At 55.6% G+C, this 139,328-nt stretch overlaps 3 protein-coding genes and 1 long non-coding RNA gene across 7 annotated transcripts; all 4 read left to right on the forward strand.

The window, feature by feature from the left end:
• The first annotated feature begins 17,212 nt into the window (after positions 1-17,212).
• Positions 17,213-26,868, forward strand: LOC120391858. The gene is made up of 3 exons (XR_005591507.1): positions 17,213-17,350; positions 25,049-25,243; positions 25,997-26,868. It is a non-coding gene; the product is annotated as an uncharacterized LOC120391858 (long non-coding RNA).
• A 9,273-nt stretch (positions 26,869-36,141) lies between these two features.
• LOC120391856 (AN1-type zinc finger protein 6-like) lies at positions 36,142-52,638 on the forward strand. 2 transcript variants are annotated; one of them, XM_039516046.1, is made up of 8 exons: positions 36,142-36,257; positions 37,251-37,386; positions 37,564-37,667; positions 39,940-40,104; positions 41,361-41,454; positions 42,932-43,050; positions 44,895-45,005; positions 49,638-52,638. In XM_039516046.1, exons 2-8 carry the CDS (start codon positions 37,343-37,345, stop codon positions 49,784-49,786), a joined length of 786 nt encoding a protein of 261 aa, XP_039371980.1. In that variant the 5' UTR covers positions 36,142-36,257; positions 37,251-37,342; the 3' UTR covers positions 49,787-52,638. The 2 variants fall into 2 exon arrangements, with proteins under 2 accessions (XP_039371980.1, XP_039371981.1); XM_039516047.1 differs by having other exon boundaries at positions 36,145-36,257; positions 41,364-41,454.
• Positions 52,639-64,167: 11,529 nt separating this feature from the next.
• On the forward strand, positions 64,168-89,221 carry ABHD17A (abhydrolase domain containing 17A, depalmitoylase). Of its 3 annotated transcripts, none has more exons than XM_039516028.1 (5): positions 64,345-64,475; positions 67,625-68,161; positions 79,975-80,169; positions 86,041-86,220; positions 88,060-89,219. In XM_039516028.1, exons 2-5 carry the CDS (start codon positions 67,854-67,856, stop codon positions 88,283-88,285), a joined length of 909 nt encoding a protein of 302 aa, XP_039371962.1. In that variant the 5' UTR covers positions 64,345-64,475; positions 67,625-67,853; the 3' UTR covers positions 88,286-89,219. The 3 variants fall into 3 exon arrangements, with proteins under 3 accessions (XP_039371963.1, XP_039371962.1, XP_039371961.1); XM_039516027.1 differs by lacking the exon at positions 64,345-64,475 and adding an exon at positions 64,884-65,012; XM_039516029.1 differs by lacking the exon at positions 67,625-68,161 and having other exon boundaries at positions 64,168-64,475; positions 88,060-89,221.
• A 29,811-nt stretch (positions 89,222-119,032) lies between these two features.
• Positions 119,033-132,984, forward strand: KLF16 (Kruppel like factor 16). The gene is made up of 2 exons (XM_039516232.1): positions 119,033-119,636; positions 129,621-132,984. Exons 1-2 carry the CDS (start codon positions 119,225-119,227, stop codon positions 129,905-129,907), a joined length of 699 nt encoding a protein of 232 aa, XP_039372166.1. The 5' UTR covers positions 119,033-119,224; the 3' UTR covers positions 129,908-132,984.
• Positions 132,985-139,328: the final 6,344 nt, after the last annotated feature.

Genomic DNA, 139,328 nt, shown 5'->3' on the forward strand with positions numbered 1-139,328 from the left:
AAACTTTTTGAATACCATTATCAGAAACCAGTTCTTTGGGGTTACCTTCCCTGCGAAAAACTGTAGCAGAAGAGATTTGCGATGTAAATGCTACCTCAGACCATTTACTGAAATAGTCTATTAAAGTGATGGCATAACGACAGTCAATTGGAGCAGTATCAAAGGATCCTACAATGTCAATTGCCACTTTTTCCCATGCAGATTCAGGAAGAGGAACAGGCTTGGAGAGGTACATGTCACTGAAGTCTTATCATGCATTTGACAAGTGACATAGGATTTTATGAGTGCTTCAGTTTGAGCGTCCATCCCTGGCCACCAATACAGATCCCATAGTCGTTTGGTTCTGACAATTCCTTGATGAGTATCGTGTGCCACGTATATGAGTTTTGACTGTAATTCTTCTGGCATAAGTAGCTGGTGTGTACCTCCTAGCACACAGCCATTGAGCAAAGAAAGTTCATCCCGAACTCTAAAATAAGGCAGCAAACCTGGATCAAGGGTTACTGGGCCGTCTCTTTGTCAGAAATTCCCGTAGTTTTTGTTGAATTGGACCCGCTGAACAAGCAGCTTGAAATTGTTCTCTTGTAACTGCAGTAAGAGTGCTTGTCAGAAGCACAACCACTACATCCTCCTCCTCCGGCAGACCATCTGGTGAAGGCAAAGGCAGGCGAGACGGGCAATCAGCTACCACATTTTTGTTTCCGGGCTTCTATTCCGGTTCATAAATGAAAGCGAGTAGTCCAGTCGTGCAGACCATCTAGCAACAGGATATCCTGCTCTTCCCAGTCCTTTCGTGGTGAGCAACGTCGTCAACGGGCTGTGGTCTGCGTGCAACTTGAACGTGCGGCCCCACAGGTGAGTTCTCCATTTTTCAGTAGCCCAGACACAAGCAAGTGCTTCTTTTTTGACTAGACTATTTTCTCTCAGCATTACTTAGTGTTCTTGAAGCCCCTTTTTTATTAATTTTGAGCCCCTGACTAAGGGTCCCCTTATTCTAGACAAATGGACCCAGCTCCTCAGAGGTGCTTAGCCACCTAATTCCCTTTGATCTCAGTGGGCCATCAGCCCCTACATACCTCTGAGTCCCTGAGCCATCGACTTCCCCTGCCCCAGAGAGCTTAGTGACAAAGCAGAGGAACAGAGACACTTGCCCCAGGTTACCAGCAGGACGAGAACAAGGATCTCCTTATAACCGGTGCCCTGCTCTATCCACTAGACCAGTGCGTCTCCCATCGCTACCTCCCGTGCACGGCACCTGTAATAGTGCTCCAGTGGAACATCTTACAAACAACGCCAGGCAAGCCGAGGGCGGCTCAGGAGACAGGGAGCGCGACTAAGACTCCGGGCTCGTGGGCTCTGTTCCCAGCATTGCCCCGGACATGACCTTGGCGGAGTCACTCCCCTCTCTGGGCCTCTGTTTCCCCCTCTGCAGAACAGGGAGAGTGACCCTGCCCTGCCTTTGCAAAGCTGCACGGGGCCCGCTCTGCATGGAGCTGCCGGGTTACACATGGGCTGGGCAAACTGCAGTCAGACCTTGTGAGTCCCATCTCGGCCGTTGGGGATGGAGCAGGCCACGGGCACTGGAGCATTTCCCTGTGGTACATGGTGGAGAGGCAGTGAGCACGGGCAGCTTGCCTGGTACCTGGTCTGGGCAGCCACACAGAATTTCAGTGGACAGAGCGGAAGTGAGGAAGCAGCTTCTGCAGGGAGCAGGAGCTGCGCATGGACCATAGCGTGGAGAGGAGGGAAAAGCCCAGCGCCAGTGCATGGCAGAACACAGAGATGCTGTCCCAGGGGGCTTTCCCCTCCCTGCCACTTCCCCATCCAAGCCAGGCTGCTGGGGAAAAGCTGTCACCGGCTGGAGAAGCAGCTTTCAAGGAAGAGGGGAACTGTCACTCATCTGCCATCTCCTAAGGCTGGGGTGGGGCCGGGTAGATTGGCAGCAGCATGGGGGATAGAACAGTGCCAGGGGCCTCCCTTGCCAGGGACCCACCCCCAGATCGGCCCTCGACACACAGCAACGAGCCCCGATTTCCACGGTCCCCTCGTGATTATTTTGAATCCAGGCTCTGCAGAGCAGCCCCGCGTCCCCCTCGCTCGGCGCTGGCACAGTGGCCTAGATCTGCCATTCCGCATGAGTTCCCCCCGGCTCCCCCCTGCAGTCAGCTCACCCGCAGGCGCGGGCCCTCGCAGATGGGCTTTCGCAGCAGCTGGGCACATCTGACACGACTCTTCCATTAGGGCCGAGACATTAGCAAAGAGCTTTTTGGTGTAGGAATTAACTAGCCGCCCCCTCCTCCTTCCCCCCCAGCCTGTGTTTTCCCCTAGTCCCTAGGGTCATGGGCAGGAGCAGAAGGGATTGTCCAGCTGGGAGCCCACTGCCCCTGGGTGATCCAGAGCCCCGGTTGCCTTTAGCTGTGACCCATCTCGCTGGAGAGAAGGGGTGTTGTGGGGAGGGACAAACGGCCCCCGGGTGTGGGATTGTGGGGACTGTTGTTTGTTGTTAGCTGCAAAGCAAGCGAACCACCCGGCAGGGCAGCGTCACAGTGAAGCACGGCGGCAGCTTGGCACGCTGGCCAATTCGCCAGCCTCCCCCTGGTCTGAGCAGAGCCCTGGCGCTGGATGGGAAGAGACAGGTGCTCGGCAGCAGCATTCAGGGTTGTTGTGGGATTCCCCCCCCTGTTTTTTATCATTGCTAAAGGGAAGAGGATTATATCACACAGCAAACAAACAGCCAGGACACACAGCCTGCCTAGCAAAAGGGCCCCAGCGCTGGCTGGGCGGGATGGACGCGGAAGCCAGTCGTGCTAATCTCAGCATCGGGAGAGGGGGGGTTGGGAATAGGGCCTGGGAGGGAGGGACAGGGGGATCGGTCAATGCACTGGTCTGTTTTCTAAAGAGAGCAGAGTTCCAGTCGTCACTTGTGCTTTCGGCTGGTCTCCTCCAAGCATCTATTTCCGCCCCACGTACAGTCCTGGTTTAGAGGACGCTGGGGTAGTCGGGGGTGGTGCAATAGGAAGGAGGATTTACAAGGCCAGGTGGGACCACTGTGATCCTCCAGTCTAACCCCCTGTATCACACAGAGAACGGCCCCTCGCTCACTCCTAGAGCTGGTCTCTTTAGAAAAGCACCCAGCCTTGACTGAAAATGTGTCAGTGATGGAGAATCCCCCGTGGCCCTGGGTAAATTGTTCCAATGGGTAATTACTCTCACTGCTGAGTTTGTCTAGCTTCAACTTCCAGCCACTGGATCTTGTTGGACTTTTCTCTGCTAGACTGAAGAGCCTCTTATTAAATATTTGTTTCCCAGGTAGGTACTTATAGTCTGTGATCAAGTCCCCCCTTGACCTTCTCTTTGTTAAAATAAATCGATTGAGCTCCTGGGGTCTATCCCTACAAGGCAGGTTTTCCAATCCTTTCATCATTCTCGTGGCTCTTCTCTGAACCCGCTCCGATTTATCAACATCCTTGAACTGTGGGCCCCAGAACTGGACCCAGGATTCCCGCAGCGGTCGCACCAGTGACAAACCCAGAGGTAAAAGAACCTCTCCCCTATTTATGCCCCTCAGGATCGCATTTGCCCTTTTGGCCACAGCGTCACACTGGGAGGGGCCGGGGCTCAGGATTGAGAGACGTTGACAGAGCCGTGTGCGTGTAGAAAGCCCAGCGCTGGAAAAGTTCCAACGCCCTGGGTCGCTTCCTTCACCCAGAAATTAAACTCTCTTCAACCCAAGGCCCCGCAGCCTCAGACTAAATGAACCCCCCTGCCCAGGGCTTCTCCTTCCCCAGGCTCACTCGCCTTTCCTCTAAGACACATGTAGTGTCCCCTCCCATTAGGGGAGGGTGAGAGAGACGAATTTCCCCACCCCCAGCTGTGGGGAAGGGGGCCTTGGCCCAGCCACTTTTCACTCTCAGGGGGGCAAGTGAATATCATCATCCCCCTTCCACAGGCGACCGGCAGAGCACCCCCCGCGGCGTGCCGCCGTGCTTGGGGCGGCGAAATCGCTAGAGCCGCCCCTGCCGTCTGGCCGTCAGTCCCCAGCCCCACTGCCTGTCCCATCGCAAGGGAGCCGGTGGGGCACCGAGGCTCGGGGGACGTGATGTCCAGGAAGCATTCAGGATTTACAAGAGACGCCTTTATTCTGGGCCAGGTTCCAGCTGGCTCTGGCCAGAGTCTCTTCAAGGTACTGTTCTCCCCGGGGGCTTGAGGGGGGCAAGGGAGCGCAGCCAGAGAGGCCACCAGCTAGTGAGGGGAGGGGGCATGGGTTCTGGCAGGGTGCCCTTCTGATAACATTGGCTGGGGGGAGGTCCCTTGAAATGTTGCCAGCTGGGAAAGATGGGACAGGGGTGGAATAGGATTATGTGGGGCCCTGGGCCAGAGCAAGTGGGAGCCCCCCCGCACTCCTAATGGGGAAATGGGGAGGGGGCACAAGGACTTGCCCTGCCCGCCCGCCCGCCCAGTGCTGCCAGTGAGCAGTAGGAGCGCTGGGCGGGTGGAGCGGGGCAGCTCCCTGTGCCCTGACCCCACTCCCCAGCAGGCTCAGCAGGCGGGCGGAGCAGGTTGGGGTGTGGGGGTGCCCCCCAATTGGCCGGGCCCTTGGGCACGGGCCCCGTTCGCCCAGTGGTTAATCTGCCATTGGAGGGGGAGGATGGGCATAGCCCCTCGGTCACCCTGCCCACAACTCCCTCCTGATGGCATCTGTGCTGCCCCCATCCTCGGCCCTCCCCGTAACGGAGGAGCTGCAGAGTAAGCCTGGATGGGCAGAAGGCCAGTTTTATACGCGGAGGCGGTGGGGGGAAGCCAGAGGCAGATGGACGGGACTGGCTGCATCGTTGGGGCTTTCTAGTGGGGACTTTAGCTTTTAAGCCTTTAAGCAAGGACCAGGGCGAGATGGAAGATAAACCCCTAATCCGCAGGCCAGGGGAGGGAGAAGGAGCACCAGCAGCTGAGGCTAATGCCTCTCTTCCCAATGCTCGGGGCCTCTTCAGAGAGAGAGACGGCAGCAGATCTGACCAGTCAGGGTGTGTCTGTGCCTAGGGTGGGGTGGCAGGGTCAGGGAGTGGGGGGGCCATTCCCCCCAGAGTGATTTATGGGTCAGACAGACGAGATTATGGATAAGACTGGGGGCTCGGAGAGCTGTGTTTGGTGAGGGCGGGAAGAAGCTTTCCATCCTCTCCAAACCACAGCACCTCGGCAGTAAGCAACCAAATTCGTCCCTGGTGCTAACCCCACTCAGTGCCTCAGTTTCCCCTCCCAGCCTTTGCCTAGTGCAGTGGTTCTCAAACTTTTGTACTGGTGACCCCTTTCACCTAGCACGGCTCTGAGTGCGACCCCCCACCTTATAAATTAAAAACACTTTTTGAGATATTTAACACCATTATAAATGATGGCTGTAAAGCGGGGTTTATGGGGATAATAGGTAGATAGATAGACTAGATAGACTAGATTGATAGGGGGTGTATAGGGAGATAGATAGATATTGGGCTGTGCGAGGACGTGGATAGATATTGGGGGGATAGATATTGGGGTGTGTATGGAGATAGATAGAGGGGGTGTATAGGGAGATAGATATTGGGGTGTGCATGGGGTGGAAAGATATTAGGATGTGTGGGGGGATAGATAGAGGGAATATATGGAGATAGATAGATATTGGGGTGTGCATGGGGGTGGATAGATATTAGGGTGTGTGGGGATATATTGGGGTGTGCATGGCAATAGATAGATAGGGAGGGGGTATGGGGATAGATAAATAGATTAGATGGGGTGTATGGGGATAGATAGATAGATTAGATAGGTAGAGGGGGTGTATGGGGATGGATAGATAGATAGAGGGGGTGGATGGGGATGGATAGATAGAGGGGATTTCTGGGGATGGATGGATCGATAGAGGGGGTGGATGGGGATGGATAGATAGAGGGGATTTCTGGGGATGGATAGATAGATAGAGGGAGTGGATGGGGATGGATAGATAGAGGGGAATACTGGGGATGGATAGATAGATAGAGAGGGTGGATGGGGATGGATAGATAGATAGAGGGGGTGGATGGGGATAGATAGATAGATAGAGGGGGTTTCTGGAGATGGATAGATAGATAGAGGGGGTGGATGGGGGTAGATAGATAGATAGATAGAGGGGGTGGATGGGGATGGATGGATAGATTAGATAGCAGAGGGGCTGTTGATATTAAGCCACTGGGAGATAGGGAGGAACAATGCCACCAGCTCCTGGCAGGTTCATTCTGAGCATCGCTCTCGTCTGCTCTGGATCAGGCTGATGAAGACAGAAAATTCAAACAGAACCGATCCATTTGCTCTGACCCCTTGGCGGGGGAGGGTGGGAACCGGCTCCGCTGTTTGGAAATCGGATTCCAGCCTCGGCTTATGCTGGCCAGGAGCATCTCGTTGGCTGGGCAGCAGGAAGCTGACCAGTTGCTAAGGCTGGGGTGTGGGGGGTGGGGGCATTTGAAGGGCCCGGGTCCTGCATTGGGTCCCCCCATGCAGCTAGGCTGGAGTCTGGCAATATAAGGGGTGGGGCCCACTGGAGCAGTGGCAGCTGCTGTTGACAGCTGGGGAGAATTTCTTCTGCTGTCCCTTTAAGTCAAGCCCACCTGCTTTGTGAGGGTAGGGAGGGGGCCGGGACACAGCGGATTCAGCCCTGGTGGGGACGTGGGAGGCAAGGTCTCAAACCGGGAGAAAGTGTCCTCGCTGTAATAATGTCTAGCATTGCCCCGACAGTGGGTGAATCACCCTCCCAGCCTCCCTCTGAGGGGGGCAAGTGAATATCATCATCCCCCTTCTACAGGTGGGGAAACTGAGGCACAAGGCAGAGTTGGGACCTGCCTGAGGCTACACAGGGAGTGTGGGGCAGAGCTGGGAGCAGAAACTCAGGACTCCCTGCCGGTGCCCTTAGCAATAAGTGATGTCACAGAGAGGTCTTTATTGAGCATCTCTCTCGTACAGCATTTCTCTCCGCCCATCCCCGGAGTGTCTGAGCACCGCACAGCCTTTGAGGCAGGGCGGTGCTACGCTCCGCATCGCACAGCTGGGGACCTGAGACGGAGACTAAGCGATCTCCCGAGGAGTCTGGGGCAGAGCCGGGATTTGAATCTGGATCCGCCGAGCCCCAGACTAGCCCGCTAAACGCTGGGCCACCCTTCCTCTAGCCACACTGCCGAGGCGCCAAAGCTGACGGAGGCAGCCCAAGTCGCTGATATCGTCGGCTCATCTCCTCCTGAAGGTCTCTGGGCATCGCAATTTCCATCCCCGGGCAGCCACTTCGATCCGCTCCTGAGCGTTCCAGTGACCCCTGCCCTGGCCTCTGCTCCCCCATTCCCAGATCCCTCTGGTCCCCTTATCACCAGCGTTCTTCCAGTGCAGGGGATGGGGCATCCTGGCAATGGGAGAAACTCCCCCCTGCTGCACCTGCTCTGTGGGTAAAAGACTCCAGTCTCCACAGCAAATAATAGTGACTCCTGAGCTCTGTGGCTCCGCCCTTATCTGAGGGGGCGGGGCTTTTGGTCTGTGGGCTCCACCCACCTTCCCCCAGGATTCATAGATTCCAAGGCCAGAAGGGACCACCGTGGCCAGCAGTTTGGCCTCCCGTACCACACAGAGACCTGCCCTAAATCCTTCCTAGAGCAGATCCAGTCTTGATCTAAACATTGTCAGTGCTGGAGACTCCACCGTGACCCAGGGGAAGTTGTTCTGGTTGTTAATTACTCTCACTGCTGAAAATTTACATCTTATTTCAGGTCTGAGTTTGTCCAGCTTCAACTTCCAGCCGTTGGACCGTGTTAGACTTCCTCTGCTTGATGGAAGAGCCCGTTATTAAATATTTTTCTCCCTGTGTAAGTACTTATAGATGGTGATCAAGTGACCCCTTAACCTGCTCTTGGTTAAGCTAAATAGCTTGTGCTCCGTGAGTCTGTAACTATTAGGCAGGTTTTCTAATCCTTAATCAATCCCGTGGCTCTTCTCTGAACCCTGTCCAATTCATCACCATCCTTTGTGAATTGCAGGCACTTGAACTGGACACATTATTCCAGCAGTGGTCGCTCCAATGCCAATTCCGGAGGTAAAATAGCCTCTCTGCGCCTATTGGAGATTCCCCTGTTTATGCCTCCCAGGATCGCATTAGCTCTTTCAAATAGGCTCACACCGATGCTGAGCCCAGTGCAGGATGCTCGTCTCCCGGAGAACGCGGGAGGCTGATATCAAAGCAGCAGGGCTGTGTTAGATACATGTCCATGTTCGCTGCTAGAAAACCCTTCATGCTTCATTGTCTTCGCCTGCTCCTGGCGTGCACGTCCCCCGGTGGCCTCTCAGCTAAGGAGCGCCTGATGCTGTGGCTTTGGGCTGCGATTGCCAACTTTCTATTCGCACAAAACTGAACACCCTTGCCCTGCCCCCTCTGAGGCCCCGCCCCTTCTCTGAGACTCCACCCCCCATTCACTCCACTGCCCCTCCCTCTGTCGCTCACTCTCCCCACCCTCACTCACTCGCTTATTTTCACCGGACTGGCTCAGGGGTTAGCGGTGCGGGAGGGGCTGAGGGCTCCGGCTGGGGGTGGGGGCTCTGGGGTGGGGCTGGGGATGAGGGGTTCGGGGTGCAGGAAGGTGCTCCGGGCTGGGATCAAGGGGTTTGGAGGGCAGGAGGGGGGTCATGGCAGGGGGTTGAGTTGCAGGAGGGGGTCAGGAGTGCAGGCTCCAGGCGGCACTTACCTCAAGCAGCTCCTGGAAGCAGCGGCATGTCCTACGTGGAGGCGTGGGAGGGGGGGGAACACGACACATGCCATTGCTTCCGGGAGCCGTGCAGAGCCATGGCAGGCAGGGAGCCTGCCTTAGCCCCACTGCGCTGCCAACCGGACTTTTAATGGCCCAGTCAGCAGTGCTGACTGGAGCCGCCCAGGTCCCTTTTCAACCAAGCGTTCCACTTGAATGCTTCAACCAGACACCTGGCAACCCTACTTTGGGCAGAGGGTCTCCATGAGGCAGGGGCGGCTCCAGGCCCCAGCACGCCAAGCGCGCCAGGCCGCGGGGGGCACTCTGCCGGTCACCGGGAGGGCGGCAGGCGGCTCCGGTGGACCTCCTGCAGGCGTCCCTGCGGAGGGTCTGCTGGTCCCACGGCTTCGGTGGAGCTGGGAGGTCCACTGGAGCCGCAGGACCGGCGGACCCTCCGCAGGCACATCTGCGGAAGGCCCACCGGAGCCGCGGGACCGGCGACCGGCAGAGCGCCCCCCGCAGCGTGCCGCCGTGCTTGGGGCGGCGAAATGGCTGGAGCCGCCCCTGCCATGAGGTGATCTCCCAGCCTCACGTTCGTTCATCGATTATGCTTCGTTGCATAACTGGGCAGCTGCAAAATCTGGGAACTAGACTCAGGCTTGAGCTGCTGCAGCATTTGGCTTTAACTTTCAGGGCTCCAGGAGTTTGGCTGCGAGGCTTCTGCTTTAGCCTGTTATGGCAAAAGGTGACATTTTGATGAGGATCTGGGTTTTGATTCCAGTCTCTCCACCTCTTTTGTGGTTCCCCTGGGTTTGGATTCCGGATGCCCCAGAAATTTCTGGCTCCAGTAATGGCGTTTTGATTCCATCTCTCTCAGGAACAGGAACAGATCGGGATCAGCCCTATATACCGGCGCGAACCCAGGAAGCCAATCGGGTGCCACTGACACAATCTGTGGAACCAGGCAGGATGGTGAAAAGGCAGTGATCAGAGCCAGGGAACCAGTCCCATTCAGAAGGCAGGGCCCGGGCAGCTGAGTTCAGCTGCTTCCAGAACCTCCACCCGCTCCTTCTTTGGGTCGTGGACTTTAGGAACATGCTTACCTAGGCCCTGATTCAGCCAAGCCCTGAAGCACATGCTGAAGGGATTTGCTGACTAGGAACACTTGCTCTGTCTCTTGTTGTTTTTATCGTTAACCTGCAAAGCCCAGAGCTGGCAGAAAATCTGCAGCCACTGGAGAGAAATATTTTGGTATCTTAAAAAAAAATCCTGGCGTGAGTTTGTTTTGTGCTGCTGTTCCCAGCACTTGCCTGAGGCGTCCCGAGACCTTGGCTGGCACTGGCTTCATTGGACAGCTGTCAGTTCAGGAGGAAGGTGGGTTTTCTCCTCTGCCAATCCTCTTCTGTGCAGGGTTGTTGTAGCTGTGTGATCCTCTTCTAGTTTCTGATGCTGCGTTAAATAAACTATAAGCATCTCTCTCTCCTGCCTCCCTCCCTTCCCTGGTCCCACTGGGCATGGCTTGTGTGTGGCTAACAACTGGGCTTCAAAGAGAATGGGGCATCTCTGGGAAAATGGCTCCTAAGGCATTTGGATTTTGAAGGGAAAAAAGCAGGGGGGAAATCAATCTGTCCTTCTTTATGCAGCATCTAGGCCTGACCGCCCCTGCATCCAGGTCTTCATCATTTCAGCAAGGGCCAAGTAGCTCCGTTAGAGGGAAGGGATTTTTGTCTTGCAGTTACCCCATTTTGGCTTGAGAGGTTACTTCATTTTTAGGGTCTTCTGAGTTATTGCCCATTAAGAGGAGAAATTGACTCGAGTATGACTTTGATGCAATCCCGTTTATTTACAAAGGATGTGTGCAAAGTCCGGTTTTGCCGAACACAGAAGGAATCAAGCTGCAGGAGTTCTTTTATTTTTGCTCACAGTCCCAAGTCTCTTTCCAGACAGTAATCTGCCCAAAAGCTCTCTCTCTCTCAGTTTTTCTTAGGGTCATGTCACACGTCCCTCTCTGGCTGTGTCTTGGCTTCTTTGCTGCCGTGTCTGTTTGATTCTGTGGTGTTTCTGCTGCTTCTCTCTCACACAGGCCTGGTCCACACTTAAAATTTAGATCAACGTAGCTATGTCACTCATGAAAAATTCATACCTCAGAGTGCTGTAGATATGCTGACCTCACCCCCGAGATAGATGTGGCTAAGTCAATGTAAGAATGCTTCTGTTGATATGGCTACTACGGCTCATAGAGTTGGATTGCCTACAGTGATGGAAAAACCCCTTCTGTTGTGGCACGACGCATATAAATGACAGCACCTCAGTGGCATAACCACAGCGCCATAGCTGTGCCAGTGTAGACATGGCTTTAATCACACAGCTGCAATCCAAACAACACCCTGTCTCAGCATGTAGTGGGGTAATCACCCTGCTCAAGTCCAGAGCGGTTAAAAACAGCCCTGGGAGGGGGGCTGTGGCTGGAGAAAGCAGCTTTTAGGCTGGGCTGATTGGGGGAAGTGGCTGCAGCTGGGGCCATGCCCCAAACAGACTCAGCTGGCCCTATAAAGGCAGAGAAGCCAGGAGCAAACAGTCTCTCTCTCTGTAGAGGGAGAAGGGCCTGGCTGCAGGGAGCTAGACACAGGGTACCTGAGTGGAGCAGGGCTGGGGAAAGGCTGGGGAGCTCCAGCCTGGAAAGCCCCAGGCTGCGGCCTAGCATAAGGCCAACTGGTCCTGGGGGTTGCAGGGGGCAGCTCAGGGGTAGGCAGAGGCAGCAGGTCCGACCCCCCCTTTGCCTATGATGAGTGGCTGACACTGCAGTCCGCCCTAGTGAGCGGGGGGGCTAGATGGGGACTGGCAGTAGCTGAACACTGAGGCAAAGTGGGGAGAGTGGGTGGGGGTTCCCCTGGGAGGGGGAGACCCTGAGGCTGGGAGGGGTTACTGCCAGGGGCAGCACCCCAGGTAAACGGGGCACCAGGGTCCTGGGAGGGCCACAGGTAAGGTGGATCACCGGCCTACAGAGGGCGCTCTGGAGGCTGGAGAGCTAATTCCTGGAAGAAACCAGCAGGAGGCGCCGCAGGGGTGAGTCTGCGCCTCTACACAGTGTTTACAATCAGACATCCTGGGAAACCCCTTGGATCAGCCACTGCCTGGAGTTGGAAAGGTTTTGAGAAGTTACAGAGTAGCAGAAGAAATATGGAGAAGGGGAAAATTAAAAACAAATGCAAGACCCCGGACATCATTCATTTTGTAACAATCAGTGGCAACAACAACAACAACAAAAAGTCAAGCAGCCATGGAAATTAAACATTCCAAATGTCTCCAGGAAATATGGGGGGACACTTTAAAAAATTGTTACCTGTTGAACCTTAAAAATGATGATTAGCTGTATGGTGAAAGCCAGGCCTCGGCCAGGACCCCACTGCACTGGGACGAAAAGAGAGGCCCTACACCAACGAGCTAGGTAAAATGGAAACCATTTTGAATTTTTTTTGCCAATTGTTTTCCCATTTTGTTTCGCCTGCCATAGCTGTTTGCATGGGATTTCTTTCTTTCTTTCAAATTAAAAGGCAAAAGAAAAATAGAAGCCTGGATTTAGGTCCCCATTTCAGTCTGATTTGGGCTCCTAATTCCCCTAAACTCCTTCAAAAATGGCAGCCAAAGCAAAAACTCCATTGATTTTTTTTTGTAGGGACGATTGCTCTATAGTCTGAGCAGTGCAGATGCCTGAAGCGAGTGCGCTGCCAGTGTCTCTAATAATTTTCATGGCATAATTGAACATACTGAAAAAGAAATTGCATCTTGTTTGGCAAGGGGAGGAGTTGGGAGACAGCAAGGGGTGGCCAGAAGAAGCCAAAGAGTGAAGAGAGATTTAATAAACTGTCAGGAGATAGGAGAGTAAAATGCGTATCACTGGAAATCCATTAGCGAGCAAGGGTGCAAGAGAGGGAGGGGATTGTGGGCGGATCTGAAATGTTCTGGGAATGCAAAGGGGGCAACAGAATGGATCTAGTTATATAGAATTTGTCATCCCAAAGCGTTTGTAAGTGCTGATCTGCCTATCTGTCCATCCTGGGGTTTTATCCTGCTGCCCATCACTGGAGTATCTGGGCACCTTCTCTATCAAATCAAGAGTGATAGTGAAGTCCCTAGTGGACTTCACGGAGTCTCTGGCTCATCTCCCTTTTCGGGGTAAAAAGCTCTGCTTGGAAGCAGGTTTGAGGGTTGGCTTTTCTTTGTTTCCTGTTTTTCAGCTGGATAATTTGTGGGTAGGTGCTGGGGGTTTCTTGGCCAGCCCCGATGTCAGCACTGTGAGCGTCAGACCTAGCGTGGAAAGGCAGGAAACCCGTGTCCTATTCCTGGCTCTGCTGCTGGGCGACCTTGGGCAAGTCCTTTCATGCCTCTCTCTCTCCTGCCCTCTTGGGTCTGTTTAGCTTGGAAGCTCTTTGGGGCGGGGACTGTCTCTTATTCTGTGGTTGTGCAGCGCCTAGCACAATGGGGTCCCAATCTGGGCGGAGCCTTCTAAGTGCTACAAATAATAGCGATCGTTCCTGGTTAAATCACGCTCCAGTTAAAGTCCACAGGAATTTGCCTTCCTAAGAACTACGTATAAACGTAACACTGCGGGGGCCAGCTACATGGGGAGTTTCCCTGATTACACGCAATACACTAGTGTAGTGTCTGCGATGGGGGCGGCTGACCCAGCAGCTATAACAATCTGCTACTGACGAAGAAGGGGCTCTGTTAATTCGGCCAGCGGGAGCGAGTGCTTTTGGCGCTGCGCTTGACCTCTTCTGACAGTGCGGGTGGCCGTATGCACATGGCCATGGTTTGTTCCCTAAGGATCTCAGGATCCGGCCCTATATCTACACAGCATCAGTGAGCAGATAGGCAGGGTGTGTGTGTGTGACACGATGGTGTGGGACATTTCAGCAAGGAAACGGGGGTACATCTCATCTCCGAAGTGCAGCTCTGGGTCTGAGCGAAATCTTTTTGGGGGATCCACCTGTCGCTACTTTGGCCTGCTGCCTAGTTGCAGCGGACAGCAGCGAAGCGGTTAACCCTAGCCGACTGTGTTCCCCCACAGATCGCTGTCTTTTCCACAGGCAGGAGCTCCCCCTGCTATGTTGGGAGGGCGTAATGATTTCCGCTGCAGCATGGAGCCATCCAATAGGCAGGATAATGCCCCAGGCAGGAAGAGAAGGGGAATCATGCTAATTGCAAGTGCTGATCTGTCTTTGTAAATATCAGCATGACCCTCATGAGGATGGCACGCAAGAGCGAGCTGGGTTAGAAGGGTTGGCAGACTGGAGAACAAGCCAGCCAGAGAATGCCGCATTCCAGGCTCTTATGCTGACATCATTGTGGGGTCCTGTGGCATTCATAGTACAGTAATATCATAAGAGCTGACTAGGGAGTACATGGCACCAGTGCCCTCTAGTGGATGGAATCAGAACAGCTCGGCTGTGTGTCATAAGCCCTATACTGACATTATTATTATTATTATTTAACATTTACATTGTGGAAATGCCTAAAGGCCACCACCAGGCAGTGTCCCATTGTGCTAGGTGCTGTACAAACATATAGTAAATGCCAGTTCCTGCCCCCAACATATTTACAGTCTGACAGAGATTCTCCTTTAGTCCAAATGATTAGGCCTGGGATTTGGAGCCCAGAGGATCTGGGCTCCAATATAGTGACTCTGGATTCACACCAGTGCAAATGAGACCAGGATCAGAGCTGTTACTTAACTTCACCGTGGGCCCTTCGTTCTGGGAGCCAGTTCCTATTGAGTGGAGGTAGGACTATTATACTGGGCCTCATTTTTAAGCCAAGCCGAATACTGTCCAATCAGTCCTTCCCCTTCCCTGCCACAATCTGCATATGCCAAAGGGAGCCTTGGCAAAAATTCATAAGTGAAATAATTCATTAAATATTCAGGCCATTTTGTGCAATGTTCAGGTTTGCTTCAGCAATGCCATGAATAATTCAAGGCAGCGCATTAAAATTGCATGGCCATGACACTTTGGCAGAGCAGACACGAGTCATGTTAGCACCCAATTTGCCAGTGGCTTGGCTACTGGAACTCCTTCTGCCCTGGATCTAGAGATATCACTTATGGACCATCTGGAATAATAGCATGGAATGAAAGAGCATTGGGGTTGCCTCTTCCAGGAGGAAGGATATACAAGATAATCTAAGTAGGAACAATGGTCTAGTGGGTAGAGCATTGCCTGCACTCAGAAGACCTCAGTTTAATTCCCACCTCTGAGTAAAGTTCTTAATCTACCCTGTATATTTGCAGTACTTATCTGACGCCCATCAGCAGAGTATCTGAGCGCTGGAAGGCAGGGCTATTAATCCCCATTGTACAGAGGGAGAATTTAGGCACAGAGAGGCTAAGTGATGTGTCACAGGGAGTAGTGGTGGAGCATGGAATTGGACCTGGGTCTCCCAAGGCCTGGGCTAGTGGTCTAACCACTGAGCCTTCCTTCCTCTCTACCCAGTGCCTCTGATGCCCATCTGTGAAATGGGGAGAGCACTGCCCTACCTTGCCAGAGGAGTTTACAAGGATACAAACCATCGATGCTCTTCGGCTGTAAATTATTGATTGCAATAATCCCTATGCATTATTATGTGTATTCTAGTCATGGCCCAGGACCTCATTGTGCTAGGTGGGGTTAGGGTGACCAGATGTCTCGATTTTATAGGGACAGTCCCGATTTTGGGGTCTTTTTCTTATATAGGCTCCTATTACTCCCCATCCCCTGTCCCTATTGTTCACATTTGCTGTCTGGTCACCCTAGGTGGGGTACAAACCCTCTATGGGTGTCCAGCGCTTTTCACTTGCTCAAGGTTGTGCCAACCACTGATTCCTAGCCCATCACCCCATCCGCTATCCCTCTCGGCTTTGGATAGAGCGAGCTTCCTGCAGCTTGCTGGGTCTGGCTCGCTGGGTCTGGCTCTTCCACCTTCCACCTTTGCAGAGCCCATGGAAAACCTCCTTGGCCAAAGTCCCCCGGCCCCCATTGCTGGGCAGCAGATCACGCGCCAATACCAGCCGAGCGCCCCCTGCCCCAACGGCGGTGGCTGTATCCCGGTGTGCGATTCCCAGCTCCGGGCTCCTCTGGGGCGGACAGGAGCGCTCTAAAGTGATGATCTGACGGCTGCCGTGGCTAAGAGATGCCAGAGTAGTCCTGATCCCCGGCTCCCTGCCTGGGTGCCGCATGCCGGCCAGCCCCCCCAACCCCAACTGTCAAGACGCATTAGGCCCCGCTGGCTGGCGGAGCGGTAGCGCCCCTGCTGCTGTGCTGAACCACGTCAGACAAATGGGGGGGAGCCTCTCCTCAAGCCAGCGGGCGTCAGAAGCGATCAGTTCAGCCGGGGAAAACACGGAGGCCGCAGATCTGGCTGATAGATGTGGGTTGACAGCTGAGCTCCCAAGCTCTGCTCGGTGGAGGGGAAGGGATGCCGGGGCGGGAGGGCAGAGCTGGGGAAATAACTCAGCGGCTCAACGCATACAGGCTGAGAAACTTGCTCCCGCCAGCGGAGACGCTTGGGCGGGGAGGGTTCTCAGCTTAGAATGTTTTCCGGCAGACAGCTAGACACCCGAGCGGCCATCTTGTCAGGCATTTGGTCCTCGGAGGGAGGGTGGCGACTATTTCCAAAGGCCGCTCATTAGCCAAGAGACAAGAGGGGAAAAGTGGAGGAGATTGCAGTGGCCCTGGGGCAGGCCTGGCCTTATTGCCGGGTCACCCCACTGCTGTGGGCAGAATGAACCAGCTTATTTTAATGCAGGGGTAGGCAACCTATGGCACGGGTGCCAAAGGCGGCATGCGAGCTGATTTTCAGTGGCACTCACACTGCCCAGGTCCTGGCCACCGGTCCGGGGGGCTCTGCATTTTAATTTAATTTTAAAGGAAGCTTCTTAAACATTTAAAAAAACTTATTTACTTTACCTAAAACAATAGTTTAGTTATATATTATAGATTTATAGAAAGAGACCTTCTAAAAACGTTCAAATGTATGACTGGCACGCGAAACCTTAAATCAGAGTGAATAAATGAAGACTCGGCACAGCACTTCTGAAAGGTTGCCAACCCGTTTTAATGTGACAACACACCCAGGCTAGGCACAGAAAGAGCCGAGAGCTAGAAAAACAGCGGTGTTCGCTTAGCCAGCGAGCAAGTTAAACAGGAGAGCGACTTTATAAAACATGGGATTGGAAGGGAGGACTCCTAGCTACTGGTTCTGGCAGGGGAGTGGTGTCTAGTGGTTAGAGCAGGAAGCCTGGCAGTCAGGACTCCTGGGTTCTGTCCCTGGCTCTGGGAAAGCATGTAGTCTCATGGTTCGAGCAGAGAGGGTGGAAGTCAAGATTTCTGGGTTGCATTCCTAGCTGTTCTGCTGACCGGCTGGGTTGAGAAGTCCCCAGCCAGGTCCAGGGGAAGTTATGTGGTTGGATTCCCAGCCAGCTTTGAACATTTCAACCCAGATCACTCACTGTTTCAGGTTCCCGAACAGGTACCTGTTCCCACTTCCTCCGAGGCCCCCCCTTAGTATCAGAAAAGCAGCCCAGGATTCTCGGAGGAGAGACATCTGAGACGTCCAACGTCGGGGGATAAAAGCCCTGAATCATGTGGTCCCAGGTCAGATGTTTATGAACTTAGCCGGCGGAGGGAGGGAAGTATCTTAATGCTCCTGCTCGGAACAACCCTGCCTTTGGCTACCCCAGTGTAGCCCCCTTTGCTGATGTGGGGTGGCCGAGGGCCGACTCCCCTTCACCGCCTGGGGATGGTTGGCCCTGTGCCCCAGAGGTGGCACTGGCCATCTCCTACCCCCAGCCAATGGAGTACAGAGCCCTTCGCTGGAGGACAGAGCGGGGCTTCTGTCCCCCTGGCTGGAGTGGGGACTGGGGGTTCCTTTTGCCCGCACACTGTGTCTTATGGGGCCTTGCTCTTTGGTCATCAGGATAAGGAGTTGGCTATTGGCCCCATGATCTGGGCAACTTGTCAGGCCACTTTGATTTCAGAGCCTCCCTAGGGGTTTGGTGCCTAATGTCAGTCACCTAGATTTGAACACGACGGACCTCGTTTATCATAGACATGTGGGGCTGGAAGGGACCTCGGGAGGTTCTCGCATCCAGCCCCCCATGCTGAGACAGGACCAAGTAACCCTAGACCAGGCCTGACAAGAGTTTGTCCCACCTGTTCTTAAAAACCTCCAACAATGGGGATTCCACCCCTCCCTGGGAAGCCTGTTCCAGAGCTTAACCACCCGGAGAGAGTTTTTCCTAACATCTAACCTAAATCTCCTTTGCTGCACATGAAGCCCATCACTTCTTGCCCTGCCTTCAGTGGACATGGAGAACAATTGATCACTGTCCTCTTTATAACAGCCCTTAGCATACTTGAAGACTGTCAGGTCCCCCTCCGTCTTCTTTTCTCAAGACTAGATGAGTCCAAGGTTTTTTAAACTTTTCCGCAGAGGTCAGGTTTTCCAAACCTTATATCATTTTTGTTGCTCTCCTCTGGACTGTCTCCAGTTTGTCCACCTCCTTCTTAAATGATTTAGTTGGGGATTGGTCCTGCTTTGAGCAGGGGGTGGGACTAGATACCTCCTGAGGTCCCTTCCCACCCTGAGATTCTATGATTCTAAAGTGCGTCACCCAGAATTGGACACAGGACTCCAGCTGAGGCCTCGCCACTGCCGAGCTGAGTAATTACCTCCCATGTCGTACATACAACATGCCTGTTACCGCGCCACAGGATGATATTAACTGTTTTCACAACGGCATCACATTGTTGGCTCGTATTCAAGTTGTGACCCACTATAACCCCCAGATCCTTTTCAGCAGAGCTACTGCCTAGCCAGTTATTCCCCAGTTTGTATTTGGGCATTAGATTTCTCCTTCCTACATTGCACTTGTCTGTATTGAATTTCAACTTGTTGATTTTGGACCAATTCTCCAGTTTATCAAGATCACTTTGAATTCTAATCCTGTCCTTCAAAGTGCTAGCTTGGTGTCAGCCACAGATTGTATAGGCGTACTCTCCACTCCATTATCCAAATCATTAATGAAACCATAAAGTGCTTTGGTGCCCAGAAAGATGCTCTGCGTTTCTTGCAGAGGGTTGCAAGCCCGCCTGGGTGAAAAACTTTTTAAAATAGGTAGTTGAATGCTGGGGAATCCCGTTAGGATCCATGCTGCTAACCTGGTGACAGCCACTGGGCTCACCACTGGCCAGGATGTGTCCCCCTGCCACACCCCATCCACAGAGGATTTCAGTCAGCCACGGCTCGACACGCTGGCTCTTTAGTTCAAGCTGCAGCAACCTAAACTTCCATCCCTGGGGGTTGCCGGTTTGATTTCTGGAGCTGGATAAAATGGCTGCCATCACACACACGGCATGTGCAGTCCTCACCAAGGCGTTGTGTTATGTGTGCTAGCTGTGTAACCCCCTGGTCAGTGCATGTTGTGTCTCCCTCTCTGTGCCCAAGCCTATCACAGACCTTGCTAGTAAATCCTCTTAGCTCTGGAGGTGTCGGGTTCGGATGTCAGCCAAGGGGGCGGCCATGACAGCTGCACACTGGGAGAGGTGGTTTCTCTGCGCCCGGGAAGGACTTAAACCAGGGGCGAGCAAACTTTTTGGCCTGAGGGCAGCATCGGGTTTCGTAAATTGTATGGAGGGCTGATTAGGGGAGTGGGTCATGGCCCGGCCCCCACCTCCTATCTGCCCCCCCGGGACCCCTGCCCCATCCACACACCCCCGCTCCCTGTCTCCTAACTGCCCCTGGAACCCTGGCGCCCCATCCAACCCCTCCTCTCATTCCTGACAGCCCCCCCGGAACCCCTGCCCCATCCAGCCACCCCTTCTCCCTGCCCCTGATTGCCCCCTGCCACCCCATCCAACCCTCCCATTCTCTGACGGCCCCTGCCATCCCATCCAACCCTCCCATTCTCTGACGGCCCCTGCCATCCCATCCAACCCGCCGCTCCTTCCTAACTGCCCCCTGCGACCCCTGCCCCCATTCAACCCCCTGTTTCTCCCTCAACAACCATCCACACCCCTGCCCACCACCCCGAACTCCCCTGCCCTCTATCCAAACCCCCCACCCCCGCTCCCTGCCTCCTTACCGTGCTGCCTGGAGCACCGGTGGCTGGTGGCGCTACAGCTGCACCGCCCGGCTGGAGCCAGCCACGCCGTCGCCGCTGCCACCGCTACTGCGCAGCACAGACACCGGGTCAGGCCGGGCTCTGCAGCCGCACTGCCCCAGGAGCTCACAACCCTGCCGCCCAGAGCATTGTGCCAGTGGCGGAGCGAGCTGAGGCTGCTGGGGAGGGGACAGGGGTAGTCTCCCAGGCCAGGAGCTTGGGGCCGGGCAGGACGGTCCCGTGGGCCATAGTTTTCCCACCCCTGGCTTTAACAATCAAAGGGCGAGAGAGAACGCCAGCTGCCTAAGATCACACCGTAAGCAGGGCAGGACCAGAACCGAGGTCTCCTGCCTCCCAGGCCCTATTACCGCTCGCTGCGGAATCTGATCTTCCTGCCGACTCCCCGTTCAAAGCACAATGGGGAGATGCTCACCCCACATCCTGGCAGGAAGGTGCGTCATTCTTAGCAGCGTGGGGATATTTACTCATGCCCGACTCCTCAAAAGTATCTAGGCGGGCGCCAGCCTCGCTCCTATTGAAATCAAATACCTTTGAAGGGCTGAGCTTTGACCAGTGGTGGGGGGACTTCTTCCAGGCTCCGAAGTTTGCCAGGTCACCCATGACTGGCAAAAAGACACATTGTCCTCCCCCTTCCCCACACACACACACAGGTGCCGTTTCTGTGTCTTCTGCAGAGCGGGAAGCGAACTGGCCGGGGAGAAATAATGAGGCTAATTTGAGTCATTTGGGAAGATGAGGTTTTCAAGGTGCCCAGCGTCTTCCACCTTGTACATGTTGTCTCTAATCAGCCGCAATCTTGGATGGCCATTGATGGAGCTCGGTTGCTGTGGCAACGGATGAATAGCCCGGGGACTGTAACAGGCCAAAAAAAAGTGCCAGCCTTCCATCAAAACAACAACAACAAACACAAATATCGGTTGGGCCGGAAATTAAGCAGTTTGCAACCAAAGAATAGCATCTGAAAGGGTTCCCGGGTCCCGCGCCTGCCTCTGCGTTGTGGGGCTCATCAACAACTGGGCCGGCGCCCGCAGGGGTCCTTTATGTGAGCCCGCAGGAAAGGAGGCTGTTATTGCGAGGGGGATCTTTCCCGCTGAGTCTCTTGGCGTTTCAAGGAGAGGATTTTTAGCCCCCTTCTCGACTCTATTTTTCTTAGAGATGTGTGTCACAGAGGCAGGTATGACAGGAAGGCTCTGGGTTAATGTGTTAGCCATTGAAGACGGGAAGTTCAAGTCCTGGAGTAGGCCACCAGAGTAAATGGAGGCAGTGTTGTCCAGTGGTTAGAGGAGAGGAGCTGGGAGTTGGGACTCCTGGGTTCCGGGCTGATCCCTGGGGGGGGGCAGTATTGTCCAGTGGTTAGAGTGGGAGTTGGGACTCCCACATTCTCCTCCTAGGCTTTGTCTCCACAGAAGTTTTTTCCAGTGTAACCTAAGGCGTGAATTTAAACGGATATACTTTTACTGCTGTATCGCCCCCATATGGTCATTCTTAGTCTGGAACAAGAGTGGGCTTTTTCGGTTTATCTTACGTTGCTTGGAAATCGTTTTAAATTAAACTCAGATCAGAATAAGAGTGTCTATATGGGCGTGGGGGGTTGGGGTGGGACGTTACTGGTATAACTCACCAATCTAACAATACCTGTATCACTTCCATAACCGGTAACACTTTCCCATGTGGACAAGGCCCTCGCTCTGGGAGGCGGTGTTATCTGGTGGTTACAGCTGGGGGAATCATGACTCCTAGCTGCTTTTCCTGGCTCTGGCTCTGACTTGCCACGTCACCACAGGTGGGACACTTTGCCTTCTTGTGCCTCAGTTCCCCGCCTCTGTAAAAAGGGGGCTTGAATGCCCACCGCTGTGAAGATCTATGGGTGCTGGTGGACTGTATGTGTAGGGTGGAATGTGAAAGTGTTGTGGTCTCTTGACAGTAGTGAGACGGTGGGATGGGACAGTCTGATCTCCACATGGAGGGGAAGAGGTGAGAAGCTGGTGGAAGTGGCTGGGAGAGGGATGTTGCGTTGATGAAGGTCTGTGACCAGCTAGTTCACTCAGCTAGCCACGAGCTTCACCAGTGGCCGTCTACACTCCCTGAAGCAGAGCTCTTTGTTCTGCCAGGCGGGTGTGCAGAGTTCCTCTGCTCCCTGAACCACAGATCTGTGGCTCTGTGAGCTCCCAGGCTCCACCAGGCTCTTGGTGGAGCTTCCAAGCTCCCAGCTCCACCTGTCCTTCACCACATACCACCACGCCGGCCCAGTGCTTCAGCGAGATCAGCTGCTGGGGGAAGGACGGCGAGCTGAAGCTGAACCCGAGCGGGATTGTGCTCACCGCACACTAGCCCAGAAAGGGTGAATGTGGGTTAAGTAACCTGATGGGCCACACCTGAGGGAGAGGTGGGCTCGCCAGGCCAGCACTGAGTGAGGATGGAGCTCAGCTGGGCAGGGGCAGGCGCGGGTGATATAAGCCAGACAGTGAGGGCAGAAGGAGATGGTAGGGCAGAACCCTGCAGCCGCTCTCTGGGCTTAGAGAGGGAAAGGGGGTACGCCAGGGGGAGAGCAGAAGCCCTGGGATCCGGGCCCCGAAGGAAGGGTTTGCCCGGAAGGCTGGTGGAGGAGAAGCCTGATAGAGGTGGAGGAGAAGGAGAAGGCCCAGGGAAAGAGCAGCAAGATTTGGGACGGTGCAGACCTTGGCCGCTGGTTCGAGGGTGCCTGGGCTGGAACCCGGAGTAGCAGGCGAGCCCCGGTTCCCCAACCAGTCACTGGAGACATGGCATAGCTTTGAGTTGGAGGGCTGCCAGGAACGATACCTGGTCATCCGGGCCAGTGAGACTCTGATGCCCTGGAAGGGGAAAATGCTAGTGACCTGGCTGGAGGGAGCATCCTGATTCCCAAAGAGGAAGCACCGCAACTCCTGGAGCGCGAGAGGGGTCGCAACATGAACGAGAGACAGAAGGGGGTGTCAGACTGGGCGGAGCTACTCCCCAGATGCAGCCCCAGCGGCGAGTCGAGAACGGCGTTACATTGAGCAGGACTGGGGATGCTGGTGGGCACTTGGAGGAGCTGCACCTCCAGGGCTGTCTCTTCTGGCCGAAGGTTCATGCCCCCAGTTGGTCAACTCAGTCCGTAGTTTTGAAGGAGTCCTCGCTGATGCTAAGCTCTGCCATAGCAGCATCCATAAGTAACCTTCTCTCACCTCCAGTTGGCCAGGAGACTCCATCCATCCCATCCTGACGACAGCGGTACAACATATCCAGGCATGGACCCTTTGGGCCTTAGGGAACTCCAGCTAGTACAGAACTCTGCAGCATGTCCCCTCAGCAACACACGCTCCCGTGAGCTCATCACTCCCATCTTCTGCTCTCTGCACTGGCTGCCCATAGCCTAGCAAGTCCAGTTAAAGGTCTTGGTCCTTCTCTTCCAGGCATTCAGTGACCGGGACCCAGGGAATCTGAAAGAGCCTAAAGCTGCAGGATGGGACGATGGTCGGCTGGCCGCTGTGTTTCTCTGGCCCGGTGACACTCTCATCCATCCAGATAAAGCTCCTCTGTGCAGGGGACAGAGCTTTCTTGGAGGCCGGTCCCAGACCGGGGAATGAACCGTTCCAAACGTCCCCACCTCCCCGCTGCCAATGCCAGAGGCACAGCTCTGACCGGCCTTCTCTAACGCACCCAGCACCATGGACACTTCGATGAAAAAACCCCAAACCCTGCCACAACAAACCCGCCCCGCCCCCACACACACACTGTTCTCCCCCCGGCAGTGAAGAGAGGGCGAACCACGGGAGAGGGATGCTGGACATGCTGCTTAACGCACGACTGCAGGGCGTGCGGAGATTGTGGTGAGGAGGGCAGGCTGAGAGCCTAGAATAGCGGGAGTGGTCCGTGCTGCTGGTGGGGAGTGGGGAGTGGCAGCGCCAGCCAGGGAGCCAGGTAACCTGGGGTCTGTTCCTGGGTCCACCACTGAGGTGCTGGGTGGCCCTGGGAAAAAACACTCCCTGCCTCTGTTTCCCCTCCCCGCCACACACACACCCTTTGCCTGCCTGCTCTGGTTAGTCTGTACGCTCTCTGGAGTGGCTCCTTGGGGTCTCTCGCTCTGTGTCCTAGCACCATGGGGACCTGATCTCTGTAGGGACCTCGGTGCTGTGGCCAGACACCTAATAATTGCATTGGCCCCTCGCTCCCAGGCTGGCAGCGCGCTCAGACCTAGGCTGGGGGAGGTGGGTTGCCTCCTTTAGTTCAGCTGCAAACCTTGTGGTTGAGTGATGCCCTGGGCAGTGGGTAAACATTGCTAGCTGGCTTTGATAGATGGGGAATCTGAGGGACAGAGTGGGACAGGACTTTCCCAAGGCAACAGAATAAGCCCCAATCTCCAGACTCCAAGGACCCGTTATAAACCCATCCTATTATGTAATGATCAAACTAAATAATTGTTCAGATTCTACTACCCCCAGGGAGGCCTGAGTTACAGATAACCCAGCAGAGCTGGTGGCTAACGATGTCTGAATCAAATGGTGGATAAGCTGTTGGTGATGGCATGACAGAACAAGAAGCAATGGCCTCAAGTTGCAATGTGGGAGGTCTAGGTTGGATATTAGGAAACACTATTTCACTAGGAGGGTGGTGAAGCACTGGAATGGGTTCCCTAGGGAGGTGGTGGAATCTCCTTCCTTAGAGGTTTTTAAGATCAGGCTTGACAAAGCCCTGGCTGGGATGATTTAGCTGGGGATTGGTCCTGCTTTGAGCAGGGGGTTGGACTAGATACCTCCTGAGGTCCCTTCCAACCCTGAGATTCTATGATTCTATGACAGCTGCTGCCTTCTTTCCCTCCCAGCAGGCGTCACCCCACCACATGCATAGAGGCTCTTCAGTATTATGGAGACAGAGAGACAGACAGATAGATGTGTATGGGATGGGGTAGGTAGGTAGGTAGATAGATAGAGGGGGTGGATTGGGGATAGATAGAGGGGGTGGATTGGGGATAGATAGATAGAGGGGTGTATGGGGATGGATAGATAGATAGATGATGTATAGGTGGCTGAATGGGGATGGATGGGTGTATATGGGGATGATAGATAGGTAGACATCTCTAGCAATAGGTGTCTTAGAAATGGATCACACAGCCTATTGAATTGTTTATTAATTAGATGAATATTCTGTGTTCATTTTTTAAAAACCCAAGTGCCCTATGACAGCTGGATGCGACCCATGGCCAGGGCAGCATCAGGAAATGGGCTTCAAGTCTGAGCCCAGAAGCCATCAGACAAAGCCCCCAGCAGCGTGGGGTTGATTGCCCCGGAGGGGACAGCAAAAAGGCAAGTGAGATGACCGGGGTTTCAGAAACAGGCCAGCTGGAATCCAGGCAGCAGCCAGCAAGGTGAGCCCTGCCTCAGTTGAAACCTGGGACCAAGAACACACCTACCCTGCTTGGCTGGCCTGGCTGGGATTACAAACAGCTTTTTAAACGGGGCCTGCTCCCATCCATGGGGGGAGTCAGTGGTCTGGCCAGTGGACTGGGAGCCAGGACTCCTGGGTTTGCTTCAGCGAATCACTCCCCCACTCTGTGCCTCATTTTCCACATCTGTAAACCAGGGATAATGATGCCCACTGCCCAGGCACGTCTGTAAGGCTCTTTACAAAGGAGGCCTGCTGCACCTCACTGCCCACTGGTAGCACTGCAGTTCACTGCCAACTTGCAGATGCTGCAGGCAAAAGGGAAGCTCCCAGCTGGGGACACCCCCCACCCCTTCCCAGCATAAAGGGAGGACCAACTGAAGGCAGAACATTCGTGATGGGTAAATTCTTTCTGAAACTGCCTTCCCGTGCTGCTCCCAGGGGTGCACCAGGAGCACCCAGCACGGGCACTAACCTAGCTATCAGCCCCCCTGGGCCTCCCTCTAAGCGTCACTTACCTTGGGTCCCAAGTACCATCCTGCATCTCTCCACGCTAACTAGCCCCGCGGCAACGCTGTAATTATACAATCAGCCAGACAGCTCCATGCCCCCATCCTGTACCCAGCCACCAGCTGAGCCTGGAGCCCAGGGCTGTTGGCAGCCTGGAGAGGGAGGAGTGAGCTAGTGATGAGGGAGGCTCACACACATCCATGGTTTTCCCATCTACCATACACAGTGGGGGCAAAGATACCTAGACTGCCCGGGACTTCACGGCTGTCACTCAGCTGCCCATCCGCAGCGGAAGGACGCGTCTCACTTGTGCTGAAGGAAAACACTTGTGGAACCTCGGCGACATGAGGCAAACGTTGCCTGTCTCGGAAGGAGTGGAGAGGAATAACGCAATATCCTAGCTTTGAGCCATGCTGCCCCCTGGTGGCCAGACAGCAGAGAGATAAGGGACCTAGTACTGCTAGCCACCCGGCGCATCCTCCCGCAGCTCAGGTGGCAGAAGCCCAAGGCTGTCTCATCCTCGCTGTAGGTGTCAATTGTCTGGAGCGCAGGGACGGGGCAGTATGGGACCTCTGACACAGTGGAGCAATTCTGAATCCCCCCACTTGCGGGAAATAATACAGAAGCCTGCTTCAGCCTGAGAAGTGCCCCCCCGGAGAGGGAGGCCCATGTGTCTGAATGAACCTTGAGAAGAAGAGAAATGCCTCAAACTCCCCGAGGCCTCGGCACGTCTTTAACCCTTTGCTCAAGCACAGCCGTGCTGCCTTGGCTCAAGCAATGGGCCATCACTGCGCTCTGCTGGATGTCCCTGATTGCGTCTATTGCATTGGGGTGGGGGGAACGAGGCACTGGGGGAGATAGAAGCTGCAGAAAAAAACAAGCTAATTAGCCCCAGCTGAGCTGCAACTGGAAGCGGTATGTGCAAGGGGAGAGGTGAAATAAACCCGTCACTGCTGGCCTAGAACATCCAGGCACCATATCGGAAAATTCCGTCCTCTCCCTTTAATTGCGCTGCTTTGATAACTGGGATAATTGGCGAAGGATCAATATTGTTTTGCTTTCGCTTCCCCTGCCCCCGTCTCGCTCGTCTAGGCCGCCTCGCTCCCTTAAGTAGAATGACATTTAGCTGTGCTGTGATAGTCATTAGATAACCCGACGCAGGGACCGGGGGTGGGGGGGGGATGCTCACAGAGGTGGATTGCCAATGGCTGGAGAAAGCAGTGGCTTAGCTGTCTCTTCTTGGCTGGTGTTTTGCGCTCGGGGGCAGTAAGTGAAGACGGGGGCTCTGGAAATATTTCTCTGTCCCACTGCACCCTGTTCACAGCCACACCCTGCCCCAGGTGCAAGGTGGAGCGAAGAAAGGAGTAAATAAAGGTGTGCCCCCTGGGAACGCCCGCCGGCTTCAGGTCCAAAAATGATACCACTCAAAGCACCGTGGGGACAGGGCCGGCTCCTGCTTTTTTGCTGCCCCAAGCGGCGAAGAAATAAATTAATGAATAAATAAAGCCGTGATCGGCGGCACTTCGGCGGCAGCTCTACCGCGCCGCTTCATTCTTCGGCGGCAATTCGGCGGCCGGTCCTTCCCTCCGAGAGGGACTGAGGGACCCGCCGCCAAAGACCCGGACAAGCCGCCCCTTTCCATTGGCCGCCCCAAGCACCTGATTCCTGCGCTGGTGCCTGGAGCCGCCCCTGCCGGGGGAGACACGTACTAACCGCCCAGCCCCTGGGCATCCCGTGCTGATTTGCATGAATGGCCCACAATCCTCTGCACTGCCCGAGTTCGACACTCTCCCCCTGTTGGAAATGTCTATCTCCTCCTTTCAGCCTGAGGCCCCTTTGGGCATGGGCGTGGCTGTGTCTATGGCAGCCTCTGGGAATCCTGTGCCTATAGCGGGTCAGTTGTCTGAGATGGGAGCTCCCAAGGAGATGAGCCTTCTCACAGTAGATGGAGCTTCCCCAAGGGAAGTCCTGCTAATTAATTCTATTATTTGTACTGCAGCCCCCAATCAACCCCACTGGGCTGGGTGCTACACATACATATACCTAGAGACAGTCCCTGCCCCCAAAGATTTTACAGTGTAAATATACAAAGGGTGTGAGGGGAAACTGAGGCATGGGGGCGTGACCTGCAAAAGGCTACACAACAGGTCAGAATCAGGACCCGGCTCTCTTAACTCGTACTCCAGTGCTCTAGGTACTACAGCACTGCAGCTTTGATCCCCGAGTGTTCCAAAATCCTGAGTCAGGCCCCCAAAATCCTGAGCTTGCTTTTAAACATCGTGATTTTTTTTTAAATAGTGAATGTGGGGTTCTTGTTAATTTGCCTACTGGTTTCTGAGCCAGTTTCAAAATTTTCTCTGCCAACCGGGGGGACCTAGAAATGTAAAAAAAAAATTTTAAACAAAAGCGGAGAGTCTCACCCAATCACCTGACTCCAGCAGGTGGGGCTTGAAGAAAAACGTCAAATAACGGGCAAGTTTCCAAGACTGCCAGGGCCTTGTGGGACCATTCTGTTTCTGCCACCTGGGCCCTGGCTTGCTGGAGTGGACTTTTCTGCAGGTTGGGATTCTAAATGCAGAGGACTGTTTGCTGGAGGGCTGGGGACATGGGTTTCTCTCCTGTCAAGAGGTTTGGGCTCATTGGGCATTTAGGACAGAGTGTCCTGGAGGGAATCTCAGCTTCTAGCAAAATCCTTTAAGAGTATTATCAGCACCCCAGTGGACTGAGCTGGATTCAGCGTCTGATCAGACACAACCACTACGCTGTCTATCCCTTCTGTCACTGCACAAAGTGTCTACACTGCAGCCTAGAGCTTTGAGCACCCTCCCTTAGGCTACAGTGTCTGGTGGGTGGGGTGAGGGTCCTTCTCTCTCTTGCTACACTTCTTAGGACGGGGAAGGTGGGAACCTTGTGCCTGTTACTTCTCCACAGCTCCTATTTCATTCTCCCATTCCCAGCCCCTCCAATAGCCTCTCTCGCGTCCTTACAGCTCCCTGCCTCTGGAAATCTCTCCTCACTTGCTCCTTGTAACGAATCTGAGGCCACCTAGGATTTCATGGTTGTCACTGTCAGGACCACCCAGAACGTCACAGCACTGAGCATGCACAGATTGGAAGGCCAGGAGTGACGATCTAGTGTGATGTCCAGCATAGCACAGACCCCAGGACTTCCCCGAATTAACTCCCTTTTGAACCAGAGCATAGGGTAGAAGTCTGATCCTCCTTTCCAAGGACGTACTCCCCGCCAATAAGAGCTAAAGGGAAATATCTTGCCAGCAGTATGGGGCCTATGACAAGTGACTGAGCAATTCCAATCCCTTCCTGTAGAGGGCTGGGAGGCACATACACATTAGCCAATACCGGGCCTTCCTTATCTTTCCTAGGGGCCAGGCTAGCTAGAGGTGCATTCTCCAGGGACCTGTAAAGGCTTGTTGTCCATAGTGGGACAAGCGTGTGTTCACTCTGGTGGTTAAGGCACCGGGCTGGGTGCAAGAGATCTTGCTTCAGTGCCACAGACTCCCTGTGTGACTTTGGCAAGTCACTTAATCTCTCTGGGCCTGATCCAGGGGCCCTGGGAAATCAATGGAAAAACATCCCCTAAATTCAGTGGGCAGGGGGATCTGTTTATCGGTTCCTGTCTGGAGAATCAGGGCAATAATCCTCCCTTTGCTGGTCTGTGTTTGGAGCAAGGACTGGGCATAGCTACCAGAGCTGGGGGAAAGAACAAGGGAACGGATTTTATTGTGCCTTTCACAGCCTGTGGCTCCGGCTGAAATTCACCCTCATGGAGCATGAGCCAGCGTCTGCACCGTAAGAACGGCCACACTGGGTCAGACCAAAGGTCCATCTAGCCCAGTGTCCTGTCTTCTGACAGTGGCCAATGCCAGGTGCCCCAGAGGGAATGAACAGAACAAGTAATCAAGTGATTCATCCCCTGTGGCCCATTCCCAGCTTCTGGCAAACAGAGGCTAGGGACACCATCCCTGCCCAGCCTGGCTAATAGCCATTGACAGACCTATCCTCCAGGAACTTATCTAGTTCTTTTTTGAACCCTGTTATAGTCTTGGACTTCACAACATCCTCTGGCAAAGAGTTCCACTGATTGACTGTGTGTTGTGTGAAGAAATACTTCCTTTTGTTTGTTTCAAACCTGCTGCCTATTAATTTCATTTGGTGACCACTAGTTCTTGTGTTATGAGGAGTAAATAACACTTCCTTATGTACTTTCTCCACACCAGTCATGATTTAATAGACTTCCATCATATCCCCGCCTTAAGTCATCTCTTTTCCAAGTTGAAAAGTCCCAGTTTTATTAATCTCTCCTCATAAGCAGCCGTTCCATACCCCTAATATTTTTTGTTGCCCTTTTCTGAACCTTTTCCAATTCCAATATATCTTTTTTGAGACGGGGTGACCAGATCTGCACGCAGTATTCAAGATGTGGGTGTACCTGGATTTATATAGAGGTGATATGATCTTTTCTGTCTGATTATCTATCCCTTTCTTAATGATTCCCAGCATTCTGTTCGCTTTTCTGATGGCCGCTGCACATGGAGCGGATGTTTTCAGAGAACTCTCCACAGTGACTCCAAGATCTCTTTCGTGAGTGGTAACAGCTAATTTAGACCCCATCATGTTATATGCATCGTTGGGATTATGTTTTCCAACGTGCATTACTTTGCATTTGTCAACAATGACAAACAGCAAAGGGACAACCCCAAGAGATGCCACCAACTCCCAACGTCTGGCACCGCCCTCCTCAAAGCAAGAACAACCCCCCACGCCATCCCCGCCTGGGCACTTCTGCAACCCAAAGCGGTGCAAACCCTTGAAAGCAAACCCAGCTACGGAGCCAGGCTGCCTACAGAGCTCTGCTCCGTGAACTTTCCCCAGAATCCGCTTTCGAGCACGGGGACATGCTCCAGTTTGCAGCGCCAGCATGATGCACCCAGAGTGGGCAGAGAGCTGGCTGCCTTCCCATAGCTGGGCGAGAAATTGAGAGGCCTGTGGTTTCCCTGGCGCACTGCTGCCACCTGCTGGCCAGAGGGGAGAGGAGGCAGCGTCTGGAGAAGTGGGTACCTAGTGCGCCCCCTTCTGCATTGCTATCACAAACATTTAGACCCAGAGCCAAAGTTGCAAAATGTTTGCGCCTGGGGGGGTTGGGTTGGGCTGGGCTCTATCTCCAGCTGCTCGGCTCCATGATTTAAGCTTTTAACCAGCCCAGCTGAGCTGAGCTCTAAAGAAACCCGACCTCTCAAGCCCTGGGGCAAGAAGACCAAGGATGAAACAGAGGAGGAGAAATAACTCACAAAGCCAGCTCCAGTGAGGATGTTTTCCCTTCCACAAGGAGCCCAGGCTGTGTTTAAAAACCAAGGCTGCTGAGAGCTCATTTACGTGAGGCCTTGCTAACCATAAATGGAGGCACTGTCGGTATCGGCTAGAGCCTCCCCCCATCCCCTGCAATCGGATCCATTTGGGGAGCCCAGGAGGTCTCCGGAGAGGCACAAGCAGTTTCAGTGGAAGAAAGGCTAAGGAGAGCAGAGCGCCAATTCTGATATTAGCCAAGCTGTCATCTGTAAGCAGAAATCATGGGACAGATACCTGGAAATACCTTCATTCACTGTAGCCCATCTGGTCTCCTGGCGAGTTATTCCAGAGCCCCAGATGAGTGGCCCAGAACCAGTGATTCTACTGCCGTCCTACAGACACACACACCTACGCTGTGATGCCTCCGAGACACGCTCAGCTGCCCGCCAGCCAGCAATTTCACCTACCTAGGAAAGAACATTTATCTTGACAGTCCAAATTTAAGTCCATCCATCCCCCTTCCCAAAACCAAGGCCTCGCAGCACAGAAATCAGCCCGTGCAGGTCCGCTTTGATCTGCAGCCTCAGTTGGTATTCCAGTGCTGGGCTCCCAGCGTAGCTTTGCCTCGGTCCTGCTTATCGACTTGAAGGTCAGAAGGGACCATCGTGATCATCTAGTCTGACCTCCTGCACATCGCAGGTCACAGAACCTCACCCACTCCTGAAATAGACCTCTGACCGAGTTACTGAAGTCCTCAAGTCATGGATTCACCATTTACACTATTTTAAACATGCAAGTGACCCTACAGTAGCATCCATTGGCTGAGCAGTGTATACAGAAAGAGAGACAGTCCTCTGCCCTGGATCCATATGATACAGATTTGGGTGGGAGAGTGAAGGGAGAAGTGAAGTGACTTGCCCATGGTCAAAGAGCAGCTCAGTAGCAGAGATGGGGCTAGAACCCAGGTCTCCTGAGTTTTGGTCCAGGGCTAGACTACACTGCCCCTCATACTGTGGCTAAACGGCCACTAGGGAGTAAGATGAGACCAAACTTTGTTTCACCCACCAACATCAGAAAGGGCCATCGACTCCTGGGAGCAGAAGCCTGTTCATAGCACCAAACACCCTCACTAACAGGCACCGGTACCCTCATGTTTACCCCTGCACGGTTCCACTGTACTGTATAACACAGGGCTTCTGGATAGGTGAAGCAGGGACTGAACCTGCATCCGCTAGCTCTGAGAGCAGGAGCCGCCACTCAGCTCCTGCTCACAGGACCAAGTGCATCAGCTCATAGGCTGTAGCACACTCAGACACTTCTCCCAGCCACTAGAAGGCACGAGTGCCACACTGCGTTAGCGTGGGGGTAGCATTACTTTGTATTTCATTGCCTCCGCGGTGTCAGTGCCGTGCTGTCAAAGATCATAACCCTCTTGGCGGCTGCGTGTCTCAGAGCAAATATAAGATCATTCTGCAGCCTCAACCCTAAAGTCTGAATGCTGGGTGCAAAGGGCAAAGCACCCCTGACCAACCGCACAAAGGATGGTGGAGTCACTTCAGGTAGTCACTTTCCAAGATCTATTCATCCGAGCGTTTATGACTGTCACGAATATCACAGCATTAGCTGGCTGTACACAGCGCTGAGAGACGGACTGGGTGTTCGGATTTTTGTTTCCCATTCACTGGCATAAAGCTACAAATGATACGTGTAACCTTAACTCTGCCCCTCCTGCATGCGAGTGCTCCTTATAATGCAGTCTCTCCTTCCATCATCACACATTCATTCTCAGCTAAAACACTCTAACAACATACATCTTCATTTACAACCTTAAATACAGTTGTTCTGGCTCGAAGCGGTGAGACTAAGAGTACATTAAAGTAATCGATATGAAAAGCTCAGTAAATCGTTCTTACACGGTGGACTGTGGCTTATGTATAACATGACAGAGCAAGAACGAAGATTTGCAGGTATATAACAAACCACCTGAGCTCTCAGATAAATTAGCGCAGTAATTAAATGCCTCATCCCCGAATGCATCCTCCCACCTCACAGGGTCCTACAGCCCAGGCTCCTGCCTGAGTCCAAACATCTAAACCACAATTAAACAGCCCCTTAGCCAGAGCCCCATGAGCCTGAGCCAGATGAAACGGGCTAGCTGTGCATTTTTAATTGCAGGTTACACATACCCTGTGTAAGCTTTGAGCCCTTGGCTCTCTCACCAGCAGAAGATAGTCCAATAAAAAATGGTCCCACCTTGTCTCTCATCCCCTACGGAAAGTGTGAAACAATTGGAGAGGGTTCGGAGAAGAGGCACAAGAATCATTTGCAGTCTGGAACACCTGCCTCACAGAGAGAGACTTCAAGCGCTTTAAATCTAGTTAGCTCATCAAAGAGACAACTAAAAAGTGCCTTGCTCATGGGCAGGGAGAAGATTTCTGACAGCGGAGGACACTGTCGTCCAGCAGGCAAATACTTAATGAGATCCAATGGCTGGACATTGAAACCTGACAAATTCAGGAAGGTGAAAATAACAGATTTACGCTGGGGTGAGTGAGAGCTGTGCCATGCAAACAGATTGTCAGCTCTTTGGAGCAGGGGCTCTTTATTCTGTGTTTGTACAGGGCCTAGCGCACTGGGTCCTGGCCCATGAGGAGGACTTCTAGGCGTTATTGCAGTACAAATACAATAATAATAATAATGCAGGAGGCCAGACTACAAGATCACATGGTCCCTTTGCCCTGAAAACCTATGAAGGTTGAAAATAAGTTATACAGTACATTCTTATTATTTATTTATCTGTATTACCATACCAGGCACGCGGCGTTGGCCACCTCGGAAGACAGGATACTGGGCTAGATGGACCTTTGGTCTGACCCAGTATGGCTGTTCTTATGTTTTTATGAAGTACCTAGGAAACCCAGTTGACTGAAGTATTAAAATGCATACCTCTGAGAGAAGAGAATCTAGCCTATAAAAAGTCTAGGCAATCACAATAACAAGTGAACGTAAGTATAAGGGAATGAAAAGAAATATTATCAGATGCTACACATGTGTATTGACGGCTGTAGGAGAAATGATCTGGTATCATCTTGTACTGAGAATCAATACATGATCATATCATTCAAGACTGTATCGTAATACATATGCACAAGGGGCAGGGCTTAGGTTACACAGGCAATTTTACCTTTGTCCGTTCCTGGCTTCTGGGAGCTTAAAGTTACTTCTTTAATATTCTCTTAGCATAGTTTTCTGAATGGAGTTTCCTAGGGTGTTCTTGTTTAAGAATATTGGGTCAGACCAAAGGTCCATCCAGTCCAGGATCCTGTCTTCCAACAGTGGCCAATGCCAGGTGCCCCAGAGGGAATGAACAGAACAGGGAATCATCAAGTGATTCACCCCCCTGTCGCCCATTCCCAGCTCCTGGCAAACAGAGGCTAGGGACACCATCCCTGCCCATCCTGGCTAATCGCCATTGATGGACCTATCCTCCATGAATTCATCTAGTTCTTTTTTGAACCCTGTTATAGTCTTGGCCTTCACAACATCCTCTGGCAAGGAGTTCCACAGGTTGACTCTGCTTTGTGTGAAAAAATACTTCCTTTGGTTTGTTTTAAACCTGCTGCCTATTTGTTTGTTTGTTTTAAGAAAGATGAAATTCTCTAGCATGGAATTTGACTAGACCCTCTCCTGCAACATCCCATCCCAAACAGCTGGCAAATCCCCTCTCTGGCTCATTGTAGGAGCTGGGAAGCTTTTTTTTACCTTTGAAAGAGGTGCGGCAAATGACCCAACTCTCCTCCCACATTCACTATGCCCCCAACTCAGCAACCCACCAAAGCATATGATTAAATCCCATCCAAATCAATGGGATTTAAGTACAGGCTTAAGTGCTTTGATATTTCAGGGCCTGTGTTTTTGACTGTGCTGGTGAGCTAACCACACCTGCATTCTCACTGCAGCTTTCCGTCAGCTCCTGTCCCCCTTGGCTGGGGTATCAGGCTCTTTCTGGCTGGGTGGAGGTATCAGATCCTAGGACATGCCTTATCTGGCTAGTATGTGGGGAGGGGAAGGATCCCAGCCCTCCTCCCAATATCTGCCTGGGAATGCAGGCATCAGATCCCTGCCTTCCCCCATCTCTGATGAGGGTGTGGGACAGGGGAGGATATCAGATCCCAATCCTCCACCTACAGCTGGGGAAGGGGGCAGGAAAGGTATCTGTTCCCAGCCCCACATGTCCATAGTCGGAGGGAGGGTATCAGATCTCAGTCCCCTTCCCTATAGCTAGGAGTAGCAGATCCCCCATGGCTTGTGGGATCTCATATCCCTCTCATCTATGGTGGGGGGGGGGGGTAGCAGATCCCCCTCCTCCATGGCTGGGGTCACAGATCTCCCTCTCCCCACTGGCTGGGGGGTGTCTCATATACCCCCCATGGTGGGGGTCACAGATTCCCCTCTCCCCACTGGCTGGGGGGTGTCTCATATCCCCCTCCCCCATGTTAGGGGTCACAGACCCCCCCCTCTCCCCACTGGCTGGGGGGTGTCTCATATCCCCCTCCTCCATGTCAGGGTCACAGACCCACCCTCTCCCCACCGGCTGGGGGTGTCTCATATCCCCCCCTCCGCATGTCAGGGGTCACAGACCCCCCCTCTCAGATCCCCCCTCCGCATGTCAGGGGTTACAGATCCCCCCTCTCCCCAATGGCTGGGGGGGTGACTCATATCCCCCCTCCGCATGTCAGGGGTCACAGACCCCCCCTCCCCACTGGCTGGGGGTGTCTCACATCCCCCTCCCCCATGGCGGAGGAGGGAGCCGGGGCGGTTCGGGGCTGCTCTCTGCCAATCGCCATGTTTCCCGGCCGCCCCCAGCCCGCCTTCCCCGGCGTGGGCCCGAGCTGGCCGGCAGCCGCCCCTGCGTGACCGCCTGTGCCGGGGTCGGCCCCCCCCGCCCGCACGTGTCTGGACGGAGCAGCCGCCCCTGGGCCGGGCCGCTCCCGCTCGGCGTCTGGGTCCGGCTGCCGGCGGCGGGTGAGTGCGCGCGGCCGGGCCCGGAGGGATCGGGGGGCCGGAGCCGCGCCTAGGGCCTGGGAGGGCACCAGGGGGCCGGTCGCAGGGCCTGGGGCAATGCGGGGAGGTGCCTAAAGCCCCTAGGCCCGGGGGTCCCAGGGCGACGTGGGACAGGAGGTGCCTGAAGCCCCTAAGCCCGCGGGTCACGGAGCCGAGGGGGCGCAGGGCCGGGGGGGCCCCCAGAGCGGCGGTCATGGAGCCGGCGGGGAGAGGTCCCGGGGCCTGGGGTCACGGGGGGGGCCCCGAAGCCCCTAGGCCGGGGGCTCGCAGGGCGGGGGGGCAGGTGCCTGAAGCCCCTGGTCCCGGGGAGGCCCCAAGGCGGGGGCTGGAATTAGGGCCGGATGAGACACCCCCCCCCCGCACACACACACACACACACACACATTGAGATGGGGGGGTGCTTGCGTGGCCCTAAGCCGGAGCGTGGCTACAAAACCAGTGCAGGCCGCAAAGCCTCGGGCTCTATTGGAAACAAGGCCGCCCCCGGGTGCGGGGCGAGCGGAGCGATTTCGTCCCGCCCACCGGCGTGCAGGCGATGACTGTCATGGGGCGGGGGGGTGGCTTTGGGTTGAGGCGAGCGGCGCGATTGGTGGAGGGACCTGTCAGTTAGCGGGCAGGGAGGTTGCCAGGTGCATTGTTTTGCAGACGGCTCGGGGTGAGGCTGTGGCCGGGCTGGGGAGGGACCTAGAGGGCAGAGTAATGACCCCCCCATTGGTGCCCACAGCCTGGCCTGACCACACTCTCTGCTAGAGCCAGGAATAGGACCCTGGAGTCCTGGTACCCAGCCCCCTGCCTTAACCACTAGCTTACACGCACCCTGCCCTGGTAATAAAAGGCCTGGCTCCCACTCCCGGCTGCTTTCATTACAAGGCCATGCGTTACTCCCACATCTGTGACTAGAACTCCCCGGTTCTGACTCCCCCCTGCTTTGTCTTTACCACTGGGCCGCGTCTCTCCCCAAAAGTTTGAGGGAACCTGTGACTGAAAATAAACTGACATCGTTAATCAGCTCCTTTAAATGGGGCCATTTTAACCTCCCCACGGATGGATTGACTTTAAAAAGTACAACCCCCCCGCCCAATCAATTCCTCTTCTGTTTGCTGAGCACAGGGTTGATGCCTCCACGCCCCCGTCGCCACCAAGCGTTTCTATAGCCCCATAAACGTACGCTGTGTGTTACACAACCCAGAACAAAATGCACTATGTGCCCCAGAGCGCTACAAAGCCATCATAGACTCAGAGCCATGTGAGTAGCCTGTGGGGAATAAACTCTGGATCCGCAGATTAAAGTACTGATCTCTGCTGTCCGCCTGCCCTACACGCATGCCCACACGCTGCAATTTTTATCCGTAGAAGGGCTTTTACCAGTGATCCCCTTTGGTGTGTGTGTTTTGTGACATTAACTTTCATCCCTTATTTTTAGGTTGGATTTCTGTTGCCCTGTTCTCCCTGCCAGAAGGCAGCTCGTTGTGGGGGTGACATCTGCCCCAGACAGGAAGCAACAGCTGGAGCAGTTCTTGAGCTCAGGTGACTTCTTCTAAAGGCTGGGTACTGGAATCTGAGAAAGGGCCCAGTTCCTTGGGTGGGGTAGGTTTAATCCAGGAACCAGCATGGGAGAGAAGCACCAGCAAACTGGGCAGTGGGTCAGGTTCATTCTGATGACTGGACCCTGACCCCTGCTAGGGAGTGATGCTTTTGGTGTACCAACCCCTTCCTTAGTGACAGCAGCATGGGAGCCTCCCCAGGGCTCTTTGCACAAAGCTGCTGGCTCAGGACAAGATGGGGCATGATGGGAACGAGGGGAGAGGATTAGACCTGCTTTCAGGGATAGCAGCATCGTGCCAGGATGAGGTGAGGTGACTGGGGAATTTGCTCCCTTCTCCAAATCCATGCCAACACTCTCGACTTGTGAACATACTTCTGTTGCAGTCCTGTTTCCTGCTTTGATCACATTTGGCTCCTCAGTAGGACCCTTCGTTTGGATCCTGCTACTTTATTTTTTTGCATTTGATCTGCTTTCATAGCATGAGTATTGTACTGTTTTTATTGTCACTTCTGTGTAATTCCCCCAATACCGTTGGACGAAAGGATTTTATATTCAAAAGGGGCGGCTGTTGTCAGGGTGCCCAAAATTAGAGGCCACTTTAAAAAAGGAGGGTGAAAAGGACTGTTGTTACATCCAGGTCCTCTCATATTCCAGGGCTTTGCCACAGTATTCCCAGCATGAGTTGAGTTAATCTCATCCACAGGGCAACATCTAGCTAGGCAAGTGTGGAGGAGGTTTAGCTGAACATAGAGTTTACATGTGTTTGATGGGAAGCGTAGCCTGCAGGGCATGGGGAATGCCAGGCAGTGCTGTGTTAAGGAAAGCTGCAGGGTAATATTAAAGAAACTCTAATCACCCATCTACGGGCAAAGAGGAGTGAGCTAGTAAGAGCTGAATCATTCCCCTCCTACGGAAAACCTCACGGGAGGGGAAATGTTCCTTGTTCCCAACGCTTGTTCCCTCCAGGGGAAGGTTTTGCAGGCACATGGCTCTTTCAGGGCTGCTGGGATCTTTCCATCAAGCTGAATGAAGCAGCAGTAACTTCTGTGGGGGCGTGTTGAAGAAATGCCACATGCTTGCTAAGGACAGTGCTTTGCTCCCTTCCCACCAGCTGATCCACCCCTAAACCTACAGAGTTCTAACATGCACTCTTCACATGGAGGGACATCTGTGGGCTTGGAGAAAGTTGCTGCCCGCCTCTCTCTGAAAACTTTGGCAAGGGCAGAGTGGAATTTCCTGTTGGAATTTTTAAAGGCTTTGCTTCCTTTGGATCACTATTATTTTATTGTACTGTGAGTAGCTTGGGGCCAGATTCTGAGCTGCCCTTTAACCAGTGTAAACCTAGAATAACGACCCTGAGATCAGTGAATTTACTACAGATTTACAACAGCATAACAGACGCAGAATCTCGCCCACGCAATAGGAATAATTTATAATCTGTGCTATAAGTTGTGTCCTATGTTTTTCATCTCTTTCCATCTCACTGCTTTTTACTGCAGCACATTTGAAAGTGAAAATGCACAGGTGTGAAAATAGTTTGAGGGTGAGTTTTAAAAACAACACAAGACTGGCCAAAAATTGCGTGTGTTGAGGGTTTTACAAAACCTAGTAGTAATAGGAATTCTCTCTTATTTACATTCATAGCCCACTCCCACCAGGGTTCAAAGCGGTTGATCAGAGAACACAGATATTTGTTTGGATTTAAACATTCTCGTTCAGTATTTTCTAAGTTAGATATCACAGCCTTGGGCTAGTGCCTGAGAACCAGAAAGGGAAGCTTGCGATAAATGAAAATGAAAGCTGTAAAAGTGCAAAATGTAACTAACCAACCCAAGTATGGTCCATTTCAGTGCTTTGATTTAGAGATCGAGGGAGCTGCTGCTAACACACGTAAGGAAATTTTTGATTGATATTTGGGACCTGATCATGCAGCCCTTACTCACACAAGTAGTCCTTACTCATGCAGGTATCCAGTGCCTTTAGTAGGCCTACTTGTGTGAGTAGGGACTACTTATAATCCTACTTCTTTTGACTTTAGTGATGCAGGACTAGGCCACTTGTGAATATGGGTTGCAGGGTTGGCAAGGGCGCCGATCTAGCAAACACTTGTGCATGAGCGTAGGAGAGTAAAATTGCACAAGATCACACCTCTCTTGGGGTCCTTTGTGCATTTCCTTCCTGGTCAGCCATGGTGTACAAGGAAATGTCCCGCGGGTATGTAACTGCTGTGTCTTTCTTGTTCCTGCTTTATAGTTGGAGGAGAGACAATGGCCCAGGAGACTAATCAAACACAGGTGCCTATGCTGTGTACCACCGGCTGTGGATTCTACGGCAGCCCCCGGACCAATGGGATGTGCTCAGTTTGCTATAAAGAGTATCTACAGAGGCAGCAGAGCAGTGGCCGGATAAGCCCCCCAGGTAGAGGAAAGTCCATTGATTGGAAGTCTGGGTGCGTGATATTTTATGAAGCCAGGACAGAACGGATGAAGTGTAGCGCTGCCTCTCAGCCGATCCGAGAGGTCTCTGGCTCGGCATATAAGCCAGGATCCCACAATCCCTGCACTACCTTAGTTGTATCCCCCCTGATCCAAGTTGTGCATTAGACATGGCTCCCATTCATCACACTCCAGTACGTCGCATGTCCTGACAGTGAGACTCCATGCTGTTCAGCTGCTCCCTGAACTCCCCAGTTACCACCAGAGACACCGGGCCAGATTCATCCCCGGTGCAAACCCATTGAAGTCAGTGAAATGGCACCAGGGATGAAATTGGCCACTTGGGTTGTCTAGTTTTCTCATCTCAATAGTGCTGACAAGCCAGAGCAGTGAAATTAAGGATCTGATCCTTGCTACTAAACACATTAGACGCGTGACTGAACAGAGAGGCAGCTGTGAAGACAAACTCTGCTCTTCCCATCATTAGCAGGATTCACCCCTGCTGTGGGTTTGTGCAGACACTGAGTGTACAGGTACCTAGATGGCAACGTGAGAGATGCCTGATAAATCCCTTGTATAATTTTTATCCCCAGCATAGCAATGCTGTACTTGATTTCACTGCAGGGGATGGTACACTAAGGAGGTTGTTATTCCTTAAGGAGGATTAGAGAATTCACTAGAGAGTTTGGTTTAGATCCTCAGCCGGTGTAAATCGTTGTTTCTGTTGTAGCCAGTGGAACGACGCTGGTTTACAGCAGCTGAGAATCTGGTCCTTTGGCTTTAAGCAGTGGCAAAATAACATTTGGGTTCTAGATAACGTAGGTGCCTGCAGTGTCCCTTTAAGGGCCCTTTCAAAGGGCATGTCTGTCTTGAGGTGGAGAATGGGGCAGCTTGGTTTCTCAGTACCAAGAAACTGAGAGGCAGACTCTCAAAGAACAGTCCTGAACAGCCTTCCATTGAAGCCAATGGGAGTTGAGGGTGATTCGCACGCTGAACCTTTGTGGGTAGGTTCTCCTCATCATCCGTCAAAGCCTGAGGAGCTGCTAAAACCTCCATGGAGGATCCCTTTGGCTCTTGTGGGAAAAACCGCTTGAGTTAGTGAGAAGAGTTGTGTGATCCTGGGTCTGAAGGACACCAAGTGAATCAGGAATTCATGCTGGCCCTTTGGCTACTGGCTAACGCCTGTGGAGCTTGCTGATGTTTCTGAGAGTTCACTGAGAATGTGGGGTTTTGTCTTAGCAGCAAGTGGTCCCAGCAACAGTCCCGCAGCTTCAGATTCCATCCCAGGACAGGGCACAGAGGGAGACCCGACGCCTGAAGATGTGAAAACCAGGTAGGGGCAAGAAACTCTATGCGGATCTACCAGCAATAGCTGTGGGACCAGGAGAGAGGCTTTTATTCTCTGCCTTGCAGCTGATTAGCTTTTGTAAAACAGTCTGGGTCTAAAGAGGTCACTGACTCAGTGTTCACCTCTCTGACAGCAGGGTCAGCCTCTAAACGTCTAGTGCCCCAAAGGTGACTAGCTGACGTGTGGGGCCTGGTATGAAAAGGCATACACCTGTGAGTGTCCTTCCACCCCCATGCCCCCGCTGCTTGGAGCTTTGCTGAGGTTAACCCTCTCTGATCCTTTTCCTCTCTGCCTGCTTCATTTCAGAGGAGCGTCCTGGCTGTACAGACAAGCCACAGGGCCTGATTCCCCTCTCAGGCTGGTGTAAAGAGTAATTACATTGAAGTCAGTGGAACTATATTGGTGTAAAAATGCTGTGAATGAGAAGAACAAAATACTTCATGAAGTCCACAATAGACCTCCCTATGTATAACTAATTTACCAGTGCAGCACCTGGATACAAGGGTGATGGGCATTCTAGAAAACCCCCAGAGGGCTGGAATGAGACAGGAGAATCAGACCTATTTTCTCCAGTTCATTGCTGTAAAGTTCAGCAGAGTCCTGTCCTTAACTTGATGGAGGGAGCTGACTGCCTGGGTATGTTCACTTCAGCGGCTGAATGCAGGGGTGGCCAACCCAGCTTCTCATTGGAAGGAGCTGTGGATGAAAGAGAGAAACTGACCTTGCCTCTTTTCTAGCTGGAATAAAAAACCCACCGGATCAAATCCATCCCCACTGTAATTCCATTGATGGCCCAGTGCTCTTCACCCTGGGTTGAATTCTGCTCATAGCTTTCAAAGGCTCCAGATAGTATTAAATTCAAAACCAATGATACAGATGTGTCTGAAACAGACTTTAATAAATGGAAGGAAAAAAATCCAGGGCTTAGACTCTTTGAGGGAGAAAAATCAGGTGGATTTCTGACCTAGAATACTAAGCTGTAGTAAATAGAACTTGTAAATACAACTTACAAATGTAGTAAATACAAGTATATATGCACACAGCTCTGCCTGTGCACCATAGCCGGAATCCAAAACACCTGCTGTATTCAAATCCCAGTTTGTCCCAGCTGCTTCATAACTCTCCCACCCCTGCTATTCTCGCTCAGCTCTGCCATGGCCATGCAGTCCTCACCAATAGCTGTTCTGGTCCTGGATCTCTCTCTATGGATTGTGAATCATGTCCATGGCTTTGGGATGTAGCGGGGAGGAGGGAGGCTGAGATCATCACAAATTCATTCCATTTGAGTCCTAAGAGAAACGTGAACCCAAGTCTCCAGGGAAGAGAGGTTAAATGATTGACCTACCATGCTGCTGTGCTTTCTGTGAATGTAATGAAGTTAATTTTGTGGGCTGAAGATGCATCTCGCATAACTGCTCATCCGAGGAAAATATTTCTGTTTGTTTGTTGTTAATGCTCCCAGCACTCAGACTCCTGTGACCCATCAGATGACGGCCATGAGCATATCCAGAGAGGAAACTAGCAGCGAGACAGTCGGATACATTAGCACAGACGAAACCTCATCGGCATCTTCCTCATCAGGTTGGCACGAGTATAAATGATAATCCAGTTTTAAGCAGCAAATAGAATACTAGCCAGGAACACAGGGAAGAATCAAACGTGTATGATCTGTAGGTAAGATCTAGGGGAAAGCGTTGGAAAGGCAGTTTCCTCATTGCCTGAGGATGAAGCCTAATAGATCACTCTGTGGGCTGAGAACTGACTAGCCACCAACCTTCAAATACCTGGCGGCCAGATAATCTTCCATGATTTCTGTCTTTTTAAATGTCAGAACACCTGGAAGCAACCCACTGCCTGGTGTGCCCCTCTAGGCGACTGCATGCTGCAGTTCCATGCCATCTCTCGAGAGAGGAGTGGCGATCGATCCAGTGCAGGTTAATGGCAGAGGACTAGGAAATAGGACTCCTGGGTTCTATTTCTGGCTATACTGGTGACTCGCTCTGTTGCGTTCCTCACTTTACTGATCTGCGAAATGGCCACATTAATACCCGCATGCCTCACAGAGATGTTTGTGCAGTGGAGAAGTGCAAGTGTCAGTGCTAAGTAGGGAACAGCTTCTGGTTGATCCGTTGCAGTTGATTTGGAGCCATAACGGTGCCACATGCTGCCATGGAGTTGCTCTCCTGCAGTCTGAAGCTACGGTTATTTAACCCACACCACCCATTTGTTCCTGTACAAACGCTTTTTTTTAAAATGGAGGGTTGATGGCCATTAAAGGAAGTGGATCCTGCTGCCGGATTGAACCATTGGCTCAAGTATGGTGACGGGAGTCCTTTTCTTATGAGTGCAGGGCAAGAACTTGGAAAGAATAGGTGAGGCTGGGGTGAGGGTGGTGGTGGTTTCTGGCAAGCGGCGCAAAGACAGGTAGCCTAGTCTGATGGAAAAGGCACTGGGCAGGGACTTGAGAGACCTGGCTTCTATTCCTGGCCACTGAGTCATTTCATGATCATCAGCAGGTCACTGCTAAAGGTAGGTCTGCACTGCAGCGGGGTGTGTGATTTGCCGTTCATGTAGATGTACCTGCACTAGCTGCACTTTAGCTAGCTTGCTAGATCCGCAGCCTTGAGGATGTGGCAGCGTGGGCTGCACAAGTCATCCCTACCCTCTGGGGTGTGTGCTTGTGCTGCCTGCACTGAAGTTCACGCCACTGCATCCTCCTGGCTGTTTTCAGTGAGCTAATGAGGTTAAAGCTAGTGTGGGTACGTCTGCACAAGCCACACATCGCACCCCCAGCTACAGTGTAGACGTAGCCTTCGTCTTCTAGGGCTAGATTTTTCTAAGGTGTTTAGGCACCTGAAGATGCAGATAGGTGCCTAGTGGGAGTTTCCAAAGTGGTTAGGCGCCGAACTCCCATGGATCTCAATGGGAGACAGGTGCCAGCCTGCTTAGGTGCTTTTGGAAATCCAGCGAGGCACCTAAATACCTTTGAAAACCTGGCCCTTAGAGCCTCAGGGTTCCCACCAGTAGAGGAGGGATTGTGGGGCTTACTTACGTGTGTAAAGCATTGTGGGACCTACAGGTGAAATATGCTATGGAAGTGTGACCATTCATTATTTATTTAACTAAGCTAAAGCCCTGAACTGGGACTCGAGAGATCTGGATCTCAGACAAGTCATGTGATCTCTTTGCCTCAATTCTCCGCCTGTAAAATGGAGATAATCTCTCTCCCCTTTCTGTGTTGTCTAGATGGTAAGCTCTTTAGGGCGGGTATTTTATCTCACTGTACGTATGTACAGCTCCTAGCACAGTGGGGTCCCAATCTCCATTAGGGCCTCTAGGTGCTAGTGTAACAAAAACAATACATAGAAATGTTCCCTGGTGTGGAAGGGAGGTAAGGAAACTCTCCCCTCCTCTCTTTGTTCCAGAGACCCTCCTTGAAATATCCCAGAACTCCGCTGAGGGTGAGAAGACTTCAGAAAAACCCAAACAGAAAAAGAATCGCTGTTTTACTTGCCGGAAGAAGATCGGGCTAACTGGTAAGACATAACGGGGAAAGCTGCCTGTGGCCAAGAACAGCACCTGCCTGCTTTAGGGAAAGCCGATTTTTTTAATCCCTGAGGTGGTATCAGTTTTCAGACGTTATTGTAGGGTTTCATAAACATACGGCCATATCCCCTGGTTCAGTGATCCTCTCTGATTTCACAAGATAAGCAGAGTTGGGGGAGTTTGGAGGGGAAATTTCCGAGGGATGTGTTGGTATCACGAGAAATGTTGGCGAATTGCTTGGCGGGACGCTGTCCTTTGAACAATACTGAACCCCCAGCCTTAGCTTTTCCAAGCAAGTGACACAATTCTCGTCTGTTTCCTTGCTGCTGTGAGCATTCCAATAGCAAACTGAGCGGCACCTCTCAGTTTCGCTCCGCCGCTGCTCGGCAAAGCTTCGTGCAGAAGCAAAGGCAGTGGAGCTGGCTTTCTGCAGAACTGGGAGGACAGCTGGTGGTTGTGGGTGCCTCGGTAGTTGGGTACCCAATTTGAGACATTTTAAAAGGGTCTGATCTTCAGAAAGGGCCTCATACCCACCCTCTGAAAATCAGGCCCTTTTACGATCTCGCAAGTTGGACCCTCAGAAATGGAGGTACCTCAAATCTCTAGTCACTCCTGAAAACCTTGGTCTGTGTATTCAGGGGAAAGCTAAAGTGATGTGCTGGACCCCTGGCTTGCCAGAGAAGGAGGCGAGTTTGTGTGTGGATTTTTTTAAGCCCTTTGTACTTTCTCCCTAATGCTGAGAGGCCACTGAGGAAATGTGAGCCTCATGCAGCTTGTGGATGTGGCGAAGGACAGATAAGCCCTGGGCACAAGCTGAACTCAGTTAAGACCAGCTATAGGGAAGCTTGGGTAATACAAGAATGTATTGTGACAAAGTTCCTCCTCTATCTTGGTGGGTCCTGCGCTTATTGGCATATTTGTTTTGCCTCAGAGATTTACCATGTGGGTCAGGGACCAGCCCACAGACCTTCCCCTCTGGTAGAACCCACAGTCCAGGTCAATTCCTCCAGTGTCTGATCAGGAGTTGGGAGGTTTTCGGGGAACCGAGACCCACCCTCTACTCCGGGTTCCAGCCCAGGGCCCTGTGGATTGCAGCTGTCTATAGTGCCTCCTGGAACAGCTGCGTGACAGCTACACCTCCCTGGGCTACTTCCCCATGGCCTCCTCCAAACACCACCTTTGTCCTCACCACAGGACCTTCCTCCGGGTGTCTGATAACGCTTGTACTGTTCAATCCTCCAGCAATGCGCCTTCCCACTCAGCTCCTAGTGCCTCTTGCTCCCAGCTCCTCGCATGCACACTACAAACTGAAGTGAGGGCCTTTTTAAACTCAGGTGCCCTGATTAGCCAGCCTGTCCTAATTGATTCTAGCAGTTTCATCTCAATTGGCTCCAAGTGTCCCAATTAGCCTGCCTGCCTTAATTGGTTCCAGCAAGTTCCTGCTTGTTCTGGAACTGCCTCTGTTACCTTACCCAGGGAAAAGAGATCTACTTAATCTGGGACTAATATATCTGCCTTCTAACACTCTCCTGTATGTGGGGCCTATTTCCGATGTGGGGCCAATTTCCGATCCTCCGTCCGTTCACGTATCCGGGCAGAGTTCCTCTGGGCAACGACCACCGGCTCTCTCAATGTTATCGAGGAGCGGTGGGTTTAGTGGCCTCTCCCTAGGAGGGAGGAGGGGTTTTCAGCAGTCATGTCCCAGTACTCCAGAGGAACACTCTCCTGTATCCATCTGGCCTGACCCTGTCACAGTATCTACACATTTATTTTGTAATAGGGATGTTTGGAATTCATTCACTGGGAGTCCAGGTCTGGAACAGCCTTCCAAGGGGAGTGGTGGGGGCAAAAAATCTTAACTGGCTTCAAGCCTGAGCTTGCTAAGTTTCTGGAGGGGATGGGATGATGAGTCTGCCTCCCATGGCGTGTAGCCGATCTGCGGCTGCCAGCAGCAAATCTCTCCAGCGGCCGGTGATGGGACACTAGGTGGGAAGGGCTCTGAGTTACTACAGAGAATCCTTGTTCAGGTGTCTGGCTGCTGGGGCCCGCCCACATGCTCAGGGTTTAACTGAGCACCATATTGGGGTCAGGAAGGAAGTTCCCCCCAGGTCAGTTTGGCAGAAACCCTGGGGGGATTTCGCAGCCTTCTGCAGCACGGGGCACGGGTCACTTGGAGGTTTAAACAGTAGATTCTCTGTAACTTGAAGCCTTTAAACCATGATTTGAGGATGTCAGTAACTCAGCCAGAGGTCAATTACAGGAGTGGGTGGGTGAGGTTCTGCAGCCTGCGATGTGCAGGAGATCAGAGTAGATGATCACGATGGTCCCTTCTGGCTGTAAAGTCTAGGAGTCTGAGGTCCAGTGAGACACATTGTCAGAGGGGCAGGGAAAGGGAGGGCTTGCCTTGCTGGTACCGGTTCTTCATTCTCCAGGGCTGTCAGTCCTAGCACTCCCTTCATTTAAATATACAGCCGTTCCTTGGAAAGAGGGAGCTTGCCTTGCCAGCTGGCTGGGCCCTCTACCCTTCAGCCGTGGTCTAGTCAGTCAGTCTTTTGTTCAGACTAGGGTCCCTCCCATCTACCAGCGATTCCCAACATACCCCTGGGACTGTCTGCTACTCTGGGTTTCTACAGCGCCTGGCCCAATGGGGCTCCCTTTTTGGTTGGTCCTTAGCCACTAATGTAATAACCATGATCATGATCAATGTAACATGGGACTGATGCTCTAGGCTGGGTTTTTCAAAAGCGCTTGGTGTTGGCCTAGCTCTGTGGAAGTCAGTGGTCAAATCCCCTGAGAGGGGCAAAGTTAGGCCAGGAATGAGCACTTGAAAATCCCCCCAGCCCCCTGCCTGCCGCTGAAAATCAACTGGACTCTGACTGTTCAGTGAAAGCAAGATCAGCCTATTCGTTATGAGCCTGTGGAGCTTGATGGTGAAAAAGTAACAGGGTTGTCCCAGACAAGCAGCATTAATCGGGTCCTGTAAGATGTTACAGGCAAGAAAATTCACTAAGCAATTAACTTGGCTGCATTTCCTTACCAAAAACAGGACTCCCCTGACATTACTCCACCATTTAATCTTTCCCTGGAAAAAGTTAACCCCAGAGCTGTGGCGGTGATGCTTCTTTGAGCAGAGCGCTCTCCTCTTTAACCTAGTTGTAGATTGTGTTTAACAACATGAAATTTACACACAAGCCTTTGCTTTCACCAGCATTAAGGTCCCATGCGCGAGATAAGCCCGAGGTGTTTGTGCAGTGCCTGGCACAACGAAGCCCTGATCTCGATTTGCAGCCGTTGGGCGCTATCTCATAAATGTTATTAGCACGTCCACTCCAGGTACACAGAGAAGGGAAAATACACTCTTGGTGCAGGCTCTCCAGATCTGTAGGCAACCGGGTGTCTTGGAAGGGAAGCTGCTTTCTTACCCAGCATGTTTAAAAAGTCGAACACCCCCCACCCCTTCTTACGGGAATAAACATATTGGGTAGCTCAGAAGAATTCTGTGTATTAGGGAAAGGCAAGTCAGTACCCGTGTCCTTGGATTCTCAGATGGGGATAAATATATCCCTTCGTGGATCGAATCGGTCCATAGCATGATGGCCCCCAGAAAGGTGCAGGCTGCTGCAGCATTGTCCGGTGGTTAAAGTTGAAGTTAGGAGAGACAGTTTTTTTGGCTGCTCTGCTGAACTGAGCAGATTACTGCCTGCCCCCTGATCCCCAATCTAGGACACTGGGGATACGGGTAACTGGTCAGTTCAAAAGAAAAAAAAAAGCAAGCATTAAGAGCTAACTAAAAAATTAAAACTACTTAAGGCAAGTAGGTAGTTCACGTGTAGTTTGACTCATCCCATCCAAAGGCACCAGAGACATTAGCCATAAAACCCAGTTCTCTGGAAAGTTTTCAAGGGGACCAATGATCAGAATGAGACACAGTTGTAGCGAACACAGTTCTGTGGATAAAGCAAACCTAAAATGTCCAAGTAGCAACCAGGCTGTTACCTAGTATCTAGCGAGACCCATCAAAATGCAGCACAACCTCAATTATCTGAGCTTCAGCGAACTGGTTTCCAAAACAGGGTCATTTTCCCATAGTCCATTATCTTTGGTTATTCAAACGCTTCCAGTGACGCTGCTGCCTCTGGCTTGCCCTTTGCTGAATGGGTTGTGCTGTAAATCTAACATGGCACGTTGTATTTTGAGCCACTCCTCCTGCCATCGGGGCACAAAAGAGCTGACTGCCGCTCAGCAGAAATGTGAGAACAGGAAGCCTGATCTTTATGGGAAGCCTGGTGACATGCTGTGACCTCCAACCTTGGCTTCTGATTGGCTCACTAGCCCTCCTCCTCTCCAGTGAATGTGGGAGCACAGGGGCACAGGAAATCAAATGAAGGGATGGCCGAGCCACTGGACTTCTCCGTGGCAGCAGCTGAGCCACCCTGGATCACGGGGTTGGGGGGCTCCACAGAGGACTCGCAGGCAGTTAGTGCCTAATCTGACCTTTTTTAGGCATAAATGGGGCATCAGTGTGTGCCAAGCGCCAACCCTCTCGCCCTGTTTGTGTCACCTCCCCATCCTGATAGTTCATGGTTAACTCTGCTTTGTCTCTCTGGAATTCGCCTCTCCAGGTTTCGACTGCCGCTGCGGGAACCTGTTCTGTGCCATCCACCGGTACTCTGACATGCACAGCTGCCCGTATGACTACAAGGCGGAGGCGGCCGAGAAGATCCGCAAGGAGAACCCCATTATTGTGGCAGAGAAGATCCAGAAGTTGTGAAGGAAGCTGAGCATTGAGTACTTGAGCCTTGTGGCGTGGCACTCCTCCCACTCCCGTTCCCTTCCCCCCCACGGTGTCTGGGATCCTGCCAGGAGGCGAGGAGACTCAGCAACCCCGTGGCTCCTTTCTCCCCACTTCTTTTCCTCTACCCGTCACTCAGTTGACGTGTTTTTAACCCGTTTTCAACCAGAAAAGGGATCTGCACCTACCCCGCCCGCCCCCCTGTTAAGAGCTTTGGACTTGTCTTCCAGCAGGGCTGGGCACACAGCTCACGGCGTGGAGGAGTTCAGCAGCCCTTCCGTTCTGTCTGTGCGACAGCCCCGGGCTTTGCAAACAGGAGCCTGCTGTGAGCATTGGTGAGTCACTGCAGCACCTTGCTCAGCAGCAAACGTCATCTCCTCGCCCACTGAGGCTCCCATTTGGGCTCAGACACAGAACAAGGATTCTGTCCCGTTACAGCTCTGAGTTTTCCCCCTTCCCCTTAAGCAGCGGTCGGTGTCGCGACAGAATCGTGAAGCGGCGGCGGCTGGTGCAGCAGAAGGAGCTCGTGGCTCGCGGATGCTGCAGCCAAACGTGAGCGTTACACCCATGAGCCAGGAACGTTAAGGAAAAACCCACAAATGCCTCTTGCCCTTCCCCAGGCTTTGTGGGATGCTGGGCTCAGCGGCGGGGGCTGCTTTCAATGCTCCGGCGGGACGCCCGGCGCTAGCCTCGTGTTTCAGACTCGCCCATGTGCAGTTGTTGGCTGCTTACCGAGCAAGGCCGATTGTAGCCCCACCGAAGCTCACGCGCCAATAACTCCCTTCCGCCCCTCCCACTCTTTACCTTCTGCCTTATTGTGTGATTCTCTCTTATCAGGGTTGTGCGCAAAACTCAGACCAGCAATCCTCCTCCTCCTCCTCCTCCCTTTGCTGCACGCATGCAAATCTCAGAGAGCTCTGTCCTCCCTCCAGGCCTCGCTGATATTCAGTGAGCCTCTCTCTCGAGTGGGTGGATCTGGTGGGAAATCACACTGAGCCGCTGACCTCTCCCAGCTCACTGCTTGTTCCCCGGGGTGCAGCGGTAGTGGCAGATCCTCAGCTGTTGTGAATCAGGGCCGCTCCATTGCCTTATAGCAGCTGAATCTGCCTGCTAAGGAACTTCTACCGTTCTGAGCCATACAGGTCCCCTCCAGTTCCCAGATGTGGATCAAAGGGGCTGAATTTGGGCACCTCTGGGACCCAGATTGAGGTTCTGATCCTGGATGGAGAGGAATGTTGGAAACTCACAGGATCTGGCCCTCGATTAGATTTGAAAAGAGGATTCGGGGCAGGGGTGGGTGTGAAAGCCACTCCTGTGCGGCGCGCCAGCCCCACACCCCTGCGCCACTGAAATCCCACGTACATTCCTGTGATGAGCAGGACTCGGTATAGAGGCGCTGGGCAGGCTCTCTGCAGAGGAGTGAATTTCACCCGGGCCCCGCAGCAGCTAGGAGCCTAGGAATCAGGCTGCCACTGCTGCTTTGAGGGGAGCTCTCGGATGGGAGCGTTAGGAGGTGGCTCGTTTCTGGGCTGTTTACAAGACCCAACAAGCTGAACGAGCCCCGAATTCTAGAAGCAAAGGAAGCGAAATGAGCCCCCGGAGAACGAAGCAACTAAAATGCCTCTGCCCTACTTTTAAACTGTCCCACGTGATAAATTGTTCCCTTAAACATCGACTTGATAGTAAAAGTGCAAGAAGCAGTTCAATCCACCGGGCCAGACCTGAGCTGCTGTAAAGCAATCCTGAAATCCACGCGGCCTGGCCCATTCACACCAGCTGAGGATAAAGATTTTTAATTTTTCTACCTGGATCCAGCCAAATCAGTCTCTCCCCTCCTTGTCCTAGCAGCATTCCCTGCAGAAGGTACCATGGGGAAAGAATTCAAGGGCTAAATTCTGGGCTCAGTAACACTGGTGTAAATCCAGAGTAACTACAGTGGAGATAGAGCTTAGAGCCGCCCTCTCCAGTCTGACCCTGGTGTAACTCCATTGATCGGCATGGAGCTGGTGTATAAAACTGGAGTGACGCATTGGTGAATCTGATCCGCTCTGCAAATCCGGAGTAGCTCCATTGACTTCAGTGCAGACACGCCAGGCTAGCTACTGGGCTGGAGGATCCAGCCTGGAGCATCAATCCCAAGTAGCATTGCCGACTTCATGGCAAATTCCAAGTCTTGTTTTGGTTTCAGTAGAGGCGTGCTAGGTACGTGCCAAGGTAACATGGCTCTGAATCAGGGCCAGGCTGTAAACGCAGAGCAGCTGTGTTCTCGTCAATGCAGAAAGCTGGAATAGCTCCGCTGGAGTCATTCTGGATATACACGGGTGCTTCTGAGACCAGCATCTGGTCTCCAGCAGTTTGGGGCCATATAACCAGTGTCGGGGGTTGGTTTCCTTCTGCGCCATCCTTTTGGTAGCCTAAGTGGGCTCGTTTGGGCTTGTGTTTAATTCAAGCCAGCTAGCGGTTTCTTCCTCCCACCATACGCTTCCTGGTGCCCACGCCCATCTTGAGCCCAGCAGAAACCCCACTTCCTTATGGAGAGACATTTTCATTGGTGAAAAGGGCCTGCTGCACCGTGGCTGGCTTGGTCCCCAACCTTGGTTCCAGCACGGCCATGGGAGCCCTGGAACCATTCTCCGATCACACACTGTCAGTAGCGGTCACATTAAGCCTGGGAATTCTTTACCAGGGGGGAGGGGCAGTTCATTGTGGAGGGAAGCCCAGGCAGTGATAAACCAGCCCTCTGTGTCTCCACCACTTCCTCTATCTCTGTCTTCTTCCTAGAAAGTCTGATACCAGATATGTAAATATTAATATATTCTAGTTTGCTTGGATGGTGTCAACTGCTCTTTGTGTTGCTGTGGCTCGGGAGCTCTCTGGCCACCCGCCGTTTGAGCTGGTGTTTTGCGGGTGAACTGCCGACGACCCCAGGAATAGCTGCGTGATGAAGGGTGCCACTCTATTGTTCAGCTCCAGTCGTCGTTGGCAGCGCGCTTTGAGATCTCCAGGTGACAAGCGCCGTAGAAGAGCCGGGTGTTCTGATGAGCGCCTGGGTGTGCTTTTCCCCAAAACGCATTGCACCTGTTTCTTATCTCCCTCGCCCCAACATAAATCAGGAGTAGCGCCATTGGAATCAGCAGGCCTGATTCTTTGCCTTGTTCCTTGGGTCATTTAGAGGTGTGTAAAGTGACTGTTAAAACGGTGGCGTTCTGAATTGCCTGTGAATTTCTGTTCATTCCCCCTGGGGCATGTGGCATTGGCCACTGTCGGAAGACAGGATACTGGGCTGGATGAACCATTGGTCTGACCCTGTATGGCCATTCCTACGTGTTTTACACACCCACTTTGCACTGCTGTAAATGGAGGGACAATGTGTAAGGGGTGTGGGGGGCCAGCAGCGTTAGACTGACACGAGTGAGCTCAGAATCAGGCCCTATCACGCTCCTGCTTTATCATTCGCTTTCAGATGATCTCCAGGTCTGACTCGTCACAAGCAGTGGCTGGGGACGGCAGCGTCTCAGGTCAAAGGGGCTTTGCTGCCGCTGAGTGGGGCATGATGAGTCGTGCCTTGGTAGCTGTCTTTTAAAGTGCCTGAGTTGCTGTTCCGTCCCCTACTGGGGAATACCCGAGCTAGCTGGGCTAAAGTGAGCTCGGGTGTGTCTGCCCATGCTGCAGTCACACCCCGTGATTGTGGTGCAGACACACCCCGAGAGGCGTCTGGAGCCCAGGAACACAAAGCTACAAGGGGTTAGTGAAACTCCCCTGCCCGTCCTGCCCAACCCTAACCAAGGCCTTGCCAGGCGAGTGCCAGGCTGCCACTCGCTGTAGTGCTGCAGCCTGCATGCTTTGCAGGGATGGTGCTTGGAGGTGCCCATCCTTGGTGCCTGGCGGAAGCCATTGGCAGTATGGTGCATGATGACCCAAGGCGCAGCTTGTGTTCCTCTGCTCCCCATGGCCCTGGGCAGGCTGGAGCTCCACGGTATGCTGCTGCCAGAGCCTGAGATCCATCCGCTGCCAGCGTGGCCATCACAGCGAGGCTGCCATAACCCATCACTCACAGTGCCGTGGGGGATGTGGAAGCAATGGCTGGGTCCCAGGGGAGGAAGGGGTTGGTGGCAATTACCTCGCGTGGATGAAAAGGGCTGAGGGACAAATGCTGCCCTTGGACTCAAGTATGTACGGCTCCTGTGGGAGCTTTGGCCCAGATCCTCAAAGGGATTTAGGCACCCAACTTCCCTGGAAATCAGTGGGAGTTAGGAGCCCCAGTACCTCTGAGGAGCTGGGCCTTTGTGGGTCTGGTCGACAACCTGGGAGCTTCTGGAGCTGGGTCCATGTCCAGGGCCTCACTCACACCAGACGTTGGCTGCCAGGGAGTGTGCTCGTAGGGGTGTCAGAATGCTGCTGGGCCTAGAGCCATCACCTGGAGCTGTCCGGACCAGCATTTCCCTGACACAAGGAGATCCCTGGAACCCTGACCGGGCTGCTCAACGGCCCCTGTGTCCTGTCACTACAGCTGATAACCCGGCTCCAAACGCCCGGCATTAGTGAATCACGTGCAGTCAAGGCCAAGTACAATACAGCCTCTGTGATCCCGCAGCTAAAAGGCATCCCAGGGAGATGGCCTCGGTGGCCTTTGCTCCAGCGATCTCAGGAAACTGGCCGTGTTTTATTTTTGTGCCTTAGCCTGCGAATGTGAATCTCTGCTTCTGGACATGCCAAAAACTAAGCAAGCTCCGGCTGGAGCATCGGCAGGGGCTGCAGGGCCACATCCTTGGCTGGTGGAAGTCAGTGGAGTGACACTAAGTCATGCCAGCTAAAGATCAGGCCCACACCTTCCCGAACACACACTTTGTCGCTGAAGGCTTTCACAGGCAAGACAAGAAGGGGAATTTCCCGGTGGTGGAGGAGCTGGTCAGGTGAAAAGAGGCTCTCTCGAGGGGTGTGATTTGGGAAGGCCAAACCGGAACAATGCCAAGAAACAATGGAAAGGCTGCATCACTAGCTAGCCCCAGAGAGCGGCTGGGGAAGAGATGAAGCAGAGCAGAAACAGGAGAGGAGCAGCTTTGGCATCTTCTCTGATCAGCAGTTGCCTGCCATTGTCCAGTCTGAACGTTGGAGGAGTCCTTGCTTTGTAGTAGTGGCCCTTGTCCCAAGACTGCCTAATATCTACCATTGTACAATTTTCCAGCCACTGCTGGAAGAGCTTTAGCACCGTTGTGATTGGCAGCAGGACTCTGAAATTCGCTAGGCGGTGATGGGTGGTGTCAGGGAGGCGCTGCTGTTGGCTCTGTAATGATCCGTTTGGATGTGGCTGAGTTACAAGCTGTCCGAACCCACCAGTCGCTGTACGCGTTATGCTCAGCACAGCTTGCTGCTAAAATTGCCTGGCAGGCTGTCTGCACTCCTGCACCCCCATCAAAACACCTTTTGGCCTATGGGAGGGAGCCTGAAGACAACGTCAGGTCTCCCCTGTTTAATCTCTCCTCACCTCTCCGTTCACTCCAATTTGCTGAGTCTCTGCCAGTGTTACAAACCCTGTTTGCATCCTAGTTCTCCCAGGGCTGAAGATAAGCTGATGCCTCAGCCACCTCTGGTGGAAAGGGACGAGGGGGGTGGGGGGTGCATTTGGGGCCCACGCCTGAGAGCCATGCACAGTGAGCAGTTTATGTTAATCCTCGGCAGCTGTCTAGTTTATTTCAGCTGAGGTTCTGCAAAGGCAGCTCACTTGTCACCCCCGTCTTTAACGTTGGGGAAGCTGATGCACAGGAAGGAGACGTGAGGAGCCCCATGCTCACAGCAAGTGCCAGGTTCCCTGCTCTAGCCACCACCTCCCAGTGCTGGGAATGGAACCCAGGAGTCCTGTCTGCCAGTTTCCCTGTCTCCCTCGCTCTCCTCTATTTGTCCCCCGCACCCTTGTTTATTTTTACTCTTCATCGGACTCTAATCCCCTGTCAGGGTTAATTCTCATTCTGCCCTCGCCTCGAGAGAAGCTCATTCTAAGAGCAAAGGACTCAAAGGTGGGGCGGGGGTGGATATTGTGAATCCTTCAAGAGGCTTACCCGGCACAGGTGCAGGAGTCCTGCGTCTCAGCTGGAGACGCAGGGTTAGGAGGGGGTTGGTTTTCTGCTCCTGATAAATGGAAATGAATTTACCTGGAGACAAGGGAAGAGGCGAGTCCTAGATTGTAAGGCCAAATGAGAGGCAGTGTGGCCTAAGGGCTAGTGCACTGGCTTGAGACCTTGAGTCTAGTCCTGGCTCTGCCAACGACATACGGGGTGACCTTGGGCAAGTCACTTATCCTCTCTCTACCTCAGTTTCCCCATCTGTAAAATGAGGATGGCACTCCCCTGTGAAGGGCTTTGAGATCTATGGGTGAAAACTGCCGGGTATTTCTAGTCTGACCACCTATGTGGTAATGTCACCCAGTTAGCCCTGCCTTGAGCCCAATAACTTTGTGTTTGGCCAAAGCGTCTCTCCCAGCAAGGCAGCCAGTCAGGGACTTGAAGAGAGCAGGCCATGGAGAATCTTGGGCGTTTGTTCCCGTGGTTACTCCCCTCACGGAGACAAACATGGGCCTGATTTCTAATCTGAATGTGTCTGACTTCAGGATCCAGCCATCAGTCCTTGCTCTGCCTCTCTGCTAGATTCATGAGCGTTTGGAGCACGGGATTTTCTCCTAGACCCTGACACTGTGTTGCTCCAATGCAGCAGCGGGAGTGATCAGTTAAAAGGCCTCGGGGCCTGTTTCTCTTTTCCTGGCTGCAGAAATCCAGGTAATGAGCTGCCCCTCCTTGGATAGCCCCGGGGTGCAACCCATTTTTCTGAGCCTGGCTAGATGCCATCTACAAAAGACAAAACCATGTTTCAGCCAGTGTGGTTGAAGGGGGATGGCTAACCAGGCGCTGACGGATGTGAGGGAGGAATGATTTTAGGGTGTTCGGAGGGCATATAATTAGAGGAGATGGGATGAAAGGAAAAGGTAGATGAGAGAGCAGGAAAAACTTCCTCCTGGTGCAGACTGGGATGGGGTGGAGTCATCCCAGAGGACGTGGTGGGAGCCCCAGGACTTGAGTCTTTTGAATCAAACTAGACTTAAAAAATGCCCAGGGTGATACGCTGCAGGGAATGATCCTGCACTGGCCTTGGGAGCTGGACTAACAGCTCACTCCCAGCTGCAATTGCTGCGCTGTGCAAAACAGTGTAGCCTAGTGGATAAAGCACTCACCTGGGACTGAGGAAACTGGGTTTTATTCCTGGCTCTGCCACTGGCCTCCTGGGTGACTGTGGGCAAATAATTTCCCCGCTCTGTGCCTCCGTCTCCCCATCTGATACTGACTTCCTTGGTAAAATGCTTCGAGATCCATGGCTTAAAAGCGCTATAGATCAGTTAGGCCTTGTTATTATTGTGCTCATTCTTAGCCCAGAAAGTGCCTTGAGCTAGATTGGGCTCAACACGATCTTCAGGCCAATTCCTCACCGCTTTGCGGCAGGTCTAGCCAGCTGCCGCCCTATGGGGATGGGATCAGAGCTGGGGGTCGGGGGAAGTCACCTGTCCCTTGAGCTCCAGCTGGAAGGGATCTCCTGCCATCTGTGATGCTGGGAGCTTGGCAGAGGGATTAGGACTGGGTCGTCTGACACAGGCTGGGTGTCTCGTCTTCGTGGCAGAGCCCAGGGCCAGCTTTCCAAGGGCTCAGCGCCCACCTTTGGGGCCAGGATTTTGGGTGAGCCGGCAGCTCCCGTGGGTGTCACACTCCTCTTTGAAAAGCCTGGCCCAGATAAATAGCTTAGGTCGGAGATGCCCAATAACCGCAAATAACGACGCTTAGACGCGTCGGCTCTTCCTATGGAGCCCAGCGGCTGAGGGGGCCCTGCAGCCTGGGCTGGGCGTGTTAAGGTGCTTTGGTTACTGCAGGGCGGTCGGGCAGGCGTGTGGCTCATGTACAGGACGGGGGCACTGGCAGGGCTTCCAGGGCACCAGCTCACCAGGACCATGGGAAATAACGTTTCTACAGCTGGAGCTGAGTCACTGAGGGGTGCACGCGTCAGCCGGGCCTGCGGGAAAACCCCCTCTGATTGGCTGCCTTCCCGACCGCCCCACCTCCTGGGGTAGAGCAGCCAATCAGAGGCAGGCGGTGCGATCGCGAGCCCCCACCGTTCTCACAGGAGAGGAGGGAGGTAAAGAGCCCATCAGCGCAGGGTGAGTCGGTTCCCCGCTCCCTTTCTGGGAGCAATGGGGACTGGGTGGCTCCTCTCCCTGCAGCACCCACCCGGGGAGGGCTGGGGGGCAAGGAATCCCAGCAGCTGCCGGAGGAGCTGAGGTGGGGGGGCGCAGAACTGATGGGGGGTAGGCAGATGCAATGTCACTTCCCTTGCCGTAGACAATGATTCCTTCCCTCCCCCCCCGCAACTTTTTTGGACCACTTTAAGCCATGGGCGTCCAGACTCCTGGGTTCTGTTCCTGGCTCCGCTATTGACTCGTGGGGTGACCTCACGTAAGTCACATCCCCTCTCCAGGCTCGAGTGGCCCCATGTCGAATGGGGCCATCGCTATGACCCAGCCCTGGGGCTGATTCATTCCTGTTGGTGCGACGCTCTGAGAGCCGTGGAAGGATGGTGCTGGAGAAGGGCCAAGGGCCGTCGTCATTCCCCGAACCCCATCAGCACAGGCGCCGTTTTACAGCTTCGGGCTCCTTCCCTGCTATGGGACGGGGCTGTGTCCTCGTTCCGGAGCAGGCGAGGGATCCCAGCCTGCAGAAAGACTAGACTCAGAAACCCCCTCCCCCCCCGGCCTGCTGTGTCGTACTGAGTCACGGCTCTGCCAGGAGGGGGTGCGCTCTGCCAGCCAAGAGGGAACCAGAGGCCGGTTCTCAGCCTGTCTTCACCCACCAGCCTGTGATAGGAATTCCCAGCCTCCCATCCAGCTTGGGTGGGGGAGAGCACGCTGAGGTGCCTGTGAGGTGCACCGCGCTGAGGTGCCTCTGCCGTGCTCCAAAGTTGGCCTCTCTGCCCTGGGTGGAAGGGAATGAATGTGACAGAACCGGCTCGCTCCACGGGCCTGATCCTGTACGGTGCTGCTCACAGCAGGGAGCAAAAGGCGCTCAGGCCCTTAAGACTGTGGCCAAGCTGAGTAACACCACCCATCCACCCATCCCCCACCACCGACATGCACCCCCCTCTAGGGTGGAGCGTGTCTGCCACGAGGCAGCCCGTGGACAACAGACTGCAAAATCTGAGCCTTGGATCAACTGCTACCCTGGTGCAAAGCATCATGGGATCTTTAATAACCACACAGCTCAGGGAGCGTCTGTTTCGTAAAGTCCCAGCCAGCCCAATGCAACTCACCTTCCCAAGGGGATGTTGTGAGACTCCATTAACAAATGTTTACCAAGCACTTTGGCTGAGAGACTCCAAGGACAGGTGACACCTTGTTTGTATTGATCCAAAGTTCCTCTGCTGTTTGCCAAGGGTGTTTCCCCAGGCCAGGAGATCCCAACCTATTGTCAAAGTCTGGCTGGCTCCATGTTCCATCTAGGTGTGCCGGTTTCCAGACTGGGTTTGCCAGGCCAGTTAATCCCCTCTGGGTCAGCTGGGGCTACGGGTCCCGTCTGCTGTGACACATCTGCCTAGCGCCCTGCGTTGCCCTGATTGTCACCACCTTAATGGGGAAGAGGCAGGGGTGAAAGTAACTTACAGGACTTACTGGTACTGCTGGAGTCCTGAGGGGCGTGGCCTCACCCGGAAGAGGCGGGGCCTCTCAAGATTTAAAGGCCCTGGGGCACCGGCTGTGGCTGGGAGCCCCAGGGCCTTTATATCACCCCGGGGCTCCCAGCTGCAGAGGTGGCTGGGAGCCCCCGGGGCTCAGGGGCAAATTAAAGGGCCTGGGGCTCCGGCTGCCGTGGAGCTCTGGGCCCTTTAAATCCCCACTGCCCCGAGCCTTGCCGGCCTGGAGCTCCTGCCGCTGCGGGGAGCTCTGAGCCCTTTAAATCCCAGCCCCAGCCCAGCCGCCGGAGCCGTGAGTGGGATTCAAAGGGCTCTGGGCTGCCTGCAGCTGCGGGAGCTCTGAGCCCTTTAAATCCAGCCCCAGCCCGGATCTGCGAGCAGGATTCAAAGGGCTCTGGGCTCCCCACAGCCAGAGCCCTTTAAATCCCCGCCGCGGAAGCCAGTGCGGTCCAGCACGGTGTACTGGCTCTTGCCGTACCAGACCGGACCGGCTTACTTTCACCTCTGGGAAGAGGAGCTCTTGGGCCTAGTCTGCACGGTCATTTGACCCCAACTGGTCCTGGGGCTGGCTCTGGGCGTGATTTGTGGCCCCCACAGCTAGTAATGGGGGCAGCTGGCAGGGGGTCAGCTGGGGGATGGAGGGGACCTGTGAGCAGACTGACCTGCATTTTATACCCAGACTGAATTAGTCACCCGAGATAAATCAGACTCAGGCTTATAAACGAGGTTGAGGCTCTGAGTGAACAGAGAGGGGTATAGACACATCACTGAGCTGGGACCAGCAGGTGTGTGGGGTTTGCAAGCCTGGGCCAGCCCTAGAGAAGGAAGACGGTAACCAGTTCTGCAGGCCTGTAGCTCTCCTTTCATCTGGGAGCATCAAAGCCCTTTGCAAGCACTCAGCAGCATCTGGGAGGCTGGTTAATTCCCAGGTGGATGCCACCTGGGAGGGAGGTTGTTCCCTGGGGCTTCCACTAGGGAGGGCTATGTTGTGAAAAGGGGTTTGGGGCACTGCCCCACCTCCTGATATGATGCCCTCCCTGACAGCTCCCTCAGCAGGCCAGCAGTGGGGAGGTGGGTCAAATCAGGTCAGGATTCAGACTGAGGAGCAGTCAGAATGGGGCTAGTGGGGGTGGTGGGTGAAGAGCCAGGAGGACAGAAGGGGACTTGGTGGGCTGGCCCAGCAGGATGGGTGCGGACTAGAGGTGGGTGAAATTTCTTTGATGAAAAACAGAGTTTCAGGAACAAAATACATTTTTAAAAAATAGAGCAGCCAGCATCCCATTCAATGGGAGATTATAAGAAATGCACCTTCATGCTTCAGAGCCTTAGTTGGCTGCAGTGGTCAGGAAGTAATGTCCCCCAGGGGCAGATTATTCCATCTATGTCCACTGAGGGGTTTCTTGCACCTCGTGCTGAAACAGCTGGTACTGGCCACTTGCCAGTGTGTGCTGCTAGGACTTGTGGGGCTATATCCCCGGGCAATAGACTGAGCTGCTCCACTTGCCAGTGTGTGCTGCTAGGACTTGTGGGGCTATATCCCCGGGCAATAGACTGAGCTGCTCTGTGACTCTTTCCTAGTGAACTGAGGGAGAACTTGGTCTTTTGGGCACACGGGGAATTGTGGGAAGGTGCTTGGAGGACTATCACACTCAGGTGGTTTACCCTGCATCCTCACTGCACAATGGGGTGGGGTTACCAGCCCTAGAGAAAGCAGCACCCCAGGCCCCTCCTCCCCTGTGCAATGCCCACTGGGTAATGGGCTCTGCCAGCGCTCTGGATGTGGCTGCTGGGCGTGAACAAGGCTGCCGCTGGAGGTGCTGGAAAGGGTGATTTTCAGGAAGGTCTGGACTCTGATGCCCATTCTGGTTGTCATGACAGCTGGAGCACTCTAAATATCCAACCCCTGTGAAGGGGGCACCTCGGGTTTTATAATGGGACATAGAAATGCTACGAATCTGCACATTCAGGGCCCGGTTCTCAGTTCTTCTCTCACTGCATGTAAGGCAGGGATGGAAGGGTGGGGGAAAGGCAAAGGTGACCTTACATCACCTTTGCACTCCCTGTATTCTAGGACCTGTTTAGCTTCTGGTGTAATTAGAGCAGCCCTCAGGCTGCTCTAACTTATGCTCTACTTCCTATAGGCCACAGAAAGCCGAGAACAGCCACAGTGCAGAGCACTCTAGCCACGCCCCTGATATGCCCCTATGCTGGGAACTGGAGGCAGGGCTGGTTTAGAGCCCTGGGACCAAAATCCACCCACTTTAAGGCTCCTTTACACGGCCAAATTGGCATACAGGGGCCTTGGCATAACTGAGAATCAGGCTCTGAATATTTTAAACACCTGCACTTCCCGGTGTCAATATCTGAACCAGATGCCTGAAGCTTATTAAGTGCAGTGACTTTTTAAAATGGTTTAGACACACTGGGTTGTAGGAAGAGCTGGTCTGCAGGGGGAAGCTGCAGCAGTTAAACTGATTAAGACTGGGGCACAGTGCTGTGGGGAGGCCCCTAGTTCAGTTTGAGTGGCTTATATCATTCTTCTTCTTACATATTATTGCCATAATTATTACAAACACAGAGCAATGGGACGGTCCCTGCCCCCACGGAGCTTACGATCTAAGTATGAGTCAAGAGACAACCGCAGGCATGGAGTACGAGGACAATATTGCTTAGCACGATAGGCTGTGATCTCAGCAGCACTGTCAAGTTTTCTGTCCGGGGCTCTTATACAGGTTTTCATCAGCTGAGCTCAAAGTGCTTTACAAACAAGGTCAGTATCATGATCCCCATTTTACAGATGGGGAAACTGAGGCCCAGAGAAGGGCAGTGACATGCGCAAGGTCACCCAGCAGCAGAGCCGGGAATAGAACATAGGTCTCCTGCGTCCCAGTCTCTGTCCACTAGGCCGCATGGTCTCCCCACTAAGCTGCCGTCAAACCGAAGTAAGAGCGTCCATACAGGGATCTGCACTGATTTCACTACAGTGATTGTAAAACCGATTGAAGCTAAACTGGTGCAACTCTCTGGTGTAGCCACGCCTGAAGAATCCTAGCCACACGCCCATGCAATGCGAGGCTATTCGATCGGCCCCAACGCCGCGTGCGTGTGCCCTTAGTTTACTGCTCTGTTACTTTTACAAATGAGGCTTCCTCTTTGGGAGCTTTATGTTATTCCTGGCTCTGAAAACAGCCGTCTGGGCACAGAACTGAGAGGACCCAACATCCCTGCTAAAGTAATAGGACCTTTGCCATCCGCTGCTGCGGTGCCATCCATGTGGCGCCCGCGTGGATCATGCTAAGATCACTGGGGCTGTGGCACAGCAGAGCCTCGCTGGAGCATGCAAATTAAAACGCCAAAATAGGTTGACACGTGTAGTACAACTGGATCACTCCTGCATGAGCGGAGAAGGCTGCTAGGAGGTGGGAGATCAGGCGTCACACTGCTGCTCCGTCGCGGATTCTTTGCACGGCCCTTGGACACGTCACGTCGTCTCCCTGCGTCTCGGCTCCCCCCATCGGTTCAAGGGGGATCGTTGCCCTGCCTGGCGTGTGTTAAAGACTGCGGTGCTCCGATATTGGGGTAATGCGGGGGCCAGTTAAGCACCAGAGGTAGAACCTGTTATTGATTGGGCGTGTTATGAGATAGGGTACCGGACCGGGAGAGCTGTTATCGGTGTTATGGTAGCGCTTCGAGGCCCGGTTGTGCAGGGTGCCATACATCCAGGTAATAAGAGACAGTACCTGTCCCCAAGAGCTCACCCCCGAAATGGACGTGACGTACAGGGGAGGCAGAGAAGTGACTGGTCCAGGGCTGCACAGCAGAACCAGGACGAGAACCCAGACTCCTGTCTACATGGCCACCTGGATTCTAGCTCTGCCTCTGACACGCACCCAGGTGCCTCAGTTTCCCATTCTGAGATCCACCAATGAAAAACTCTGGGAAGTTGCTCAGGGTTGTGGTTTTACCCCTGGTTCGGCAGGGACCCGTGGCTAGATCATGCCAGCCGTGGCACAGGGGATACAGCCGGTGTGCTCGGAATGGGACAGGTCACCTCACCTCACCTGAACCCTCCCGGCGCACCACGTGGGTGGAGTGGCCTCTTCTTGCTAATCCGAGATCCGAGGAGTTTTTAATGCTGCTTGAGGGGACCTGCAGCCTCTGTCACCCATGTTCCTGTGCAAGAAGCCCCAACCTCGTGTGCAGCCTGCAAATAAGGAAGTGGGGAGAGTGTCACCACAGACAGCACATGAAGTGTGAATACCCCGCCGCCCCATTTTGCACAGCTTCCCGAGTATCTGGGCCGGGGGGGTGGGGGATCCAAGCATAAAGCATGCACCTAAACTACAGGGAGTTCGCTGCCGCAAATGAAGCAAGCTGGGGCTTGCGAAGGGTGGGGTGAATAGTTCATCCAATTAAGCATGGAAATAGCAGCCATGCAAACCCGGGGGGGGGGGATTGCTGCAGTTTATGAATTATGCATCCGACATGCACGAAGCAATGAAGCATGCACCCCGCTGCCCACGCTGCAGCATGGGGGCAGGTGGGGTGTCGTTGCAGCAGCCCGTGGAGCGCGCAGACCCCTTCCCTGTGCACCAGCCTCCTGCTCCTCCTTCCCCGGGGGCTTTGCAGGGAGCAGGACTCGGGAGGAGGCGTCACTTCCAGTGCGGGCTGCGCTGCTGTCACATCCGCCGCTGGCCGCTCGGAGCGAGGGGAGGAGACACTGGCTGCACCGGCCCAGGAGCCTGGAGCGTCCGGGAGCAGCGCGGCGCGCCGGGCCCAGCCTGGAGGGGCCCCCGGGGGGGATGCGGGAGGCCGCGCTCGGCTCAAGCGGCTCAGCGGGCCCGGGACCGGCTCCAGCGGGCAGCAGCGGCCCGGGTCGGAGTGGGGCCCGGTACCGGCTCGGATCCTGGATGCTCCCCGCTCCGGAGATTGCAGCGGATAAGGGACCGAGGTGCCCTGCCTAGGAGCCCCAGCCCGATCCCCGCAGCCCTCAGCCCGATCCCCGCAGCCCGATCCCCGCAGCCCCCGTCCCGCTGCAGCCCTCAGCCCGATCCCCGTCCCGCTGCAGCCCCAGCCCGATCCCCTGCAGCCCCCAGCCCGATCCCCGCAGCCCCCGTCCCCTGCAGCCCCCAGCCCGATCCCCTGCAGCCCCCAGCCCGATCCCCGCAGCCCCTGTCCCGCTGCAGCCCCCAGCCCGATCCCCGCAGCCCCGTCCCGCTGCAGCCCCCAGCCCGATCCCCGCAGCCCTGTCCGCTGCAGCCCCAGTCCATCTGGGAGCTGATTCAGTCTCCCTGTACCGCCTCCCGCAGCTGCGATCACCCCCCCCCAGTCCCATTAGCAGCTGATTTCCCCCCTCGCCCCTTCTTTCCCTCTGTCCCCCCCCCGTCCCCCCCCGGCTGCTGGTGTCTTCCTCCCTCGGCTCCTTCAGTATCTCCAGCTCCGAACTTGCCGTGCTCAGCAGAGCCCGAGGCGCCTGCAGGATGTGGGGGTGATTATCCCCGGTTTCTTGCGTGCTGGGGGCGGGGGTGCATTGGTCAGTGGGGGTGGGGAGGTCCCTTTCCCGGCATTGACTTCTGCAAGGGCAGGATCGCAGCCAGCTTGTGTAAATCCAAATGCTGTGTGTGTCCCCCCCCCCGCTCCCGCCCCCACTAAGTTTGGAGTTTGACCCTTGCGGGGGGGGGGGGAGGCTAGTTTTCTTTTCTTTTAAGCAGTCGTTTCCCTCCCGGTGGCTGGTCCCTTCTTCTGCCCCCAAAATACTGTTGTCAGGCCGGGTGCATGTGTGTCTGGGAACGGAGATAAGTGTGTGTCTGTAGCATAGATACTTACCTGTAATGGTGCTGTGTCTGTCTGCAGTACAGCTAAGTGTGTGTGTCTGGGGCAGATAAGTGTGTGTCTTACGCTGCACAAGTCTAGTACAGACAGGTGTGTGACTGTCTGTATCAGGGTTGGAAGGGACCTCAGGAGGTATCTAGTCCAACCCCCTGCTCAAAGCAGGACCAATCCCCAACTAAATCATCCCAGCCAAGGCTTTGTCAGGCTGTAGTATAGAAAACGGTGTGTGTGTAGTGTAGACGGGTGTGTATGTGTGTGTGTTTCTATCCTGCATGTGTCTATAGTACAGCGCGCAAGCGTGTGCCTGTCATACAGGTGATTGGGTGTGTGATCATGTATTCTGGTTTTGTCTCGTGCATGTGTCCGTGAAAAACAAGCGTACATTAGTGTTCGTGTGTGCATCTCCACAGTGTGTGCCTGTCATACATGGTGCGTGTGTGTACATGTGTCTGATAAAGCAGTGCATGTGTATCTTGCAGACGGCTCATGCGGCAGCACGTGTGTCTAATGGCACATGTATGTGGTGCGTCTGTCACGTCTGTGTGGCAGACACATGTCTAGTGTGGACAGGTGTGTTTCTCTATGTTGCATGTCTCTAATGTAGCATTTATATAATGGGAGGGGAGGATCTGTTCTGCTAAGTAGCTGCACAATGAAATGGAAGGAAGTGAGCCGCTGAGCCTGGGACCTATTTGGGGGAGGGCATGGGGGGAGGGGCTGAATAGATGATTTTCCATCTCCCTCCTGCCCCCCCCCCCCGTCAGCTTATGTTGGGAGGCAGGGGGGAAGTCACATCAGAGGCCCAATCCTGCTTTTGCCTACATAGGCCTAAATCCCGAGGAACTCCATTGTCTTCAGCACAGCTACTCAGGATTTACACGGGGGTGAGATCAGAACTTGGCCCCTAATGTAAAACAAGTCCCAAATTGGGGGTGTGTGTGCAGTAATCCAGTTATTCTGGGAGTGGGGGGATCCAGTTATTTGGGATAGAAATATTTCCATATAAGCCTTCTATTTCACGGGCCTCTTTCCCTCCACCCTTTCCTCTTCTTTCCCCGCCTGCGGAAGCAGCTGGAGTAGAATTCCTCGGGGTCTGGGCTAGTGTAACATTCCTCAGTCGGGAGGCTCTGCCCAAACTTGCAGAAACCACTTTGGTGTGTGTGTTACGTTCTGTCTCCTGGTTGTGAGCGTGTGCAGCAGAATTGCTGCCCATGTGTGGGGCGTTGTGTAATTTCTGGAGTGGATGTGGTGCCATGCTACTATGGGGATGATGGTAGCACCCGCAACATGCTAGCCCCATGTCCCGTCACCTGGGCTTTGCGGGAGGGGGCCGGGAACCAGATTGCAGAATCAGGGCCATGGTGGGCATTGCGTATTGTGTTGTGTGGGGGGTTTGAGGCGCAGGAGGTGTGCCGTGTGTGTTGGTGATCAGCGTGCGTTGGTCAGAGTGTGGCTTCGATAGGTGAGTGGTATGGGCTGCATGTGGTTTTTGTCAGTATGAGTGTATGTGTGGTTTTCGGTGTGTTGTGTGGCTGTGCTGTGTGTGGGTTTTGGTGGCGGGTCTATGTTGGGTGGGTGAATTATGTGTGAGCAGAAGATGGCGTGGGGGTATTTTTTTGTGGTTTTCAGTGTGGGTATGTGGGTTTTGGTGACCAATATGTGTTCTGTGGGCGTACTGTGTGTATTTTACGGGAGGGCTGTGTAATATGTGATTTTTGGGAGGAGGGTGTTGTGTGAGTATGTGTTGTGTTTTGTGGGGTTTGGAGTGAGGGTGGTATATTTTTTTTTCTATTGTGTATTTTCCAGCAAGCGGGTTGTATTGTGTAGGTATAAAACGTGTTTTTGGTGAGGTGATGGGTGTTATGTGTTTTTCAGTGAAGAGGGTGTGTTATGTGTGATTTTCTGGGGAGTGGTGTGTATTGTTTGGTTGTGTTTTGTGTGTTTTCTGGGGAGGGGTGTGTATTGTGCAGTTGTGCTGTGTGTTTTTCTGAGGAGGGGTGTGTATTGTTTGGTTGTGTTTTGTGTGTTTTTCTGGGGAGGGGTGTGTATTGTGCGGTTGTGTTTTGTGTGTTTTCTGGAGAGGGGTGTGTATTGTTTGGTTGTGTTTGGTGTGTTTTATGGGGAGGGGTGTGTATTGTGCAGTTGTGCTGTGTGTTGTGCGGTTGTGTGCTGTGTAGCTTTCAGAGCGTGGGCTGGGGTGCTGTTTTTTTCCATCTTGCACTATATGTCGTTTCTCATGAACCCCGTATCCATCCCCTCCGCTCCTAGGGCGTTGCCGACAGGTGTGGACGGACAGAGGGTGCCCGACCCGACCTCGACCGGCGCCGCGGTGCGCAGGACATGCCTGGCCCGTTGGTTCTGACGGCCGCCGTGCCGAAGGGAGGCTAAGGAGACGGGTTGTTACCAGGCCGGATCTGCTGATTTAAAAAAAACAAACCTTTTAATTTTGTTCGTTAATTTGAAAAATAAACTGAGCTCCGCGCTTGGTGCCGCCGCCATGAACGGACTGTCGGTGAGTGAGCTGTGCTGCCTCTTCTGCTGCCCGCCCTGCCCCAGCCGGATAGCGGCCAAGCTGGCCTTCCTCCCCCCGGAGCCTACTTACGCCGTCGTCCCCGAGCCGGAGCCCGTAGGCAGCACCAGCTCCCTGAGAGGAGGCACCGCGGGCCGATGGAAGCTGCATTTGACGGACCGGGCGGATTTCCAGTACGCCCAGCGGGAGCTGGACACCATCGAGGTGTTTCTAACCAAGAGTGGCCGGGGGAACCGGGTCGGCTGCATGTATATCCGGTGTGTGCCCGGCGCCAGGTGAGTGGCAGGCTGCGGACGGGGCTGGGAGCTGAGCCCTCTTTGCAGAGCAGGGCACGACCGCAGGTGTGGCTTGCTGCTGGGGGTAGGCTTCCCGACTCAGCTGGACCAGGGGTCCCGCAGATCCTCTGTCTGGAACACCTTGTGCCAACGCAGCTCCGACATGGCGCCACTTCCTGACCTGCAGCGACCCGGTGCCAAGTCTGGCCCCTTCCCAAGCGAGATGCCCAGTCACAGAGATTTGGAGATGCCCCGGCGAATGCTCACTGGGGGTTGGCTGTCAAAACCTGTTTTGCTCATAACTTGAAGTGGGGATGGAGTTAAACAAAAAGATCGAAGGAGAGGGAGGTAGGAAAAAGCACAGAGCTTGGGGCACGGATCCTGTTTTCCGTTTCCAGCCCTGCCGCTGACCCGGACTCCTGGGTTCCGTCCCCAGCCTTGCTGCAGACCCGGACTCCTGGGTTCCATTTTCAGCCCTGCTGCTGACCTTGAGCAAGTTGCTTCCCCTGCTCTGTGACTCAGTTTCCCCCATCTGTAGAATAAGGGAAATGGCGCTATACCGGGGGGGGAGGGGGAGGGCGGGGGTTGTGCTGCCTACTTAGCTGATTGTTGTGAAGTGCTGTAAGATCTGCCAGTGGATGCTGCTGGCGCAGGGCAGAGGATTATTGAATAATAATGGTGAGGCTCAATCAGGCGAGTGGGTGAGTTGTGCTGCGCCGGGGGTGTCCAGGCTGCCTGGGGGGGCCCTGCCCCTTTGCCGGAGACATTCACAGCTCGTATGGGGGCCCTGGGGGCCAATTCCAGGCTCCCAAGGATGGCTTGCAAGGCGAGGCCTTGTTGCCCACCTCTGATTGGCCGCTTTTCCCTCACCTGAGCGTAGGGGCCTGGCCCCCGGCTCGCTGGCCCCTTGGTTCAGGGGGCCGAGCTGGGGGCAGGGAGGGGCGCAGCGAGCGGTAGCTTGATTTATGGACTGTGGACCAGCGCTGGGTCCTTTCTCTGTCCCCGCCCCCACCCGAACTTCAGCCCCACTCCCCTGCCCCACTTAGCGGGCTGGGCTCATTAGTCTCGTTAGCTGAGTCCGGGGTTTCTAGGCCCCGACTCTCACCTGGAGCCCCAGCCGCTCTCCTGAGCTCGGAGTCCCAGTGGAATTGCATCCCCTCCCCCCAGCCCTCTGTGCCCCTCATGCCATGATTTGCGAGCCCCATATGCCCAGCCTCCCCGGTCTCACCCTGCTGCCACAGATCAGCCCATGAGCTGCTCGGGTTTCCAGGGTCCTCCCAGAAGTGCGTGTCCCCAATCCAGCAGTCACGTCTCCCTCCCTCCCACGGTGCCCCACTGCCTTCGGTGTGCTTGGCTCGGGCCTTGAGAAACCAAAGCAGGGCCCCTCGGAGGCGCTGAGCTGGGATCAGAGCCGTGGTGCGACGGGCGTTGAGAAGACCCTTTCTGCCGGCAGCGGGGAGCATATAAGGAGGCCAATGAGCCCCACAGAATGTCGGTGTCAATTAACCCCTTCCCTTCCCTCACCAGGCCCACCCACCTTTCCCTAGCCCTGGCGAAGGGCTGGGGCTGCCTTCTCCTCAGGGCGGGCGTCTGCTCAGTACCTCTCCATCCGCTGGGTATGCGGGGCTGGGTCTCAGCCCAGAGGTTGGTTGGTGTCCACAATGGAAGAGCCCCCCTTGGACGCCCTTGCCGACCGTGCAGCAGTCAGGCCAGGTGCGATCCCAGTGCCGGCCCTTCCCAAGTCAGGCCAGGCCCATGGCTGGCGTGGGCTGTGGATGTACTGCGCAGAGGGGCCGTTGCTCTCCAGCGTCGCTGACTGCACGCTCCGTGTTTGCTCCAGCCAATGCTTCCCAACCCGTTCTGTCTCGGGGTCCCGCCCCCACTAAGTCAGGATTCCCCTCCCACCTAGCAATATGGGGCAGGCAGGGGTGATGTGACAACTCACCATCTCCAGGTGCCCAGCCTGAGACGGCTGGGGAGTGCTAGGCGCCCAGGACCCCAGCTGGTGTCATTGGACTCCGCAGCTGCTCACCATCTCTGAATACAACACCCGTGGGCTGATGTCCTGGCCCTGCAGAAGTGCGAGTTTTGCCATTGACTTCAGTCGATCCGGGGTTTAGATTCATAGAGTTTAAAGCCAGAAGGGGACCATTAGAACATCTTGTCTGACCTCATGTGTATCACAGGCCAGAGAATTGCACCCAGTATTGAGCCAAATCACTTGTGTTTGGCTAAAGCAGTGGTTTTCAACCTGGGGTCTGCGGGCCCCTGGAGTTCTGCAGACTATAGGGGTCTGCACGTCCAGTCGAAACACTTTAGGGGCCTGCAACTGAAAAAAAGTTGAAAACCCCTGGGCTAAAGTATCTTGCAGAAGGGCATTGGGTCTAGATTTGAAGACATCCAGAGGTGATGTCCACCTGGTAGCTTGCTCCAGTGGTTGATCACTAGGCTTCCCTAGGTGTTTTAAGTTGTGATAATAGAAGCCAACAGAATCAGGGGCTGCTTTGGCAAATTTGGGTCTAAAATGTTAGAGATTTTATTTTGTAAATAGGAAAAACAAACAAAAAAACAAAGACAAGGGATTTAAAGTCACAAATATGATTTTATATCTATATAATAGATATATTTTTTCCTACATTGCCCCTTCTGTTTGATTTGGGATCATAGATTCAAGGCCAGTTGGGACCACTATGGATCATCTAGTCTGACCTCGTGCATAACGAGCTGCCCCAAAATAATCCCTAGAGCAGATCTTGTTAAAAAAACATCCAATCTTGGTTTGAAAACTCTCAGTGATGGAGAATCCACCATGACTCTTGGTAAATTGTTCCAATTGTTAATTACACTCACCGTTAAAAATGTGCCACTTATTTCCAGTCGGAATGTGTCTAGCTTCAACTTCCAGCCATTGGATCGTGTTGGACCTTTCTCTGTAGATTGAAGAGCCCGTTATTATATATTTGTTCCCTGTGAATAACATCTTAACACGTAGAGACCTAAGTCTTTGCTGTCAACCTGCCTTGCAGGGCAGAATAATCCCAAGATTACTTAACTTACCTTCTACATGCCCAGGCTAGCAACTATTTGTCATGGGCAAGTGAAATATCACTAGTTTCCCATCTGCCCCCCATGATTCTGTGCTATTTAGGTTCTGATTCCTTACCCATCACCGTGGTATCTGAGCGCCTTTCTCCGGAGTGTGTTTATTCTGTGTATTACACAGGAGCCTCTAGCGGCACCGTTGTGCTCGGTGCAGTTGATTTTGTGCCTGAGCCGGTACATTTTGCTAGCCTGCGTGGGGCTGAAATTGTGCCAGTCTCATCCGAGGCTCCGTGCTGCCCCCTGTAGGCTGGAGTGGGACTTGCCTGGCCCACTCCTAAACCTCTATCATTTGTGGCGGCACCCGGCAGTGACAGCTGGGGAAGGGCAGACAAGGGAGCAGCACCGAGGCCGTCTCATGTTGTATGTGCCCTGCCCTGGAGGCTGCTGTTCATCCTGCCTGTGGTTAGGGCTTGCAGGGACATGGCTGAGTTTGGGAGCCAGCAGCTGCTGCGTAAGCTCTCTGCACAGCCGGGAGCTGCGCAGCTGCCTTTGGAATTCCTGTGTCACTGCCTTTGTTCCTGACGGCTGACGTGCGGCGTGATGCCCGTTGCCTGGGCCACCTTGGGCACTGGGTCTCTCAAACTGGGTCGCTCTTTGGATCGGAGACCTCCAGAGGTCAGTGACTCAGCAGGGGGCACCCCCCCCCCCCTTGGAGGCAGTGCTGCCTCACGCTGTGTGGGTGGAAATGGGTCTTTCTGTCCATGTTAGACCTGGCTCCTGGTCCTGGTTGAATCCTTGCTTAGGTAGTTACCTTCTTCTGAAGCGAATCCTCCCTGCAGGGTATTCCACACTTCCTGTCCTAAATGATTGCACAGCGTGCCAGTGCAGGGTTAAACAGCTGCCGTGTTCCCACTCCAGAGGTGGGTGCCTCTTAGTGGTGGGTGAAAAGGTCCCAATTGGCGTACAGTTCCTGCTTGTAATTAAACTTAATGAAAGGGCATTTGTGAAGGGCTTTGACAGCGTTAACAGCATGAGACTAAGGCCACGTCTACGCCACTGTAGCATTGTAGTGTAGATGTTTCCTAAAGCAATGGAAGTTAACCCAGCTCTCTGAGCGGCAGTAGATAGGTTGATGGAAAAATTCTTCCTCAAGTAGTGTCCCTGTGGCTGCTCCGCTTCAGGTGCCTCTTGAGCCCTTGGTCGGAGACTTTTCCGCTAGCAGTGTCCATTTAGGCCACGCGTGCACCCTGTGCCTCCTCCTGCCGAACACCGAGGCCACATAGGGACGAGCGGGTGAACCGCCCTCAGTTCCTTCTCCAGCACCTTGGCCTGAGACAGAGCCCTAGTGTCCTCTTGGGTCTCTCCTCGGCCCCAAGGGTGTTCTCCGAGGGCCTGGCGGCAGTGGCTGCTGATCCTCGACAGGAGGCAATCCTGGATTATCTGCGGGATTTAAAGAAATTGAGGTTATCACTTAACTCCGTTAAGGTCCATTTGGCTGCAATATCAGCCTTTCATCCAGATATAGAGGGATTTTCCATATTAGCTCTTCCTGTATCTAGATTTTTTATGGGTTTGGGGAATCTCTATCCCCAGACTAGAGACCCGACCCCAAACTGGGACTTCAATCTGGTACTCAGTTACTGTGTGAAACATTTGAACTTATGGCAACCTGTTCTCTACTCCATTTATCTATGAAGAGAGCCTTTTTAGGAGCCATCACAATGCCCATAGGGTTGAGGAGATTGTCATCTTGATGGCGGATCTCCCCTTTACAAGAATACGGTTTCTTTACTCCCAGGCCCTAAATTCTTACCTAAGGTTCTCTCAGAGTTCCTCCCCTACCAATCTATTCATATGTCATTGGTTTTCCAAGAGCCATAGACCTCTGTAGGAGTTCTGTTTTCATACCCTGGATGTTTGAAGAGCACTGGCCTTCTACTTGGATGGGACCAAGTGATTTCAAAGGTCCCCCAGGCCGTTCATCTCCTCCACGGATATATCCAAGGGATCTGCGATTGCTGCTCAGAGACTGTCAAAGTGGATAGCTGGATGTACTGTCACTTGTTAGGAGATCGCAAGCGTTCGTCATCCTCAAAGGGTGACAGGACATTCTACCAAGTCACAAGAAACATCCACAGCATTGCTTAAGAACCTCCGATGTCTGAGTTATGTAGGGCTACCACGGGGGCTTCAGTACATGCATTTTCGAAGCACTACGCCTTGATGCAGGCCATCAGATCCGATGGGGCTCAGGGTACAGAAGTACAATTTTCAGTTCTGGACTCAGTTCTGAAGCTCCCTCCTGCCTGTGGGGAAATCGCTCAGAAGTCCCCTGAAGTGGAGCACCCATAGGGACACTACTTGAAGAAGAGATTACTCACCTTGTGCAGTGACTACAGTTCTTTGAGATGTGATATTGGCATAGAAAGTACGCTTATTACGTTTGCAGACGATACCAAACTGGGAGGGATTGCAACTGCTTTGGAGGACAGGGTCATAATTCAAAATGATCTGGACAAACCGGAGAAATGGTCTGAGGTAAACAGGATGAAGTTTAATAAAGACAAATGCAAAGTGTTCCACTTAGGAGGGAACAATCAGTTTCACACACACAGAATGGGAAGAGACTGTCTAGGAAGGAGTACGGCAGAAAGGGATCTAGGGGTTATAGTGGACCATAAGCTACATATGAGTCAACAGGTTGATGCTGTTGCAAAAAAGCAAACGTGATTCTGGGATGCATTAACAGGTGTGTTGTGAGCAAGACACGAGAAGTCATTCTTCCGCTCTACTCTGCACTGGTTAGGCCTCAACTGGAATATTGTGTCCAGTTCTGGGCACCACATTTCAAGAAAGATGTGGAGAAATTGGAGAGGGTCCAGAGAAGAGCAACAAGAATGATGAAAGGTCTAGAGAACATGACCTAGGAAGGAAGGCTGAAAGAACTGGGTTTGTTTAGTTTGGAAAAGAGAAGACTGAGAGGGGACATTATAGCAGTTTTCAGGTATCTAAAAGGGTGTCATAAGGAGGACGGGGAAAACTTGTCCACCTTAGCCTCTAAGGATAGGACAAGAAGCAATGGGCTTAAACTGCAGCAAGGGCGGTTTAGGTTGGACATTAGGAAAAAGTTCCTAACTGTCAGGGTGGTTAAACACCTGGAATAAATTGCCTAGGGAGGTTGTGGAATCTCCATCTCTGAAGATATTTAAGAGTAGGTTAGATAAATGTCTATCCAGGATGGTCTAGACAGTATTTGGTCCTGCCATGAGGGCAGGGGACTGGACTCGATGACCTCTCGAGGTCCCTTGCAGCCCTACAATCTGTGAATCTGTGTGTGTCCCTATGGGTGCTCCCCTACTTGTTCTCCTTCCCCTCTGCTTCAGACGGTTCTCTGTGGAGACGTTTGAGTGGAAAAGGCACGGAGGGCGGTTTGCCAACGTACCCCTGTATAGCTTCAGTGTCCAGCAGGAGGCGATGAAGGGTGCATGCGTGGGCCGAACGGGCATTGCTATCGGAAGATCTCCCATCAAGGGCACGAGAAGCGCCTGCACATCTGCAAGCACCCCTACGGACACACATCCTGAAGAACTGCAGTTACAGCTCAAGGGGAGTAACTACTTCTTCAGTTGCCTATGCTGGGGGTTAGGTTGGCTTAACTACAGCACAAGAGCCTGAACTTCCCCCGCCCCCCCAAGTGATGTGACTAGGTCGATCTAAATTGTAAGCGTACAGCAGGGTCAGCAGAGAATGCCGGATGATACTAGAGAGGTTTTCTCAGCCTGAGTTTGGAAAGCCCATTACACAAGTAAGGTATATAGAGTATCCAAATGAGTGCTAATAAAGCCGACACCCCGTTCCCCACCATCATGCAACCTGTGTATACCATGCGTCACAGGAGAAACTACAGCAGAACCTCCGAGTTCCAAACCTCTCAGGAAGGGGGGTTGTTCGTAACTCTGAAATGTTTGTAATTGAACAAAACGTTACGGTTGTTCTTTCAAACGTTTACAGCTGACCATTGACTTAATACAGCTTTGAAACTTTACTATGCAGAAGAAAAATGCTGCGTTCCCTTTATTTTTTTAGTCGTTTATGTTTAACATGGTACTGTACTGTATTTGCTTTTTTTTTTGGTCTCTTCTGCTGCCTGATCGCGTACTTCCTGTTCCAAATGAGGCGTGTGGTTGGCTGGTCTGTTCGTAACTCTGAGGTTCTACTGTATGCTAGAAATGGATTTAGACATTTTAATGGGACGTATTTTTTGGTATCCCTCCACCTGTAAATTCCGGCGCCTGAGGCCTGCTCTGCACACACAAACTACAGTGATTTTAGCTAAACTAGATTCTGAATTTGGTAACAAACCAAATTAAGCTTTTCCCAAGAGGAGGCCCTCTTGAACATGATTTAAGAGTGTCCACACCAGAGGGCTGTTTGATCTAAATTGATTTAGAAACCGATTGACTTAAATCAGCCCAGTTACTGTGTGTCTAGATTAAAAGCCCTTTGCTACCGTGACCAAGATTTTTAAAAACCGCTCAGCTTCCCATTTAGGCTTTAGGACCTGACTTTAAATGCTGTGTCCTGTCCTCCCCCGTTCCCCCCTGAATCTTGGTCCTTGTGTCTTACTGCAGCACGGCTCAGAAAGGGCCAGTCACCCCACATACACACCCACATCCCCTCACACCCAAAAATAACCTCACATAGTTTGTCTGTGCATAAGCATTTTGTGGCTTTCACATGCACGATCTTAGGCCCTTCTGAAGCGAGAAGTGAGAGCTGTGTTTTCAAGTAGTATAAAACACCTGCTGAAGCAACATTGCCTAGTGGGTAGAGCGCTGTATTGGGCCTCAGGGGACCTGGGTGTTCCTGGCTCTGCCACTGATCGGTGGATGACCTTGGGCAAGTCCCCGCCCCTCCCACGGTTTGTCTGCCTCCTTTGTTTAGGTTGCAAGTTTTTTGGCCCAGGGGCTGTTTCTTACTATGTGTCTGTGCAGTGCCTAGTACGATAGAACCCTGATGGAGCTCCTGTAGTACAACTCATCAATAGTAGCAGCTGTCAGACCTTAAACTTAAACTGGCGTAGGCCCAAGTTTACCCATCACGGCCATCTGGCCAGGGTAAATTGGGTACAGCAGTGGAATAATTTTTGGGATGGCTGCTCCAGCGGAATGAATAAACTTCGGGGCAGGTTGGTTAATAATCCCTAGTTTGTACGTAGCACTTTCCATCAGGTGCTCTCAAAGCGCTTTACAAAGGAGGTCAGTGTCATTCTTCCCATTTTACAGATGGGGAAACTGAGGCACAGAGAGGGGAAAGTGACTTGCCCAAGGACTCCTGTCAGGCCAAGTGGCAAAGCTGGGAGTTGAACTCAGGGCTTGATCCAGAGTGCAGGTGAGGAGGGCAAAGGGCAGCGATATGAGTGTAGTGTATGTGGGGTGATGTGTATCTGTGTTGGCCTGATTGGCCAGGGTCTGCAGGGCCGTGGCGGCGAGCTGGAGCCTGCCCCTTGGCACCTGACTTTGGCCGTGGGAAAGTCAAGGGTTTTCCCTTCCGCCCAGCAGAAGATGCTGCCCACAGCTATCGTTGAGAGGAGCAGGAGGCACCTGGAGCACAACTGAATTCGGCTGGGCCAGCCTAAGCTGCCGGCATGGGGTGGGTGCGGAACCAACCCAGGTGATAGGGAGTGAGGCCTGGACCAGGGCAGGGGGCATGGGTGAGAGAGCCTGGAATCCAGGGGTCCCCCAGCCGGACCACACCAAGGTTCAGCCAGATCACACCAAGGGTCACCCAGCCAGACCATACCAAGGTTCAGCCAGACCAGCCAGATCACACCAAGGGTCACCCAGCCGGACAGTACCAAGGTTCAGCCAGATCACACCAAGGGTCACCCAGCCGGATTGTACCAAGGGTCAGCTGTACCTTACCAAGGTCAGCCAGACGGTACCAAGGGTCAGCCAGACCAGACAGATCACACCAAGGGTCAGCCAGAGCAGCTGGACCATACCAAGAGAGCAGCTGGGGGAGGGGAAGGGGGACAGAATTGAAGAGCTGAGCAAAGCAGAAATGGGAGGTTTTCGCGTAGTTGGTCAGGGTTGGCAAAGAGGAACTGGCTGCCCACGAGCAGGATTTCTGCCTCCAAACGTGCCAGTCGAACCAGGAGTGCCATAAAGAGCTGATCTAAGCACAGACCTGCCCCCATTTTTTTTTGCAGGCTCCTGGGTTTAGCGCACCGATAGGCCAGGCCGGGATTGCAGGGGATTTCTTTGCCCCTAAGCCGACCAAGTGTGTTAGCACCTGGTCCGGCTGCAGATGCTGCCGGCCAAGCCTCTCTGCCTTGTCAATTTTGGCGGCCTCATAGACGCCGGCCCCGTCTGGTTGCCAGGTGCTCAGTCTCTGATCTTCTCTCTGGCTGCTGGGATCCAAGGAACGTGTGGCTCCCTGCCCCTCCCTTCCCCTGGGCTGTGCACTGCTCAGGAGCTGATTTTCCCTGGTGCATTTTGAAGATCTGCTCTCCCGTCAGAGTAAGGCCGAGTCACGTCCCCCGTGCTCACTCTGAGCAGCATTCGCACTTTGATGCTCACAACACGCCGAAAGGGGAGGAGTGTCCCCCATCTTACAAAGACACTGAAAGGTCCCCACACCCCGCAGCACCACACTCCTAAGCACGGAACTGAGGTTACCTCTGCCTCAGTGGAAAGAGAGACAAGGTGGGCAAGGTAATGCTTCTTATTGGACCAACTTTGTTGGTGAGAGAGACGAGCTTTCCAGCCACACAGGGCTCTTCAGGTTTGGGAAAGGTCCTCCCAGCAAAATGGAAGGTGGAACAGTTTGATTAGCATGTATTGTAAGTAAGGGGCCATTCAAGTCAGAGTTGTCCGTTAACACCTCCGCACAGTCATAAGACAAAAAGTGGGGGATAGTGGGTTACAGATTGTTGTAATAGCCATATATCCAGTGGTCTCTGCAGTTTGTGATTTTTAGTGTCTAGCAAAGTTATGCATTTAAGCTCCCAGGCTCGTCTTTTGAAAGCGTTGTGCAGGTTTCCTTTGAGGACGAGGACTGACAGGTCAGGTATAGAGTGATGGCTTTGTGAAAAGTGTCCACCCACAGAGTGATAGGGTGTGTTTGGCTTTTATCATTTCCCTGTGTGAGTTCGTTCGAGAGCGTAGTGATTGTTTGGTTTCACCCACACAGCTGTTGTTGTGGCATTTAGTGTGCTGGATGAGGCACACCACATGCTGTGGCAGGCATGTGTAGGACCCGTGGATCTGGAAAAGTGTGTTGGGCTGGGGGGTGTTGATCACTGTAGTGGTGAAGATCTCTCTGCAGGTTTTGCATCTGTTGTTCTGGCAGGGTCTGGGGCTCCTTTGCGTTGGTGTGGGGAGCTTGCATCTGATGGTCATCTTGGAGAGGTTAAGGGTTGAAGGCCAGAAATGGGGGTTCAGGAATTATTTCTTTCAGGGTGGGGTCCCCACTGAGTATGGGTTATAGTTGTTTGATGACACCCCATATGGATTCCAGTGTGGGATGGTAGGTGAAAACTAGAGGTGTGCAATTGGAGGGGGCTTATTTCTGGCCTGAAGCAGGTTCTCTTGGGGTTTTTGGGTGGCCCGTTCCGTGATGCAATCTACTTCTCTGCTGGCGTGTCCTAGTTTGATGAAGGCGGGTTCAAATGTGGTAAGGTGTGTATCCCGGACTTTCCCCTTCGAGCATCTTCTGTGGTGTCTGAGTGCCTGGCTGCAGAGAACAGATTTCTTGGCGTGTTTGGGGTGGTTACTGGATCTGTGAAGGTAGGTGGGGAGATCCTGGGGTGGCTTGTATGTGGTTGTCTGTAGGGTTCCATTCTGGAAGCTGATCCTGGTGTCCAGGAAGTTGACGCTAATGTGGGAGTGTTCCAGTAAAAGCTGTTTCCTCCTCCCCCACCTCGTCTCTCTGGTATCCTGGGACCCACACGGCCACAACTACACTGCAAACAACTGGTGGGAAGCGTCACCCACTCCCCTCCCTCTAATGTGGTGCTTCGTAGCCCACCCCATGGCGTCCGCCCAGTGTGAACTCAGAGGGGAGAGCGCCACCTAGTGACTGGTCACCGCTTCCTTCAGAGCCCACCCCAGGCGTGTCTTGCACTGGCGCTAGAGGCTGCCCCCCAGGGCAGTGACAACGGGGCGGGGAAGGGGGCAGCGTCTGCTTGGGAGACGTCGCTATTCGTTTCAATGGAAGGTCGTTGCTCTCTCTGGGCACTGGGTGGGCCCAGCCCCCTGGGCTCACGGGGTCTGCGCCGTCTGGGGTGTGCAGCCGCCGGCCTCCTGCCCCTCCCACTAGAAGTATGCAAGGGGTGGGGGGCCTAGGAGAACATCAGTTAGACTGAGCGGGGGATTGGGGAGGGGGCTGGTGATGGGGAGGGGTTGGGGTCCATTCTGCTGGACTTACCTTTCCATCTCCCACCTCCTCCCATCCTGTTCTCCTCTGGAATGACATTGGCACCGGGCCTCCCCTGCACCCTGGGCTCATTCCCCCGCCCCCCCCCCCCCGGCTCCTCCGTGCCCCCTGATCTCCCCTGCATCCTCTTCCCTCCCCAAACTCCCCTCCCCCATGCCCCCTCCTGCGGCTCCCCCTGCCCTTGGCTAGCCAGGTGCTCCAAGTGGCTCCCCAGCCCTGTGCTGGGTCCCCGGGGCGGCAGGACAGTTGGCGGGAGACTGCGGTGTCCAGCAGTGTCCCGGGGCCTCTGGCCGCCCCTCCCTGTGTGTTAACCCACAGCTCTGCCCCGGCAGGTTCACGGTGCTCTTCTCCCATGGCAACGCCGTGGACCTGGGCCAGATGAGCAGCTTCTACATCGGCCTGGGCACTCGCATCAATTGCAACATCTTCTCCTACGACTACTCGGGCTACGGCGTGAGCACGGGGAAGCCCTCGGAGAAGAATCTCTACGCCGACATCGACGCGGCCTGGCAGGCCCTGAGAACGAGGTGAGCTCCCCCCGGGGCCGGCTAGTCTCCCCAGTGGCCCCACAGGCCCAAGGCTGCTGGGGATGGGGGAGTAATGGGAAATGGATACAGGAAGATCTGGCCTTCCCGGAGTCCTGCTCAGGCAGTCAGTGCCTGGGGACCCCAGGCCTGGCATAACGGGCTACGGGTCGGGATTGAGGGGCATCGGCAGAACTGGGGGGGATCCCAGGCCTGGCATAACGGGCTACGGGTCGGGATTGAGGGGCATCGGCAGAGCTGGGGGGATCCCAGGGCTGGCATAGCATGGGAGCTGTGGGTCAGGTTTGAGGGGCATGAGCGGAGCTCAGGGCCAGGAGCACGTGGGACGGGGAGGGCTGCAGGTTAGGGTTGAGAGAGGCACCATGGCCCAGTGGATAGGCCTTGGGAGAGCCGAGTCCCACTCTGTGACTTTGGGCATGTCTCCCCTCCGTGCCTCAGTTTCCCCCTATGTAAAACAGGGAGAACGATACCGACCTGCCTCGTAGGAGATGCGACGAGGGGTTTTGTTTATTGTGCGTCAAGTTTTTTGAGAGCCTCAGAAGGAAGGTCACGTGCTAGAGCAGAGCCAGGGGTTATTTAGGATCTGGACAACTATCACCTGGTGGGAGGGATTTTTCTCCTTTGGGGCAGCTGTAGGGTGAGATTTCTGGGGCTTCCAGCCGTGTGCGCAGTATCGGAGGGCAGCTTTCCCTGCGGTCGCAAAGCCCCTCTGCGGGGAGCCAGGGAGCACAGACGTGTCACTGATATAAAGGGGATGATGGGAGGGAACCCACCACACACCTTTGGGAGCCTGGAAAAAGGTTCAGGTTTCAAAGCCTGAGAGTTGGGCTAAAAACGGGGGAGTATTTTGAGGGGCATGGGCAGATTTCTCAGCTATCTACAGAGGAGAGACAGCCTTGTGGCTTAAACCTCCGAGAGCTAGGACTCCTGGGTTCTCTTTCTGTCTCTGCCACCGACTCAGTGGATCATGTCACTTCTGCCGTGCGGTGCTTCAGTTTCCCCATGTGTTCAACGGGGAGGACCCAGGCTTGGGTGGATGGATGTGCATGGGGAACCGTGTTCCAGGTGAAGGGAGGCACCCAGGGACTCCTGACTCCCAGCTCTGGAGCGCTCCGCTGGGATGAACTGTCCAGTGTTGCTGGGAAATCTCATGGTTTTTATGGAGTTCCACCAGTTCCATCCTCTCACTCTGCAACGTGAAACTGTCGGGGGATCTGGCAAAGCAACGCTGGCTGCAGCATGCGGCCGCCACCTGGCTCTGCCCCTCCACCAGCAAGGAGCCCCGTCCCCCAGGCCTCTAGGTCAGCCTGGATCCACACCAGCATGAAAGGCAAGTGGCTGAGGCGGAGGCCAGACAATGCAGGGTGAGGAGAGCTCTCCTAATCCCAGCAGCCCCCGACCCAGGCTCCAGGGGGGTTTGTTGGATGCTCAACCTGGGAGTGCATGTGTGATGCTCCGTTTCCGTACCCCAGCCACAGCTGGTACGAGGAGAGCTGGGGAAATGTTCCCACTGAAACTTTTTTCAGCAAAAGAGGCAGATTCGGGTTGACCAAAACATTTTGCGACTTCACCTTGAGTTCGGCAAATTGTTTTGGTCAGAAAAAAAAAGTCTAAATCCCCCTCCCCCTCTCCCAAATCCGAACAAGCAGCAATGTTTTATTATGACGTTTTTGAAACCGAATCTCCTCGTTTTACGATTTGAGGACGCGTTTTAATTGTACTTAAAAACCAAAAAAAACTGGGGCGGGGGAGGGGATGGAGGATGACGAAGCTCAACATCAAAAAGTCTTGACTGATTATTTTGACTCTGCGAGTTGCTGAAGACATGGGAATGGTTTGGGTTTGGGGCGACCCGCAGCGATTTTTTCCCAGTGTTTTCCAGCTAGCCAGCGACCCCCAAACTCCATTTCTCTCCCAGCCCTAGATCTGAGTCTGTTCCAGCCCCAGCTGGGAGCTTCGGTCAGGCGGTAGCCGCCCTGGCACGCTTTTAGCTCTGGAAGTCCCCGGTTTGCCCCCCGGTGCGTTGGCCGAGATGGCAGCTGTCGCACCCAGAGGTGGCCACGGGGACATCCAGGACATGCTCGCCAGGGCAGCCCGGGGGAGGCCCAGCTGGCATAGAAGGCAGCAGTGTGGTGGCTCCGCGTTTCAGGTGGCTGGGAACCCGTCCCTCCCGATGAGATACAGACAGCCCAGCTCGAGGTCACTGCAGAGAGGGCCAGGAAAGCCCCGTGGCCTGCGCTGTGGAAAACAGGAAAGCTCGCTGGGCGCGACAGCCGCTCGGAAGGGGCTCGCAGGGGAGGCCGCTGGTGGGGTGGGGGCAGGGCTGAGCTAATGCACGGGGCGGCGGGGGTGGGCAGGCTACGGGGGAAGCGTAGGGACGGAGCCTTCCCCTTGGGGTGGCCAGTGTGACTGTGGTCCAGGGCTGGTGGGTCCCAGTAGGGTGACCAGATGTCCCGATTTTATAGGGACAGTCCTGATCTTTGGGTCTTTTTCTTATATAGGCTCCTATTACGCCCCACCCCATCACCCTAGTCCCAGCTCAGCTTCCAGGGGGCAGGGCCAGTGGCCATGGTGGCTTTAACTGGCCTCAGCGAGGAGGCCAAGGGCTGCCCGGGCCCCAGAGGCTGAACCCCTCCTTCCTGGGCAGGGTGTGGTCAGGGACAGGGGCAGCATCAGGCATGGGGAAAGCTCACCCCCCAAGCAGCCAGGGCTGCGGCTGGAAGGACAGTGCGAGTGGTGCTCAGCTGGTGAGGGCAGGGCACCTCCTGTGTCTCCCCAGCGCCTCCTGCAGGCGGTTTAAGAGCAGGCTCTGGAGGGCGTTCCCGCCCCGCTCCCAGTGCAGGCTGGCAGCTCACCATGGGAGCGCGTGGGGAGCAGGGGCAGGAGGGCGGGGATAGGTGGCAGAAGGAAGCATCCTGGAGAACCAGCCGTGATACATGAGCCCTACTGTCTCGGCGCGAAGGGACGGGCCCGGATGCTTTCTCCTGCCACGCACCGATCAGTGCCAAGGGGGGCTCCGTGGATTGGATGCTGGGGGCTGGCGGGAGTGAGGCTGGGAGTCTCAGCGGCTGCTCTGGAAGGTGCCCAGCAAGGGGCTGTGGGGAGGTTTGTGCCCCTTTTGATACGGTAGGACGAGGGCCTGGAAGGTTTGGTTTGGGGGCTGGCGGGGGCGGCAGGGCTGGTTTGGCTGGAGGACTCCTGGGGTGACTCTGAGATGTGCAGCGGGAGCGTTGAACTGGATGGGCAGAATTGCTGAATCTGCGTTCCAGGGAGTGTTTCTCCTACAGGAAATAAGGCGATAAGGGAAGTGGTGGAAACAGCCTGAGTAGAAGTCCCGTGAGCAGAACTCCCCTGGGCACGGGCTGCCCGTGGCTAACCCTGTTGACTCTGCTGTTGCTCAGTGTCTAACCGGGGCCAGGACGCCTGAGTTCCCAGTGTGACAAACCACACAAGGAACCAAATAAAGCTTCAGAGGATGCCACGCTCCCCTCCCCCCATGCAGGTTCCCGTTATTGGGAGTTGTACTAGAGCCCAGCTAAACCTGGGCCCATTGTCCCGGGTGCTGCACAGACGCGGAGTGAGATAGTCCCAGCCCCAGAGCGCTCACAGCCTAGCTAGACAACGGGCAGGAAGGGAAACTGAGGCACACCACGTCACAGCCCCAGGCCCTGTCATCCGGGCAGTCACAGGCAGGGGCCGGCGTCTCTGCAGAGGGGGAAGCAGGAGGGAGAGGCCGGAGGCCGCGATTTAGATGGTGGCGCTAGACAGTCCCAGCCCGCCCGGCAGCTCTGCTCTGGGGTGACTCATCCCCCGGCGCCACGGGGAGCCTTCCGGTTCGGGTGAAGGCAGGACGTGGGCTGGGCTCCGTTCAAAGAGAGAAGCCACAGAGTGAGGCTGGGCACTCGGCAACAGGAGCCAGCTTCCCTCTCCGGGTTCCAGCTCAGCCCCAGGGCAGAAATGACTGGGAGCCTCCTGGCACACAGCACGTTAGCAGGTTGGTCTGTGGCCCAGTCAAGGCTCCCAGCCCTGAGTGGGGGCTCACTGGCCAGTCCCTCGGTACCAGTATCCCTCTCCAGAGCAGGCTGCACTGGCACCGAGAAAACCAACTGGCAAGTCAGTTGTATTTCACCCAGAGGGAAGGCTCCAAACTCGGGGGGAAGACCAAGCCCCCTGTGCTGACCGGGCCTCAGGGATCCAACCGGAGAGGTGTGTCCTGGAGCAGAGGACAGCGGGGGAGGTCGTTTGCCCGGTTGTTGCCCAGGCTGCGGGTAAACAGAAGCCTCTATCCCCACGGCTGCCAATGTGGCATCTTTCCCCAGCACCGAACGCCCCGGGGAAATGAACACTGGAGCCGCTGACGTTGCTAATTGCTCAGCGTCTGCCTGGGTCCCGCGTGCGGCCCTGCCTCTGCCCTCGGCGCTGTGCAGAAGTAGGTCGCAGCCAGGCAGGTAACCGGTCCTCGCCCTACAGGGCTCGTAATCCAGAGCATCCCTGCGGCCTGGAGCAGGCCAGGGGGCTGGCGGGTTGCTGCAGCCGTCTGCTGGGGCGAGGGCTGGGAGCCTGGCGTTGGCTAGCGGGGAGGCTGAGCTGGGCAGTTCCAGCTGCAGAGCTGGCCCCCTGCCCGGGCTTGCTCAATGCCTGGCTTAAATTGATCCTGGGTGGGACACGGAGCCCCCCACACCTGGCGGCTCGTCCCAGCCATCCATGGCCCCTGCCTCTCCTGCACCCAGCAGTCCCTCTGCTGGCTCCTGCCCAGGGCCCTCCCTGCCTTGCTGCTGCCTCTGCTCCGGCTCCCAACACTTCCCCCCACCCTCCTGCCCTCAGCATCTCCCTGGGCCCATGCCCCCAGCTGGAGCAGCCATCCCCTCCTCTGCCCATTTCCCGCTCCGTCTCCCCCAGCTTTCCCTGCCCTGCATCAGCCCCACAGGCCTGCACGGGCAAAGGGTGTGTACGGGACTCAGTCACGTTCACTGTGGGGAATGAGCCAGGGCCCAGGGCAGCCCAGCCCCAAGGATCTTAGCGTGCCCAGGACTGAGTGGGGGGCGCCTCAGGCTGGTCTGATTGAATCGGGGGGCGGAGGGGGGGGGGAGCCAGCTACCTGTGGAAGGGGCGGGGCCCGAAACCCAGAGGGAATAAACCAGTCACCATGGCATCTCTGCGGTGCCTGCGTGTATGTTGGCCCGGTGATGGGTGTTTGTTTCAGTTGATAGTGTTGCGGGGAGAGGCTAGCAGAAGGGGGGCCCTGCCCTTCGTGCCCTGAGCTCCGTGGCAGTGGCCAGGAGGAGGGGGATCAGGCCCGAGGGCGGGGGGGCTGTGTGTTGGGGGCTGGCCCCCTTCCCCCTCTCGCCAGGAGGCAGATCAGTGCCGCGAGCCTGAGTGCAGGGTTCAGCTCCCTGCTGCGGCTCTCGGGGGGAGCCCAGAGCCCCCCCAGCAACACCTCCTTGGGAAGGATGGAAACAGGCTGCTGCGTGGCTGGGAGTCCTGGGTACACGGCTATGAGAGCATGGCAGGGGGGGGTCACTCAGTCTCTGTGGTTGGGGGTGGTTAACCTGCCATTTGCCCAGGTGGCCTGCAGGGAGACGGCCAGCTCGGGCTGCCCTTTGCATTGCCCTGTACTGGGGTCCCCGATGGGCAGGGGGAATCCCGCCACCTAGCGTCCTCTGCCCAGGGACCCTCACTCTCAGGGAGTCATAGGAGCTGGGCCTATGGGACCTTCTCCTGGCCCAGGCGAGACAGTTCCTTGTTCGCCATCAGCCTGTGGTGTTGGGATCTCCCTTCGGGGCTGCAGGGAGAATGTCTCCCCCAGCTGGACAGCGCCTGGGAATTAACCCCCCGGATTCCCTTCCTGCCCAGGTACGGGATCAGCCCGGAGAACATCATCCTGTACGGGCAGAGCATCGGCACGGTGCCCACCGTGGACCTGGCCTCCCGCTACGAGTGTGCCGCCGTGGTGCTCCACTCGCCCCTCACCTCGGGCATGAGGGTCGCCTTCCCCGACACTAAGAAGACGTACTGCTTCGACGCCTTCCCCAAGTGAGTGCTTCCCCCAGCTGGGGAGCTCAGCTCGGGCTGCCAGGGGACGATGGCCCAGTGGCCCTTGGAGGGGTGTGGGGCAGCACAAGGGATTGTGGGTCAAAGGTGAGGCTTGGGACTGCTTTCTGTGTGGCTGCCTTGGAAGGACACCTGATTATCCCCTGGGAGGGGCCCGTCTCCGCAGGGGTAGGTCCGTAGATCCCAGATGGCAGGGTGCAGACAACCTGTTAAAGTGCCTGGGTCTGAAAATTAGTGCCCCTCTGGCTGCCAGCCGCCCCTCTGGAAATCCAGACACCCCTGGAAGGGGGCGGGGAGGCACCGGTTTAATCCCATCCTCCCCCATTCTCATGCTGCTGCCACAGCCAGCCTGGGGACCGAAGGCAGATTCTCCTCCAGAAGTGGCCACGGGTCCCCCCAAACAGTGAGATCCCGGGGTGCCTGCACCGCGCTGCTTTGTACCCACAGCACCCCACAGCCTGGGGCCCTCGACCCACCTTGCAGACATTAGTTGCCCAAGTGGGCGTGGGAGGTTTTTCCTGCTTCGTGCAGCATCAGCAGAATGGGTTGTTATGTTCTGTGTAATCACAGTGACAGCCGTGGCCTGGTTTGTACGTCTATACTGCAGTCAAACACTGGCCCTGGTCCGCTGATTCAGGTGGGGGGTCTATAAAATTGCGGAGTAGATGTTCGGGCTGGAGGCTGAGCTCTGAGACCCCGCAAAGGGGAGAGGGTCCCAGCGCTCCAGCCGGAGCCGGAATATCTACTGCAATTTGATGGCCCTGCGAGCCCAAGTCAGCTGACCCGAGCCAGCCACGGGTGTTCTATAGCCGTGTACACGTACGGTCAGTTACAGGCAACGTCGATCACAGACTCATGGAAGTGTCGGTCTAGAGCCAGGACTAAGTAAACCTAGACAGGTTCTTAAAACCCTGCAGGAACAGGGATGTACCGAAAGGAAAATCCCTGGGGACTGTGCCAAGAGAGGTGGTGGATCCTCCATCACTTGGAATCTCTAACTGGCGATCAGTCGGCTCTTTCTAAAGGATGCGCTCAGGCTCCCCGAGTTCTGAGCCCATTGCTAGAAGCACTGGGGGAAATCCTCTGGCCCGTGCGTGCAGGAGGTCAGAGCAGATGACCACACCAGTCTCTCCTGGCTGTGGAATCTAGGAGCTGACAGCGCTGGCTTGGAGAAGCCCCCTGTTTTCCCGTGTAGTCAGAGCATGGCAGAGCCAGAGTCCCTGGGGTTCGTCTTCGCTGCAGAAGAGGTGCGTTCTGAACTCAGGTCAGCGAACCAGGTGAAACCAGTCGTGAGGGGGTGGCAGCTTCGCTTTGGACTGGGCTGAGCAGATGCAGATGGAGCCCGGGCTGGATCTTGAGCTGCCAGCCTGAGCTGCCATGTGCTGTTTCAACCCGAGTTCAGACCTCGCCTCTTTGGCAGTGAAGACGTACCCTGATGGCCAATCCTTGTGGAGCCCCTGCCCCCGGTTTCCTGGCACTCCTAGCAAGCCCATTATTGTGGGCTAACACTGGTCTGTGGGGTGTTAGAGGATACACAGCCCCTGTTGTGAGGGGTTTGCAGTCTAGCTGAGAACTGGGAGGGGAACGGGAGGGGGGTTTGCTGTGAGTCCTTACCATAATTCCTCAGGCCCTCCACCCCCAACAAATTGTGCACCGGGCTATGAGCTAGTAGGTTGCTTCCCCTATTCCACCCCAGAGGTGGCTGCATTTCAGTGATGGGGTCTGGGCTGCAGCCTGTTCTGGGGCGCCCCTGGTGGCAGGAGGTGCTTGATGCAGGGCAGCGTTTGCTCAGGGGGTTGTTTGCTTCTCTCCTCCCTGCAGCATCGAGAAGGTGTCCAAGATCACTTCGCCCGTCCTCATCATCCACGGCACCGAAGATGAGGTCATCGACTTCTCGCACGGCCTGGCGCTGTACGAGCGCTGCCCCAAGGCCGTGGAGCCGCTGTGGGTGGAGGGGGCAGGCCACAATGACATTGAACTGTACAGCCAGTACCTCGAGCGCCTGCGGAAGTTCATCTCCCAGGAGCTGGCCAGCCAACGCAACTGAGCCCCAGCCGCCCCCCAGACTCTGACCCAGAGGAGGGATCAGGCCATGCTGCCCCCATGGAGGTGTAACAAACTTGGGCGGCCCCAGCTCCAGCCCACACTGAGGTTGGCGAGCTGGTGGGACGTGGCCAGTCCTCAAATGTACGTTGTGTTTCCAGGCACGGTGCTCCCGGCTCGGCCCACCCTCCGCCTCCCAGCCAGACACTACAGACGGGACATGCTGGGTGGATCCCATTTCAACCTGGGCAACCCCAGCTAGAGGAGTCCCCATGCAGTGGGGAAAAGACCGGCTCCACCTTCCCGACTCCTGCTCCGAGTGCTGAGGCCACTTTCGATCCGTCTCCGGAGCTTGCCGTGGGTTCTGTCCCCGCATCCCACTGCAAACAGCTCGGGAGCCATCTTAGTCCTTTTCCCATCATGCAGCTGTTCGGACATTAGCAATGAGATGGCTTGGAGTCCTGGCCTGGCCGCAGATTTGAGGGGGTTAATTATCCCTGCAGAGCCGTATGCCTTTTCCTGTCTGGGATCTGATCCCTGCATGATACACCCCCCACGCCCTTCATCTGCCTTACCCAATCCAGTAGCATCAGAATGGAGGAGCAGGGCTCTCTGGCCCTGAGCAAAGCTGCTCTTGGATCGAACACCAGTGAGAACCAGGAGGACAGGGACTGAGGGGACCGAGTGGCGTTTGATCTCCCTGCGGGGAAGGAATGGCCCTGCCGTGTAGCCCCAGCTCTCTGAAAGGGGTCGGGCAAGCGTGGCTAGGAGACGTGCGCTGTCCCCGATCTCCGGCGTCCGGCCTGTTTTCTCTTTCCGCAAGACTCCCCTGTATTTGGGGCACCCCCTTTCTCTACTCCAAATATCTCCAGACAGATCCCTCGCGTCACACTGGAAGCAGGGAAAAGAAGAATAAAGATTTAAGATGTAAAATTTTACAAGACTTCTCACCAGGTGCCCATCTGAGCCTTTTTTACACCTCAGGGGGTCCCAGAATGGTGGTTTTAGAGCCCAGCACCAGGGGCGATTTATGGCGCTTCGCATAGTGATTTGTTGTGCCAGAGGCCTGATTTCCCCCTTCCTCTCGAGCTCACAACTGCAGGCCTGTGAGCACAGTACGAGTTCACTGGCGGGGCAGCCACCCTCCCCCCTCCACACACACACTCCCATGCCCCCCTCTCTGAAGCCACTGGGGCATCCCCCCTTTGCCAGCTCCATTCTGGGCTGTGCTGCCAGGGCAAGGGGGCACAGAAGCTTTATGCCACTTCTGTTGCCCTCCGGATGCTGGGGACTGAACCTGCCCCCAGGCTAAGTCAGAGCAGGCCTGGGCTGCTCGAAATCTCTGGCCATCTGTGCTCGAATTTCTGGCTCCCCTCCCTGCGGTAGCCGAGCCCCTCACGATTGCTAACGTATTTATCCTAACACCCCCCCGCCCCCCCCGGGAGGCAGGGCTCTTATCCCCATGTTACAGAGGGGAAACTGAGGCACCAAGAGGCTGTCTCGGGCTGATTTTAGTGGGAGTTTGGCAAAGGTCCCCCAGCGAGTGTGTAGCCAAGCAGGGAAACGAACCAGCTAGCACCCCAGCCTGTCCTCTCCCCCGAAGGGTCGGCCAGGGCAGAATCTCTGCTCCCACGTGCTCTGGGGCTGGTGAAGCAGCCACCGTGGGGCTGCTTATGGCAGCTCAGTGCCGGGCTCGTGCTAGGGAATTCACCTCCCGAGCCTTGCACCATAACGGCCCCTCTGTGCCCCCAGAGCGGCATACGGGGACCAGCGGCAGCTGGGTGGGGAGGGGGCAGATTGGCCTGAGGGGTGTAAATTACCCCAGTTTAGAACGTGTCCCCCTGACCTACACTCCCCCCTTCGCCCCATTTATTAGAGTCCACAACAGAATCTCTGCCCCGGGTGAGTTCCTGACGTGCTGTGCGGGAGGCTGGGAGCCTCTCCAGAGCTCTGGCTGTGCTGGCGTTTTCTCCCCATTGCTGGGCATGGAGCTGGCGTGAAGCAGTCACCGGCCTTTCGGGCCTGGCTGCATTCCTGCAGGTGAGAACCAGTGCAAGAGGAGCAAAGACAGACCAGGCCTCAGCCCCTCAGTTCTGACCTCATGTCCATCCCCCTGCCCCCAGGGCTGAGTTTTAACCCCAAAGGCAGCCAGTACTGCACAGAAAACGAGCGGGGTGAATGTGGCACTCGAGAGACCGAGGGGTTAGGCAGGCTGGTGGGAGCTAAGCCGGGAGGACTGGTGTTCTGCAAGCGTTCTCCACACAGCTCTGCTGGTGCCCTGTCCTGATCCACACCCCCTGCTCTCCTAGGCCTGGGGTCTCCCCCGCCCCAGCTCTGCCAGTGCCCCACAGCCCCAGGCTCCCCCTCCCAGCTCTTCTGATGACCAGCAACCTTGACGGGGCAGGGGGCGGGTCAGTGCCACAGGGCTGACATCTGTGCAGCCATGCTGGGAGCTGGCACATCCCGCCCTGCAGGAGGGGGAGCTTGGAAAGGGGGCCCAGAGCAGAGGAGGGGGGCTGGGAGAGTCGGGGGAAGGGAGGGAGACAAGCCCCACTAACCGCCAGCGAAAACCTCGTGCCCCTGGCGCCTGGCTCTGTGTGGTGGCTCTGAGTCCCAGCAGGGCTGGGGGTGGCGGGAGAGGTGGGGCCTTCCTCTGTCTGGGGCAGCATGTGGGGGAGAGACGTGTGCTGGGGACGCTGCCAGGCCTTCTCCAAGCAGCCCTGTCCCAGCACTGCCTGCTCCCCTCCCCGAGGCTGGTCTCAGAGTCCCGGTCCCCCCCGTCCCCCCCAGTCTGTGATTCCCTGTTGCCCCGCACGTCCCCTCCAAGGCCTGTGGCCTCCTGCAGGGTCAGGTGACGTGCGCTAATCTCCTTAGGGGCCTGGTGGGGCTCCGGGGCAGTCATGTGCGTGGGCCACGCCACGGCTCGGCTGCCCCGGTCTCGGCCGGGAGGACTCAAAGGAGCTCATTGTTCGGGCCGGAAGGAGAAACTGAGGTGGCAACAGCAGCAGGAGGCCGAAAACGCCGGCCCGGGGCCTCCATCCCAGCCCCAGGGTCGCCCCGTGGACAAGCCAGTCCCCGTGTCTGGCCTTTCGGCTCTGGGCTGCCGCCATGGAGGGGCAGGCAGGGGCACTGCCGGTCAGCACGGGCTGCCCCATTCTCTTGCCTGGCCCTGCAACCTGGTCTGGGCCCCTTCAATGCTCTGCTCGCTCTCCTGCGCCTCTCGCAGCCTTCCGGGACGCTCGCCCTGCCCTGCTCCCCACGGTATCCACCCTCGGCGTCTCTCCCCAGCTTCCTGGGCGCGCCGGCGGGTGGGGCCGGAGCCTGCCCCTGCCATCGGGAGCTCCCTGCATGCGGATGGGCTGGTACGACACACCCTCTGTCGTAGCAGAGCCATGGACTGATTAGAGCTGGGGACTGGGGCATCCGGACTCCTGGGTTCTCTTCCCAGCTCTTGGAGGGGAGTGGGGTCTAGTGGTTAGAGCAGGGGTGGGGTGTCTGGGTGTGCAGGAGAGGGGGCCTGGAATTAGGACTCCTAGGGCCTAGCCTTGTAAATGTAGCACGGTGCTACCTCCTCTGCTGCTCTTTCTCCACCCCTCGGAGTTTTCCTCCCGTCCCTCTCCCCAGAGTCACACGGCCCCTGCCTGCAGAGCGCCCACTGGGTCTCATGCACACAGACCCCTGTGTCACTTAGGGTCCTCCTTGGACTTGAACTCAAACATCCCCGATCCTATAGAAGCTCAGCCTCTGGCCCTGATCCCCCCTCGCTGCCCTCTGTCCGCAGCCACCACCCTCCCTGGCTCCGGTGAGCCTGACCTAATCCTGACACACAAACATTCTGTTTGCGCCAAATGTATTTTTATCCTCTTACTGCTGCCTGTTTCCTGTTTATAAAGACCCCTGAGGCGCTGACATGAGCCTGGCGGCCTGGAATCTGGGCTCCAGGGCTGTGTGCAGGGCCTCGGCTTGGGGGTTTTACTTACCGTGTCTCAGGAGAGGGACGGTCCTGCTCACAAAACCGATCCCCAAAATAGAAAGGAGGGGGGTCTAACCCTACCGCCAAGGAGCTACCGTCTAGTAATCGAGTGCTTGGCACTTCATACATGTTACTGGGGACCCCTGGGGTCCATGGTGACGGACAAGCCCTGCCCTGAAGGGTTAATGACCTATGTAGACCCACAGAGAAACAGAGAGGTGAAGCCACTTGCCCAAAGTCCCACTACGGATTAATGGTAAAACTGGCATTAGCATCTCCTGAGTCCCATCCCAGTACCCTGTCCGCTAGCCCCTGAGCCTTTCGGCGCACACACCTGCAAAGGGGGGGCAATTAAGTGACTGATGAATTAGGTATTTATGCTGAGCTGATTGCTGGAGTAGGACAAATGGTTTATATGAGATGATGGATATTTCGATTCTATAGCTCGATTGGAATACATTACCTAGGAAGATAGGGACTCGATGAGATGAGAGATTAGGTGATAGCTAGCAACATGAGCGTTTAGATTGAACGATAGACACAAGAGGGATAGATTAGATTAGCTAGAACGGCTGATGGGTGACAGAGCAGAGTAGATCAGTGCAGTAGATTAGATGACTGATAGGTGGAGTCTGAATGACAGATGAAAGGCAGACTGATAGATTAGATAGAAGAGAGATTATATTAGAGTAGATGGCAGACAGCTAGATTAGAAGGATAACGGCTATCTCAGGGTGGCCAAACTGTGACTCGCAAGCCACATGCAGCTCTTTTACAGTTAAAGTGCCCCCCCATAGTCCCCCTTCTCCACCTACCAGACTGGGGGTGTGTGTGGGGGGGGGGAGCTCAGGACCTCTGCCTTGCAGTGGGCTGGTGGGGCTAGGGGCTTCTGCCCAGAAGGGAGGGGAGTCTTGGGGGCTTCAGCCGGAGCATGGCTGGAGCCCCGGCAGGCGCCTCCCCAGGTACTGAAGCCCCAGCTCTCAAACTTCTGGAGATTGTCGTGTTCGGCTCGGCGGGTCAGTACGTTTGGCCACCCCTGGGCTAAGTCCAGTACTGTACTTGGTAGAGTCAACTAAACTATTGATAGATGAAAGTAATATTTACTATTTTAGATGATACATCACCAGATTCGACGCAGTACTAGATCAGATGATTGAGAGACAATGATCTTAGACGATAGGTTCAATTAGATTATTGTCTTCTAACATCTCTGTCATGGTAGCTGTGAGCCCGGGCTGAAACAGCTGTGTTGGCAGGAGCCCGTAGTCTAGGCACAGGTTCTACTAGCAAAACAGCACTTTACAGGTATCGCTCGTTTTGTTTGCGGGGTGGAGGCTGGAATAAATGACCCGGTAAAAGCACGGCTTTGGCAGTATAAGATGCAGCCACAATGGGAACAGTTAACTGGCACATTGTACTAGGATAGGTGGATCGGTGAAGTGCCCTGAGTGTAGACATAGCCGTGGGCTTTGAGTTTTTCAGACGGGACAGAAATAATACTAGACAGGGAACATACAAGCAAAATATCACGAGAGAAAGAGAAGGAAAGAGAAAGAGGTTCAGTGAGCTGAGAGCAGGAGCTCCTTGCGTCTGTGTCTTCTCTGCCTGGCCCCGCGTTTATAGGGTTTACGCCCCCTGTTTTCCTGCTCCGTCATGATGAGGTGACATCGTGTCGTGACCTTGCAGTGCCGCTCCCAAAGGAGGCCCAGGCCCGAGCAGTGAGCACTCAGCGCCCACCTTGGGAGCCAGATTTCCAGAGTTCAGCGCCTCAGCTGGGCTCGTCCCACCCAGGTTCCTGAGCAGCCTTTGGGAGCACAAAGGAGAAGGTTGGTCCCTAACACACGACTCCACCCCAGGGGTTTGTTCCATGCCGAGCCCGGTGCATGCTGGGAGCAGGCTTTGCTGGGTTCTGCACACAGCTCAGCTGGGAGTGATGGAGCTCAGTGGGCCTGATTCTCCAGCCTGTGCAGCCCCTAACACCAGGGTAAAGCGGGTGTCAAAGGTGATGGGGATGCAGGCACCCTCTGCCCTGCGGTACAAGGCAACACAACCGGGCAGCGGTGAATGGGGCCCATGGCCCAGGCCCCTCACTCTGGTATCCCTGAAACCTGGGAGGTAACAGACACCCACACTTCCCTCTGCAGCTGAAAAGCCCAGGGGGACTTTTAATCAGGTTCCTGCCTAGAGTCTGGGACCTTTGGGGCCAGGTTCTGAGCAGTATTTAGGCGCCTAACTCCCATTGCAGTGGGATTTCAAGGGGAGTCAGTACCGGTGAGGAACTGGACCTTACCAGCCTGCCTCCAACTCCACACCGTGTTTAGTGGCAAAGAGATGGCGTCGTCTGGTGAGGTCTGGACACGGGTTCAGGCACTGCCTCCCCCATCTCAGTCCCCTGTGGTCCCCTCCAGCCTCTGCGCTGCCTTGTTTCAGCTACACGAGGAGGGTGTAACTTGCCCGGCCTGGCTCATGGTGAGCAGTGACAGCCCCGGTGCCTGCGTCAGAGGGGAGCACAGAGGCAGGACTTGGGATCGGCGTAGCAGGGCCCTTCCACCAACCACCCGATATTGCAGGCCCAGGGAAGCCAGAGCCGCTGCCGGCAGGCAGTCGGGAATCTCGCACCCAGCTCCCCCAGCTCCTGGTGCTCCCCTCACCCCCCACATGGCTGGGAAGAGCTGTCCCTCTGGAAAGCAGCCAGACCTGAGCCATCGAGGGCCTGTTTCAGGCCGGTTGAGCAGCCCCAGCTCCCACTGGAGGGCGCTCAGCACCTCTGAAACGCCAGCCCATAAAGGCTTGGAGGTTGGTGGCACGTGGGAGAAGATGGGAAACCAGCAAGTGCGTGGAGCTTGGTCTGGAAATTCCCCCTCCAGCCCGTTCCATTGAGCAGGGGTAACGGCCGCACTCCGTCCCGGGTGACGTGGTCTCCAGGAACGGCCCGTGGCTCAGCAGGATGCAGGGGCCCAGCCTGGTGGCGAGAGCGCATCGGTTCCAAGAACAAGACATGGCAAGGTGGCAAGCTGAAACAGATCAAAGGAAAGGCTTTTACACACAGTGCCCACAGAATCTGTGGGACTCACTGCCACAAGCTGTTGCTGGGGCCAAGAACTCTGCAGGCTTTAAAAAGGGATGGGACATTTCTGTGACGAACGAGACCATTGAAGAGTAAATATTCAAAAATAAACAGGAGCTTTGGCAGGGAGATAAATCAAGATGCTTCAGGGCGTGGGCGGACCTGTAACTATTGGGTCAGGAGGAAACATTCCCTGGGGGCTTCTTAACCCATCCACTCCAGGGCTTTTCCAGCTGCCTTGGAAGCAGCTGGGGTGGGCCAGTGTTGGAGATGGGATAGATGGGTCCTTGGTCCAGTCCGGATTCCTCTGGATGACTGTGCTGAGATCTGCAGCAGTTAGGAAAAGCCGCAAGCTCTCGGTTAGCCGCGCGTGAGATGAGGGCAGACCAGCCAGTGCCCCATGTCCCTTCATAGCTGCCAAGACCAGCAGGGCAAGGCATCCTGATCACCCCAGCTTAGAGCCCTGAGCTGGGGGACAGGGGCCTCCTCCATCAAGGGCCCATACTCTGGTATTCTCTCCTTATGGTTAGGGGTCTGGGGTGCCAGGCAGTGATCCCAAGTGGCTGCTTGCTTTGCTTGTGCATCAGGCCGGTGGAGGCTGAATACATCTCCCCCTCCCTGCCACTGCCACCCCCTGGACTCCTCGCTTCCCCGGGCTGACTCAGTTTCCCCATCCAGACCAGGGTCCCATTTACCCTGCCTCTGCCCACTGCTGGCGGGGATGGTTAATGCCCGGGCCATTCCCAGCTCAGAGAGCGGATGTGCATGGCGTAGGCATCCATCATCTCCTATCCACATGGCATGCTCCCCCGAAGGCAGTTGGGCCGGCGCCGGCCTGGGGGGGTGGTGCTGGAGGAGTGCCGCATGCTTCGCCACGGCCAGTAAACGCTCCAGCAGTGGGGGGGTTCGTTCCCGGTTAGGTTAGCACGGGGCATAAATGAGCCCTTTGATGGCTTGGGTCTGCATGTTAGTCATGAGACCCCGTTCACAGGCCGAGCCTGGTCATGGGACCCAGGAAACTGAATTATGGCCTCTTAAGGAGCTTTCTGTCTTTCCCCGCTGCGGTTTTCACGTGCTTGTCATATGAACAAAGACGGTATAAAAGGGCGAGGGCAGGGAGGGAGTCCAGCAGGGGCTCGGGCTGGCGAGAGGAGCCCCAGCCAAAGGGAGGAGTGGGGACACCAGGGCGAGGGGCTCTGCAAAGCGCCAAGGGAAGATGGAGAGAAAAGCGAAAATCCGCCTGGCCTCCCCCCTGCATGCTGGCGGACGAAGCTGGCGTGAGTCTGGCCTCCCCAGGGCTGTGGGTGAGGCCGCGGAGTCCAGGTTTCTGCGTGGCTCAGTAAGTCCTGGGAGCGCTGGCTGCATTGGGCGGACGGTGATCAGGGCAGCGGCGTTGGTTGGGTTTCCCAAGCTAGAGGGCAGGGGGGTCGGCGTGGGTGGAATCTAATCCAGGGTGAGTGCAGCCCCCGCCTTTCTCCCCAGCCCCCAGCACCACTCGCTCTCTGGATGTGTCAGACAGATGGGTCGAGAGAAGAAATGTTGGCGTTGGAGGGGAGGAAGGCGCTGCTTGTCTGGCACGCGGCTGGGCACTCAGGGCACAGGGCATGGCTCTTATCCTCCCATTGGCTGCCTGGCACTTCCCCAAACGGGAACCCAAGGGGCACAAGGCGGTGGAGCCTCCCGGCTGATCGGAATTCCCCCGGCTCTAACGGCACCAATATGCCTCAGCCACCAGCCGCCATCCCTTGCCCTCCCAGCTGATATACGGGACCCTGTGCCAGGAGAGAAGCCACTGGATGAGGGTTGGGCTGTCTGGGACTGAACCGAGCAATGGCTAGTAACCAGAGCTGAGTCCTAGCTCTGCAGCCACACGGCCAGGGAGAGCAGTGGGTGGAAGAGGGCAGCAGCTGACTGATCCAGGATGGAGAGTGGAGCAGCCATCTGGCCCTGTATATTCTGCAGCGATGCTCCAGCCAGGTCAGTCCCATCCCTGGCCCATTGGGGTGGGAGTTATCGCCCAACAGGCTGGGGGAGTGGTAGTGAGGGGGCAGAGGCAGCACCCGTGCCCTTATCATGCCCTGTCTCTGTGTTTGCCGGCTCAGCCAGGAGGGGATCACCTGCCCCAGGGCCCATGAGCTCTGCCTGTGCCCGTGGGGGGGACGGGATGGTCTTGCAAAGGCAGGCGGATGGTCCTCCAGGGCTCACCGGCCATGCGGCAGCAGCTGGCTGCCCGGGAAGCCCCTGAGATGGGGTAGAGACTGGAAATAACTCGACATCTGCCCCTTCCTCAGCAGGTACCCTGGTCTCTGCCTCCCCGCCGAGGCCTGGAGACTAGGGCAGAGGGAGCTGCCGGAGTCCCCCCAGCCCAGCTCATGGAGTGTCTCAGGGACGCGGCCCCGCACAGCGGGAGACTCCAGGCAGACGTGCTCTGCACGGAAGGGGTGACTGAGGGCGAGAGGCTCGGCCGCGCCCTTTCCCCGCTGCTGGGCCAGGCAGCAAGAGCCCCAGCCCCCCCCAGGATCCTGGCGTAGCGCCGAAGCGGACACGCTGTTCAGGCCCAGGCACTCGGCCTCGCCAAGAGAGCAAGGAGCCATTCCCAGCTCTGCTGCTGATTCGCTGTGAAGCAGCCCCCTGCTCCGTGCCTCAGTTTCCCCCATCTGAAACAAAGTTAGTGATCTTTAATGGTACCTCATTGGGGCTGTGGGGTCCACAGAAGAAAGACCCTCTGGAAGGGCCAGCTAGTCACATAGGCTAGAAGGGAATAGAGGGGTTACATTCCCCAGCTCAGTAATAAGGCTGATGAGAGGCTCTGTAGCACCTTCCACTTGTAGGTCACGGGTTCAAATCCAGCTCAGGTGAGACACTGTTGTCGCCAGCTGCTGGCTATTGCTGTGTGAAAGGCCCTGGGAAGCGTTCCAGTCCCTCTGTTAGGGAGCTGCTGTTCACATCTCAACCTTTCCCTTCCTGGCAGCATTAGCCAAGGAACAAATGAGTCACAGAGGCCAGATTCCTTTGTCTCACCCGTGGAGGGGGCGGGCCCTGGCAGGGCTGGGAAGCCTGCAGTCCCTCTGCCCCTGAGGTTATGGGGCTGCCTGCTGGGGAGGGGGATTTAATTCTTCAGCTCCAGATGGAGATCAGGGCTGGCCAAAACCAGGTACATATTTTCCGTGGCCAATTTTGGAAGAGGTGACCCATTGTTTTCATTTGAAACTTTTTGTGGAATTTCCCGCTTTTTCGACAAACCAAAATGACACGAAACGAAATGAACATTTTTTGTTTTGTTTTATTTTGACAACCCAATGCAGGTTGGGTTGTTGCGGGGGGTGTGGGGGGGGTAGGTTTGGGGAGAAAAAGGGGGGAACCCCCCGAAATACAAAAAGAGAAAATTAGAAAAAGGAAACATTTTTTTTCCTTTCGAAAAACCGAAAGGAACTGAACATTTCCAGTTTGCGCGGAGACTAAACAATCGGGTGTGTTTAAGCCAAACACTGGAACATTGACAAGGAACCCCAAAAAATTGCAGTCATTTTTGTTTCTTTCTAAAAACTTTTTTTTTTTACATCAAAATAACTCTTCTGTGACAAAATATCGTCTGGCTCTGGATGCAATAACAGCCCTAACTTCTCTTGCTGCTTCTCTCAGGGTCCTCAGTCCCAGTCTGGCACATTTTGCCAGCACTAAATTCACTCCATATGTTAAAAAAGTGAATAACCAAAACTGCTGCTGCTCTGTGGTTCCTTCTAGGTACCACTAGGCAGAGCCGGGGTCTAGTCCTGATTCTGCCACAGCTTTGCTGGGTGAGCTGGGGTGAGTGGCTTCACCTGCCTGTGCCTCGGTTTCCCCAGTTGTACAATGAGACTGGCCTTGGTAAAGTGCTTTGAGGTCTGTGCATGAAACATGTTAAGAGCTAGAGGTTGGCGTTAGCTACGTGTGAAGCTCAGCACAAGGTTACAGGGTGGGGAGCCAGACAAGAGACGAGTGGGGAGCAGAGCAGGGTTGCTGGCGGGGGGGGGGGGGGGGGAGACAAGGCCACACAGGAAACACCAGGATTTGGACGGGGTAGGGGATGATTACCGAAGCCCAGCTCTGCCTCTGGGCCTTACCCCCTTGTTCACCATACAAGGTGGTGGATCGGCACAATCTGGAGTGGGTGTAAACTGGTTGGTCACCATAGAAACCAGATAAACTCCTGATCTCTGATGGGAGTGCAGCGGCCAGGGGGAATTCCAATGAGTCTGGACAATTTCCATCCCCTCCTTTGCTCCGCCAGCCCCCCTGCCAGGACAGGCTCTGGGTCGGTCTCTGCAAGTCGGCAGCCTTGGGAATCTCACGCCCAAGCCCAATCTTTGCAGAGACAGGACCCCCCACACACTGCCGGGCCCACCCAGGAAGCTCAGACAGTTTGGACCTGTGCCCAGATGGTGGCCAGAGACTCGCGGAGCAGTAAGGACTAATGGGCGTCACAGGACCACCTGATGTCCCGATATTAGGGACTTTGTTTTATTACACAACTATACCCTCCCCCACACCCCAAAAAAGTGTGGATTTTTCTCACACGCTCTCTGGCCACCCTAGATGTGTGGGGCCTGGGGAAATTCACCTGCGTTTCAGCCCTCCAGTTTGCAGCCCTGCCCAGCCTGGGGGTAGCCGCCCCCCAGCCCACAAGGCTCGGGGGCCCCTTGAGAGCACTGGACACATACTCTTTGCACGCCCACGCCTCTTTGCACACACACGTATACTCACACACACAACCTGTCACTCTAACCACCTCGCACTGGTGCTTTTTTTAACCTGGCTCATTTCTAGGAAATAAGAGATTTACGGCCCTTTGTTTATTTTCTTTTGCAGCTGTGATGCTGAAGGGGCTTCCCGCCCCCTTCCTCCTCGCCTCCCCTCCCCCCTTGGGTCCTTTTGTTCTCCCCCTTCTCCCTCCCCCCCACCCCGACTTTTGCCTTCCCCTGGCTTGGGACTCTGAATCCCCTCACTGTCCCCGCCCCCCATCCCTGCCCCGCGTCTGTGGAGCAAGCGAGGGCGATTCGAGGAAGGGCACCGAGTTTCCGCCGCGAAAGGCCTCTCCGGTGCGCCCTGTGAGCTTCCCTTTGTCATCCTATGCCTGAGAGATGCCTGGAGGCTGGGACGGTGAAGGGAAGCCCACGTGGCTGCCAACAGCCCTCACCAGAACGGACCTGATATGAAGACACGGGAGCCTCCCTGCCAGCCAAGACCAGCCCTCCCGCAAAGGGCAGCATTAGGAGCCTCCCCTCCATCCTGGCCACTGGAGGGTTTGTCCTACCCAAGGCGGCTACCACAGGGAGATGGGGTAGGGGGAGCATTTGAGCCAGTCCGTGACTGGGCATCAGGCGGCGCAGAGCTGTTCTGCTGACTCATCCTGGCGACCAGATCAGGTGGGTCCCACTGGGCCCACTCAGGTGCAGAGAAGCCCGAGAGTTTCCCTGAAGTGAGAGAGGGCACATCTACACTGCAAACTGACCTGGGCTCTGAGACTCAGCCCCATGGGTTTTTCTTTGCAGTCTAGATGTACCCAGAGAGACAGAAGGAGGGGCAGGGGGAAAGAGCTAGGGTGCTACTGCTTCTGGTGGGAGTTTCAGAGGTGCGATGGGGAGTTATTTGTCTGGCTCCTTTTGGATTTGGTGGGAACCGGATGCTCCCTTCGAAGATCCCAGCTTGTGTTAGCACCGCCCTGCCCAGGAAATGGGTGAATCACTGGGCACCGGTCGGTGGGAGGGAGGCTACCCGATCACACAGCCGCTGCCTGGAAATGGCATCTCCGGGGGGGATCTCTTCTGTCAGTACATGCCCAGGGAGAGTGAGGCAAAGTCGGCGGCGTGAGGTTGTTAGGCAGGCCGGTGTCCCTGGCGTGTCCCATCAGCGTGTAGGGATACCCTGTCTGCAAGTCCCCCGGTGGGGGACAGACATTGGAAGGGCCTCAACAAGAGTGCAGGCGGGGGGCAGGTCGGGGGGGATGGGTAAGAGGGGTGCAGATGGGGAAGCATCCGAAGGGAGTGAGCTATCAGGCTGTGAGGCTGTCTCCCCTGGGGGGCAGTTGCTATGGGCGGGGCAGAGCGCGGCCGGCCCCTGTGGGGCACAGAGTGCGGGGAGCAGCCTTCCGCTGACCGGGCAGGTGGGATGATGTGATCCGCTGCTCTGGGAGAGGATTTCCCCGCTCCACTGCACCAGGGGGATTTGATCCCATGCAAGAGGCAGTGAGGCCTTCTCCTGAGGGTCTGTGTAGATCCCAGGCACCCGCAATGCTCCAGGCTCATCCACACCGGCTGTACCCGCCTGGCCCGAGCTGCCAGCAGGAACCCCCCTGCTCTGGCTGCCTGGAAGGTGAGGGCTGCCTGGAGACAAAGCCCCAAGCCCCCACCCTGTCTCCATCCTCTCCCCACTGGACTCCAGATCAGCAGCAAGGGGATTGGGGGGACAGGAAACTATAGAGCCAAGGAGACAGCTGGGCCCCCCAAGCCAGGCAGGCCAGAGGGAGACCCATGCCCAGCAGGCCTGCTCCCTGTCCCGACCTCCGGGCATGCTCTGAGGTCCAGGGCTTTAGAGCTGAAGCTGGGAGGAGCCCGTATGAGAAGGGAAGGAAGGTGAGTTTTCCAGTATTTGCGGGCCTGAGCTAGATCCTACCTCTGGCCTTAGACCTCATCTCCTGTTCCAAAATGCATCAGTTTAAGCCAAGGTAAAGTTTGATTGTTTTTTAAAGCTGATTTAGTTCAGCAGGTGCCAGCCACAGTGCGAACACTCGCAATCTGCATTAAAGCAGCCGTATATCAATTCAGCCTAATTTGATCCTTTATCAGTGAAACAAAAAAAGCATATGCCGGGCTTGAAGCCAATTAAGGGTGTCCCCCACTCAGTGGTTGACACCTCGTTAACTAAACTGGTTTTTAACCTGATTTAAAATTAAACTGATAGGACTTTGAATAGAGACCAGGCCTTGCTCCCATTGGAGAGCACCTTGAAAGTACTCCTGTTCATTTCAATGGAACAACGCTTAGAGAAAGAGGCTACTCAGGGTGAGTAAAGATGGTGGGATCTGGTCTTCAGACTGTGTTAAAGGGGTGTTTTTTAACAAGTAAATATGACTTAGAAAACTTCTGTGCATTTAAAAAAATAACTGTCTCTTGCACTATTTGGTGTTTTTTCATAGAGTCCCAGGTCCTGGAGTCATGGGATTATGTTAGAATCTCAGGTTTTGTTTAAAAACAAAGTAAATTGCTAGTCATCATTGCTGCAGAGAAAAGCTTGAAAACTTGATTCCTAACCCCCCCAACCCTAAAGCAAATACCCTCTCCCTGTAACATTTTTTTTTTTAAAAATCATGATCTTTTTAAGTCAGTCTCATGCTTTTGAATGATGGGGTTGATATCCTGTCCCCATTACCCCACAGCAGGAGACAGCTTTGCTGAAGTGCCATAGAAGTAGGGAGTGGAACTGACTATAAACAGAAAGGGAAACTGACCAGGCTGCTTTGGCTGAAATGCAGAAAGCAAACAAACTGCATTACTGGTGAAAATAACATTGACTTGTTACAGTTACCAATTGTACTTTGGTAGCACATATCAGAGATCAGGACATCAGTGTATCAGGCACTGTAAATTTAAAAAGTCCTTGCCCCAACAAGTATATGAGTTTTTTGCAGTTGTGGTATTACTACTCTAAAGTAGGATAAGTAATGGCAATAAGAATCTAAAATATAATGACAGTGTGAAAACAGCCCTTTAAGCACATACCCTGGGATGGCTACAGCACTCAAGATAGTTTGGGCAAAGTATATATTGTAATAAATCCATATCCACTTAAGCATGTCACAGCAACACTGAGGGAAAAAAAAACAGGATATTTCTGCTCTAAAGGACCAATCCAGCACCCACTGACTTCAATCAGGCCCCAAATGCACAAGCCTCTGCCACTTGAATTAAAGGGAAATCTCCATTTGCTGCTGTCCCTGCAGGGCCTATGACGCACACCTGAGCAGTACAGAATCCATCCAGTAGAGGGCAGTCATTATGACTGTTCATGGGCACTCTTGCTCTCCTGCTGAGAGACAGATATAACAATGCACTGTTTCACCATTACATCTATAGTATATCCTCATTAGGCTGGAGCATGAGGCGCTCAGCACCATCTGTCTATGCATTCCTGCTTCACCCCTAGGGGGCTGAGTTCAAATCTTGCCTCAGTGAATTCGGGCTCGCTGTTCCACACACCCGCTGAGGTGATCAAGAAAGGCTGAGGAGTGAATAAGCAGTGAGTGCTGCAGGTCAGGGCAGAGGTGACTAGGGAGAAGCTGGTACAACTCCAGGCTGGCCATTGCCCCTTGCTGAATTCATTCTCAAGTTCTCCTTACCTAGCACCTTTCACTCAGAGATCTCCAGGTGGTTTACAAAGCCAGTGCCTATTCTACGGATGGAGAAACCAAGGCAAAGGGAGGGGATGTGCCCTGCGAGCAGCGTCAGGATCAGAGCCCAGGTATCCTGAGTCCAAGTGGGGTGCTCTAGCCACTGGGCCACGCTGTCTTGGATAGTGCTGGTGAGTAACACTGGCAGACCAGGCCTATAGGATTCCCCGTCTCTGTCGCTGGAGGGGGAGAACAAAGGTGACCAGGTGCAGGATTTGTGGTGATCTTCTTTGCACGAGGGCCAGCGGCCAGGAGTGCCTGGATTTCCCGGTGACGCTATTCCTTCACTCAGCCAGACCGGACCCACGCAACCAGAGCCTGCGGCGGTTTGCAACTCCCTGGCAGCCCTGCCTTCCAAGCTGGTGAAAGCTGCAGCCTCGCCCGTGGGGGTGGCTGACGCACCAGGGATTGAACTGAGGGATCCAGAGCCAAAATCAGGTGCTAGCACAGCTTGGGCGAGAGGCGGGTTCACCCCTGCCAAGGCTCAGGCACAGAGCAGGAGCTGTAACACAGACAGTGGGCTGTGCTTATGCAGACTCAGCTCGAGGCTACCTGCTCATCCATCAGGGAAGAGAGGAGGGCAGGGCTGTCAGAGTTTATTTTTAATGCAAATGTTGATGTAAATTAAGGTACAAGCCTCAGGCTCCCTCACACAGCAGCTGGCGATTTGCACATTCTTAGCCCCCATTGCCAGCATGGTCCCTTGCTTAGGGTATTGGCTCACCCTGGGGTGAGCAAAGTTGTGAAAGTCACAGGTGGGCAGGAGTCTGGGGTCTGGGTCTCCACTGCAGCTTTACCTGCCCCAAGGGTCCAAAAATCATGAGGTTTTTTTTTTTTTTTAAAGCCATTTGGGGTTCATTTTATTTGCCTTTAGGCTGCATGCCAATCCCATTGTCTGCAGCCAGGAAGGCTAGAAACCTAGGGGCAGATCCTCATCTGGTGTAAACTATTATAGGGCCAAAATTCTCATGACTCCAGGAGCTGGGGCTTTAAGAAAAAACCCTCATAGCACGAGGGTTGGTGATACCACCATTGCCCTGCTCCCTGTGCAGGGCAACGTGGGTGCAGGAGGCAACAGTTCTGATCTGATGGTGTTCGACACTCGCTTTTCCTGCGGTTGATGGCTGACAAGGTGAAACTAGCCACTCAGATCTGGTCTGGATTAAAGAATTGTCCTGGTTCTTTCCCTCTCCGTCCTAAACTGGAACCATGGTGTGCGTTTACTCCAGATCCCCCACAGCCATGGGCAAGGAAGACCCATGTTCTCCTTCATGGCACCTGTCAGTAACCTCATAGGGGAGAGCTAACGCTGCGGCCAGAACTTGCAGCAGCTAAGCCGACGAGGCAGCCACACCCTGTCCAAGTGCTCAATACGCAGGGCTTGGATCGACTGCTCCGCTCTGGTCCCGTCCCTGAACGCCCACGAAGCGCCGATGAAGGCATCAGAGCCTGTTTAGAAAACCTGCCCCGTCCCAGCTCTCCGCTTTGCCTTCTTGTGCCCTTGGTAGACAGCCCCCCCAACCAGCAAGTCTAGTGGTTAGAGCAGTGGCCTGGGGGGCTGGAGTCCAGGGTTCTGGCTATGGGTGGAGACGGGGGGGCTAGCAGTTAGAGTGGGCTGGGGGTCCGGACACCTGGGTTCTATTCCTGACTCTGAGCCACCATGGGACCTTGAGAAAATCAATGTGCCTCAGTTTATCCATCTGGAAAATGCGGGCGGGGGGGGGGGAATGATATTTACTGACCGCTCGGGTGTTGTCAAACTGCTGCTCCAGAAAAGCAGAGTCCTTCCCTGGCTCCTTATCTTCTGAGGGATTTAGTGACGTCTGGGAGAAAGTCACATCTCGGCCCTGGGACCTGCCTGAACTCTGCTTCCGGAGGCAGCCAGCCCTGATGAAAGCAGAGCGAGTGACTTCCCCTCCCAGCCGCAGCCTTTCCTGCCTGTGGGAGGGTGAAGCGCCTGGAGTGGGTGGGCTGGCAGGACATCCCTGTGTGGGATCACGGTGCCGGGGGCCCTGCCGCTTCTCAGCTCACGGCAATTGCACCCAAGCTACAAACAGGGGCTTGTCTGCGGCCACCAACATGGAAACTGAGGCAGGCTGGGGTCATGCTAAGACTTTTGCCAGCAAAGCAAAGCTGGTTGGGGGAGGGGGAATTTTTAATGACCTGTTGATACCAGCAAAAGCCCGAGTGTAGACACAATTACACCAGCAAAATAATCCTTTTACTAGTACAGCTAATTTGTACAGCTGGCTGGCAAAGGGAATCTCCCTGCTGCAGAAAAGGCCATTTCCAAATTTTTGTTTTCATTCCGAATCGGAACAAACAGCCAAAATTTTCCATGGGATGCAAATTCCAAAAAATGTCAATTCTGACCCATTTCGTTCCATTGAAACGTTTCATTTCAGTGGGGGTAAAAGCGTTTCCTTTCGATAACGTGACTACAAACACTGTATGAGAAAATATTAACTAGCATGTCGAGGCCATACAAGACAATACCGTGTCATCGTTAGTAAGCCACTGGGTCACTGTTGCGATTGTGAACTTTAATATTAACAATTCGTATCAAAACTGAAACAAAATGAAGCCAGACAATAAAGTTGAAACGAAACCTTTTTGCCGCATAGAAACAAAATGTTTTGACATTATTGAAATGAGAAACTCGAAAGGGTTTGTTTAGTCCTTTTCATGGGGAAAATGTCTTCAAAATTGACACGTTCCCGCAAAACGTTTAGATTTTCATAGAATCAGGGGACTGGAAGGGACCTCCAGAGGTCATTTAGTCCAGTCCCCTGCACTCAAGGCAGGACTCAGTATTATCTAGACCATCCCTGACAGGTGTTTGGCTTAAAAATCCCCAATGATGGAGATTCCACAACCTCCCTAGGCAATTTATTCCAGTGCTTCACCATCCTGACAGTTAGGAAGTTTTTCCTAATGTCCAACCTAAACCTCCCTTGCTGCCGTTTAAGCCCATTGCTTCTTGTCCTGTCCTCAGAGGTTAAGAAGAATCATTTTTCTCCCTCCTCCTTGTAACAACCTTTTATGTCCTTTTGACCAAACTCCATTTTCCGATGGTCCCTCGACACATTTTCAACCAGCGCTAGTTATTTTGTCTGGGACGCTGGCGTAAGCGACACGAGCGAAAGGACTCTTTGGCCTGGCTGCGTGTCCACTACGGGGCGTTGTTCCAATACTGCCTCTACCAAACCTTCTCCAGCAGCACGTAGGCCGGCCTGGAAGCTATTTGACGGGCGATCCCAGAGCCACAGCCCGCAGGGCTCATGCTGAAGGGGTCCCCCTCGGTAGCAGCTGTCCATGCTTGCGGGATTCATCATGCTCAGTGGTCCCTTTGCAGCCCTAAGCCCCCACCTCGGGAACACCCTCGGGGTTAGGGGCGGCTCGGAGCTGGAGGCCTGAGGACGCATGGCCAGCCTGTGAGACTTCGGCTGTTTGTCCGTGCTGCAAGGGACCACTGAGGCAGGGCATAAGGGACCACTGAGGCAGGGCATAGGAGGAACCTCGGGGTTGCTCTAACTTCGCTGAGTCTGAGCCAGCATCCTCAGGGAAGGAGAGGACCATTGGATCCCTGATCCTTATGTCAGGCTCTACGTTGTCTGGCTAACACCCATCCCCAGGGGAGGTGGGCAATCAGGGTACCGCCTCCCAACACCTTTTACTGGTGTCACGCAGCCGGGGGGTGGGGACCTTGCTACCAGCTTCCACAGCAAGGCTCTGTCCCCTTCTCGCTGGCCTGGCCTTGTCTACATGGGGCACTCAGGCAAGTCAATTCAAATTAACTTTTAAAACGGGTTAGTTAAACCACATTACGTCCCAGTGTGGATGCTCTTAGGCCTGGTCTACACTTATAGGTCACCATAGTTATGTCTCCAGGGATGTGAAAAATCCCCACCCCGGCGCTGTGGCCGTGCGGACCCAACCCCCAGTGAAGACGCAGGTCAGTTGGCAGAAGACTGGTTCCCGTTTCAAAGCGCACCACGTCCAAGCGCACGAGGGACCGGCTGCTGGGTCCTCATGGAAGTTATTGCGCGGGAGACTCCCACCCCAGCTGGCTGTGCGCTGACTCCTGGTCTGGCCAAGTCCTCCGACTGACGTGTGTGCAAACGCCGCACAAGCGAGGAGGCTCCCTCACTCCGGGGGGATCGCTTGCTGTGCAGGAGCTAAGGGTCGGCTCCTGCACCCATTCAAGAGAACGCTTTGACATCAGTGGCACAAGATCAGATCCTAAGGCCTTGCCCGCATATAGAATCAGTCCCACTTTAATTAGAGCAGGTGCATTAAACAGCACAGCCCATCTTGTGTGGACACAGTTATACCGGTGTATGCTGGTGTAGCCACTCCCCTACGGGAAGAGGAATAAGACACCTGGTATAAGGCACTTTTATAGCAATATAACTGTGTCCACACTAGAGATTATACCAGTAGAATGATACTGGGGCTTGTCTAACGTGGGGAAATTGACCAGACGAGCTGTTGCAGGAGAGATGGAAGTGGATTGAGCTAAACCGGAGAAGAGCAACTCTTATTCTGGGATGAGAGCATCTGCACAGGGCGCTGGTCGCCGTCGGGTGAGGCTGGCAAGGAACGATTCCTAGCGAGGCTGATGCCCCAGGAAATTCCACATCCAGGGATCTGACTTGCGGCATTCAGTCGATTCTGGGCCCCTCCTCCACCACTGGTTTGCACCACTGCCAATCCTCTCCTGTGGCAGCCACACGCCCACGTCTGCTCCACCCTCCCTCGTTGCCTAGCAGCCGCCTTCCCGCCCCTTGCATACAGAGTCGCATTGTTTCATCCATGGACTCTCACAGCATTCCCCCCCGCCCCCGACAAGATTTTTTTTATCCCGCTCAAAGCCTGGTTGTGAGAGGTGCTGTGCACCAGCAGCAACCCTTGCAGCTGCAAGCGCTCGGCCCGTCTGAAAATCAGGCCTTACGGCTATTCTGGCTATAAAGATGAGTTGCAAAGCAAGCCCCTGGGTTTAGGAGCCACAAAGATGGCTTCAAAGTTTGTTTTGGTTTCCTTTAAGGTTGGGGGAGCACTAAAGTTTATTTGGGGTTTGACGCGTCAGGTCCAGCTGAACTTTCTCTTGCAGGACTTTGGCAAGCAGTGGAGGACTAAGGAACTGACATAAGCAGAAGGGGAGGAAGGAGGGTCCAGTGGCTAGAGTCCTCAATTCCCTGCTTTGCTGAGGACTTTCCCTGTGACCTTGGGCTAGTCAGTTAGGGTGGGACCCACAAAGGGACTTAGGCTTTGCAATGCTGGGTGTCACTGCGCCTGGACAACCACAGCGACGCTCTGGGATTTGCAAAGCCGAGTTAGACGCCGAGGCTCCCTGGCCTATGGATGGGGAGAGACAGGTGCCCAGGAACACAATCCACAAAACCAGGGTGCTCGGTGGGAAGCCTAAGCTAGCCAGGGGGAGACGCTGATGAGGGGGGGTGTGTGATAAGCCCTGCCCGCCTCTCTCTTGAAGATTGGCGCCTAAGTCTGAGCAGCAAGGAGGTGCCTAGATCTGTTAGGAATCCATGAACGGGACCCCCTCTCCGGGGCTCTACTGGCGTAGGCGACTAAGGTGTTTCTTGTGTGCCTGTCTCGTGCCACGAGGCGAAGGCCAGGGCCGTCCTTGGGTAGATGCTGCATAGGGCACCCGAAAATTTAGGGAACCACCAGGACCATAGGTGCCAACTTCTCATCTTGCCAGGGGGTGCTTGACCCCGCCTCCGCTCCAGGCCCTGCCCCCACTCCACCCCTTCCCTCCAGCCCCCACTCCGCCTCTTCCCTCCCCTGCTCCACCCCCACCGAGCGTACCCCCTCCCCGCTCCTCCCCCTCCCTCACAGAGTGAACCCCGCAAATCAGCAGTTTGTGGTGCTCCGGAAGCACTGGGAGGGAGCGGGAGGAGTTGGTAAGTGCAGGGCCGCTGGTGCACCAGAGGTGTGGGGGGAGGAGGGCAGAGGGAGGGAGCTTGGTGCCGGTGGGTGCTCTGCACCCACTAAATTTTCCCCATGGGTGCTCCAGGCCCGGAGCACCCACCCATACAGTCTGTGCCTATGACCAGAACAGCAGGTAAGAGCACGTCAGCTCCTGCACACCCAGCATGTGCTGCAGTCGCCTTACTAGGTAGGCAGAAGGCGGGGGCCGTATTCACAGAGCCGAATGCGCCGCCGTAGGGGCACCAGTTTAATAATACTGTGTAGGGCCCCGTAAATCCTAAGCACGGCCCTGGAGAAGGTGGTACCCCCCATTTAGCCCAGCGGTTGGAGCACTCACCTGGCCTGTGGCAAACCCCGGGTCCACTCTCCCCTCAGCCAGAAGGAGAAAAGATTCGAGCAGGGATCTGCCCTGGCTCAGCAGGGCGCTCCGACCCCTGAGTCTGGCCCAGGGATGAGCAAAATATTTATCCACCGTGGGCCAGCGCGTGGGACTGACTAGCCCAGCGATTAGGGAACCCACCTGGCAAGTGGGAGACCCCCACTCCACTTCCCCTGCTCCAATCACTCTTACCCACCATGGAACAGCTTCAGCAGGCGTGTCTGAGGGAGGGTGGCCCATGCTCTGGTGAGGGGGGAGACCTCTAATGGAGATGGGGGGATTGAACCTGGGTTGCCCGTGCACGTGCCCCAGCCCGTGGGCTCACGTTAGAAGGCAGGTGCTAGGGTCTCCTCCTCTGGCCAGCTCTGGAGCAGGACCCGACTCGGGAAGCAGCGTCTAAGTGCACCGATCGGCGCAGGCCCTGCATGTGACAGGCGGCCGAACACCCATCTCCCCTTGGCTTGGGACCCGCTCTGGGGCTCAGGCAGGAGATGGGCACCTAGAAGGAGGCAGCAGCTCGCGTGCCCAGAGGGGGGAACGTAGGCAGGGCAGGAACATTTTACGCCAGACGCTTACGCGCAGAGGGAGTTTAGGTGCCTATGGGGCTCAGTGGGATTTTTTTGGCTTGCGGGGGAGCCAAAGCCGGGCCCCATCTTGCATTATTATTACTTGTACTTGCCCCAGCTGAGACCACGGCCCGAGAACGTGCATGTGTAAGTGGGGCAATGGCCACGCTAGTGTGGGGAACTTTCCTGGCTTATACACGCCCCGGTGACGTGGGCTAGCGAAAGGATCTGAGTCCCTGCTCCCACTCCCTTTACCCAGAGGCCTCCCTGCCCTCGAGGGCTCCCCTCCCTCCCATGTGGCACAGTCCTTGTAGCCCCCACAACGCTGGGCCCAGGATTCCAGGGGGGCTCGACCCCCAACCCTGCTGTGGTCACCCAGGACAGGGGCTAGGGTGTCCCCACTCCGGGGGGCTCTCTCTGCTCTGGATGCTTCCCTGACCCTGACCGTTGCATCCAGCTCAAAGCAAATACAATGTATTGAACAGCAACCAATGTAAAAAAAATCAGGAAAACCTGGGCAAGGTTAAAGGAAAACCATCACCCTGCTCTGTGGCACGGGGACGTCACGACCAGCGTCTCTGGGACGTCAGGGCAGTTCGCAGTCCGTTCCTCACGTCCCAGGCCTCCTGCCCAGGCCCTGGCTGTGCTGCAGGGACGCTGCAGGTCGGACACTTGCTCTGGCGCTGGCCACAGGCCCTCAGGCAGGTGGCAGGGCCCTTCTTCCCAGCGTCGCTCCCGCCCCGTCGGGGTTACAATCCCCCTCCAAGGCCTCTTGGCTGGGGGCGTCTCCCTGCTCTGGGCCCGCTGCCCAGGCTCCCCCTCGCTCTCCCCAGCTGCTCACCGCACCCAGCTCCGGATGGCTCCAGCTCCACACTGTCTCAGCACGGCTGCTGCTCTGCCTCCAGCCCCCTGGGCTGCATCTCTGGCCCCTCTGGCTCTGGTTGCTGCAGCTCTGCTCCCAGCACAGGTCTGCTCCCTGGGCTGCTTCTGTGACTCCGCTCCCAGCTCTGACCCGCTTCCTGGGCTGCTTTTCTGGCCCCTCTGGCTGGCCCTGGCTCTGCTCCCAGCTCAGCTTGGACCCCTGCTCTCTCCTTAGCTTGGCCCCACTCTGTCTGACCAAGGCAATTCCAGCTCCGTACGCTGGCCTCCTGTCTCCCTGATTATCCTGCCTGCCCTGTCAATCAGGCTGACCTGGAGCATTATCTTCTCCCCATTGTTCCTGGGGACTGTCAATCTCAGGGTTCTGATTCCCCATTGACCCTGCCCCTTTCTTTTGGTGCTGGGAGCTAGCAACCAAAACACCCCCCTGAGCTGTAGCAAGGGGACTGTTGTCCCCTTGCACATGGATTAAGCTGAAACTAAACTTGGGCAGCTCAGCGTTTCTCAGGCTTAGCGGCAGGGACCGGCTTTTCCTGGATGCACCAGCACCTTGCCCCGTGCTGTCTAGGGTGCTGGAAAGCCGGGGCTGGGCCGTGTGGCTGCAGCCTGGGGAGATGGTTAGCGGGGGTGGCCGGAGCCCGACACTCCAGTTGCTCACTCTGAACATTACCCGTTTCCCCATGTGATGCCAAGACCTGCAGTACGGACTGAGTTTCCCAGTGTCTGGGTGAGGCTACGTTACTGCCTGAGGGGCTGTACAAAATCCCCCCTCCGGCCATGGGGCCGCGGGTGGCTGCCCTGGGAAGGAAAGCTAAAACGCAGCCCACCCTTCCGCTCAGGGAACAGACCTTGTCACTTTCACTTCCTGATTCCCTTCACCTGTTTCCATGGCAGCTGTTAATGCTCGGTGCCATCACCAGCTCTGGCTTGCTCATAGTCTGGCCCTGGCTCGTGCTAGGGGGGCGCTAGTCACCCCACAGGAGAGGAGTAGCCAGCTGCCAGGCTCTGCTTAGGGGAGTTTGTACAAGGCGTGTAACAAACGTGCCAGCTTTCTGGTGCACGACTGCCTGAGTCAGTGGCTTCCAACCATTCTGTGCCCTGTTACAAGAGGAAAACAATCTAGGAGCTCCCCCCACATCACATTATAAACCAAGGGAGGGTGGCTGGGACCCCCTGAAATCTGATTGTGCCCCCCAAGTTGAGAATACCTGGGCTGAGTCACTGGTTCCCTTCCCCCAGAAAGTAAAACACCAGGGAATTATACAGGCAGGACCAAAGCCCCAGATCCAAACCCAGTTGGGGGGAGGAGGGCGGTTGGAACGTAGCAGCTCATCCTTTAGGCCCAGATCTGGGCACCCCCTGGGATGGTTCTGGATCCTGGCTTTATGACTCAGGCCTGTCCTTGTAGCGCGAGCAGCGCTTGTGAGCGGGTGTGCTAGGGAGCAGGTGGATGTAAAATGAGCCGTCACGCACAGAAAACTGTCGACCCGGGACTCCTCTCGCCTTTCTTACCCGAGAAACGCAAGAGGTAACAGCGCTGGCGTTTAAATGATCACTGGGGATCTGAGTCAGCCACCCAGTGAGATGAAGGGGGCAGCTCCCACCGCTCAGAGCCAGCGTTCCAGCCACTGTGCAGCCTCATCTCTGCATCAGTTAGCCTCACCCACGGCAGCTGAGTGTTTCTCCACAGCTCCAGCCTTGCTTGCGATATTCAGAGGCTGGAGACCCAGGCCTTGCCAGCGTGAGCGCACAGCGGCTGTTCTCGAGCGCTGAGAAGAGGGGGCGTTTGTCATGCCTTTTCAATGGACAGCGGCCCTTTAAACTTAGCTGGCGGCCTGTCACTAATTTTTCGCTTGCATTTCTCTGGCCTTGGACAATGAGAATTGGCAAAGTCTGTTTCACTTTCAGGTTCCTGTTTGGGCCGCAAATGCTGTTGGGGGATTGTGACGTTCCCCTCTGGTGTTATCTGGACTGGTGATCTGCTAGGTCAGTCCGAGGCTCGACTTTGGGAGCCGGCCTTACCCTGCTCGGCTGTGAGCACCCCCACTGCTGGGCTGGTCACACACAGCCTCTGGCATGTCAGCTGCGCTTTGGATTGTGCAACCGAATGACACTAGCCAATATCTCCAATCCCAGACCCGACCCTAGGAACCTCCATCTTGCAGCGTCCAGTTATGCCCGCTGGATGCTGCAAGCTTATATAAGTTCATCCATTTAACAAAGAAATTGATATGTACCAGGCTTGTTATCGCAGGGGGAGCTTCTGACACGCTGCAGACCAAACGCACTGCTGCAGGTAGAACAAACAAACAGATTTAGTAACTATAAAGATCGATTTTAAGTCAAAGCAGAACAAGTCAGATTTGGTGAAATGAAATAAAAGCAAAACGCATTCTAAGCTGCTCTTAACACTTTCAATGTCCTTACAAACTTAGAGGCTTCTCGCCACAAGGCTGGCTGGCTGCTCTTCAGCCAGGCTCTCCCCTTTGATCAGCGGTTCAGTCGCTTGGCGGTGGGGGTGTCTGTAGATGGAGGTGGAAGAGAGAGGAGGAGCACGGCAAACATCCCTCCCTTTTGTCATGTCCTTTCTCCCCTCTGGGCTTCCCCCCGGCCCCCCATTTCAGAGTCAGGTGAGCATCACCTCGTCACAGTCCAAAGGAAGGGGGTGACTCCCTCGAGGGTCCAGCACAGGGGTGGCCAACCTGTGGCTCTGGAGTTAATATGCGGCTCCTTGTATACTCCGGGGCTGGAGTTACAGGCGCCAACTTTCCAATGTGCCGGTGGGGGCTCACTGCTCAGCCCCTGGCTCTGCCCCATACCCTGCCCCCACTCCACCCCTTCCCCTGAGCCTGCCGTGCCCTCGTTCCTCCCCCCCAGAGCCTCCTGCACCCCACGAAACAGCTGATCGGGAGGTAGGGGGAGGCACTGATTGGTGGGGCTGCCAGTGGGTGGGAGGTGCTGGGAATTGGGGGGGGAGCTGATGGGGGACTGCTGATGTATTACTGTGACTCTTTGGCAATGTACATTGGTAAATTTTGGCTCCTTCTCAGGCTCAGGTTGGCCACCCCTGGTCTAACAGATTCTTTTCTTGCTGCCTAAGCCAGTGTCCATTGTTCCTTGTAAAGCTAGCCTGGGTTTGTCCCATCCATGCCCTGATGAGGTGTGAACTGCCCCTCTGCTCTTGGAGAGTTTTTGCCTGGGCTTGCTTTAAGCCACGAGGACACATTTTCAGCCTCATAAATATATACATGAACTTATAACCTATAACCTTACAGTAACAATCAATCACTATAACAACCATACTCAGGGCATTATGAGCTTTCCGAAGACACGCAACATGACAAACTTTGCGTACCACACAATCATTTTATAAAGATGAACATGGGGGTGTAGGTGTTCCCCCCCCCCAAGGCACAGAGCATCACAGGGATTTTTAAAAAAAAACCCTACTTTCGTTGATTACAAAGATGTGGAAAAAAGTCTGATCTCAGGGTGTGTAAAAGCTCACTTACACCAACTTTAAACGTCTGAGCCCAAGTTAAAGGCACGGCCTTTGAAGCAGAGATGCCATTTGGCCTGATGCAGTGCTGTCTGTCTTCCTGAGTCTGCAGACGGGCAGCGCGCCGCCTCTTCTGCTTCTACTTTTCCCAAGCAGCAGTGATGGAATGAACACAAGACTCCATCCAGTCCTATGGGCAGCCATGAAGCTGATAATCATGGTGCAGGCACTGAGCAGGTCACAGTGGAGAAAGACCCAGGAAAACTAGACTCGAGGAGGGCTAAACAGCCCTATCTCCAATATTCAGGGATAAACAGGAGCTGAAGAGTCCATTGTCCTGACCCTCGCATCCCCAAATCTGGTCAGTAAGTGTCTGGTAAGTTTTGCAAGGCCTCCATGGTTTGCACAAACCTCTTGAGCAATGTAGGGATCCCACCTGCTTTTGGAATGCAGCTGACTCTGGGGTTTAACTGCAGCTATTCAACAACAGCCAACACTACCAGCCAGGAGCGAGGACAGGAAGTAGGGGGAAGTGCCTTATCGCCTTGTGTTCTATTGTTCTTGTGTGCTCAGTTCTATTCCCCTCCCCTGTCTAATATGCACATGCCAGACAATCTCACTTGGCAGCAAAGCACCTGCTGTCTGAGACACCCTGCAGAGACTGTTCCATGCTGGCTGCTGCAGTTTACTACAAATCTGCCTTGGAATCGCTGCTCTCTCGCGTCCCAGAACCCAGGGGCTGCTGCCAACAAACCAGTAAGGGGTGCTAAAGTGCAATGACCTGAGAACAGCTCGGTGGCGACGTCATTAACCTTGGATTATGGCAGCACCCAAATGCCCCTATAGGAACTGAGGGGCCCCATTCTACAGATCCCTGCAGAGCATGGCCGGCATTCTGCTGCCCTTTAGCTACTCTCTGCCTGATGCCTATCGCTAGCTTTTCTGTCTGGCTCCACTACCTTAGAAACCAGGGAGCCACAAACCTGAGGGGTTGTGTGTATGGGCTATTGCATGGTAAAGGAGACACTGAATAACTGCTAAGGGGGCAGAAAGGGGCAGGACACCCGGGTCCCTGAATACGGCACCCGAATGAGGTGCCAAAGGAAAATGCCGACTCAGAGTCCAGCTACAAATGGCAACGAGTCTCTGGGACTGTTGCCCTCAGGACGGTCCCACCTCTGAATATGGGATCGGGACGCTGGCTCTAACAAGCAGCCACCAAAGGCTGTTAGTTATGACGGCCCTCTCCAGGATGGCTTCATAACTGCCCCGAGCTCTGTGTCGCCGAAGGGAGCTAAAAAAGGCAGCACGAAGGTGCTAGGACCTGTTCCCCTGCCCCGTGCATATGAATGCTCCTGTCAAACCCTGAAGGAAGTCTGAAGGGTCTCTTAACCCAGGCCTTGTATTGGGCTAGGTGAATGGCCCTCTTTGGAGGCGGCCATCTTGTCCTCCAGAGGCCTGGCCAGACCCATCAGACCATCCTGCCTATCTCCAGCCACCTGCCCCCAATAGGCAGAAGTTGGCTTCAGCCCAGGAGTAGGAGGGTTAGAATCTCAGCTTTCATTAGCGGGCGAAAAGCCTCCAGTCATAAGGGTCGCAGAGAAATGCATGAACGTGTGAGTGAGCAGTGAGGTCTGAGAGCCTGCAGCCCGCCAGCCCGAAACAGGGCCTCTGAGAAATGTGATGTGCCCCGTTCCTGTTACTCAGCTGCCCGATCATGAATCCTTGCACCTCAACTTTTTTAACTGCTTCACTGATGAAAGCACGTGGCAAAGAAGGGTCACAGATGTGCCCCTGAGTGCGGTTTCATTTTGGTGCCATGAGTTGGTGGCATTTAGGAGACACCCCCAGGCTTCCCCTACTCCGACCCTGGGAGCCACAAGGCCAAAGTGGGGACTGGGCATGAGCCTCACCAGAGGGGCAACACACCCTGAAGAGCTCAGGGGCATCCAAGCCTTTCCCCACGCAGCAGGAGCCTGGTCTGCCGCGGTGGGGAGTGTAGGGGCCGGGGTCCCTCTCTCAGCCGGAAACTGTCTGCAGACTCAGGCATGCATCACTGCGGTGGTTACTCACTTCCTCCACCACCACCAGGCTTCTTTTCAGCCACAAGGGCTAGACACAATTTAAGTAACAGTTTAAACCTGGTCTGCAAACTCACTGAGTGGCGATATAACTATTTCAGTGAGGGGAGGTGGCTTTTGAACCAATCAGGTTGTGCTGGTACAAGCCCTAGTGTGTGATGCTGGTATAAAGGTAACGTGTGTATAGCTCACTGCCCTTCCTGTGGCGGAATAAGCTGTATGTAGAAGCACTTGCCTGAGGGAGGTCCCCGGTCCCGCGGATTCGGCGTCTTGCCTGCGGGAGGTCGGCTGGCCCTGCGGCTTCGGCGTACCCACCGCCGAATCCATGGGACTGGCGGACCTCCCGCAGTAACGCCGCCGAAGGCTGCCTGACTGCCACCCTTGCAGGGACCAGCAGGGTGCCCCCCGTGGCTTGGCGCGCTGGTGCCTGGAGCCGCCGCTGGCTGCACCAGTATAACTGCATACGGCTTTACACCAGAACTGTACACACCAGTACAGTTCTGTGTGTCGACAAGGCTCTAGAGTCCGACACCACTTGGGTGACTGGCAGGCAGGGCCCTGGGCACACGCCCCTGCCTTGATTCAGCCCCCTGCCCATGGGCATAGCTGAGCATCACTTAGCGGCATCCCAGCAGAACACGCATGATCCCAGGTTTGTTACAGTTTTCCCCACCTGATCTTAGTGGCGGCCTGGGGCCAGGGAGTGTGGGGGGCTGTGGACAGTATCACTGCTCTCTCCAGTTCTAGCCCTGCCTCAGTTTCTTCTGGAGCCACTTCCTGGATAGACTTATTACGCTAGAACAATCCTGGTTTGGCAGGAACGGTGAGTTGGGCCTAGGGGCTGTTTCCCTACTCTGCCTATGGCCGTTTGTCATGCCCAGTGAGTGTGCTGCAAACACAGGGCCTTAGCAGGTGCTGAACTGGGTGCTTGGTGAGTTGGCCTGGCACATACTAACTAGATCAAGGGCTGATGGGGGGTGGAGGGGATGCTGGGATCTCCCCCTGCGTGCAGGGTATCCTGGAGAACACTGGGGGATTGGGAATTTGCAACACGAGTTGCAGGAGAGGTCGTGGGCCCCTTCGCTCTGGTTTGGCAAGGGGACGGGAAGGGAATGTGCCCTGTGGGCAGGGCCAGCTCCAGACCCCAGCGCACCAAGCGCGCGCTTGGGGCGGAGTCCCGCGGGAGGGCGGCAGGCAGCTCCGGTGGACCTCCCGCAAACGTGCCTGCGGAGGGTCCGCTGGTCCCGCGGCTTCGGTGGAGCATCCGCAGGCATGCCTGCGATAGGTCCACCGGAGCTGCGGGACCAGCGGACCCTCCGCAGGCACGTCTGCAGGAGGTCCACTGGAGCCACGGGACCGGCAACCGCCAGAGCGCCCCCTGCGGCGTGCCACCCTGCTTGGGGCGGCGCAAATCCTAGAGCCGCCCCTGCCTGTGGGCCTACTCCAGGGGCCGCAGGGTGGGAGCACAGGGGCCACACTCCACATCATGGTGATCAGCGGAGAGGAGAGTCAAAGCCTGGGGGCAGGAGCTTGGCTGGTGCGATGGGACCAGAGGCGGTGCTGGCTTTAGGGGAGGGCTGGGAGGCAGGGCAGAGGCAGCATGGCACGGGTGGGAAGGGGCTCGCACCAAGCCGCTTGTGCCCGGGGGAGGGGACTGCCGCCCGCCCTGTCCTGAGACGCGCGGAGCTGGGGGCGGGCCAGCAGCAGCCACCGCCCCCTCGCCTCCCCGGGGGCCATTGCACCCCCCCACGCGCTCCTCCCGCCGGCGTGTGGGCCGCTGTGCCAAGAGGCGGAGCCCGGCGGGGAGTGGGGGGAGCCCTGGGCTGGGGGCGCGGTCCGCCCGCCCCCCCCTTGCAGCCCACGCCCTAGGGCGGGCGGGGCGGTGCGTGCGCTCCCGGCAGGGCGGGGACGGGTGTCCCCGTCTCTCTCCGTGCGCCAGGGCGCGGCGCAGCCACTCGGTGCGCTCGGAGGCGGAGCAGGGGCCACCCGAGCCTTAGCAGCCGGCGCTTTCTCGGCTGCCTGGAGACACAAAGGCTGCGGATCTCGCCCAGGAGCCGGGCGAGGCGACTGGAGCAGCTCCGGCCCCCCGGTTCAGTCCCGCCGGGCCCCCCCTTGGAGAGCCATGTCCTGCCTGGATTACCTCGCTGCCGAGTGCCTGGTGTCCATCTCCAGCGGGGCTCTGATCCACCCCGCCGCCGCCTCCAGCGTCCCCAGCCCCGATCCCGCTAGCAGCGAGGACCGGGAGGTGCGGGACACCCTCCGGGGCGCAGCCCCGGCGGCGGCCGGCTGCAGGGCGCGCCCCGGTTCGGCGCACTCGGAGAGCAGCAACTCGTCCTCATCGGCCGGAGGGGGGGACCTGGAGAGCGGCTACACCACCCTGTCCGACGGGGGCGGCGGACCCCAGCGCGGCCCGCTGCCCGGCCACAGCCCCAGCCTGTCCTCCCCGGGCAAGCGGCACCGCTGCCCCTTCCAGGGCTGCTGCAAAGTTTATGGCAAATCGTCCCACCTGAAGGCGCATCTGAGGACGCACACAGGTGAGGCCGCCTTCTCCCGGCGTGGGGACCCCACCTGCCCCCGACTTGCGCGGGGACCCCGCCCACCTGCCTCCGCCGCCTCCGCCCTCACGCTCCTCCCCCGGCCCCACTTTCCTCCCCCCTGCTCCTGCGCGCGTGTTCTCCCTCCTTCCCCACCCACGAGGGGCCCCCGCCTTTACCCGCCTCCCCTTGCTTTCCCTCCTGCGGTCCCGCCACCCCCAGCTCTCCAATCCTTCCGCATCTCCCTAGTACCCCACGCCCCCTCCCCCACGCCCACATGCCCATAGGTAGGACCCCCCCCCCGTTGCTTTTTCAGATGGTGGCTTTATCCTGCACCGATCTCCCTTCCTCCTTCGCGCCGGGGGCTGTGACCCCTCCCCCCGCCCCCATGACCTACCCCGGAGGCCTCTCTGTGGCGTGTGGGGGGGGGGGGCAGCGTGATGTCACTTTTTGCGGGGGGGGGGGGGTTGTTAAGCGATCTGAAGTTGTGTCCAACTCCCCCCACCCCCGCCGCGTGGAACAACGCGACTTCATTTCCATTGGCCTCCAGTCCCTCAGTTGCCAGCCCCAAAGGGTCAGGAGCCCAGTCTATTACCCCTCCCCCCACCCTTCTGTGGGATGGGCGGGGCTTGGGCTGCCTGGGAGGCGTGGCCATGCCTGTGACATGCTTCCCTTCCTTCTCTGCCATGCAGCACGGCGGCTTTCTTTTCGGGGGGGGGCTGGACCTGAAGTGTGCTCACGTCAGTCCTGGAGCCTGCTGCCCTCTGTGACCCCCCCTCCCCCGGATCTCTTCCTTGCCCCTGGTTTCCCGGAGTAGCGCCCCATCCCTGGGGACCTCTGGAGGTGGCTTTTGAAAGTGGCCTGTGTGGCTTGTATGGGGGGGGGGGGGCTGGCCTGCCCCCGAATCCTGGGGCTGGCGCTTCCTGCACACTGAGTCTGCGGGGTGCAGCTGGCTCTGGGGAAGGGCACGGGGAGGGCCGCAGGAATCCACATGGCACCTCTCCACTGGGCACAAGGCCGCCTGGTGCCTCTCTGAGTAAACTGGTGGGTGGGGCTGGTGAGAGGCAGGAGGCAGAAATGAACGTGAAGGGGGAGGGGGGAAAATCCCAGGGCAGGGAAGAAGCTGCCTGGTTTCTTGCTTCTCTGTCTCGCCCTGATGCACTGGGGAGGCTGCTGCACCCTGCACTGGTGCCAGGCAAGGAGGGTGGAGCATTGGCACTGAACAGAGCAGAGGAGATCAGGGCGGGAGTGTCATTAATTCCCTCTCCCCCCCCCCCCACCTCTCTTGTTTCTAATTGGGCAGGTTGGCAGTATGGGGGAGGAAAGATAAGAGGCCCTTAGTAAGCCTTGGTTCTAGCCACAGCGTGAACAGGGCAGGGGCTGAGGGAGTGTCTGGGATACTGTTCTTAAGGATTGGTTCAGTTGGCCTTACCTGCAGATTCTTGGGGAGACTGAGGCCAGGTACTGGTGTGTACCCACAGAGCACCCCCGCGATGTGCGCTTAGTGTGGATGCATCTTAGATCTGCTGTGAGCTCCCTCATGTGAAATAAGCTGGGCTGGTAAAACTGCGCTTTTTTGCTGCTATAACTGCCTGCGTAGCCATGCCAGGATAACCCAGTAGTATAGATGCAGCCTACAGAAGGGGTGGTTCTGTCAGTGTAGGGACCCCACCTCTCCGAGTGACAGCAGCTTTCTTCCTTCAGCCTAGCTGTGTCCACGCTGGGAGATAGGGCTGTGTCGCTCAAGGCTGTGGATTTTATGCACACCTCGAGAGACGGAGCTATATTGAGCTAGATTTTAGGTGTAGAACAGGCCCCGTATAACTCCATCCACACTAAGGACGTTGTCCCCCTTTAACCATGCTGATGTGGTTAAAGTGGTACAGCTTTTGTGATAGACAAGGCCAGAGTTTCTGTGCATTGTGGCAACGCGGGGGACCCTCCAAATGGGAAAGCCAGCGTGACCTGAGGCAACGTTATCTTCCTCAGCCTGCAGGCAGTTGGGTCCAGTGCTTCGGGTGCAGCTCATAGCTTCACTAAGTAGCAGCTCACGAAGTGACACTGGCAGGGTGCTGCTGAGTTCTGTGGAACTGTCAGGATAGCTGCCGAGGCTCTTGGGGGAAAGCTGTGAGGAGCCGCCGTAGCAGAGACAGGGACTGGAGTTATTCCTGAGGGTCGGGGTGGGGGTGGAAGCTGAGGTAGAATTTGAGTAGCAGAAGTGCCATGCACACAACACCCCGTGCCAGCTCCCTCCCAGCAGCTGGTGTATGGAGTGTGGGGGAAGGGTACCTTTTGCCCAGCTGCAACGAGAACATGCATGACTTCAGAGGTCAGACCCCCTTCTGTGTTTGTGCTGCGCCTGGCACAGTGGGGTCCTGGTTTTCCCCCACGTGATGGGGGCTGAAATCCTTTGCAAGTCAGGCCTCGATTGTGGATTCAGAGCGCTTGAAAACTTTGAGCCTCAGCTCGTATTGGGAATCTGGCCCTGAACTGAAGATCTGCAAGGTGGCCTGGAGCCAATAAGCTGAAAGGTGGAGCCAGAGGGTGGCTAGCACCTGGGAAGTCACCTCATGGCTAGTCCTGGGCAAGATCTCGCTGAGGTGGACTCGAGTTTCCCGCCAGGAGGGACGCCCCCCGCCCCATCAGCCGGCTACGCCTCACGGGTTCCTGTGTCGGGGCAGACTGTGTGTGTCTCGCTTACCCCAAGCCGGCATCCCGGGGGGCTTTGCTCACCCGGCAGGTTGGCTCTGGCGTGCCCGCGGAGAGGCAGCCGGGCTCGGGCCCGTGGCATTGTGTGCGGGGCCTGCTGTCGCGTCGTTGGGGGATGAAAGGCCCCATTGTGGCATGATGGCTGGACTGGGGACGGTTTGAACTCGGTGAGGCGGCGGGGTTTGAAATAGAGGCACTAGGAGCTGGGGCGCTTGGCGGGGGGTGGGAGCTCAGGACATCAGCGGAGCCTCCCCTCCCCGTCCTCTACAAAGGAACAGCTAGAGAGTGGCTGGTTTAGAGGGTTCTTGTAACCTGAGCCGGTGGTGGGAGGGAGGTGGGGAGAAGCCAGGTCCCCTGGGGGCGGTGGGGGGCTGGAGCCAGGCTGCTGGGGGAGTTAGTTCGGCCTTTGCAGAGGGCTGGACCCAGAGGGTGAACTGCCAGGGATAGGCCCGCGTGGCAGGAGGGAGCTCCAGAGCGGAGGAGGGAAGGCTGAGGCCTCTACGTGGATCAATGTCAGAGCCAGCCCTTTGCTAAGGCCTCTCCTCCGGTAGTACCCTAGCGAGTGGGAGATGCCCGGACACCGGCCTTCTGTGCTGGCGAGAACCTACAGAACAACTGTCCCCAGTGTGGAGGGGGACAGAGACCATCCAGCTGGAAGTCCTTGTGTTTGGTCCCTGGACACCACGGTGACTCCAGCTCTCCAGAGTCCCAGGCCACCCTGCCCCCTGTTGTGAACGCCTCGTTTGTCTCTCGGGGCGCCCACAGCTGCACGCCCCTCCCCAGAAGCACAGCGCGGTTGAGTGACTCACTGAAGATCGTGCTGTGAGTCGGTGGCAGAGCCAGGGATCGAATGGAGGAGTTCTCGCTCCCAGCCCCCTGCCTTGTTGACTAGGTCCTGCAGGTAAATGAAGCTGGGCGGGAGCTGCCTGGGATTTTCAAAGCACCTGAGGGAGTTACGGACCGATGTGGACACCTGACTCCTGTGGCTCCTTTGCACGCCCCAGGCCCCGCCTGCAGCAGGCGGGCAGCTGGTACTTCCATGGCTGGGGGGGATGTAGGAAGAGTGTGGCAATTGGTGTGTGCTTCTCTGGAGGTGGCACGATTGGTACCGAGCACGGAGCGTGCCTGATCGCAGCGTCCGAGGGGTGTGGAATCTGGGGTCTAAACTGCTTGAGACATCCCCTTTGAATCCCTGCTGTTAGGAAACCACTGGAGTGGCGAGATTATCTCTGCACTGGGCTGAACTGCAGGGGCTGGAGCTGCCCTGAGATGCCTGGGTTAAGCTCCGACAGAACCTGCCCGCCCCCCCCCCCCGCCTTTTGACCATCCTGTGGGCACAGTCCCGGACGCCCTGGATCTGGAGCAGGGTTTGAACCTCTGAGTGAAAGCCCGGGGTGTGGGGGAGGGGACAGCCTCCATGCACTGGGAGGGCTGGCTGTGCCGCAGAGCCGGAAGATCCCGTGCCGACGGAGCCGCTGTCCTCGTCTCACCCCGCTGCTGCGACTGAGCTCGCTTGGCGCTGGCAGCACAGATGGTGCGTGAGATTCCCCGGCTGCAGGAGCCCGTGTGCCTGTCTCTTCTGGAGCGCAGCTTGCGGGAGAGAGCGTTGCCTGCATGTGGCGTTAACCCATGGAGTTCCCAAAGCAGCTGCTGGCACTGCCTCTCCCCCCCCCGCCCACAAATCCCCTGCCAGGAACTAACTGTGCCTCTGTGAACCCAAAACTGGTGCTGCCACTGGGCTGGGACCTCTGCCCCTGGCTCTCCCCCAACCCGGAGCCAGGGCCCTGCTCTCGCTCTAGTTCCTGCATTGAATTCTTGCCCTTTGGGCCTCCCCTTTCCACCCCTTCTAGAGAGGATCAGCCTGAGCTGCAATGTCTGGCCTGGGGCTCGGCCCTTGCGTGAGGCTTTTTGTTCCTGGCTTGAATGTTTGTTTTTGCTCCAAGACAAAAGGGTTTCCCAGCGCCTGCACCCAACCCCTGCTGAGCTGGGCTGGCAGGATGAGTCATGGGGCAGTCCCCATGCTGCTTGCGTCAGCCTTTCAGCAGCCCCTGAGAGCTGCGGGGGAGGGGGCCATGCAGTTACTGGGGGGGGGGGGGAAGGGTTGCATTGAATTAGCCGGGTGGGCGTGGTCTCACGCCCTCTGAAGTTCAAAGTTTAGCCCCTCCTTTCCGCCCCTCACCTGGGCCCCTGGCACTGAATGACTCCCTGGCCGTAGCCAATGGGAAACCCAAGTGTTTAGCTTGGCAAACCGCGGGCAGCTTTGCTCACGTGGCAGCAGAGGCAGGCCGGGAGTGCGCTCGGGGCAGCGAGCCGCAACCCAAGATGCCTTGGTCCCGTTAGCGGCTCTGCTGTGACCTTGAGCGGGTGACCTCGAGGCCGCCGTCCCGCCCCTGGCTAAGCGGCGGTGGCATTTGCCCACCTTGGTGCAATTCAGCATCCGTTCAGTGCCTTGCAGAGACAGTGCTGTGGGAATGCTCTGTACGGGCTGGATGCGCCGGGAGGGGTGGTGAAATGAACGTGGATCAGAGCAGAGCTTCCCGGATTTAGCTCCTTGCACGGGAATCTGGTTCCAAAAACGGTCCAGGCCCGGCACTGCCGGGGAGCATCCCTGCAGGGAGAGCAGCCCACCCTGCTCTCTGTTGGCGGCTATCCTGGCCTGTGTCCCCCTTGAGCCACCGCCCGCCGGCAAACCCAGCCGTAGCGGATTTCCCCCACCGCTTGCCTGGCGATGCTGTCCCCGGCTTCCCCCTGGTGCAGACAGCAGGCCCAGCGTGGGAGGCAGGGAAGGGGCGGGAGGTTACGCCTGACCTGAGGAGCTTTTGACGCTTATGCGGAGCGATGGGCCGGCTTCAACACCGCGCGGCTCTCCGGCCTCTTGCGTGACACAAGCTGTTCTCCAGGGCGGGGGGCTGGGCTGCACATCCTGGGGCCTGAAGTGTGCTCTCCCATCCCCCACCCTTGCCTCCTGCCCTGAGCGTCTGGCTCGCCCCAGTTGGAGGTAGGACACCGAAGCAGCTGACACGTTGCGCTCAGGCGCCAGCTGGGTCTGACGGGAGGCGTGAGTGGGCATGGATTGGCAGCGGGCATTTCTCTTCGTGCGCTGGGGAGGGGTGGCAGGGCTCAGGCTCCCTAACAAAGGGAGAAGCAGGGTCCAGGGCGGGATCTGAACTCAAAGGGACGCTGACCAGTTTCTTAGGGCTGGTCTGCACTGAAAACTTACGTCGGCTTAGCTACGTCTCTCCGGGTGTGACAAATCCACCCCCCGGGAGACAGGCGTGGGCAGCGTTGGGGCGATGGAAGAATTCTGCTGACCCTGCTACTGGCTCTCGGGGCGGGGGGTTAACCACAGCGACAGGAGAACCCCTCCCGTTGCCGGTGTAAGAGTAGGCATCCCCACCGATTCGCACTGCGTGTTGCCGTCTTAGTGGGCGCAGAGCAGCCGAACGCCTTTCCCGCCGCGATGCCGGGGTTTTCAAAGCACGCCCCAGCCGTCGGAGCAAAGCTTTTCAAAACACAGGGGAAGCAGTGGTATCCCTGTTTCACAGATGGGGAAACTGAGGCACGGGAGGGCCGTGACTTGCCCTGGGTCACGCCGGCAGTTGGTGGTAGAGCCAGGAATTCTTACAGCCCCTCGCCCATCTAGCTGCTGCCCCGAGTCCCTCTTGTTTGTGCAGAATCTGAGCTGAGCAGAAGTATTTTAATGAAGGGGGTGAAGGAGGTGGGCCTGGAGAAGCGCAACGTGAAAGCGGTCAGTGGCTCGTGCGGGGATGCGAGCCTGGGAACACAGACAAGCAAACCAGCCTCTCGAGGCATTCGTTATTAATCCTCTGCGGGGGTGGTACTAGTACCAAACTCCAGGCAGCAAGAACAAGCCACATAATGCATCACAGGCGGGGCAGGGACCTTCGCTTTCTGTGCCTACTGCAGTGGGGCCTGGCTAGGGTGACTGTATTTCCCAAAGTGAAAACAGGGCACTGTGCAAGGCTGGCCCAAGTCTGCCCCCTCCCCCCACCCGCGTGGGCCTATCTGCTCTTGCCAGCTGATGATCAGTTGGTCAGAGCAAACAGGACGAAGGCCCAGTTTTGCCAAAAAAGTCGGGACGCCTGGGATGGGGCTTAAAAAGGGGGACTGATGTTTCCCTGTGGGCTGGTAACCACTAGAGAAACGCCTGGTGCTTGGGAATGTGCCGCAAGTGTTTTTTTTGTTTTTTTTTCTGATTTAGTTGGGGATTGGTCCTGCTTTGAGCAGGGGGTTGGGCTAGATACCTCCTGAGGTCCCTTCCTGATAATCTGCGACTGGCCCAGCCAAAACGGGACGTAGGGTCACCCTAGCTCCTGGCCCCTCATTGGTGCCACCAGGTTCTATTGTAAGGATAAACCACACATCTGTTAAATTCAGGCCAGTGATGGCAAAACATCTGTTAGACCTATGTGCTTAGTGTGACGCTGTGAGGAGCCCTCCTGAAGTCAAAGGGAGCCCGGTTAAGCCTGCCACGAGCGGTTTGCAGGGTCAGGGGCGACAGGAATAAGCAAAGACTTTGATTTCATTTTACCTTGAAAGGGTCCCCTGAACATCCCACGCTCCTCTGCCGAGCTTGGGCTGTGACTCACGCTGGCGCTGGGAAAAAGCTCTTGAAATTGGAGCTGTTTCTGACTCCTTTACTCGCCTCGCTCCTTCGCCCTGGGCTTACGTAGTCAGAAGCTATTTGTAACCAGTGACGGGGGCTGCTTTTTCCTGTCGAAAACGGCTGCGTAAGATTGTGCCAACTGGTGATTGTGCAGTCAGGGGAAAGCCTCTCGTGCGCAGGATTCGCAGAGCAGGGTGATATGGTTTAAATGTTTCATAGTCGTAAGCGTGGGGGGTGGTCTTGTCGCATTCCGGGGCGAAGCTGTGAGTGGGGGAGGCTGGTCGCCCCAAATCTATGTTGACGTTAAAACCTTGACACCCCATCGTTCGACCAGCAATAGATGGGTGAAGTATCTTCTTGCCGGCCTGGGGAACTCCTTGCCACAAGGGATCACTGGGGTCAAGAGTTTTGCAGAATTAAAAAAAAGATCACCCAGAGTTGAACAGTATGGTTTAAAGATAAACCCAGCTCAGGGCATGAATTGCCCCCTAGCCATAGGGGTCAGGAGCCGGCTTTGCTGGGGGCAGATTACCCCATCACTGCTGAGTTTCTTGCTCCTCCCGCTGAAGCAGCTGGTGCTAGCCACTGTTGGAGACAGGAGACTGGTCTAGAAGGGTCCCTGATCTGATCCAATCTGGCAGTTCCTCTGCAGTCCACCTGTGTCATACGTTGTGGAAAAAAAAAGTTCAAGGAAGTTTAACTTGGCCCCTAGTTTCTGCCTCTGCAACTGTAGATGCAGGTGTTTCAATAACTGTTCAGCTGCACAGTGGTAACCCGCTGATACGTGGCATGGAGGAGTCAGGCAGGGTCAGACCTGAAACAGCCATGGGTCCAGACCGTGATACTCCCCTCCTGGGCCTTGGGACCAGTCTGCTGGGGGTGAGGGGCTGGGTGGGTTAAGCCGGAAGAAAGGCCAGAGATCCAAGTGGCAGATTGTGTTGGTATTTCACTCACTATTGATCCGGTGATGATCCTGCCACGCTTGTGATTGCGAGAACCTTCCGTAACCCGGAACGGAGCCCGGGCAGATCAAGGCCTGGGGTTCTCTCGGCGTCTCATTGCAAGTGGCTCTCGGCTTTGTCAGCCCAACTGTGCCCCCAGGAACACCCGGCCCTTGTGTCTCTGGTACTGACGCTCCTGGCTCCCCGATCTCAGTGGGGTGTCGGCTCTCTTTGAAAGACCTTCAGCTCGGGAGTCCAGGCACGCGGCATAGTCTGCACCTGACCAGCCGGGGGAGCCCTAGGAAGAGAGGCAGCAGTCCCTGCAGGTGGAGAGAGATTGATGAACTGGGGGCTAGATTGGAAGCCCTGTGCCGAGCATCTGATTAGTCTCTGGGGAGGCCGGAGCCGGCAGCATCTTAATCTGAGGTTTTAATTTTGCCTTCGTCCTCTCTGGGTCTGTTTTTATTCTTGCTCAGTCAGTTGCTTTGCATCAGGATTAGGCAGATGGGGGTGGATTAGAACCAGAAAACAACCCCCGGGGGTTGGGTGGGCTTGGAGCCTTCGGCTGAGTCTGTCTGCTCTGCACTTCTCGTGCCCGGGCTGCCCGTGGACCGTGGGCGGCCAGTGGGCATTGGCCCTGTCCCAGCACAGTGCCCCCTAGCTTCTCTCTAGCGCACAGGCCCTGCTCCAGTGGCAGAGCCCAGAGCCGGGGAGGTGGGTCTGTTGCAGGTAGGGTGACCAGATGTCCCTATTTTATAGGGACAGTCCCGATATTTGGGGCTTTTTCTTCTATGAGTCCCTATTACCCCCCACCCCCTGTCCCAATTTTTCATACTTGCTGTCTGGTCACCCTAGTTGCAGGAGAACTGAACTGGCTCTGACCCGCAGCCCCCCTGCTGTTCCAGTTCAGTGCCTCCCGGCGTCCCCAGTTCTGCTGCAGGGCGGTTCGGGGACACCGGGAGCAGAGCAAGGCGCATGCGGTCCCGGTCCCCTGGTAACGCAAGACGTGAGACGCTGATCGCAGCTGTCCGGGATCCGCGCTCTGACTCTGCTGGGGAAAAGGCTCACGTGGCAGAAATATCCCCAAACCCAGGGAAACGTGCTGTGTGTCACGGTCTGTAATTAGCCTGCTGCCACCTAGCTGGGACACGGGAGATTGTTATGGAGGGGTAGGAGCTGAAATGAATGATGAACTTTCCCTTTCTCTTTGCATCTTTCTCGAGCTCTGAGCCCTTCCCCAAGTCAGTCCAGGGACTCGGAGCTCACACAGTGCTCCATGAGATCATGTCACTGGCCTGCCAAGCCAGCTGCCCCTTGCTAGAGCAAAATGCCCAGTACTTGGAGCCCCCAACTCACAATGCACCTGGGTTGTTTGTCCAACACTGTTATTGGACTGCTCTGTGGAATGCTGCCCTCCACTGGGTGGAATTGAAACTGCTCAGCTGTGTGTCATAGGCCCTATAGTGTAAATGGCTGGTGGAGATTCTCCTTGAGCTGAAGTGTTAAGAGCCTGTGCTGTTGGAGCAGGAGGATGGGGAGCCCAAAGGGGTCAGAGTTGGGGGGGCACAGGGACTGTCTGGGGGAGTCCAAAGGGGTTGGGGTGGGTGGGGACTGCCTAGGGGAGTCCGAAGGGGGCGGGGAAAGGGGCATGGGGACATCCCCCCGGGCTCCTGGCTGTGTCTCACCCTCTTTCCCCCCTCCCCCTAGGTGAGAGGCCGTTCCCATGCACCTGGCCCGACTGCTCCAAGAAGTTTGCGCGCTCGGACGAACTGGCCCGGCACTACCGCACCCACACCGGGGAGAAGAAGTTCGCCTGCCCGCTCTGCGAGAAACGCTTCATGCGCAGCGACCACCTGACCAAGCATGCCCGCCGCCACCCCACCTTCCACCCCTCCATGGTCAAGCGGCAGGGCTGCCCCAGCGACTCAGCGCCCGGCAGCCTGGCGGGGAGCCCCGTCGCCAGCCCTGCCCCCAGCCCGGCCAAGTTCCTGTAGGGGCTGGCACTGCTCCGAGCGGGGACCAAGTGGCACGGACCCCAAAAGGTGCCACCTGGCCCAGGCCAGCCCGGGAAGCCGCCGAGAGTGCCCGGTGTCAAGGCTGCCCTTGGATCTGTGGGGCGAGCGAACCGTCCGCTCCTCCCTGACGGGGCCCGGCTCGCGGGGTCCTTCCGCTCTGTGTTCTGGGTGTCTTTGAGCAACAGCCTCTCCCCACCTGGCTTCGTGATGACGTCCAGCATCCCCCATCCCCGGCCTGCGTGGCACAGCGGTCGGGCGTCCAGACCCTCAGGCCGTGCTGCTCCCCCTGGGCGGCTGTGGAAGGAGCTGGGCGGGGGGAAGGCTACGACCTCGCCCTGGCTGCCCCTCTCCTGGGCAGACTCCCGCATGGTAGTGGGAGGTGGCGCCTCTCCGGGAACCCCCAGCTACCACGATGCCAGACTCTGCCGGCTCGGCTCGGGCGGGGCTGTTTCGCCCTGGAGATGCTGAGGGCCAATCAAGGCCCCTTGCCGCCTCTCTGGTTTACCCTCCTGGTGCTGGTGCAGTGACAGTTCCCCAGCAGGGGGCACCCTAGGGATGGTTCCAACCTGCACCCTGGGGACCCCTTCACGAAGGCAGCTTAAACCAGGCCAGTTCTGCCTCCCGTCCCCAGAGGCCGTGGCTGCTTCGCTCTTGGGACAGACGGCTGCTCAGGGAGGAGATGGCCGGTGGCTGAAGTCCCCTGCGTCTCCCACTTCCCCTCCCCTCTCCTGGACACCAAGACCTGCTCCCCTGAAATTCTCCCCTCTGCCTCCAAGGGAAGCCCAACATATATGTGTATATATATATATGTATTCCTCTCCCCCTCCCCCAGAGGGGAGTTCTGAATATTTATTTATACAGACTGACGTGCCTCCGGCTGCAACCTTCTGAGGTCTCTGCAAGCCGTGAGTATCTGGCCAGTGGACACAGACTGACTGCGGTGTCGGGGGGGATGTACCTTTCGAGTGACTCTCCGTCCAGCCCCTGCCATGGAACAGGGCTGGGCTTTTTAGGCAGGAATCTATTTATGGACAAGATCGGTTTTTATAGCTGTGGAATCGGGGTGGAGGGGTATAAAGAGGGGGGTGACAGGCACCCCAGCCAGCCTCTCTGAAGCGGGTGCGGATTGAGTTTTTGTCTACGCAGCATATTGCTGCTGGAACCTGGCTGTGTGCAGCTGTTTTATAGCAAGCTTGGCCTGCATTTCGGTTCTTGGTGATTTGGGGGCTGCTGTGGATTTTCCTGAAAACTTGTAATTTAATTTTTTTTTCCAGAGAGTGCTCAGCACTTTAAAGACACGGGGGGTCCCTTTGAGGTGGGTCAGGTGGTGCACCCAAAAAATCACTAGTCACTGCTGGAAATATAGGGCCAAGTGCCTTCAGTCCATCGCGAGCAGGCCTGTCCCAGAACTGCACTAGGTCGAGTGCATGGATCAGGGTGGACTAGTTTATTGGTACAGCAGTGGTTACGTAGCAGCCTTTCTCGGCCAAGTGGGACGCCCCATTTGATTCTGCTGCAACTAGATGCACTGAAGTCACTAAGGGTGTGTCTACACTTAACCTGCTGCAGCTGCGCTGCTGGAGCACTTGGGTGTCGACCCCACCTAGGCCGGGGTTCTCCCGTTGGCGTGGGCAATCCACCTTCCTGAGAGGTGGTAGCTGGGTCGACGAACGAATTCTTCCATCACCCTAGCGCTGTCTGCACCAGGGGTTTGGTCAGCTGAACTACGCCGCTCAGGGGAGTGGATTTTTCACGCCCATCAGAGACGTAGCTGTGCTGGTGTAAGGCCCCAGTGTAGACCCAGCCCTGAGATAAGTCAGGGCTGCAGGGTGGGGTGGAGTAATGCCCCTGGTGGAGTCAGCTGCAGGGATTGAACCTGGGACCTCTGGCTCTAAGAGCAGTGAGTTTGTCACCTGAGCTAAGAGCCCAGCTCCGTTAGTTCTGTCGCAGTAGCGGACTCTGGGGTCTGACCACTAGAGGGGGACCAGGCGCTACCCCCGCGTTGGCGTGGGTGATGCTGATTTTATAGACGCGGGTGTTCTGCTCGCGGTGGGGATAGGCCTGGTCTCTTGTGTGCAGCGCCGTGCCGCTGGCCAGAAGGCTGAACATCGGCTTTCCCCACGGCGCCTGAGCCCAGGCCGATTGGCCTCGGGGGAACGAGTTTGTTGGCAGTTCCCGGGGTCCCGCTGCCTGTGTAACACAGCCATCGGCGTGCCTGGCCCGGCTCTCCCCTCCTGCGTTGGACCAAGGAGGGAACTGGCCCCACCAACGCCCACGCCGCACCTGTTACGGGGATAGGCTGCCCCACACCCAGGCCTCTCTCAATCCAGGCGCGCAACCCCCCGCCCCCCAGTGCTTTCCCTGGGCTCTCTGGAGAGAACCTCGTCCCCTGGAACGCTTCAGAGACGTGTCTGGGATGGGTCTGCTGAGAGTCCCTCAAGCTTGGCATGGCTGGGAGTTGGCCTCCTTTGCCCCCGCTCCGTATTCCGCGTGGCCCCTGGGTCCCAGCTCTGCGGGATCAGTCTCGGTCGGACTGTCTCAAATGGCCCAGGTCGTTGGACTGTCTCGAAGGAGCCGGCAGCTTGCTGGGATTGGGGCCCGATCTGGCAGCAGCCGGGATTCCGGCGTCGGCGCTTGAGGACTGTGCGGAGCTCCTCTGGTTGGACCTTGTCTCCCGCCTCCTGAACTGGGGCACGAGAGAGCTCAGAGCTGCCAGGGAGAGACGCCAGCCCAGCTGGAGGACCCCGGTGCCGGGCGCGGCGGCTCGCCAGAGGCCACCTTGGGTAGAATACACTGAAACGTGCTGTATTAGCCAGCGTGTCCCTTCTCACGTCAGTGTCGTGCAATGGGGCTCAGCGTCCTTTCCTGCCTGTGCCTGTCAGGCTGGACTTTGCAGCTGTCAAACTGCCCGTCTCTCTCCTGCTTGCACGGCTGAAGCTCGAGGGAGACCTGTTTCCAGCGAGAACTGTTGAAGGAGCCCAACCTTTCCCATCAGCTGGTTCATGCAAAGGTGTCGCTGGGTGACTATTCTCTGGGGCAGTCCCAGGGCCCTTGGGATGGGGCTGGGGGTGGTGGGCTGGGGGGGGCAGAGTGGCTAAGTGGGTGGAGGAGGAGAGGAAAGGGGGGGCAGTTAATGGACCCATGAGGAGAGGGCTAAAGCAGGTGATCTAGAAACCACCTTTCAGGCGGGGCTCCGTGGCTGGGGCGTGAAGCGGTTCGTGGCCTGAGCCGGTGCGGGTGAGACTGGTGCCGGGTGCAGGGCTGTCACTTGCTCTGCAGCAGCCGGCAGTGTCCCCGGTTCGTAGCCCTGCCCTGGAGCAGTTCGGACCCAGCCCGCCTTAGCTGGGCTGCCCCAGTGCATTCTGGGATCCCCGATGCTCCTGTCCTGTAGGACTTGGCATCATTGCTGGGAGGGGGGGCGGATTCAGGGGTAACTTCCTGTGTGTGTAGGGGGGGACTTGTAGGCTGGGCTGGTTTTGCTTAGTGTAGACGGCACCTGCGAAGACCCCAGGAAGCATCGCTGAAGCCTGTGGGCTGCTCTGGGTCCCTGCTGGCCCATATGCAGCCAGGGACTTAGATCGGGACTCCATGCACTTATTTCCTCCTTATTTATTACTGATTTCTCCCTTTCCCCCAAGGAGTTGAACTGTAATGGGTCATTCTCCTCCCCCGCCCCGATGAACAGCTCCTGCTTTGGAGGCAAACGCGTTTCGGACTGGCTGCCCCCCCGCCCCGGGGGTGTGTGGAGAGGCTGTCCTGGGACATCTCTAGTAACACGGCTTCATGCCACCTCTCCTGGCTGGCGAACCCGGCTCCCTGGATGCTCTGCCCCAGCAGCGGAGCAGCTTCTCTGGCGCCCGACAGTGGTTGTTTTTCTAGGCCCTTTACAAATACGATGCAGTCGGGGCCCCAGACGCTGCCGTAGGCTGCCGCAAGCTGCAGTGTGTTTGCTCCTCTGATACTGTAGGTTCTCTGTATTCTGCCTCCCGCCCTGGCGTTTCCTTGGGGGTGAAGGGCTGGTGGGTTTTCAATGTCTATTAATCCAGTCCCTTTATCCCAGGAGGTTCCTCAAGGCACCAGTGTCAGGGAGGGGAGGGGGGCAGGGAATGGGGCAAACTCCATTGTCAGGGGGGCATAATCTCCTTGCAGCTGCTGTTCCTGGGAGCATCCCTCGTAAGGGGCCCACCCCTGTGGTCCTTACTCATGCAAAGCTCCCATTCAGGTCTGGGCCCTAGATCTTCCCCCTCCCCCAACTTTACTCCCCCCCCCATTTCTCTGCCTATGCAGTTGGATTCTGATCTTGATTACATGGGGAGTAAATCTAGAACTCCTCTGGTTCCAGTGGAGTCACTCTGGATTTACAGGGGTGTCGGGATCCTTTTTCCGGAGGGTTCTGCCCTCTTCTCATACTGCTAAATGGAAAGGGGGGATGGGTCCCAGTTAAAGTGGAGGGTGGTTCCTGTATGGAAAAGACCGAATCCCTTCACCCTCCCAGAGGTTCTCAAACTTTTATACTGGTGACCCCTTTCCAATAGCAAGCCTCTGAGTGCGACCTCCTCCCTTATAAATTAAAAACACTTTTAAATATATTTAACACCTTTATAAATGCTGGAGGCAAAGCGGGATTTGGGGTGGAGGCCGACCGCTCGCGACCCCCATGTAACAACTTTGCGACCCCTGAGGGGTCCCGACCCCCCGTTTGAGAAGCCCATACCTAGTGTAACCAAGATCCGTCTCAACCAAGAGCAATCGAAAGATACAGGTTTATATCTGGGCTCCCCAGATTCATGCAAAGTGGGTATTTTTCTGGCTTGTGATTTTTAATAAGCGTGGCGAGATGGTTTCTTTTCTTACAAGAGAGAATAATGTTATTCCGTGTGCGTGTGATATTTCTACAGAGTCTTCTCTATCGGAGCTGGAGTTGTATAAATAGATCTCTATATACTGTAAAATAAAATGCTGCTGCTGCTTTTTTTGGGGAAAAAAACCCTTACTTTTTTGGTGTGACTTTTATAGCGGTTCGGAACCACGGTTCGGAACTGACTGGGTGACAAGGAGCCAGCTGGCGCCCGTGATTTGGGAGCTTGAGTTTTGTGCTATCATGGGGAGGGCGTGGGGGTGTTTTGGAAAGCAGTTCTTTGTGCTTTGTATATTTCAGCTGGAGGTAAAGCTGTTGATCGGTTCTTTTGTCTCTTTCCTGTCTTTTTTTTTTTTTTTTTAAATCTGTGTAGCCTCTGTGTTAAGTCAAATCCGCCTATCCTGACACCCCCCATCCCCAGTCACAGGGGGAGAGGTCCGAAATCAGATCTGCTTGTCCCAGAGTCCCTTGCTAAGTAGAGATAACAAGAGGTGGCACCTTTTTATATGTGAAATTGACCCCTAAGGCAGATCAACCATGTGGCTTAGGCTTAAACAGGACATAATTGGTGCCTAGGTCTTCGGAGTATTCAGTGGCTTGTAGCTGCAGGATTACACACAGGGGAATTTCAAAGCTAGATCTGCCCCCGGCCCGGTCCACACTTAATTTGGCGCTTCCTCTGTTTGCACCCCATCTGCCAGCCTGTACAGCTCTGCCTATTGCAGCGCATGCCTGGGAGTTAAGGTCTATTCCCAGCTCCGCCCCTGGCTTGCTGTGAGATCTCAGGCAAGCAGTGTCTCTCTGTGCCTCAGTTTCCCCTCATACACTGGCAGCAGGGTGACGCTTAACCTCATGCTGGGGCTATAAGGTTTTTGTAATGTTTTCTGATCTCTGGTTGCAGAGAAGCACCAGATGTGTCCTTGGGCCTGACCTTTCAAATGCTTCTACTTACTGCATGCAGATGTGTTTGTCCCATCTCAAAAAAGATATATTGGAATTGGAAAAGGTTCAGAAAAGGACAACAAAAATGATTAGGGGTATGGAACGGCTTCCGTTTGAGGAGAGATTAATAAGACTGGGACCTTTCTGCTTGGAAAAGAGGCGACTCAGGGGAGATATGATAGAGGTCTATAAAATCATGACTGGTGTGGAGAAAGTAAATATGTGTTATTTACTCCTCATAACACAAGAACTAGGGGTCAATAAATAGGCAGCAGGTTTAAAACAAAAGGAAGTATTTTTTCATGCAACGCACAGTCTGTGGAACTCCTTGCCAGAGGATTTTGTGAAGGCCAAGGCTATAATAGAGTTCAAAAAAGAACTAGATAAATTCATGGAGGACAGGTCCATCAATGGCTATTAGCCAGGATGGGCAGGAACTGTGTCCCTAGCCTCTGTTAGCCAGAAGTTGGGAATGGGCGACAGGGGATGGATCACTTGATGATTCCCTGTTCTGTTCATTCCCTCTGGGGCACCTGGCATTGGCCACTGTCAGAAGTCAGGATCCTGGGCTGGATGGACCTTTGGTCTGACCCAGTCTGGCCGCTCTTATGTTCTGCTGATGTAAAGGCCAGAAGGAACCATTGGGGTCATCTGGTCTGAGCTCCTGCATCACACAGGCCAGAGACTGGCTCCAAAATGATTCCTAGAGCAGATCCTGTAGACAAAGAGCCACTCTTGACTTAAAATAGTCAGTGGCAGAGAAGCCACCACAACCCTTGGGGAGTTGTTCACATAGTTAATGACTCTCACCATTAAAAACGTGCCGCTTATTTCCAGTCGGAGTTCGTCTCGCTTCAACTTGCAGCCGTTGGGTCGTGTGAGACGTCCTCTGCTGGAGCGAAGCGCCCGATAGTCAGTGTTTGTTCCCTGTGCAGACACTTAGCGGCTGTGACCGAGTCACTCTGGCTTTCTAATCCTTCAATCCGCCTCGTGGCTCTTCTCTGACCCCTCTCCAGTGTATCAGCATCCTCCCTGAATTGTGCACAGCAGGCCTGGGCGCACTAGTCTAGCGGCGTTCGCACCCGTGCCAAAGACGGACAGAAAATGACCTCCCGTCTCTAGTGAACGGCAGAAATGCCATAGAGCTTAGACCCCGCTTCCTACAGCCCAGCTGATCCTGGCCCGCCTCCGGAACGTAGGGGGTCTCCGCTGCAGCCCGTCCCATCCTCTCTCCAATCTCCCGGCCTGACCCACTGCTTGCTTTCAGGGCGTGGCCCTTCCCCTTCTGCCCCGGGACACGGGGTATGGAAAAGGAAGAGCATTTCAGACCCCCAAGCCACAAATAAATGGGTCGTCCCCTGGAAGCCGGGGTTAAGTGCTTTGGGATGGTCGTCCCCTGGAAGCCGGGGTTAAGTGCTTTGGGATGGTCGTCCCCTGTCCCCTGGAAGCCGGGGTTAAGTGCTTTGGGATGGTCGTCCCCTGGAAGCCGGGGTTAAGTGCTTTGGGATGGTCGTCCCCTGGAAGCCGGGGTTAAGTGCTTTGGGATGGTCGTCCCCTGGAAGCCGGGGTTAAGTGCTTTGGGATGGTCGTCCCCTGGAAGCCGGGGTTAAGTGCTTTGGGATCCTCGGATGCAAAGGGCCATAAAGGGGCTGACTACTAATGTCGACTGGCCTGGAGGACTGAAGGGGTTAGCATGTCCCTGGCCTAAGGGAGCCGTTCCCATGAGCCTCTCGGCCAACGAGCATCGGCCTGGGGCCATTGGAGGCCAGCGGATCTCTAGGGAGTGCCGAGGCAATGGGTGGCGCCCTTCCCTCCGAGCCCGCTGCAGGCCCGTTAAGGAGAACTGTGCTGGCGGAGGAGCCCTCTTTTGGGACGAGACCTAAAACCCAGGCCTGGGACCTCATGCTCAGCAGAGAGCCCATGGCCCTTATGAGAATAATCCCGTAGCTCTTATCCTCCTAGATCTCAAAGCACTGGACCAAGGAGGGTCAGTATCACGACCATTTTATACATGGGGAAACTGAGGCACAGAGGGGAAGTGACTTGTCCAAGGTCAGCTGGGAATAGAACCCAGGTATCCCAAGTCCTAGTGGCCACTCTCCCTGTTAGAAGGGCGAGAGTCAGAGGTTTCATCTTGGCGTCCTGGCTACGTTCCCACTGGAGTCATTGCATTCGGCCCCCTTGAAGTGCCCAGAGCGGCATTGTCAGGGAGAGGTAGTTTTCACTTCCCTTCCCAATCGGCTGCATAAGGCTGCTGAGCCGCTGCCCCATTCCTTTGTGGAGGAGGCGGCAGGGTGACCAGATGTCCCGATTTTATAGGGACAGTCCCGATATTTGGGGCTTTTTCTTATATAGGCTCCTATTACCCCCCACCCCCGTCCCAATTTTTCACACTTGCTGTCTGGTCGCCCTAGGAGGCGGGTGAAGGGATCCCTGGGCGCAGTTTGCACCGCGCTCGGCCATGCTGCAAAACGACAGGTGCTGTGTGTCTGGGCAACCAAAGCTTCTCCCATCAGCGCCGGAGCACGTGAGGGGCAATGAGCTGTGGGGGGAACTGGATCCTGTTTGGACGTTTCCATGGGGAGCAGGGAGGTCAAGGAGGTTTAATGTTACGGAAGCCACTTTCCCAAAGAGAAATCTGGTTAATTGGTCTGGTCGTTCTCTGTGTTTATTTAAAGAGCCACAAAGCCAAGGCCCTGCATGGTGGGGTGGGGGTGCTGGCTCTTAGCAGGCAGAGCTTTTGGGGAGTGGTTTATTGTTGCCAAATCACTTCCTTGTTAGGAATGGGTAAAAGAACCTTTTCGCCTCCGTTTCTAGCAACTGGTTATTTCTAAGACAGATGGGCGGAGCCTCACCAGGATCCTAGAACATCAGGCTTGGAAGGGACCTCAGGAGGTTCTAGTCCAACCCCCTGCCAGCTGCTTCCAAACCCAGCCACGAGGCTGCGATCTCTGACGTCCACACCTCAGCTAGAGCAGAATGACCTTGGTTTGGCACATTTCAAGCCCACTGGATCAGTGTCGGTTCAGAAATTCCTCTAACGCTCCAACGGGACTGGCTCCGAGTTTGCTTAGAGGCCACAAGAAATCCTCATGGCAGGGCAAACGGGGCCTTTCTCCTGTTTGCTGAACCCAGCTTAGGTTGGGGGGCTCAATCTCTGATGCAGGGGGCTCTGGGTTTTACACTGGCCTGCCTGTCTCGTCAGGGCTGGCGAGGGATGGTGGGTTGAAACGAGGTGGGGGGAGAAAAGCAGTCGAAAAGGCTGGCTGGGGGCCACTGATGGTTCCCCTCTATTTCTCAGTGTCTCTGGCTGCAGGGGAAGCTGGTGGACGCTGTGCTAGGAGCTGGTTGCTGCATCACCAAACTTCCCTTTGCCGGCTGACCTCCCACTCCCCACTCAGTGGCAGATTCTCTTCTCAGCAGCTTCCCTGTTGAGGACCAAGCTGCGAGCGGGGAGGATCCCTGCCACTTCGGAAGGAGATGGGTTCTCTGATGCTGCCAGCTGGAAGCTCTAGATTTTGTCTAACACGCAGTTTGTGGGTCAAACCGTACTGCTTGACTGTGGCAATTCTGCTGTTTGGGGGAGTGGACTCTGGGAAG

The sequence above is a fragment of the Mauremys reevesii genome, linkage group 26, assembly GCF_016161935.1.
Source record: "Mauremys reevesii isolate NIE-2019 linkage group 26, ASM1616193v1, whole genome shotgun sequence".
Lineage (NCBI taxonomy): Eukaryota > Metazoa > Chordata > Testudines > Geoemydidae > Mauremys > Mauremys reevesii.

Excerpts from the sequence above, each read along its gene's own strand:
- LOC120391856 (XM_039516046.1), top strand. The coding sequence starts at position 37,343 with ATGTGCCCCAGAGCGCTACAAAGCCATCATAGACTCAGAGCCAT. Across the intron at positions 37,387-37,563 it reads CATCATAGACTCAGAGCCAT|GTTGGATTTCTGTTGCCCTG; the intron begins GTGAGTAGCCTG and ends CCTTATTTTTAG. Across the intron at positions 40,105-41,360 it reads TGGCCGGATAAGCCCCCCAG|CAGCAAGTGGTCCCAGCAAC; the intron begins GTAGAGGAAAGT and ends GTTTTGTCTTAG.
- ABHD17A (XM_039516028.1), top strand. The coding sequence starts at position 67,854 with ATGAACGGACTGTCGGTGAGTGAGCTGTGCTGCCTCTTCTGCTGCCCG. Across the intron at positions 68,162-79,974 it reads CGGTGTGTGCCCGGCGCCAG|GTTCACGGTGCTCTTCTCCC; the intron begins GTGAGTGGCAGG and ends CTGCCCCGGCAG. Across the intron at positions 86,221-88,059 it reads TGCTTCGACGCCTTCCCCAA|CATCGAGAAGGTGTCCAAGA; the intron begins GTGAGTGCTTCC and ends TCCTCCCTGCAG.
- KLF16 (XM_039516232.1), top strand. The coding sequence starts at position 119,225 with ATGTCCTGCCTGGATTACCTCGCTGCCGAGTGCCTGGTGTCCATCTCC. Across the intron at positions 119,637-129,620 it reads GCATCTGAGGACGCACACAG|GTGAGAGGCCGTTCCCATGC; the intron begins GTGAGGCCGCCT and ends CCCTCCCCCTAG.